Source organism: Alexandromys fortis, unplaced genomic scaffold (genome assembly GCF_014885135.2).
Source record: "Alexandromys fortis isolate MF-2015 unplaced genomic scaffold, M_Fortis_MF-2015_v1.1 scaffold_22, whole genome shotgun sequence".
Classification (NCBI taxonomy): Eukaryota; Metazoa; Chordata; class Mammalia; order Rodentia; family Cricetidae; genus Alexandromys; species Alexandromys fortis.
Genome location: NW_026067900.1, coordinates 9,983,174 through 10,127,352, shown reverse-complemented (window position 1 = coordinate 10,127,352; position 144,179 = coordinate 9,983,174). Strand labels below are relative to the sequence as shown.

At 37.9% G+C, this 144,179-nt stretch overlaps 1 protein-coding gene across 1 annotated transcript; it reads left to right on the top strand.

The window, feature by feature from the left end:
* The first annotated feature begins 27,702 nt into the window (after positions 1–27,702).
* Fam83b (family with sequence similarity 83 member B) lies at positions 27,703–99,771 on the top strand. Its single transcript, XM_050127582.1, has 5 exons — positions 27,703–27,744; positions 46,578–47,074; positions 82,492–82,656; positions 83,465–83,589; positions 93,828–99,771. Exons 2-5 carry the CDS (start codon positions 46,631–46,633, stop codon positions 96,130–96,132), a joined length of 3,039 nt encoding a protein of 1,012 aa, XP_049983539.1. The 5' UTR covers positions 27,703–27,744; positions 46,578–46,630; the 3' UTR covers positions 96,133–99,771.
* The last annotated feature ends 44,408 nt before the right edge of the window (positions 99,772–144,179 follow it).

The window sequence follows — 144,179 nt, the reverse complement described above, 5'->3', positions numbered from 1 at the left end:
AGTTGTAGCTTTGTAGCCTCTTTTCCTCCCCTTGTCCCCACAAAGCACTACAGTACTTCTTGTGTGACAGTCTATGTATCTTACAGAATTGATACCCTATTTTTGTCCTTCAGTGGCTGACTTATTTAGTTTCATATATTTTCAAAGTTCACCCATAGTTTAATATGTATTAGAATTTCATTGTTTCTGGATGTCCAATATTATATTCTACAGGCATTCCATGTGTTGTTGATTTTGTCAACATTTGGCCATTGCAAATGAAGATACTATGCAAGTTTGTGTAAAACGAGTAAGACTGTACCTTTAAGTCTTTCATGTGCTGCAGCTGCTGGATCTCACAGTCTTCCTTTGTTTCCGTTGAGGAGCTCTCATACAGTTTCCCATTGTACCTTGCATCCTGTTCAATGGTTCTATTTTATAGCTAAAGAAATGAGCTTTGGGGTTCCTGTTTTAGCCATGATACCCACAGTTTGCCAACGTGCTTTCCCACCAGGGTGGACTCATCCCTCTGGGACTTTAAGCTGAAATAACCTTTTTCTTCTTTAAGATGCATTGGTTATTGTGTTTTATTACACTAATAGTAAAGCAACACTTAGAAGAGAGCAGTTTGAACAATTAGATACTTCTGTGAAAGATAGATATTAAAAGCATGATCTCCAGTCATCAATGGCAACGTCTCCTAATGAGATCACATCTGATAAGTGTGCTGGGAAAGATGTTGAGCCGTGCAAAGAAACACGCTGAGTATCCACAGGGGTGTAACACGTGTTCTGATGTTCACTGCCCATTTGTAGGGGAGAGAAACTGATGACAATGAAAACAGAGGCAACCAGAGGTAACACTGAAAATATTGTAGTTATGCCCAAAGTGAAGATGGCAGTATGGGATCGAGGGGGAGGTGAGTCACCTAGGAGACAATGACTAGTGTTAAAGTGAGTAGGTTCCAGGTCAGGGGGGAAGTACTACGTGTTAGGAATTTATTCTGGACAAACGGGAAAGAATGAAAGTAGTGACTAGAAAATATAGGTTTAGATTTAATATTACGGAGATGATTTGATATTGGTAATGACAAATTCACGAGTGCTGAGTGATGTTAGAGACTAAAATGGTTGTCTGAAAACAGACTTGGCATTTCCAGACTCAGGAAGCTGATGTATCATGTGTCTTAAATCTGTATTAACCATAACAGGTCTAAAAAAAAATGAGGAAGGGTGAATGATAAAAGTCACACAGAGTCTCAATTGACCGCACTGTTTGGGAGGTTTCGGGGGTGTGGTCTTGTTGAAGGAAGTATGTTACCCCTGTGGGCTTTGAAGTTTCAAAGCCTTGTGCCATTTTCTGTGCATTCATTCTATTTCCTGGTTGTGGTTCAAGATACGAGTCCTGGTTTCACGTAAAATTAGATAGTCCTTACAATGAGTTTTCTGAACATATCTAGTGGATACAGAAGTTCGTAAAATTGCTTTAGCTGCCATCAGCTGCCTCTCTTTTAATCCTCCAGAAATGTACACAAAATAAACTTTGTTTTCCTTGTACGTTCCTTTGGTCATCGTGTTTTATCACAACATGAAACTATCTAATACAGAGTGGGATAGCAAAAATATTACTAAATAAGCAGTTAAAAGCCTACTGGCCAAAGTGTTGGAAAGTTAATATATGTAGATACTGCACTGGTTGAGAATTAAGACAAAAACTAGTATTAGAAAGAAGAAATTAGAAGGAATGATCTATAGGTGTTAACAGCAAGGAAATAAAGAAAACAGGTCTCCAAATTCCTCATATCTTCCTTAAAAATGAATTATTTTTTATAACTGAATTGCCAGAACCTTGAAAAATCCTGTGTTTGGAATAATATTGATTCACTATACCTATTTTCTATCTTATTTCAAAGTCCTACTTAAGAAAGAAATATGAGTGAATAAATGTGTCATGTTTTTAGATATGAAGGAAGTCAGTTCAGTAAAGGAGACAGAAAAGGGACAAGTAGTGTGACCCTGAAAATGCTCATCAGAAATTCATGAAAAATAGTTACAGAAATGACCTGAGTGATGAATTGATGAAAACAAAAGCCTTGTGCATCATATGTTTTGGGTTCACATCAAATTAGGTCCACCTTACACTGATTCTTCTGAACACATCTAGTGGATCAGAATTCATAAGCCTGTCCAAAGTGCACTGGGAGTTTCAGTGATACAGTGTTTTCTAATCCTTCCTGTTGAGTTACATTATGACAAATCATGCCATAGGTAAGATTCCTTGTGGTTAATATTTTTCTAGGGATTTTGTTTAGACAGTCATGTGAGTTCTGTTCCGCTCGGGACAAAGAAGTTCTTTCATGTTACGTCAAGTTGTCTGAGTCATAGAGGCATGTGTTTAAAGTTTAAAGTCACAGCTTTAGCTGGAAGAATATTAGCATGCCAGAACCTAACACAGAACCTAGAGTATATTCTCTGTTTTCTTTCTGAATTTAGTCATAAGTTTCACTCTAAAAACTTCAAACAGATTATATTGTGATACCATGGGCTGTTTTATTGTGTCTTGAACGTCGTCTGAGGAGAAAGCCTTGATAAAATAGAACTCATCAGTCATAATACTTCCTATAACAACAGACAACATCAAGAAGATAACATGTTACCTTCTGTGTGCTGAGCCTCAGCTTTTAAATCAGAATTGTGTTATAATAAAATCAGATAAACAGAAGCTTGATACCTGCTCTTTGTTTTGATTTGTAGTGAAAATTTGCTGAATAAGTTTTGGCTAAATGTGTAACAATATATGATAACATTCTCCTTTATCATAGTTAACAGGATAATATCAACATTATCTCATGAGATTATAATGAACATTAAATGGTTCATGAAATAATATACATTAGATAACATTATTAGTTATAATAATTATTATAAATATTAGCCATAAGAACTAAGTTGTTTGACTTTGAAGCATCTTCTTCCAAAGAAACAGAATGCAGGGGAATTTAATTTGTCTCAGAGAGTCAGAGAGGGACTGAGAACTGTGACTTGGAGCCTCAGAAGGCCATGAAACCTGAGCTAGGAGGGCACTCAGAACTGTCTTCCTCCCTCAATTGTGTATTTCAGCACACGTCTCAGTGTCTCATCTGTTTAACAACTCCAGTCTGGTTATTTCTAAGGTGAAATGATATTGTCACAGCCCCTGAATTTACATGTTGCAATTCCTGTCACACGACACAACTAACTGGTTACACAGGAGATAAATTTTAATTCTGAGGTTTTTAAATTTTAATTTTAAAGCTTTAAAGTTAATTCTGTTTGGTAATATTCTCCTGATCTAGGTAGCTTGGAGTGGGGGAATGATTTGAAACTGATGGCCATTCTTCCTCAAAATACTTGTGACTGTTTTGAGATAAAGAAATACTTCCTGTACCAAAGGAAATTCCTACTGTATCTTACTCCCAATTTCTCAGCTGTTATTCTTTCCATGGCTCTAAAGCCACCATCTCAATAATATATCTATCTGATTTAGGAATAACAGTGAACACTCAGAAGCCTTGTACCTGGAGGAACTTGACTTTGTGTTTGTATCAGGCAGGTCTTTCCAGAGCCCACTATTCTGTGGCTGTAGTTAAGGGAATTGAGCCCTGCTCTAGCTAAATGCGCCTTGTACTTACATCTGAGGTTTGAGCACACAGGGAGAAATAAGAATATTCCTTATAACTGGTATTCCTATAAGAAGCATGTGGATAGATTGGGATAACTCCACACTAGGGAAAGCACTGATAGGATGTTCTTCTTACCCGGGGCAATATTACATCCCCACAGTGCCCAGTGTTTACAAGGTGAGTAGTTAGTAAAGGTTTCCACTGAACACTGTACTAACGACAAGTACCACCCATGATGAGTTTGTTCCACCCTAGAAGATAACAGATCAGCATGATGTCTAGATGACACATCTGCTCATAAATGTTCTGTGACTGAATCCAGAAGCGGTTCCCAAAGATATATTTATTCTCTCCGATACTGAGAATCCACTATGGGTGTAGGTAGAGGAAAGGGAGCTATGACTACTCTGTTGTTTGTAGAAGGGAAAAAAAAAAAAAGAAACACATGTCTTTTTTTTAATTTTAATTTTTTTAAAAAAATCTTTCTTTTCCTATTTTACACGTTAAATCCATATTCCACTCTTTCCCCTCCTCCTGCTTCCTTTATCTTCTTCCCTTCTGCCCCTTATCTCACCCCCATCTATTCCTCAGACAGGGTAAGGCTTCCCCTGGGGAGTCAACAACGTCTAGCACATTGCTTTGAGGCAGGACCAAGGCCCTCCCCACTATATCTAGGCTGAGCAAGGTATCCCTCCGCAGAGAAAGGGTTCTAAAATGCTAGTACAAGCAGTAGGAATAAATCCTGGTATCACTGTCAGTGGTCCCACAGTCTGCCCCAGTCATACAACTGTCACCCACATTCAGAGGGCCTAGTTTGGTCCTATGTTTGTTCCCTCACTGTTACCAACGCCACATCAGACAGAGGACTGATCTCCAAAACATATAAAGAGCTCAAGAAATTAGACACCAAAATATCAAATAATCCAATTTAAAAATGGGTTATAGACCTAAACAGAGCATTCTCAACAGAAGAATTTCAAATGGCTGAAAGACACTTAAGGAAATGTTCAGTTTTCTTAGCCATCAGGGAAATGCAAATCAAAATGACTCTGAGATTCCATCTTACATCTGTCAGAATGACTAAGATCACAAACACCAATAATAGCTTATGCTGGATAGGATGCAGAATAAGGGAATACTCTTCCATTGCTGGTGGAAATGCAAATTGTACAACCACTCTGGAAATCAGTATGGTCATTTCTCAGAAAATTGTGAATCAACCTACTGCAAGATTCAGCAATACCACTCTTGGGCATATACCCAAAAAAATGCTCAATCATGCTACAACGACTATTAATCAACTATGTTCATAGAAACATTATTCATAATAGCCACAAGCTGGAAAAACCTAGATGGCCCTCAACTGAAGAATGGATAAAAAAAAATGTGGTATATTTACACAGTGGAGTACTACTCACTGGTAAAAATCAATGACATCTTGAAATCTGCATGCAAATGGATGGAACAAGACAAAAATTATCCAGAGTGAAGTAACCCAGAAACACATATTTTAATCATGGCATAAATGATTTTCTATAAAATGAAATAGCAGGAATTTCCAGGCTGACCATGGAGTGCATTCTAAACCACATAACTGCTTCTATTTTCTCTAAAAAGAGGGTATTTATGGCTCATTTTGTCTGAAATGGGTAAATGGTAGAATTTCTTCTATAGGGCTATCTAATTGCTTACTTCATCGATTTCTGATAATGTTGTTTTAATGAACCGAATGTTGAATTAACAGTTGAATCATAACAGACACTTTTCTAGGCTTGAGGGGTCTCCGACAAGTCAAATATTCATTCCTTTGCTTATTAATTTATTTCTGAAGATCTTCACAATATAAAAATCTTCATTATAAATCTTGGATCAAAAGCAGTGAATCCTAACTGATATTCCTGTCAATAATTTTTCTTTGTGCCCTGCTGATCACTTTATGCCTCTATTGACTAGCTGCTGCTGAGCCCTCAACTAAAAACAGTTAGGCAAATTCATCTCTAACCTGTTCTGTAGCATCCCAGTGGGTAGCCCTTTAAAATGCCTGGACAGAGAATCACCTCTGCCAGTCTAGGAGTAAATATTAAGAAATTTCTAAATAAACCCTAGTGCTTAATCTATATGTACACATCAATTTTAATGTATTTCTTATTTCAGTTAATACATCATAGTACTAATTATGGAATAAAATATTCTGTTTTTAAATATATAGAGAATGTGTACTGATCAAGTTAGAGTAATTCACATTTCTATCTCATTTATGTTGATAGTCTTTAAGCTATTGGGTGATAGCTCTTCTCTTTCTCTCTTTGTATACATACAATTGTAATAATACAATAATATAATAAAATAATATATTTACTATAATAATACTGATATAATATGCAATAGAATATATATATTATTGTTTATTAGTCACTGCACTGTGCTGAGCACTAAAACTTACTATATAAAGAGTGTTTTGGTAGCCACAATTTAATTTCTTCCTCAAGACCCGGTAATACCACTTTTGAGTGTATATTCAAATGATGCTCAATCATACTACATGGACATGTGCTCAACTACGTTCATAGCAGCATTGTTTGTCATAGCCAGAACCTGTAAACAGCCTAAATGCCCTTCAACTGAAGAATGGATAAGGAAAATGTGGTACATTTACACACTGGAGTACTACACAGCCGAAAAAAATAATTGCATCTTGAATTTTGAAGAAAATGGATGGAACTAGAAAACATCATTTTGTGTGAGGTAACTCAGACACAGAAAGACAAGTAACACATGTACTCATTCGTAAGTGGGGACTGAAAAAGCATGGGATAAAACCAGACTCTCTGAACATGGCGTACAATGAGGGCTGATGAGAAGCCAAAGACAATGGTGTTGAAATAAGAGCGGCGGGGCTGTGTCCCCAACACCCCGGCCGCTTGGCTAGCTCATGCCCGAAATAACAACACACAAACTGTATTCATTTAAGAACTGCTTGGCCCATGAACTCTAACCCTTACAGGCTAATTCTCGCACCTGGACTAGCCCATTTCTATTTATGTTTGTAAGCACCCCAAGGTGCGCTTACCGGGAAGATTCTAGCCTATGTCCATCTTCATCGCGTGTGCCTCAGAGAGCAGAGCTATCACATCTACCCAGGAGAGCTGAGCATGGCATCTCTTCGGGAGCAGAGCAGAGTCTGACCTCACTTCCTCTTCCATCCAGAATTCTATTCTGTTTACTCCTCCCATCTATGTTCCAAGCCATGAGGCCAAGCAGCTGGTTTATTATAACTTAACCAATGAAATCAACAGATTGATATATGACACTCCCACATCACAATGGCACTGGGTTTTGATCCTATTGTATGAACTGGCTTTGTGGGAACCTAGCCTGTCTGGATTCTCACCTTCCTAGACCTGGATGTGATGGAGGAAGGTCATTGGTTAAAAAATAAAGAAACTGCCTTGGCCCATTTTATTGGTTAGAACATAGGTGGGTGGAATAAACAGAACAGAATGCTGGGAGGAAGAGAAAGTGAGCTCAGAGACACCATGCTCCCCTCTCCAGGGCAGATGCAAGCGATGAAGCAAGCCACCAGGTCAGACATGCTGAATCTTTGTCAGTAAGTTCAGTGCTACACAGTTTATTAGAGATGGGTTGATCGGGATATCAGAATTAGCCAGTAAGGGCTAGAGCTAATGGGCCAAGCAGTGCTTAAATGAATACAATTTGTGTGTTGTTATTTTGGGGCATAAGCTAGCAGGCAGCCGGGGTGCTGGGGACGCAGCCCTGCTGCTCCTATTACAACATGGATGGAGGGGGGAGGACCCTGGACTTCCCACAGGGCAGGAAACCCTGATTGCTCTTTGGACTGGAGAGGAAGGGGGAAAGGAATGGGGGGAGGGGAGGAGGGGGAGGGGGAGGGAAATGGGAGGCGGGGAGGAGGCAGAAATTTTTTTCAATAAAAAAATAAAAAATAAAAAAGTATATAAAGCAAAGAAAACCAGCCTATAAATCACAATCCCTGAGAACTTAGACAACAATAAGGACCCTAAGAAAGACATACATAGATCTAATCTACATGGGAAGTAGAAAAAGACAAGATCTCCTGAGTAAATTGGGAGCATGAAGGCCTTGGGGGAGGGTTGAATTGGGGATAGAGGCAGGGAACAGAGCAGAGAAAAATGTAGAGCTCAATAAAAATTAATAAAAAGATAATAATTTCTATATATTTCTCTTTCCTCCCTCTTTGTGAGCCTTAGTAAGCCCTACTGTACTTTCGATCAACCTTCTGATCTTTTGTAGGTGAGAAACAATAGTCAGCATTTGTTTATCTGGGCTTCCTCCTCCTGTTATACTGATTTTGCTTGATGGCTAGCTACCATTGCTTCCTACAACTGAATAGTTTCTTCATTCTGCATAATCCACCATTCACTTTATCCAGTCATCCACCAATGAACAATTAGGTTGACTCCATACTCAGTTTCTGAAAATGATGCTATAATAATCATGGGATTTTAGGTATCATTTTGTTTTGCTATTTACCAAGTTGTGTAATTGTCATATCACATTCAGTAGATCTGTTTTTAAAATTACTTCATTTTTGAAGAAAAATAATTTTATAAAATGAAGCTATATTATTTCATGTTCTTAATAAAGAAGTTGGAATGAATGTGAAAGTAGTCTGCATATTGAGCAAGTTTATTGTAGGCAGCTTCTTCTCAGCTATCCTGTAAATATTGAACTGATGGTGCCAAATGATAATAGAAGGAAATCATACAAGCCATTTTCTTGATTAAGCTAGGATATAACTTAATTAGCTATTTAAAAATTAGGATGATTTCTACTTTTCAAGAATTTTTAAAGGACAGGGTAATAAGGGTTATGAGGATAATAAGGAGAAAACTGTGATGGAGGGAAGGACCCAGAGTAGGAAGGAACCAGAGGGAGTTCTTGTTGGATCCCCTATGTTTTTAGCCATCATTTTGAACCAGTTAGAATTTGTTGGCCTTGAAACAGTGTTGTTTGTGAAGGGCACAAATCCCATCCTCAGCGATTGTCAAAAATAGTCCTTTTCAATCTTGTAGGACAGCTGCAGTGAAGGAGTGGAGCTGGTCCTGAAGGATGCTGTTGATCTGCGTAACAGACGAAGGTTAAATTGTTGCAAAGAAGGCTTCAGTCTGCTCTTTTAGTTCTCACTCCCAAAGAAAATGTCCAGAGAGGCAGGAAGAGGGATGGGTTATTTGACTCATGGCTAACCAACCCCATTCTTACAGGTCACCTGAATCACCTTTAGGCGTTTGGAGAGTACTGATCTCTTGGTACAGGCTTGGAGGTTGATGGAAGACACCGAAGGCAGCAATAGTCAGAATGCCTTAGAGAGGGGCCATCCAAGGGGCCGTGATAAAGGTTAACAGTTGGCAAAGGTTCACAGCATACATCAGGAGGTAACATCCGTACAACCTTTGTGGGGATCACCAAAAGTCATAGTTATATGAAGAAAACTTTTACAACAATATTAACATGAGTCAATATATCATAAGATTAAATATAAATTAAGACAAGGCTGAAGATAGTTGTACAACTCACTGGGCCAGGTAACAGAATTCTGCAGAAGGCTGAGGTACACGTAATCAGCTGGGGTCTTGTTTGTTTGTTTTTGTGTTTTGTTTTATTTTTTTACATCAGAATCCTGCATAAGGAAACCTGGAAACTTTGTTTTAAAAAAAAAAGTCAGCTAAAGTAAGAATCCAAGAAATGAATCTGAACAGAACACATTTAGGTGATATTTCTTGCTTCTACATATGATGAATTTTGTGTATTTGTTTTAAATATTAACAACACCAACTATTATTTAATGGGCAAAAAACAGTATCTCAAGTAAACCACGATTCTTGGTTATAAACAATTTGCTAAGTCAAACATTTTTAAATTGGGACTACTTTAGTAGATTTTTTTTTAAACATTTTGATACTATCTGGTAATCTTTACTTGCTTGGTTACTCTTATTTTATCCCATGGCTTTTGCTTACTTGCTTTTGCTTTAGAGTAGATTTTATACCTTTTTATATGTATATTGCAATTCTCCGATGTTCTTATTCTCTGCCATCTCAGAGTCCTGTGTTGTGCTTTATCAGCACAATAAGTTATTATTTTCTTCCTGTTTTCAGTTAGCTGGCTTCAGCGTCTATGTAGGCCTCTATCGTGTAGTGTTTTCCTGGAAACTGTGAGCAATACTTTGACATAATTATCTATTTATATGTTATCCCCAAAGTTATACCTTAAAGAAGGCATGGGATCTGACTTCTCAGATACCATAAGAACACAACATATACACTTGTGACCATATTATATAGATTATCTGATATTCTCCTGCTAGTAATGGTATCTTGGGCTCTGCTACCCAGCGTTCTACTTTACAGGATGCCAATTTATACATCAATTGCAGTAGTTAATGTGATAAACACAAGCAACTTGGGGTGGAAAGAGTTATCTCATACACAGTTCCCTATCAAAAATCCATCATCAAAAGAAGTGAGAGAAGAATTCAAACATGACAGGAGGCTGCAGGCAGAAGAAGATGCAGAGGCCACGGAAGAGTGCTGCTTAACCTGCTGTCTTGCTGAACCTGCTGTCTTATATAATCTAGGACCACCAGCCCAGGGATGGGACTACCCACAATGGTCTGAGTGCCTACACATCAATCACTTATTAAGAAAACATCCTACAGCCTGATCTTATATAGGCATTTTCTCAACATGGGTTCCCCCCTTTCAAATGACTTTTTGTCCCAGCTTATGTCAAGTTGACATAAAATAGCCAGCTCATCATGAAACCTATTAGATCCAACACTCAAACCAATCTCTCTCTCTCTCTGCCTCTTTCTCTCTTTCTCTCTCTCTCTCCTCTCTCTCCATCTCTCACCTTCACAGATTGTTTTTCTTCATGCATTGACTTCACTTACTCATCTTTTTACATAACTTTTCCTTTCACAATAAGAAAAGATGGAGGCACACGTTCCAGGTTACATCAACTAATATCAGCTTAAGGATAGCTTCCAGTTGTAATATGGCAAATTAATGTACACTCATATACTAAGGAATAGAATCATAAAATAATACTATCTACAGTTTTGGTATATACAAGCTTTGACATATTTTATTTTATTTTCTATGTGTGAGTTTTTTGCCTATATGTATGTATGTTTACCATGTATGTGTCTGTTCCTCAAAGAGGCCAGAAGGAGTCAATGGATCCCCTTGCACTGAAGTTATAGACGTTTATGAACCACCATGAGCATGTTGGGAATTGATGAACTTAGGTCCTCTGGGAGAGTAGCCACCACTTTTAAACTCTTAACCATCTCTCCAGTCCAACATATATCTTCTTAAAAGTTCAATAGAGATAGTAACTAAGAAGAACAATCAATCCTGTAAGGACTTCGTATGTGAGTAAAATTGGTACACAGGAACTTTAGCTCTGTTGATAACACTATGGTCCTTAAACTAGTTACTAGTTATATACATTCCTGTTACATTATTCTTTACACATTTAACAAGACCAAGATACACTTCAAGTTAAAAAAAAAACAGGAACTTTTATAAATGATGGAATTTATATGTCATACATAATCTCTGCTTGGTATTGCTGAATGGTTTAAACATCCTGGCTTCCCATTCTTGTTTCTAGAAAAACATGGAAGATGAGGTCATGGGTCAATGTTGAACACCAAAAGTGTCAGTAATGTAAGAAAATTCTATTATTTACAGCTGCATTTCATGCAGAAGAGATTGGGAAATTTTGGCATTCCTAAGAAAAGCCTGTTAGACAAAATCAATCAAGGACTTTTACATTCTGGTGAAAGTTATTTTCTATCCACCTCTTTCTCAATCTGGTCATAGAGGGAGTCTCACCACCTCATGTACTATGTTGCAGATTTAAGGATGACAGCACTAGAAGAATAGTGGTAGATGACAGAAATGATGCTATCTTTATGAAATGAATTTTAATATTTCTCCTATTCAGTGCTATTCAAGGCCAATTCAATGTGAGCATGAAGGAAATGTTGCTCCTGGTGTGCGTTTGCATACATGTGGAGGTATAATTTTACATCCTTGTGATGTGAAAGTTTGGTTCTTTAGATGACTCAAAAGGCTTCAAGGGTCAATGTTGCTCAGTTTGATGCCCTCTTGAGACTCATGATTCAGTCAGCTGGGGATTTTTTTCCATAAAACACTGCTTATAAAGATTCCCTAATTCCTATTTTTATCATGAAAGCTCCTCCACCTGTGATGATGAACTATTTCCAAAGTTTAATCATTCTATTTTTTTTTCTGCTGATTGAACTTGGCCACAGACTGAGGATGGGTAACAATGAGATGAGAAAGGAGCTTTTATTATCATGACCTACCGCACGGCTTCCTCTTGCTAATTAAGTGACGAAATGTTATTCATAAAGTAGTAAAGAGATTCCTGTTTCGGGGATTGCTTTAGGGATCTATTGATGTCATAAAGGACCATGACGAAAGCAACTTGGGAAGGGAAGGATTTCTTTGGCTTATACTTCTATATCACTGTTCATCACCAAAGGAAATCAGGATAGGAACTCAAACAGGGCAGGAACCTGGAGAGAAGGAACCTGGGCAGAAGACTGTAGAGGCGTGTCGCCTACTAACTTTCTTTCCATGGCTTTCTCAACCTGCCCACAATAGGCTGAGCTGTTGTCCATCAGTTACTAATTAAGAAAATGCTCTACAGGTTTTTTTTATAGCCCAATCTTATGGAGGCATTTTCTCAATTGAGATTCCCTCTTCTCAGATGGCAATAGTTTGTGCCAAGTTGATACAAAAATAGCCAGCACTGGAAATAAATTGTTAGATGGCTGTTTTAATACTGGAGATAGGGCTAGAGAGAAGGACTTTTCATAGATGTGAAGTATTTGGATTCTTCCATTTCACAGTGCCTGCTGAATCTGCCCACTACAACTCATTTGATTCCTAGTTAATTCTTTAAGTAGACCTTAGATATTTTAAAGTAGTGACCCAGGCGTTCTTATATACTTAGAATTTGAGTTTCAAGCAGGAAACTGAATTACTGTAATGCAATATGTTCCCACCATACAGCAATTATTTGGTTCTTTTTTCACTACAATTTGAATATTGGTAATCAATCAGCCAAAGTCTCAAAATTCAACAGCAGGTTCATCAAATACTTGTTTGTGTTGTGGCAGGACTGCATTTTCCCTCTCTGAGGTGGGAAAGTTCTCTCTAGACTTGGTCCTCAACTGGTGTAGCTAGTCCCTCATTCACCAAGGTTCTCATACTTTCAACCCATCCAACACCTGATGCTAAACTGTGTTCTAAATTAATGTTTCATTTGAATTTTAGGCATTACCTCTCTTGAATGACGTTTTCTGAATATATGTGAACAAGCATCTATTTATCTTAGGTAGGGCTTCAACAGAAGACAAGAAATGAATTCACTCAAGTCCAATCATTGACCCAATGAGTTTACTTAAGCTACAGGTAGGAGCGCCTTTTAAGTTCCCTACAGGTAGGAGCATCTCTGGAGTTCCCTACTTAGCTTGTCGGCAACTCCACCAAAAGGTCTTCTCTTGTGCCAGGCATGCTGGCACACGCCTTTAATCTCAGCACTAAAGAGACAGAGCAGAGGATCTCTGTGAGGTCAAGGCCAGCCTGATCTACGTAAAGAGATCCATCTAGGCCACCTAAGCATCATAATGGGACCTTGTCTAAGAAAGGAGGGGTATCCTCCTCCTCTCCATTTGAGATTTCTGAGTGTTACCTTAAGCTCCCATTTCCCATTGTCTTAGGAAAAGAAGTCCCAAGAGCCTTCTTCCTCCTGTTGTCTGTGAATTTCAAGTGAAAATCTGATTGATTTATTTTAAAGCAGGTGCCTTCCCTCAGTTCAAAGGTGGTACTCTGTGAAAACTCAGTTTAGGGCTGAGTTGATACATTTTTGGAGTACATCTCAGGTAAATAATTTTGCTATATTATTATAATTAGGTCAGCTTTAAGAATATGAATGTAGAGACACTGAAATTAATGTTTCTGTGCTAAGTGGGTCTTAGCCAATGCAAGAGTAAACCAGAATTTGTATTAGAATCAACTTTCTTGGAACATGGGCCCACACTTAGTATTGATGCTAGATTTCAAGTCTTACTATATCTGGAACTTGTTGTGAGTCTTTCTCTGTCCTACCACCAACCTCCCAAATCATGACATGGATATTTATTATTAATTATGAAAGCTTTGCCTATAGCTTAAGCTTGTTTCTAACTAGTTCTTATAACTTAAATTAATCCATTTCCATTACTCTCTGTCCTGGCATGTGGCTCATGGCTGTTACTTCTCCTCCAGCACATCCTGCTTCTTCTGTCTCTGGCTGGTGACTCTACTTTCTTCCCAACATCCTCTGTTGGATATTCAGGTTTCTTTTAATTAAACCAATCACAGTGGTATATCTTTACACAGTGCATGCCTTCTTCCCACCATGTTTCATTCCACAAACTGCAATATTACAACTGGTATGGGTATGAGAATCTGAAACAACCCAAGAAGATGGAAGAGGTTACTCAAAGCAAGATTTATTGGCATTACAGAAGAAAGTGACTGGTCAGGGGCAACAGTACAAACTCGGGAGCTGACTACACGCCTGAGCATTCATTTCAGGAAGTATTTAAGCAGAAAAAAAAAAAAAAAACACCTGTGCCAAGTTACAGTAACATTTTCCCATCAACCAGGATTCAAAGCTTAGAGATTTTCCCAGGAACATTGTTCTGTGGTGCCCTTATCTTGTTCTCAATGGTGGTTTCCTCTAGTGTGGTGGGGTAGCTCGTCCACCATTCATGTCTCAACTTGCCAACCAGGATGTTAGTTACCCAGAGAAATCTGAGGAGGCCTTGGGAAATTAAACTTCATTCAACCCCTATTTAAGATGAAACTTTCATTCAAAATGTCTTCAATTTGGTTTCCTCTTACACAAGCACATTATATGGCAGGCTTTTAAATTAGAAATATGGTTTTGTATAGTAGCAGATATCAATGTATTCTAATTTTTCAGGCCAACAGTGTCCTTCAAGTGTTTTGTAATTTATTTCCTTTGCTTCACATTGTTCTTTGGTATATTTTTTTCAACTAACAATCATACTAATTATGAATTTTATTTTCCTTTATTTCTATGCAAACTTGGAACTTCAGGGGAGTAGTGGCTATTTCTGTTTCAAATATACAAAGAAAAAAGTCTACTTATGGGGTTAATGAAGGCAAAAACAACAAAAACAAAAACATTCAAAATCATGTGGTGATATTTGATATTGTTGATTTGAAAAAGATTTAGAATTACAAGAAGGAAAACCCCCAAGAATACTTGTGAAGAATTATTGCAACCAGGGCAATTGAGATGAAAATACCCCATCTAAAAGTGAAATGCACCATTCCCTGTACTGTGCTCCTATAGTGTATACAAAAGAAAAAGGTTAGCTAAGCAGGAACACTTATAGCTCTCTGCTTCCTGACTATGGATACAACAAGACCCAATGTCTTAAGTTCCTGCTACCAGCACTTCTCCAGCCATGATGGAATACCTTCAGTTAAGGAGTGTTTGTTTAAATATGCAAAGATGTATTGTATTTGTTTAACTATGTAAAGATATGTACTTATTTAATTATGTCAACATGTGATGCTATTTTACCTTACTTGTCCAAGGCACCTGATTGGTCTAATAGAAAGCTGGATGACCAATAGTGAGAGAGGCAGTATAGATAGGACTTCCAGGCATGGAGAGTAAGTAGGAGGAGGACTTTAAGCTTGGAGAATAAAGAAAAAGAGATGACAGGGAGACTTCAGGGGCCAGTCAGCCGTATGTGGAGGAAGCAGGAATGCAGGATGTGTGTGAATGAAGGAAAGGTAAAAAGCCCCAGGCAAAATGTAGATTAATAGAAACAGGTTAAATTAAGTTAAAAGAGCCAGTGTGATAAGTCTAAGCTAAGCATTCACAATTAATAATGAGTCTTGGTGTCTTTATTTGGGAGCTGGTTGGTGGCCCAAAGAGAATTCCAGCTAGAACCCTCAATCTCTGACCCAAATTAAAACCTTTCTTCCATAAATTGTTTTATATTGTTGTTATACCTTTTTATTATATTTTATTTATTTAAAAAGATAACAAACTATCTTTCCATTTACATACCAATCCCAGTTCCCATTCCCTTCTCTTTTCCCATTACCCTCCACTTACCCCCCACCCCCACCCACCTCCTTCCACTCCTCAGAGAGGCTAAGGTACATTGCTTTGGGGGCAGATCCAAGACCCTTCCTAGTATTTCTAGGCAGAGCAAGGTATCCATCCAAAGAGAATAGGTTCCAAAAAAGCCATTACAAGCAGTAGGGCTAAATCAAAAGGACACAGTCAATAAGACAAAAAGGCAGCCTTCTGATTTGGAAAAAAAATTCACCAATCCCATATAAGACAGAAGATTGATCTCCAAAATATATAAAGATCTCAAGAAATTAGACATCAATATTCCAAATTACCCAGTCAAAAAATGGGGTACAGAATTAATCAGAGAATTCACAACAGAAGAAACTCAAATGGCTGAAAGATGCTTAAGGAAATGTTCAACATCCTTAGCTATCAGGGAAATGCAAATCAAAACAACTCTGAGATGCCATCTTACATCAATCAGAGTGGCTAAGATCAAAAACACCAATAATAGCTTCTGCTGGAGAGGATGTGGAGTAAGGGGAACAGTCCTCCATTGCTGGTGGGAATGTAAACTTGTACAGCTACTCTGGAAATCAGTATGACAGTTTCTTAGAAGATTGGGAATCAACCTACTTCAGGACCCAGCAATACCACTCTTGGGCATATACCCAAAAAATGCTCAATCATAATACAACATAGCAGCATTATTTGTAATAGCCAGAACCTGGAAACAACCTAGATGCCCCTCAACTGAAGAATGGATAAAGAAAATGTGGCACATTTACACATTTTCTGAGTGGTAAAAAACAATAACATATTGAAATTTGCATGCAAATGGATGAAACTAGAAAATACCATCCTGAGTGAGGCAACCCAGACCCAGAAAGATGAACATGGTATGTATATACTCATAAGTGGATACTAGTTATAAAACAAAGTATAATAAGCCTATAGTTCATGATCCTAGAGAAGCTAAGTAATAAGGTGAACCCTAAAAAAAAAAAAAAAACTACATAGATCCACCTGGAAAGGGGAAAGAGACAAGATCTCCTGATAAAATTGTTAGCATGGATGTGGATAGAGTAGGGAGGGTGGAAGGAGAGGAAGGAGAGGAAGGAGAAGAACATGAGGGAATGGGATAGTAGAGATGGAGGAAGGACAGAGATGAGACTGTAAGTTGATTTATCAGAGTGCTTTATCAGAGCAAGAGGAAAACCAACTAAGACACTTCCTTGTTTAAATGTGACTATTTTCACTCAAATGATTAGATTAATGATTAGGATATCTCTTTAGTATTGAAGCTTGATATTAAGAATATACATATTAGGACATTTGACGCTTATGGTCTCTTAAATTTCATCCATGTTTGTTTTAGTACTATATCCTCTCTGAATTCTCAAAATTATGAAATAGAATCTACAGGAGGTTGGAAATTTATTAATACGTGGTATGATGGCACTTCTTTAATCCCAGCAGATCTCTGTGAGTCTGAGGCCATCTGGTTTACATAACAAGTTCCAGACCAGATCTACTTAATGAGATCCTGACTCAAAAGAAGTAAGGGGAGGAGTGGGGAGATCTTTAGTCACTGTTCTTGTTGCTATGATGAACTACTTAACACAAGTAATTTAATGAAGAAAGAAAGAAGGAAAGGAAGGAAGGAAGGACTTACTTTGTTTCACAGCATATCAAAAGGTACAGCCTGCATTTAGAATGTGCCTTTTCACTTCAATTAACTAACTTAATTTAGAGAATCTCTCATGGCCATATCCAGAAATATATTGCCATGATGATTCTCTCTAGCTAAGTTGAGAATAAAGATTACCTACCACAGGAGACAAAAAAAAGAGTGTGCAAACATACTTGATAGAGAACACACTCTTGATTATAATGCCTTATGAACTCATTCACTCCATTTATTCCCTTTCCATTCTTTAAATGTCAACCGGGGCCAACAAAATGCTAATTGTGAACTAATGTTCAGCGGTAAACGGAAAGAAATGCCTGGTCTGTGGGGATTGATGGGAGTTTTTTCGGAAGTGTAAGAGCTGGTATTTTTTTCACAAATAACTCTAAGTTATCATTATAGTATTTTTCAGGAAGAACAATTTCAAGAAAACTTATAAGTCTAGAAGTGACTAAATTTTAGAAGCCACATGATGTTCCTGTGAGAAGAAATGTTACAACTTGGAAGAGGAATTAGCTCACAGTAGACTTTCTTTTTCATAAATACACGAAGATGTGGGTTAAATGCAAATATCCCTCATATACTGATGGATTTTATTTATTTTTTTCTTTTATTATTATTATTATTAAAAATTTCCACCTTCTTTCCTCCTCCCATTTCCCTCTTCCTCCTCCCATTCCCCCCTCCCCCTCCCTCTCCAGTCCAAAGAGCAGTCAGGGTTCCCTTCCCTGTGGGAAGTATAAGGTCCTCCCCCCTCCATCCAGGTCTAGGAAGGTGAGCATCCAAACAGACTAGGCTCCCTCAAAGCCAGTACATGCAGCAGGATTAAAACCCAGTGCCATTGTCCTTGGCTTCTCAGTCAGCCCTCACTGTCTGCCACATTCAGAGAGTCCGGTTTGATCACATACTCCATCAGTCCAGTGCTCCAATGTGGGTCTCTGTCTCTATCTCCATCCATCGCCAGATGAAGGTTCTATGGTGATATGCAAGATATTCATCAGTATGGCTATAGGATATGAACATTTCAGGTTCCCTCTCCTCAGCTGCCCAAGGAACTAGCTGGGGACATCTCCTTGGACACCTGGGAACAACTCTAGAGTCAAGTCTCTTGCCGACCCTAAAATGGCTCCCTTAATTAAGATATATACTTCCCTGCTCCTATATCCACCCTTCCTCCATCCCAACCCTCCCATTCTCCCAAGCTCTCCCCATCCTCCCCTTCTCACTTTTCTCTCCCCATCTCCCCTTACCCCCACTCCACCCCCACCCCCAAGTTTCCAATTTTTGCCTGGCAATCTTGTCTACTTCCAATATCCAGGAGGATAACTATATGTTTTTCTTTGGGTTCACCTTCTTATTTAGCTTCTCTAGGATCACGAATTGTAAGTTCAATGTCCTTTATTTATGGCTAGAATCCACTTAAGAGTGAGTACATACCATATTCATCTTTTTGGGTCTGGGTTACCTCACTCAGGATAGTGTTTTCTATTTCCATCCATTTGCATGCAAAGGTCAAGATGTCATTGTTTTTTACCACTGAGTGGTACTCTAATGTGTACATATTCCATACTTTCTTCATCCATTCTTCCATTGAGGGGCATCTAGGATTTTCCTTCACTGTTGTCTTTATCTTGGCAATCACTTAGAAATTGCTAAACACATTGAGTCCACTTAAATAAACCCAATCAAGAAAATCCCTCACATAGATGCACAATGTATATGGTTGTGGATTTCTGAACCAGTCAAGGAAATAGCCAGATTGACCATGAATTATATGTATATAGCAATTTTGCAAATAATAGAACAATGGTCTCAATACAAAATTGTCCTCCACAGAGGAATGCCAGCCATAAAGCCTTTGAGAGACTATCAACACAGCAAAAGAATCATTCCTTGCCACTAATGTGCAAGGTTTTCTGTGAAGTGAAGTTGAGTGAGAAGGACCACATATTTAGGAAAAGAGAAATAATCCAGAAAGAGATTTGCTCAAGGGAAAGAGGTGAAATGAGGAAAAGAAGGTCTTCTATGTGTGATTGCCTTAAGGAAGAGGACCTGAAAGAGTAGATGAGCCAAGAGGACATTGAAGGGCCTGCATCTCAGAAGTGAAGGAAAAAGGTCTAGAACTGGGCCAGTGAGGATGGAAGAGCTGAGGTAAAATATCAGACGGGCAAAGTCATGCAATGGAAGACCACACTAATCACAGAGATATGTTTACACCCTTCATCTCTTTCTTCCTTCATGAGTGAATGACTGCATGCCATCACCGGGCGAGTTCTGCAGGGCACACAGCTTACATTAGGATCTAAGACACTTTACTTGCCATAAAAGAAAATTCTCAGTCAACTCCAAGTTTCTACTTTGTTTACTCTTCTCTACTTTCCTGTACATGCCTATAACCTGGTTTTGTAGTTCCAAACTTTCAAATTTAATGCCTCATTTTGGTTTTAAGTAAATACTTTGTAACCTGCATTTACAAAACAATGAAATTTGTTGATGACATACTTAACATATACCTATAAATTTGAAAAGTGCTATATTTTACATGCATTATCAATAACGGCAATTTATAAAGCATTACTTTTGTAATATAAACATTTACTTAAAGCCATCCAAGAAGACATGATAAGACTACATATCAGTGGTTCTCAACTTCCTTCCTACTGCTGGGACCCTTTAGTACAGTTCCTCATGTGTGGTGACCCCAACTATAATTTATTTATTGCTATTTCATAACTTGCAATTTTGCTACTGTTATGAATCATAATGTAAATATCTGTGTTTTCTGATGTTCTTAGACAATCCATCCAAAAGGGTCATTCAACCCCCCCAAGGGGGTTATGACCCACAGGTTGAGAGCCACTAGCTGCTTCATCTGTCAGTGCAGAGGAACTAGATGAGCTGCATTGACTCTGAAGCATGTTGTTAGGTCTGCACTACAAAATATTGAAAAATGCTTAGCACATGTCTTAAATATATACCATGTGATGGAAGTTGATCCCTAGAACTCAATGTGCATGCAACTTTACTAAAATGTTTATTATTTGTAGGTAAACCAGAAGCCTATCATGTAGATAATTATAGATTTGGTTCACCTTCATCACGTCTGGCAGTACTACATAAGACATTAAATAGGTTTCAGCTGTAAAAGACATATTATGGGATTTGTAGTATTCTATGCTCCAAACAACAGAACATTCTTCCATCATTGAAATATTTTGTAAATACTGTGAAAGTATACTGAATGGCACCAATCTGACTGAAGCAGAAAACCTGGGCAGGTTAAGACACAGCAGAGAACTTCAGTAATGGTCACCAGTCACATATTGTTGGTAGAGAGGTCAGAAAAGCAGTATCACTCATTTCAAACCGATCACGACAGTCAAGCCTGAAACTTAACAATACTAACCAATCATAAGGAAGGCAATCATTGAGAGGAGACAGAAAAGAAACCAGAGCTGCATCTTGGGCTGGGGACCCACTGAGCAGAGGTGGCAAAAACTCAATTGCTTGGATGCTGGTCCCCTGCAGACATCCCTAAAGGACACCTTCCCAAAAAAGCACTTTCCACTGGCAGTTTACTACTGTTCTTTATTTTTCTTTGTATGTGTGCATTTTCTCTGTATTCTCTTTCAATTATCAGAGGTTTCAAAGACTTTAGCAGACTGAATTACAGGCAAGAGTTGATTGACTCTACAGGACAGCAGATATGAAGTCACTGATGTGCTGATGCCTTTCTGCATAATCAATACAACAGAAGGGAAATAAAGGATGTCTGTTGTTAGGTTAGTTTTGTTGGCTATCATGACTTTTACATAGTGCTGTGTTAAAATATAAAATACCCTTATGATGACTATTCAAACTTATAACAATGCTAAAAAGCTACTGACTTCCTGGAAGTTACATTAAATATTTTAAAGCATATTTAAAGGGGAAATTTTCCAGGTCATTTTAACAGAACAATAATGGACATTCCTAAAATCAAATAATTAAAAAATAAATACTTTATATTAAATATCTTCCTATACTCATTCTAATAATTGTCACTCCATATAATTGCTCTATTATGTATTATACCAAGAAATAGTGACAAGCTCCTGAAAGTGATTTATTCATATTATTAAAAATGTAAGCAGCATAATATTTTTTGTGTGTTTGGTCTATCCCAAAGAAACAATGCATTCAGAATAGTTAATGATTTTAGCTATTAAAAACAAATTATCATTGTTTATTCTGGTTTTAATTAAGTCATTTTATCTTTTACCTCTTCACCAAAATAACTTGTTAATATTATTTAAGCTTATACAGATGTTCGAAGATTAAAAAAAAATCAAATCCCCAGTGCTATATTATACATTTGAAGACTGGCTGTAGCCCAAACTAAAAAGAATTCCTCATTTCTTCCTAAAGGGATTTAGTGATGGGGTGGGATGGGGATTTGAAAAGTAGGGTTAAGAGGATACATAAAGTAAGGATTTCTTCTTTTTCCAATCCCCATTTGATTCCACACCTCTTTTCAGAAATATTTTATACCAACTTTTGGTTTTTAAATAATAAGATTGCTCAGTGTTTACACAATATGAAAAGACACAAATCAAATCAAGGAATCACACAAGGAATGGATTCCTAGAGGTATCATCTCTTATATTATAGACTGCTTTGTTAATCTTTCATTCTTACCCCAGGCAGAGCCTGGTATGATGCCTTGCTTATGGAAAATTCTCAATAAATTTTTTGAATTAATGACACATAATACTTTATGTAACATTTGAAATATAAGAGATACACGACATGATTGTGACATTCATTTAAATAATCTTCCCAGAAGTTGCCCATGAAGTGTAGTAACACTATTAAACCAATATGATGATTCATCCAGCATTGGATTTTGCCAACACTGGCAGGAACTTTGCTCGTTAATCTCCCCTGATTCTTATTGTTAAATGTGACTTCTTTCTATACTAATGGCTTTATCTGCCTGCCTACTAGGCATTGTCAGCACTTGTGTGCAAATAATTACTGAGCCCTGGTAACAAAACGGAATAGCAATTCAGTACATATGGGAGAAATTTTTAAGGGATTCATTTTGGTTGAAAACAAAATAATTAAAGCAGACCTTATTATTCAAAACATAATCTCCTTCTTTCTCAATAAACTTTGCTTCCCTCTTCTATGATTTCTCTCTCTTTTAGTCTATCTGTATTTTGTTTATATGTCTACTACTACCTAGATTCTTGTACTTTATGTATCTATAATTTTCTCAAGGAATAATCACTTTAAAGACGGAAAAATCTTGAACACTGTTGTTCATCCCCCTTGTGTACTTAGCTCAATATAAGAAATCCGTGAAGACTTGTTGAATATTAGTTTCACTGATTTGTTATTGGTCTTCAGACTGAGCTTTATAGATAAGGTAAAATTACATGAAGACTGACTTGCTTTTATTAGAGGCCTTATCTTGGAAGCCCTTTAAATGGAACTCAGAGTTCTCAATCATCCTTTGATTTTCTGAGTATAACTTTTTTTTTTTTTTTTTTTGGTTTTTCGAGACAGGGTTTCTCTGTGGCTTTGGAGCCTGTCCTGGAACTAGCTCTGTAGACCAGGCTGGTCTCAAACTCACAGAGATCCGCCTGCCTTTGCCTCCCGAGTGCTGTGATTAAAGGCGTGTGCCACCATCGCCCAGCTCTGAGTATAACTTTTAAAACTCTAATTTTGGTTGTCTTCAATTGTTGTCTGGAGTTTTCTGTCCCACCCAGTCCTTGTTCTGCCTGGTTCCCACAGTCATTAAGTCCCAAAGAAATCACACAGAGATCCACATTAACTATAAACTGATTGGCCAATAGCCAGGCAGGAAGTATAGGTGGGAAGACAGGAAGTAGAGGCAGGTCAATAAGAACAGGAGAATTCTGAGAAGAAGGAAGCCTATCCCTTTGCAATCCTGTCCCAGCTACAGAAGAAGCAAGATATGACTACCCCACTGAATAAGGTACCGAGCCACATGGCTAACACAGATAAGAATAATGGGTTAATATAAGTTGTAAGAATTCATAAGAAGCCTGAGAGTAGGCCAATTAGTTTATAGTTAATGTAGGCCTCTATGTTATTTCTTTGGGACTTAATGATCGCAGGAACTGGGCAGAACAAGGACCAGGTAGACCAGAAAACGTCAGACAACATTCAGTGAAAACTGATTAGAAAGAGAAGGGAGAATTCTTAGATAGAGTTTACATGCAAAGACATCCCAGGTGGGTCCTGTCTGGTACCTTGGCTATTTTTCTGAGTACTTGAGGATTACAGAGGGTCCTGACACCAAGAAGACAGGTTTACACGTGACCGTGCGCTCATCTCGTGCTTCTCTTCCCATTCCTGGGGTTTTTGTCTCCACTGTGCACTTTCGGCAGCCTGAAAAGTCACCGCTTCTTTCCCCTCTCCTTTGCTCGTACACTGACTCTGACTCAGAGATAGTGGTTTTCAGCCTCATTGGCTGGACATTCATCTTTTCCTTTTCCCTTTTATTGCTCTCGTGTTTGGCATACTTTCCCTACTATAGATGGATATAAATAATGGTCTCATTTTTTAGAATTTTTTGGGAAGGGTATTAAGTATTAGGACGTTCAGATCACCATCAGTAGACACTAGTACATATTTTTCAATTTTCAGTTCAGATCCCTCACAACGTGACTCCCAAGTGCAACAGTAGTGGCTGCTTACTATTTACTACAGCATGCCCAAGGCCACAATGCATTCCCTACACCATTCTTAATTTATTATTCCCATCACAATCTTAGAAAAAAATAATATTGAGTGTGGGGAAATCATATTTATAAACTTACCTTCTGCATGGCCCAATTTAGTAATGGATTGATATGTTTCAAAAGTTGTTCTTGCTTTCCTGTTTTAAACTTAATCCCGCTTTTTTCAGGATGTGGCATGTGCCACCTGCATTCTTCCAAGAAATCCATTCTTCAGGAACCAGTCAGTTTAAGAAAGTTATGTCAAGGTCTTTCAGTATTCATTGCTTACTGTGGTTATTTTAATGAGAATGGTCCCAAGCGGCTCATATATTTGGATGCTTGGTCCTAGTTTGGGAAGGATGAAGAAGTATGGCCTTGTTGGAAGAGGGGTGTCATTCCCACGCCAGGTCCTCTCCCTCTTCCCCTGCCTACTGCCTGAGGAGCAGATATAAGCTCTCAGCTACTGCTCCACTGCCACACCCGTCTGCCTGTTTCCATGCTCTCTGACATGGGTGGTCGTGAACTTTAACCCTCTGGAACTGTAAGCCCCCAAATTAAATGCTGTCTTTTACAAGTGACCTTGGTCCTGTTTCCATGGCAATGGAAAAGTAAATAAAAAAAAAAACCTACATGTACATTCTGCAGTAGGTGAGGACAATTTTATACATTACCTGTCCAACCAAGGATGAAAAACAACACTTGAAATGAAGCCATTAATAGAGTCTCTCTACTTCTATTTCCCTGTTTTTTATTTTCTTTTAATAATTATCACTCCGGCAGAATTCCTTCTGTCTTCGTGATTCTCTTGATCTATGCAAGCATGCTTATTTAATAAAACTGGACTCCCCTTCGACTGATGGCCCCATTTTAATTTGTTTACTCTGCATATATTTTTTAAATAGGCTGTCTCAGTTTTGATTTCTACTGCTGTGATAAACAATTTGATGAAATTCATGTTGAGCAGGAAAGGGTTTATTTGGTTTATAGATTACAGTCCATCATCAGAGGAAGCCAAGGCAGGAGCTCTAGGCAGGAAGCCAAAGCAGGAACTCAACTCAGGGCAGGGACTCAGGGCAGGGCCTGGAAGCAGGAATAATGAAAGCAGAGACCACAGAGGAATTCTGCTTATTGGCTTCCTCCTCATGTGATAGTCAACTTGTTTTCTTCATACAACCAAAGTCCACCTGCCCAAGGATAACATCACCCACAGTGGGCTGGACTCTCTACATCAGTTGTTAATAAAGAAAATACCCAAAGATGTGCCTACGGACAATCTGATGGAGGCATTTTCTCAGTTATGGTTCCTTTTCCCAGATGAAAATGGCTTATGTTAAGTTGGAAACAAACAAACACACACAAAAACATGACGTTTGAGATGTAAGTTATGTGCATCTACACTAAGGTAGTCTCAACATGTTTCTTCTATGTGCATGTGAACTCCTTCCCAAACAAATGTAAAAGAAAATTTAATATTAAGAAGTATCATAGAGTTGGGCAATGTGGCACAGACTTCTAAAGCCAGTCATTCTTATCCTGGGGGAGGGGGCTGGGTAAAAATCAGCATTTTAAGGTCAACCTTTGCTACATAAAGAGTTCCATAAGGCTGACTTGAGATATATGAAATCCTGCATCAAAACAAACAAACAAAAACAATAAAGAGAGGAGGGATGAAGAAGATGTGGAGGGAAAAGAGGAGGAAGAAGAGGAGAAGAAGGAGGAAGACGTGGTGAAGGTTGAGGAGGAGGAGGAGGATGAGGAGTAGTAGTAGTAGTAGTAGTAGAAGTAGTAGAAGAAGAAGAAGAAGAAGAAGAAGAAGAAGAAGAAGAAGAAGAAGAAGAAGAAGAAGAGGAAGAAGATGATGATGATGATGATTGAGACTGGGTGGTAGCTAAGACCTTGGGTTCAGTCCCAACATGAGAATGATGAAAAAAATCTCCAGTTATATTTGAAGGCAGTGGATGCACACTTGTCAGTGTGAACATGACCTGAGTCAAAAGATGGTGCTTATCAGTAAAGACCAGCCTGCAAAAAATATAATTGTGAGAACAAAAGGAAATAGTAGGAACAGAAGAAAAACTTTAATGTGTAAAGCAAGATAATCCTCTGCATTGTTTTGAAGAAAGGAAACTGTAGCAGTCAGATGCCACAAACCCTGATCTGTGCTAGAACGCACTCTTTTGACCTACGTTGTAATGTCTCACCATTCTAGACTATGTAAGTTTCATTCTCCTGCTTAAACCAGTTCATCAGTCCTGGCAAAACTCAATTTCTAACAGTTTAGTATTTTTCCTAAAAGTCATTTAAAGGTTAATTTCATTTTGTAATAATTTAAGTGTCATTCCAGAAGATGAAAATGTGCCTATCTTGACCCTTAGACATCATGTTTCTGTGCGAGGCTGCATTAGAATTTTTTTATTTTTTTACTTTTATGCGTATGAGTATCTTGCCTGCATGTATGTATGTATGTATGTATGTATGTATGTGCACCATATCTGTGTACAATACCCACAGGAGCCAGAAGAGGGCACTGGATTCCTTCATCCTGGAGTTATAGATGGTTGTGAGCTGTCTTGTGGGTGCTAGGAATCGAACCTAGGTCTTTTCAAAGAGCAGTCAGTGCTATTATGAACTGAGCCACCTCTCCAGACCTAATAGGCTGAAATTGTAACACTCCTTCATTGGTTTTATCTTGCTGGCTTTGTGTTTATACGGGTTCCTCTTAACACTCACGGCATTAACTGAGAGGTAAGGGAATAAAACTTTTCTTTACTGTTGTCTCTGTTAAAACAAAATTGCAGTCTCTGCTTCCCCCATTGCATCCTGAGTGAGCTACTTGTAGAGCCTACATGATTGTTTAAAACCCTGTCCTTTCCTCTCAAGTAATCAGGACAGTCAAAAATCCATACCCAAACTGATGTTTTTTGAAATACTGTTCAAACACATCTCCACCTCTGTGTCTTTTCCAAACCAGCTAAGGGTCTGAACTGGCTGTGGGCTGTGGGCTGCGGGCTGTGGGCTGTGGGTTGTGGGCTTGAGGCTGAAGGCTCCTGCCTGAAGGGAACCAACTCTGTTCCTCGCCTGGGGCTCCAGGATGGATTCCAGTATCCAAGAGCCTGGCGGAAAGCACTCTTGTCCTGCTCAAAGGTCCACCTTCTTTCCAGGTGAGCTTGGCTTTTTCCGGGTCCCTGCTCTCAGTGCACAGGTGTCCAGACTTGTTCTAGCGTCCCAACCCGGCGGGGGAGGAGGAAAAGAAAGGCTGCTGTGTGCAGGGCTGGGATTTTGAGTTCAGACAGGGCGCTCGGCCACGCGGGCTGTGCAGTGTTGAGAATCGGGACCTGTTGCAACTCGCCGCCCCCTGGTGACACGCTCGGCACCGCCCGGGAGGTGCGGCCAGCTCCCGCCCTCGCAGGTGCGCCTCCCTCCTCCCGGCTTCCTGGGCGCCACCTTCGCAGCGGCGGCGGCGGCGGCGGTGGTGGAGGGTGAGTCTGGAGTGCGGGGTGCCGAAGCGGCCTGCGGAGCGCGGGGTTGCTATCCCGGGTTCTCCCTTCTTTATGGACTTGGTGAGAGGGAGTCGGAAAGTTTGAAAAGTGAAGTCTCTGACTTAGGAGGTGCGGTCTAGAGGACAGGCACCGCCCACCGGGATCGGTTGGTGTATTTCCTGCTGAAGAGAAGGACCCGTGGAGGGGACTGGAGAAAACTAGGGTCTGGGGGTCCAGGGGAGAGCGAGGGAGGAGGGTGGAACTGGCAGGGCCAGGGGTCCCAAAAAGCCCAGAGCTAGGCTGTAGAGAGCTCAAAGGCCAAGCAGAAGTTGAAGAGGAAGCGTTTTGTAAGATCCACTTTCTACTGGGTGATAGACCAGTACTTTTATGATTCCAGTTGGCATGCCTTGGGTCTTTGACCTCACTGAGCTCTCCAAGATGATTCTGATACACGGGAATCTGCTCCTGTAGGTTATAACCTTAAGGGGAAAGTGTTCCTGCAGGAGATGTCTCCTGGAAGCGGTCTTGGAGACTTCAGGCCTGTCTTGTCTGATGTCTTTCCTGTGATTGAGGGCTGTGGAGAGGGTTTGCTAATTGTTGGAATTGTGAGTATGTTAATAGTGCTTCTCGGGACAGAGACAGGAGGTTATGACAATGTCGGTGGCGTGTTGGCTATGCTTAGTGTGATAAGGTTATAGACTTCAAGGTCTCACTAGAGGTGGAGACTAAATAAATACACATCAAGAGACCAGGACACTGACAAGAAGACGCTCTAGTTGCCAGCAGTTGAAGCGAGACTATAATTTCCCACAGCCCATTTTCAGACTCACCCCACGAAAATCATTCCTGGTTACTGGCAGGCACCTCCCTTCTTTCCCTTTCTCATCCCAACAAGCCCAAGAGCCCAAGGACATCTGAGTGATGCTGAATCAGTGCTGACAGGCAGCAGGGGAAGGAGACAGGTGATGAGAGGTGCTTAGCCGAGAGAGCACTTTGCAGTTTCCAAAGTAAAGAATAGGGGTGATTGCAAGGTGGGGCGCAGATCTGTCTGCCTTCTCCTGGCTTCCACTGTGAGTCCCAAGCACGGTAGCTGTCCCCACACCTTCAGATTGTTAATTCCACCCCTTTGCTTTTGGGACTAGGGCATTAGGGGTGTATACTCCTATTAAGAGTGCTTGGTGCACCCTGCAGAGCCTGCCCAAGGGGATGGGTGGATCTCCTTTCTAAGCCTGGCAGGTGGAGACTGCAGCTGCCCAGAATTTACTGTGGGAAGGAGTTCAGTCGAACAGTTGGCGAAAGGGATTGCACAGATGCAGAGACACACCACACCCCTGGTGCTGACTCAGTGATGCCTTTTGCGATTGTGCTCGAGGTTATTTCATAATTTACAAAATTCTTGGGGTGGAATAATTAATTTATATGTTTTTTCTCTTTGTCTGTTCCTGCAGTCACATTTCTTACAGGGTATGGTGCGGCTTGTTCACTGAAAGTATTTATTTTATTGTGTATGTGTGTGCTACAATGTGTAGAGGGGAGGGGACAGCTCTTGGGAGGTGGTTTCTGAATAAACCCAGGTAGTCCAGGCTTGCACCGCAAGACTCTTTGCTGGCTAAGATGTCTCACAGCCCATGAGTGTTTTCTCAAGAGGACACTCTCACCGTGCAGCCCTCCCCTGCTTACACCCTAATCAACTATACGAAGTCATAACAAGTTTCTAACATGTAACATTATTCTACATTGACCTAGAGAATACTGTGGCGGGAGAACTTCTGGCCCCGGTAAAGCAGAGCTCTCTAAAGCGTGCATCTGGTCATAGGACACCTTTCAAGAAGTGCCCACTTAATTGAATTTGACTAATTATTTGCAAAGTGACAAGTTACCCTTGTCTAGCTAGTTGGGTAAGTATGCTTGCCTGCCCCTGTGCAGCTTGTCAGATGTGAGTGTCTGCAAAGAAGCTCTGTTAAATACACTATCACTGACGGATGTGAAAGGTACTTCTGGCCCCATGAGATCACTTTGTACATTGTGTTTTAGAGCTTTATTGGTGAATTTCTCATCTGCAGGTCAGAATCAATCCCTCCTTCTCATCAAACACTTCTAAATGGAAAATGAGGCTTGGAGATGCTATGAATAAAATTTTGTACAAATATCACTTAAGTCTAATTAAGATCAAACTCAGCATTTTTTTTTTCTGGAGAAAATGTATTGGAGCCTTCAGAGGCAGTGTGATTCTCTATGATATTGGTGGTCTCTGTCTTGAAGTAACCCAGGCCTCATAAGTAGGGTACTTCAGTACCTCCCAGAGAGAAGGGTACTGCCAGCCATTTGCCAGGCTGTTTGCTGTGGTCACCTGAGACAGGAGCTGTGGCAATGGAGGCTCCAGTGGCAGGAATTACCTGTGGAGGCAGAGTGGAGGGACAAGCTGGGCAGGGTTTGCGTTAAGAAACCAGGAAGTCTAACATATATGGGGGGAGACAAAACGGGGTTGCGAAGGATCTTCAGTGGCTGTGATTCTGTGGAAGGTGAATGGGGGTGCAAAGATCGCGCTTGTGTGTGTGTGCACGCTTGTGTGCTCTATTCCACCTTGAGAATTGCATGTTCACGCGGAGAACAGTGGTAAATGTCAGGTATCTCCCCTCTTGATTTTCGCCTTATTTTTCATACAAGATTTCTCACTTAACCTGAAGCTCATAAATTGTGCTCGATTGTCTGACCAGAAGGTTCTGAGGATCCCATCGCCCAGCATGGTGGTTTCAGGCTCTCTACTACACCTGGCTAGTATTTTGGTGCTGGGAATCCCAACTTAGGTCCTCACACTTGCTTGGTGGCAGGCACTTGACCCTAACCAATGGATAATCTTCCTATCACCAGGTGAAAAGACACTAACAGCAGGGATACTTGCTGGGCATGGCTATGCTGGGGAATTCTTTAGTTACATGATCATGGATGACTTGAGGAAATTTTTCCTCTGGGGACATCTAATTACTGTGTGATTTTTATTGTGTTTTATTTTCTCGTTGCCCCTAGAAGAGGGGTAAGATACCCCCTGGGGCACTTGGTATTTATCATTTGAGCTGTATATCCTATAGCTTTTAGACTGCTCATCCCTGGCAGTCTAAATTAATGATTTAATTTAGAATCAGTAGAAATTAATGATTAGCTTTCCATGAATACTGACATAGTATCAAGTGTAGTCTCCTGTCCTGGCAGCATCGATTCTAAAGGGTTTATACAAACATCTTTACAGCGATGATGACATTAAATGGATGATATTTGTGCTCTTCACACTGTCCACTGGTTAAAAATATTCACCACTGTATTCCAAGCAGACCAATCCCACCGAGAACTAGAAGCAAGACACCATTCTTGGATATCAGGGCCCTCCCAGTTGACAGAGCTGAGAGTGATGTTACATACACACAGATGAGTGCTGCAGGTGCTTGTGGGTATTGGATGGCTTCCCCACTCACTCTCGAAGTGAGCACTCGCAGATTTGGATCAAGTATTTAAGTCAGTTTTTCTACGGTTGTGCACTATTCGCGCCACGTGATCACTCCTTTGTCCCACTGTGCTCTGAAGTGCTCTGTGGTCATTTCACAACACTGAAATGTTGTGAGCAGTCTCCTGACAGTGTCATCAGGAAGCTCATGATTTCCCTTTTTCAAGTCATATTTTCATTTCAGAAGGTTTCAGTGCTAGCAGATCTCAGCTTGCTTCTGTGGTAGCATGACCATTGTTCACTGGGGAAGGAAAGGGAAGTTTGTGAGCACCAAAGAGTGGCATCTCTCACCCCAGGGCTTGTGATAGGATCATCCAACATGGGATTTTGATCTGGGCTGCCATCGACACACATAATCATGACTTTAATTTTTTTGCAGCTCAGTGCTCTGCGTAGTCACTCCACATAGACTCATCTGACTCATTTAGCAGCTGTTTCTTGATGTTTTGAAAGAACTGTGTTTCCTTGAATAAATGGAATTTCTGATTCGTTTTCTGGGGAAATGTGTAGCATAGCTGTGTGGCTGTGTCCCCTGTGGTTTGTTCTCAGTCGCCACCCTCCCTTCCCATTTTCTCTCTCTACTGCTCATAAAAATAGCTTCTTGTCTTTCTTGCTCCTTTTTTCTTTCTGTTCTGCTCCTTTCTCATGCTTTTCCTATTTGTCTCATTTCGTTGTTCTGTCCTGTCTGTTGTTTTCCCCCTTGCTCCATCTGATTTCTGTCTGTCCTCTCTGTCAGAAGATGATATAGGTTTCCAAAAGTCCACAACATTGTACAGAAGTCAAGTGCAAAGCAAATTTTAGAAACTGAACTTTTGTCCATAGAATCTATAATATATTATATAAAAAAGCTATTCTTTGAATGTTAATTAAATATTAAACAAAATAATTACAGCATTTTGCATATTTAAAATGGTGATACCTTTCTTTCCCAATAGAAAGTATCCACAGTGACTTTCTGATTAGAATTAAGGCTCTGCTTCATTTGGCATGGCCAGCCAATTCTCTCTGTGCTTAAATTATATTTAACTTATGAGGTGAATATTACTAAAATATGGACTTTGGTTTTTCCATTCCCCCAAAAGTTAGAAGTTCGCCTTGCATTATCATACTCAAATAATTGTGGAAGTAAGACAATGAAAGCAAATGATTGGGAAAGACACAGCATGGCATGCCGACAGCCTAGTGTGCAGTGAGTTAAAATATTTGGCAATCAAATTATATGAAATAAAAAATATTTTATGTGTCAGTGTTTATGTGAAAGAGTCCAGACTGTTCAAAGGTAATTTACTGAGGTGCTACTAGCTGTTGACGGAAGGGAGATCCATTCTTTTTGAATATGTGGTCACTGGTAGATTTTACATGCTCCATTGTATGACCCTGTACCCAGGCATTTGTAGATGGTGCTAATTAGACTTAATGGGTTGTAAAAAAAGAAAGAAAGAAAGGAAAGAAATAAAAGAAAAGGAGAGGTCAAGAGGGGAGCATTTTGGAGAAGAAGGTTGGAAATGGAGGTGAGGATCAGATCATGTCTCATTGTAATCATTTATAAAATTCTCAAGAATGATGAGAAATATATATATGTATATATATATATATATATATATATATATATATATACTGACAAACCGTAAAGGATATAAGGGTAGCTCATTTGTATCTATTGTGTAGCCTTTAATATTTATCACAACAGTAGAACAATAATGAAATAATTCAAAGTTTTAATATATATGTGCAATTTCTGTGTTAAGCCAAGAGAAGAAAGAGACATCAATCTCTCCATTGGAAGTGCCATAAGAAGGGCTCTGGTGGCAAGTTCTGGTCTTGCAGCAGTGGACCCATTCTTACTCTCTGGGAAATCAGTCACCTTGACTTAAATCCAAAGCCGTGACTCAGTTCTGCTGTTAATAATGAATCCTCCAACTGCCTGACATTGCAGCCTCTGTGGAGTAGAGTCACTCCACTTGGCATGTTAAATCTTGTGTGTCAAAGAGCTGCAATTTGAAATGCAAGAGAAAAAAAAAAAACCCATGAAGGAAACCTTTCCAAGGTCATGTGATGCAAAATGAAAATTCCAAAAATCTGTGACCAGAGCCTCTGAGCATGCTAATTGGGTGTGCTGCATGCACATGACCTGGTTGTGAAATCAGAGCTTTGAGTGGCAAAAGAGTAAACAGAAAAGCAAGACTTGACACATTTGCATAAAAATGTATTCACCTAGGCAAGGTGTACAGACCAAAAGCAAGGATCCAGAGCTAGAGAACTGTGTAAGCTCTCCCCTCCCCATCGCTGGCAGTCTGACCTGGGCATGGGAGCAGACACAAGTAAAGCAGCAGCATCCAGATCCTTTCTCCAATGTGGATGGTTTAGATCTGTGACATGAGTCTACGAGCACCAGCTTGGTTACTCTTTGGTCTCCTGGGGCCGCTCTGCTCTCAGGGACTCACAGGCCTACACATCCAAGTTCAGCACCAGTTTGCATACTTGGGCTGTAGTTTATTGTCTAACACCTATGTGTGTGCGAGTAGACTGCAAACACAGGAAAGAAACCAGTAAGGTTATTGAGAAAATGGGTCTGAAAATAATAGGAGGCTAGTTCTCAGATTTTCGTTGAGAGTTTCTGGAGGTTAAAAAGTCAAATAAAAGCCACTTTATTTCAATTATGGCATATATGCCTCAGCAAGCTTGATTAAAAGTCAGTTTTGCGATGAGTGACTAGGTAGGAGCAGTAGACCCTGGCTGATGTCCCCGTTACATGTTTGATCAGTGTCCCATGTCTTACTGTGGGAAACTCGATATTAACATTGACACTTTTCTTGGCTCTTTAGTTGTCTAAATTGTCTTCACTGACATAATTTCCATGATTTATATCCATTTCAAGCTTCTTTTTAAGAGCCTGAGGTTGGGCTAAGGGGATGGATCAGCAGCTAAGATTACTGGCTGCTCTTCCAGAGGACCAGGGTTCAATTTCTAGCATCCACAGGTGGCTCACAATTGTCTGTATCCAGTTCCAAGAGATCCAGCAACCTCTTTGGGACGCTACAGACAACAAACACATGCTGCACAGCTCTACATGTGTGTAAAACACTCACACATGTAACATAATGGAATTTTAAGAATGAGCCTGCAGCTGCTCTGTGTGTCTCCGCACACTGTGACACGGAGTTTGCAGGCTTTTGCTTTTTCATAGATGAGGCACACTGCCTTTGCTAAAATTGTTTGAAACACCGTTTGAAGAGTTCATATTGCAGCATGTATTTGTATTCTTCCCTCCATCATTTGTCTGTAAATGCCAACACGTCCCCCAAACAGCTTTTTATTCTAAGCAGATTCAAAAAGTGGGACATAAGTGCTTATGACACGTGTCAAATATTTCAGCACCAACGGCTACTTCTTGCCTGCAGTGTTTTGTCTAAATATGTTGTTTCATTAAGGTTCTGACATTCAAGAATTTGTAGAGGGTGTTTAAAAGTGAAGAAGATAGCCAATGCAAAACAAGATGGGAGACACAAGGCACACTCCTTTTTTTCTCCTGTATAATTGCATAGTGAATAGAATTGAAAATTTTATACAAGAGAACCGGCCTTCTCTAAGACAGCACCGCCAGCTCACCAATAAGTGAGCACAGCCCCTTCAGAGGCCCTTTTAGAGAGCCCCTGTTCTGATGAGACTATGCAGGTGACAACTGCTTCACATATTTCAAAAAGTGAGATGATCAGAGTAAGCATGGGGTCAAGATAGGTCCTCTTTAAAAAAGGGGTCTAGGAGACCCCTCTAAGGAGATTAGTAATGGTCACTAAGAAAGCATTGTAAACACAAAACATTCCAGGCACATGGAAAAACTGCTACAAAAATAGTGATTAGCTGGGGTGGTAAATGGAAGGATTCTATTGGATATCCAGGAAAGTGCCCACAAGTCAAGGAACATAATGGGTGGGAGCTCAGCAGAACAGACAGCTTCAAAAGTTTCGCCAGCAGTCCATGGATCTAAGACAGGGTGAGGTTGTTCTGGGGTGAGCAATGAGATGAGAGAAAACAGGTAAGCAGAACTTCTTCACCTAAACATTGGCAACTGGGAAACAGGTACCTCTGATGAGCTGTGAGGGAATCCTTAACCTTTTCCAGAACCCAGCTTTAGGATATGTGTCAATGGCTTTCAGAGACCTTTGGCACTCTTGATTATCCCTATCGTAAAATCATTTCCCCACACCTGCAGTGTCTCAGGGGAAAAATGTCCTTCATCCTGTTCTCATTTTTGCCTGTTTTCATTTTAGAGAGGGAGACATGTTTCTTAAACTCCAATCTGGACTCATAACTGGAGGATTGATTTATCTGATAACTCAAAACATCACTTGCTATTTCCTCAAGTTGCAAACTAGTCTTTTGTTTCTTTTGGGATTGTGTATTGGGAATATGTTCCCTACCCATGACCCTCTAGTATCATCCTCCCCTCCCCCTCCCGTACCCCAACAAAGTCCCTCATACATAGTAGTCTGGTGGCTACACCATTAAAGACAAAGATATTCCCTTCTCCAGCAACCATCAACTGTCATATGCTCCTCAGGAGATGATGGGGCTTAGTGGTCAGCTTCTCTGCCAGTCGTGGAAGACTAGTAGGCACTGCAGATATCCATAGCTGCCATGTGTTCGTGGCTAACACAGCAATGTCACATCTGGATGATGGCTTTTCTTGTCACTCTACCCCATCCTCCGGCTCTTAATTTTTTTCTGTCTTTTGCAGTGCCACCATACTGTGCCTTAGTATGGGGTGGGGGTGGGGGAAAGATGAGTGTTGATAGAGATAGAGTGCTGAATACTGAACATTCATCAGTCTCTTATTCTTAGTGTGTTAACCAGGTTGGAGTTTCTGCATTGACCGTACTTTACAGAGAGGACTGCTTCAGGCTGAGAGTTTGACTAGTTTGTGAATGTAAACAGAAGTATTTAGAAGGCCACTTGGCAGCAAAGCAGTTGGTTATCTCTAAAATGATTGTGGCACTATGGCACCAATGGGCATACTTTGCACAGTGAGTAGGTATTGTAGTACTTGTATTCTACAGCTAGGCAAGAGCCCTGATAAGTTTTCTGTCCCCCAGCATTCTGCATGACATCTTTGACACCAGGAAAACTAGACAGTAGAGGGTTTCAAGTTCTGTTCTGTAAACAGAAGTTTCTGTCCTACATAGACCCACAGTCATTCAGTCCCAGAGAAACACACAGAGGCTTATATTAATTATAAACTGTTTGGCCTAGTAGCTCAGGCTTATTATTAACTAGCTCTTACAACTTAAATTAACCCATAATTCTTATCTATGTTTAGCCATGTGTCTTGGTACCTTTTCTCAGTGAGGCAGTCTCATCTTGCTTCCTCTGTGTCTGGCTGGTGACTTGTCTGTGTCCTATGACCAAAGGGTGTGGTGAGAAATTAGAATCTTAACTCCAATACAGTTTACTCCAATTAATGATATATTAAACTACATAACTGTAATTAATTTTAATACTCACTCTTCCTTATGAAATAATTTTATAAGAAGCAAAACCCATACAAGACAGAAAATGACTCATCCTGACACCTCTTGAGAATCCCTACTTGTATTGAAAACAGAGTTTAGAACTTTCATTATGATTAACATAATGTACAAAGGCTGTTTGCAGAATGACTTTAATTAAGACGTGAAAATACAAGACTTCAGGAGCAAACCCCCCAAATATGCAATATCTCTATTTTTCTGACAAGGTGCAGTTGAAACTAATACTTGCCTTTTGAGACTGCCCTATTGATTGCTTTTGAGTGCCCAGTGTGTCTGCATTGTTCTTTTGGAAGCTGTGTGTTTTGTATTACTTCAACACCTCCACTTAATAGAAACAGCTGTGTGCTTGAATCTTAAGAAGTTCTGCGTCAATGGTTCAATGTTTAAATTCGGCTGCAGTATTTTCTAATGTGTCACACTTGAGACGCTAAGATAGTGTGTTATTATTCTAGTATATATCATTAGCCTAGCATTTAGCAGTTATGTAGTGAGCATTAAGAATTTTGCTAAACAGACACAACTGTTGCCCTCACAAAACACGCTGAAGAGGACAGTTGGGATGTTGCTGATGTGTGATCTGGGTAGGGAGGGCGGTGGCAACTCTGTGCTGGAGTTCCTTGCTAAGTTCCAGTGAAGTGCAGCCCATTCTGTTCTGCTCTGTCTTCCCCCTCTGTCTCCCTCTCTCTCTCTCCCTTCCTCTCTTCTTCTCTTCTCCCTCCTCCTCTACCTCATTCGTTCCCTCCCTCCTTCCTTTCCTTCCTTCTTTTTATTTTTTTGGATTTGGTATATCCCAATAGCTTTAGCTTCTGGACACTCTTCACTGTTTGCATCGCTGTATAAGAATTATTGAACAGCTTTATATGTAGAGTTCTGAATCACAGATCACCATCACTTAAATGCCTGCATTAGTTCAAAATAACTTCTGAGGTACTTCTTTTAAAAGTTATTTTTCTTCAGCGTGAAAATAATGTATATTCATTAATAAACATTCTGAATTATAAAAAAAAACATGGAAAGGGATTTTGAAAAATAAATTCTCCTGTAGAAGTACCACTTAGGGAAAACCCCTTCTGTGAGCTGGGTGTGCTGCTACATGGCTGTGGTCTTACAAAATAGGAGGTATAAATTGGAGGACCCCGAGTTCAAGGCCAGCCTCTTCTTAATAGCGGGTTCTGGATCACAAAGTCAGCCTGGACTACTTGGTGTTAGCTGTGAGCTAGCAACTATATATAATACAGCATATTTCTGGAAGTCAGCCTTCCAGATAGCAGCAGGCGCCTTGCCAGCAAGAAGTCTTTCCCTCTGTGGCAGACTCCTAGGACAAAGGTACTTCAGGGGAGGAGTGCTATCTCCCACAGGCCAGGTGACTATCTCCCTATCTCCAGCAGCTGGTCCTTCCTGTAGATTCTGGGCTGCTGGGATCTCTGCCGCTACAAGGGAGAGGTAAGCAGTCTACTTGAGTTTTTAAATCAAAAGTCTAATTCTTGGAGAATGAGAGGCACGTAAGAACTTAGAGGCCTCAGATACCAAAGGGCTAAGGCTCATCTTTGGACTGTCCAGTGAACACACCTAAGGTTCTCTTCCTCCATACTCCCTGCCACATAAAATATTCCTTAAACACTTTCCCAAAGGGCAAGGCAACCCCCGCCCCCTTCTCCAAAATAGTGTATATTCCCTCATTTTTCAGGGTAGTCCTGTTACCTTGGAGGGGTCAAATTTGAGGGGCACAGGAGAAGGGCCTCCAAAGATGAAGGCCGAGGCTGGGATTACAAGTCCCAGAAATTCTCCTTCTCCCTCCACACCCTGCCACACTCTCTCTGGCAATAACTAATCCTTGTCCAAAAGAGCCCTCTGGTTTATTGTCCTCTATCACATATGAGACCTTTTACATTAGAGCTTTCCTCAAAATAAGAAACAAAGTGAAACTCCACCTTCATTTTGAGAATTATTTATAGGGTTTTTAGAAAATTTTTCTTTAATTACAATTTTGCGTGTGTGTGTGTGTGTGTGTGTGTGTGTGTGTGTGTGTTCTATTCAGCCCACTAATCTTCAGCAAGCTTTTCTGAGTGTCATTAAAGGACTTCATGCAGCTGTTGGCCTTCCTGTCTTGTCTTTGCATTCTGATGCTATGATGTTTGGTTAACATCCATAAACTAAGAAGCAGGCTAGAAGTGAAACTTGGAGCACTTCCTCTTTGGGAGGTATTGACTTGCTAGGGGTAGAACTGGAATGAGACCTGCCCCAAAGGCCTTGGAGCTCCCTTTCCTCATTGTCTCTTATCTTGCCCTGTGTATCTTTTTCATTTGGCGGTTCCTAAATTGCAATCTTTGCGATAATTTAGTGTGAAAATTTTCAGGTTGATTTTAAAATACTTATGAAAATGTAAAAGGCCCAGAACATACTAAACAGTCTTGAAGGAGAGAAAAGTGTAGAGCTTATATTATTTTACTTTAAGCGATAGCATCCAAAACCTCTGAAACTGACAAACAGATCAACAAAGACATCCATAAAAAGTAAACAAACTCAGAAATTGATGGTCTTTTATGCAGTATGGGATTTTCAATTGGCAGATCAACCTTGCGTGCTTTGAAGAGTGTAGTGGGAAACATGTCTTTCCAGTAGTCCTAGAACAAATGGATACACATATGAAAACAAATGCAGTCTTTTGTGTATACAAAGTTAATTCAAGATGATAGTAAACCTAAAATGTAGACGCTAGGCCATCATCTGCTTAGAGAAAATGTTCTGCCCAGATGTAAAACCCCATTCTGTGTCTTATGTCAGAATTCCTTGCCTTTTGATCCATTTCTCTTGTCCTTGATGCCCTTCAGCTCATGAGGACACCAGAGTGGCTCATTTTATAGGCAGAACTTATTGCGTAAGCAATTAATTTGTTCTTCTCTAATATGTACTGAAGTGAATAGAACAGGTTTTATAAAAACTCCAAAATTTATTAAATTCAGGGAGTGACAATCCACAAAATGATTGCTTGCATTCTTCTGATTGTAAATCTTGTGTGCATTTTTAAAATGTTAAAGGAAGCAATGCCTGCTAGGTAAAATGTTTTAGGTCTAGAAGCAGATGGCCTGAAATCTTATCTGAGGTCATGGGATTTAGAGGCCTCTGGTCTAGATTACAGGAGTGTTTGGGCCTGAATATTTAGGACACAGGGGAAGGCAACAGCTGAAGGAGCTCTAGCCCAGCCATGGAGGGTCACTGCACAGCACACCCAGACGGAGGAAGAATCCAGCTTGCACCGTGAAGCTGGGATTGTGGGAGACCTTTAACTGGTCACTAACAGACCTGAGTTCTCACCCGCCATGAGTCACCGAGGTACTTTGAATCAGTGTCACAGGCCAGTTCCCACAGAAAAAGAAAGGCCTTAGTAAGGGGGGAAAAAAAACCCTGGAAGGTAAGCACTAAATTTATATATAGATTAATTTTCTATTTACAAACGTTCACTGTATAAAATGATGAGTTTTATTATTTCATTTTACTTTCTGTGTGGGTGTGTCTGTGTGTGCATTTTTATGTGTTTGTATGTGTGCAGTGTAGATCTTTCTTCAGGGAAGATCCTCTACCACCACCACCACCACCGTCATTATCATCGTCATCACTGTTATTATTGTTGACACGGTCTCTTTCGTGAAACTCTCCACAGGAGCTCAGATGGCTTCCATGAGCCCCAGAGGCCTGCTTGTCTTTGTCCCCAGCACTAAGGCCACAGGCACAGGCTATGCTACTCAACAGTTTTTAGCATCATTTTTAATACTGAGCTGTGATTGAGTTATCTCTCCACCCCTGACATTTTGCTTTCTTATTACATGAAATTATTTCTCAGGTTACTGCCTAACATGTTTAAACAGTGTTTGATGGCAGGTAAAATGGTGAGGAGTTCAATCTCATTTAATCTTTATGAAGACTCTTTGAGGCCAAAACCATTAAATTTACCCATTTTCCTGGGGGCAACCTTGAGATTTCTAGCCCTTGCAACACTAATGGGAGGTTTTAGCAGAAGTCAGAGCTAAGCCACGTTACACATTGTGGCATCTCTATTTTCTTATTTGGTCCTTAAAATAATTCTGATTCTTTATTTCATATAATTGGTCACTTTCTGCACTAAACATTTTCATTTTTTAACTAGTCTACATAAAATAATGAACTATACAGCTTGTTTAGGCCTGTATTTGTGTAACTTTTGAATGTTGATTCACACCTCTGAATTTATTGTAGTTGACCTTGGTACTGTTTTATTGGTGCAAATGGGGACTTATATATGTTATGCAAATGTTCTATTACTGAATTAAACTCCACCCCAACCCACTACTGTTAATGTTTATTATTTTGCCATGTTAACACCATTTAAAAAAATTTTTTTCAGTCTTATTCTGACATCTAGTTCTAAAGTTATATCACTATGTTTTTATTTATCCAAAGTTATATCACTCTGCTTATATTTATTCATTCAAATATTTCTACATTTACTAAGGACAGAGGAAGAATAGAGCACTTCAGCATAGCACAACTTATGATGGCATCAGGACGGCCATGTCCCATTCATTGTAGTTGATGGAGTGCTCAAAGTCTGGTAGACAGAGATTCAGAAATGGTTTGGAAATGGGTAAAGGTCGGTTTACCTTACTTCCATTCTAAACTTTGTGTAGACAAATCCTGTGTGCTCTTTATGAAACTGTTTGCTTTTTGTTTGTTTGTCTGCTTGCTTTTTGTATTTTTTAGGTTTTCGAGACAGGGTTTCTCTGTGTAACCCTGGCTGTCCTAGAACTCCCTCTATAGCCCAGGCTGGCCTTGAACTCACAGTGGTTGGCCTGACTCTGCCTCCTGAGTGCTGGGATTAATGTTGTGCGCCACCACTGCCTGCCTGCTTCATTGTTATTCTTATGAATTAGTTGTGGGAATTCTTCAGTATAGATATGGACTTCCAAATATTGTTCATGTTTTAAAGTTATCAATATTTACTAAAGACTTTCGCCCCTAATATCTGAAATTGCTACATTGGGTCAGGCATGGCAAATGTGCTGAATAACAGCCAATACTAATAAACCAGAAATTATATTGATGTAAAAGCGATATTGCTACCCCATCTTCCAGTTAAAATAGTTAAGGAAATTAAAAGATAATTAGGTATTGAACCACTGGGATTTGCTTTGGGATGAATGAATTGATACTGAGATGCTCTTGCTTAATATTTCTGGGTCCAGAAGATAACAAATTCTACTCTTTGGGATGTTTGCTCCTAGCACTTGTGGCAGAGTAGGGTCTGCCTCTAGTGGTCCTGAGTGCTGATTAACCTGTGTTTTTGAGCTAATTCATCATAAGTGCAACAATAAAGCCACTTTCAAATATAATGACATTGGATGCCAGAAGTACAAATTAACTTATACTTGACAGCTTATTAAAATAAGTTCATAATTTAATTGCGGCATCTTGATGTTTTGTCATTCTAAAGTTCTAGTAATCAAATTAGAAATGAAACACAACCCTTACAAATAAAATTTTAAAGGCGGAAGGGCCTAAAATTTTCTTTTTATATTCTCCTTCATATAAAACTTATTGAATAGAAGACCATTGCTGGTTTTTGCCTGACGGAAAGATTGTCCAGTATGAGTTGTCATTCAAACAAAATTTGTGCATGGAATTACACAATACCAGGAATCATTTTTTATCTATTAATATAAACTTTCCCTAAGTGTAACATGAAAATATTATTTAATATTGAATTTAGAATATGTTCAATCTTATAAAATTTTTAAAAAATACTCAAAACAATCATTGATATTAAGTTGTCAGGGGCATAAATACTGATACGATTTATATGTATTAATAGCTTTATATATTTATTCTAAATAAACTTTAATATAAATGATTCTAAATAAAGCTAAATTTTCTTGCGATTGGTTTATGGTTAGAATTTGTCCAATAATACAAATGTGTGATTTCATCCAACATTTTAGTCTATACAAAAATATTAATAGTTTAGAATGAAGTTACAGAAATTGATTTAAAGTTTGTCATTAGTTTTAAATCTACCTCTGTACAAGAGACAGGTTAGTGTGTTATAGATTTAAAGACACATGTGTTCACGGCCTTCCCATTTTCGTGACACATCTAAGTTGGACCCACCTTTATGAGAGCTGTGTAATAAAGAGCAGGTGAAACCCACTGGATCTTTCCTTCTGTTCGTTCTCATGTTGTCCTCCTCGTTAACTGTGCAGTGCTTGCCTAGGTTCTCCCTTCTGAGTTCACCCGTTTTGTACTCTTCATAAACTTGCATTTCATAAACTGTTTTACTTTTTGGTTGATAGATCTTCAAATGTATTACAGCATCTCAAAGCTATAAGATGGGCATGCACCAATAGCTGCCATTTTTTCCCGTTTTGTTCACGTGTCTGTACAGGAATTCTTACTCCCATGTGTTCATTTAGATATTTGTGCTTTTCCTTACTCCAGTTTTCTTTATCAGTACTCCCTTCCTACTTGAAAACCACCTCCAGACTGTAGACATTTCTTCACTTAAGTCTTCATCAAAATGCTCCATGCACCACGGAAATAGATGGGGGAAAAAAGCCTTTGAAACTTTAAAAATTTGATTTCAACATTCAGAAATCATAAAATACAAGCAAAAAGATCAGGAAGATAAAAAAAAAAAACAAAGCAATGTGAAATAAAACATCTACAAAAAACACTACTGAGTTCATTTTATATTGGCCTTCAACTGGGCATGGAGATTACCCTTATGTGTGGTTTATAAACTCAGTGAAATTCCATTGGAGACAACTAAATTTTCCCTTCCCAAACAGCTGTCAGTTGGAGATAGCATCTTCTTTGGATATGGATGATCATGGCCATTTTCCTCTCTAGAGCTGGGATCCTGTCTGTCTTGAACATGTGTAGCCCTTGTGTTTGCTCCCACAGTCTCTGAGTTCTTGGCTCATAAATCTTTCTGCCTCCTCTTCTGAAAAGCTACCTGAGCCCAGAGAGAAGGGATTAGATGGGGTCATCCATTTTTGTACTGGGGGTTCCAGGATCTCTCATTCTTTGCAGGTAATCCAGCTGTGGGTCTCTGCATTACTACCCATCTACTGCAGGAGGATGTCTCTATGATAGGGGCTGAGTGGGATTTCCCAGAGTGACTTGTGAAATCTATTCTCTGGCTTATTTTATAGCCTTTGTATTAGCAGAATTTATATTTTGAATTTCTATTTGCTTGCCATAAATGACACTTCAAAGTTGATATCAAGAGTACTTATGCTTTTTGGATGCATAGACTTTAAGGGTATGTTTTTCTAGAATGAATCACTTCATTAGCAGTGAATCTTAATACTCAGTCTAGCTTTTATGCCACATTGAGACTTATTTTTACCAACTCATTATTTCTATGTTAAAAGAATACATGCTTCCTAGCTGTTTTAATCATTATTAATAAAGTACTTTTCAGTTTTGTGTTAGAGCCACACCTAATTAATTTTGTACTCTAATGAACCTTTCGAAACGTTCAGCAAAACTCTTCCAAATGAAATCCCGAGTCTGTAACCAAACACAGATGCTCTTTTGCTTCAGTTTGCATTTGTAGAAGTGATATTACTTTCTTATTCTCAGTTAAAATTGGTTTGTAGATATTCCCCTTCAAGATTATTCCTTGTAAACAGCTTTGGTGATAAACTAGTATCATATACTCCAGTACCCATCTGGAGTATAACTGTTCCCAAAGAAGGATATCAAACATAGTATTATCTCTAGTCTTGTCTGTAAGATCCAAACTCAGGTGACGTGACTTTTGCACTTTCCCACAATGGTCTCCTACTTGTTAACTATTAGGGTAATCCCTAGCATTTCATGTTAACCGTCAGATTACATATTAACCGTTAGATTAACCCCTAGCATTTCATATTAACTGATAGATTAACCCTTAGCATTTCACTTTCCAGACTAATTCATAGTGTGGTTTTGTTTCTTTATGCCTATCCTTCAATGTAAATGATAAATTACAGTTTCCTTTGTGGTCATTATCCTTTTGACCTCTGTAGCTTGTCAGTATACCTATAGTCCAGCAATTAATTTTGAACAATTGCAATACTTTCATATGCATAAAAAACAAGAAATGAATCATGTTTTTAAAGAACTTTATGTAATTTACCTCTGAAATGGGTAGCCGGCATCTATAATCTATCTATCCATCTATCTACCTACCTACCTATCCATTATCTATCTATCTATCTATCTATCTATCTATCTATCTATCTATCTATCCATCCATCTATCTATCATCTATCATCTATTTGTCTGTCTGTCAATCCATCCATCCGTCCATTCATCCATCCATCTATCCACCGTTTATTCATTTATCCATCTATCCATCTATTCACCTATTCACCAATTGATTAATTGATCTGCTCGATCTATCATCTATCTATCTATCTATCTATCTATCTATCTATCTATCTATCTATCTATCTATCTATCTATCATCTCCTCACAGTGAAAGTCTGCAGAGGATGGATCTTTTGAGCCTTGCTCATCAGCCTGTATACTCACAGCTCCTCTGTGTACTTGGCAGAGTGAAGAGTGAATCTTGAGTGAGTATCATGAGGAAGGGTAATGGCTTCCAGACTCGCCCCTCACAGGCTGAGTTTGAATTGGAGTGGGAGGGTGACTGAAAAGGTCAGTAAAGCATAGAATGTTAAAGTAGTTCAGAACCACAGCTAAAGCCGCTCTGGTCAGATTAGCTTTGTAGTTCTTGTAACCCAGGATGCAGCTGCTCTGTGAGCCCCACAATGGGTATCAGGACTTCAAACAGCCGAGAAGCCCCTAATCTGACTGAGATGAAGCCCAATGTCTCTTTCTGTGAAGCAGGACACCAGGAGTCTGATGTGGAGCCTCTTACCACTGGTTTGGCGGAACCACGGCAGTCTCCTGATCTCCACACCTGGCTCAGTTGCTCTTATCTTCTCAGCTCAGTCTGTCATTCCTAAAGAAACCTGTTTTCCCGCATACCAAGATTTCCTCCCTGACTCTCGAATACCCTCTCCATTTCTGCTTTGTTCTTCTGACTGTGCTTTTGGCCTTGACCGAAATGAAAGTATCTTCTGTTGCAGGAATTTTCTTGTAGCCTTAGCCTTAGCTGCAGCATGCCTCCTGCTCAGGGCTGCCCATAGCTTGTTTATTTTGTACCGATCTCTGTTTGCTTTTATTCTTAAACCAGCGACTACAACATGATTAATTAATGAGCACAAATATGAACCCATTTGGCCCTCTGTAATGCATGGCCTATAGTTTTCTATGTATAACAGTTTTATATGTATATCTTCCTATGTACTTCAACTAAATAGTAAATTCCTGGAAGACAGATATTTTGTGCTTTTCTTGAATATTCAGCATATCAACGTATTTGTATCATTGACTAGCCGGGCATTCATGCTATTCCAATACTATTTTAATGTCAAGAAGTATCCCACCTCATCAAGCACACCCTGCTCTCACGTGTAAGTTGAGTGGATGTTCTGTATCATCAGAGAAGACAGGTCCATGATGTCATATGAGACACTTAATTTGGAATGTCTTGAGTTTGCAAGGGAGACCCATGTAACTGATTGTGATCTGTGATAGCTAGTGAATTGTGGCTCTATTAATGTCATTTTGGATATGAAGTGTGTCAGTTCAGTACTTAATGTAAATGTAAGAACTCAAACAGTCCTTAATGCAATGCTGTCAAAGTGATGCATGACATATATCATAAATATCTGCACATAGAATTCTAACTGACCTTGGCTTTCTTATCACACACGTAGGAACCTCTGCACAGATGAACATTTGAAAGTATCATCGTCAAACATCTGCAACCATGGAGACCTCGTCAATGCTTTCCTCACTGAATGATGAGTGGAGATCCGATAGCTACATCGAGCCCCACTACAAGGAGTGGTACCGTGTGGCCGTTGATGCTCTGATTGAACATGGGATAGACGCCTACCAAGAATTCCTCGTCAAGGAGCGAGCTTCAGATTTTCTAGCTGAGGAAGAAGTGAATTATATTTTGAAAAATGTCCAGAAGTTTTCACAAAACACAGAAAGTGGTTCTGATAGCTCCTGTGATGGTGCCTCCTCGTCAGGGACTTACTGGCCCACAGAGTCTGATGTGGAGGCTCCAAATCTTGATTTAGGCTGGCCATGTGTGATGCCCGGATTCTTAGGGAGTACGCATATAGACCTCCTCTTCCATCCACCGAGAGCACATCTACTTACAATAAAGGAAACTATTCGGAAGATGATAAAAGAAGCAAGAAAGGTAGTAGTATATCTTTTTTGAAATGAAAAATATGAAATGTGGATAAGTGCAGTGTTCTATGCACTTGTTCTATGATGGGCACATATGTTAACATAAAAATCTATGGGTGTGGCTCATTTTTGCTAATTTCAGAAAATATACCTATAGATATATAAAGGAAACACACACTCATATCTTTCAAGATTTCTTTGTGTGTGTGTGTGTGTGTGTGTGTGTGTGTATGAACACTTGTACCCATGTATGTGGGTACCCATAAAGGCCAAAGAAGGTGTCATATCCCCTTGCTAGAGTTACAGGCTGTTGTGAGCTTCTCAGTATGAGTACTAGGAACTGAACTTGCGTCCTCTGAAACAGCAGCAAATGTTTTTAACTTTTCAGTCATCTCCCTACCCCCGTACATTCCCCAGTCTTATGTGTATCAGAGACGGTAGCAAGAGGTCCTTTAGTAGAAAGATATTTCTATTAAAGAAATAAAAGAAAGTAATTTCTCTCACAATGCACCTAAGAGGCCTTTTGCCATTGGAGATGAAGGTACATGGGCTGGAATAAGATGATTTTTGACATATTCATATGTTTTAAGCACTTAGAAACTTTTCTTACTTTTTGAAAAATATGTATATTAGTGAATCTTTGTTTGCTATAGTACTAAAAAATTGTTTTGCTCTCAGAATGGTTCATTCTATTAATATATAAACTAGAGTTCTACTTAACTATTTTCTGAATTATACATTACTGTATAATATAAAATCAACATTATGACAATTTTTTCAAGCAAAGTTCTGAAGCACTTATCAGTCTAGGGTCTTGTACTCTTTATCAGTTACTTATATTGCCTTATTAATCATATAAAATTTATTTTAGAATTCAGATAAAGCTACAGAAATATCTTTTTAATCAATGAAAATTATTAAGAGTTTCTTGTGTTTGTTTAAATTTGATGATCACCATGAAAGATATTTTTGAGACTATGGCAGCAATTCTTGTTGTAGGAGGCTGCTTGTTTGTTTCCTTGCTGCCTGGCAGCTCAGACCCAAAATAACCACACAGAAACTGTATTAATTAAACCACTGCTTGGCCTATTAGCTCTAGAGTCTTATTGGCTAACTCTTACATACTAATTTAACCCATCTCCATTAATCTGTATATCGCCACGAGGCTGTGCCTTATCAGGTAAAGTTCCAGCATCTGTCTCTAGTGGGGCTAACATGGCTTTTCCTGACTCCGCCTTCTTTCTCCTAGCATTCAGTTTAGTTTTTCCCTGCCTACCCTATTCTGCCCTGTGCAGGCTTAAGGCAGTTTCTTTATTAACCAATGGTATTCACAGCATACAGAGGGGAACCCCATATCAAATTCCCATGTTTAGAAGATGTAGGCCAGGCTCGGCATGGTGGCACATGTCTGTATTTTTGATACAAAAGAGAGAGTCAGCAGGACCTTAAGACCATCTTTGAGGCCATCCTTATCTGTCTGGTGAATTCTGGATCAGACAGAGTTAGTGAAACACTGACTCAAGGTTTTTTTTTTTTTTTAGGGAAAAATGGACAAAAACTAATTTTTTTATAAATTTATAAATTATCTATTAGGTCCATGCTGTATAATAGAAAAATTTAGGAAAGAAAGGGAATTGAGGAAACAAACAAACATCCTCATTTATTTTCTATGTTGACATGACATAAAACGGCTTGAAAAATACAGTTCATGAAGTATAAAAAGTAAGGACCTCAGAGTTCTCAGTGACATTACAGTTTACAAAACATGTACCTAATACCTAAAAGTTGTACAAGGGAGACACAGTGTTCTTAAGCTAGTGTTGGATGTAAGCTTTGTGAAAGGAAGGCCAAACCCTTTGCATTCAAATAACCTCACTTTTTAGGGGTGTTGATTTCATTAGCCATATTATGTTGACAAAAATGCTTATCTGTTTTCATTACTAAACATTAACTATTAAATGAGGACATAGTGGACATAGTAGTGGACCAAGCTTTTAGTGACTGAATTAAATTGTCAGATAAATCTTTTGAACTAATCTATTTAAAAAAAATTATCCTTTCTTTTGTGCTGGGAACAAATGATACAGTTTTTTAAATACAGATATTTTATAAATCAAGTGAGAGTTCCAAAAGCATAATAAGATGTGGCACTTATCAGATTTTGCTAATTTTTATCAGGAAATGTCATATACTATGAGTCTCAGTATTAAAGGTAATCTGGGGACTGTGTCAGAGTAGTTGCATACACACTGATCAGTCTCCCACAGGTTGTGAAACCATAAACATAATGCAGCTCTCCATAGAAAGTGAGCACTACTCATGGCCTTTTCATATATTTTTCTTCCTAATGTAGCACTGTTTAATAAGCCTCTAAAATAATATCTTTATCTGAAACTCCCACTTGAATACGGACTTTGAGAGGAACTGAAAGTCTGTATTATAAAACAAGGTTGTATTCTGCTTCCTGTCCATACAATTAAGATGATATAAAATTTAAAAAAAAACATTTTATATACATGCTCATTTAAAAAGAATTATTTGATCTTACAAATTGCATGGATTGTAGTTGAGTATAAATCATGGAAGATATGATTTGTTGCTTCAGGAGATCAAATATTCTCACCTCTGTTTAGATGCAGTAATTATTAAGGTCGAGGGGCTCCATGCATAAAGGGGATTGCATCAGGGGTGCTGTATCTCAAGGACTTTAGACAGTCCTTCAGAAGGCTCTCTATTTATTTACAGATATTGAAAAGATCCAATACTTTGGAAACTTTGTAATATCTCTCTCTCTCTCTCTCTCTCTCTCTCTCTCTCTCTCTCTCAGCCAATAACTGGCTAAGGTCTTGTTAAAAAATTTCAATATAAAAGCAAATCGTTAGCCAGATATAGCAACAGACACAGGTAACACCCAAATTCCAGATACTAAGGCAGGAGTATTGTGAACTAGAGATCAGCATGGCCTCTATAGTGTGATGCTGTCTCAAAAGGCCAAGTTAATTAACTGTATAGTGAGAAAAAGCTACCATAAAAGCTGGCATATGGATTTTTAAATATGAATTATGATCTTCATGCCTGTAATCCCTACAACAGGAAATCATGCCCCGTTCTTATCCTTTAGAAACCTGCTAATCAGTGATAAACTTTGTTTTGGATTTTTTCAGAGGATAAATTTTCTTTATTAGTAGCCAGTATATTGTCATAATATGGCGTTGGAATGGCCTTTTATCATAATGTTTTTGAATAAGATAGATTTAAGTGGTAGAAACAAATTTCTTGCTTCAGAATTGTTTGGGGGGGATTTTGTTTGTTTGTTTTTACTCTTTGAGGGCCTGCCACGCAGCTCTCAAATAAATACATGAAAACTTATCATTACTTATGAATGCCTGCCCTTAGCTTGGCTTGTTTGTACTCTCTTTTCTAACTTAAATTATTCTGTTTCTCTTCTTCTACATTTTACCTCTGGGCTTTTTGCCTTTCTTTATTCTATATGTCTTTCTTTCCTTCTTACTCCTTGGCTGGCTGGGTGGCTGGGCCCTAGTATATCCTCTTCCTCTCCTTCTCTTCCTCTGGCTCCTCCCTCTTCTTTCAAGCCTAGATTTCTTCTATTTATTCTCTCTAACTGGCAACCCCACTTGTCCTTCTCTCTTGCATCTCTATTGGCCATTCAACTCTTTATTAGACCAATCATGTATTTTTGACAGGCAAAATGGCACAGCTTCAGAGTTAAACAAATACAACATAAAAAAAAAACTGCAACACATCTTTGAATCATTAAACAAATATTCCACAGTGTAAACAAATATAACACATCTTAAACTGCTATTCCATAACAAATAAGCTACTTATTATACAAAAAATCTTACATTCAGGGAAAGCATGTAAATTCAGTGTCTGGCAGCTAAGGTCTTTATTGGAGACCAAGCTCACCTTCCCATTCTTGGACAAAGGGGTGATACTTCCACTGTATCTTGTCTGTCTTTAATCAGAACAAATGGTATGCCTGTATGTGACTGTGTGTGAGAGACTGTGTATGTGTGTGTAATGTATATTTACATACACTTTTATGTTTATTTTTTCACTTCTTTTATTCTTAGGGTTGAACACAGTGCCTCACATGCACTGAGCATGCACCATCTGCCATTGAGCTATTGATCCTCACTTCTGAGTGCTTTTGAATATTATTATTAAACTTTTCTTTCTAGCTTGTTATACAGTCTATGAATCACTTTGTTTTTCTAACTAGGATATTTTATAGCATTTAATAATCTAGATTTTTAAAATGTATGCATATCATTTCTTATCAGTTATTGCTTAGAAGTTGTTTTATGATCCCTCTACTTTATTATTTTGTATTTGTTTATTTTGTTCTCTTCTGAATTTTTACTTTGAAAAAGATAATTGCACCTACTCTCATACATATTCTGTAAAGTAATGTATTTCAACTTCCTTAAATCCTTTGTATGCTTTTCTGTGTGGCTGGCATAGTTACATGTGTATTGTCTTCATATATTCTGATAGTGTCTAGCACGACTTTTCCCAGGCAATTATTAAGATCTAAAGAAGTGTTCCCAAGATTATATATGCATGTATGGTAATTACTGCGAACTCTTGTGAAACGTTCCTACTGATGACTTTAAGCAGTTATCTTTCATGGAGTGTATTTCCTCTTACTCTGTGGTATGCATCCAAGGAGCTGTTACTTCTGATGTTCTTGGATCTGGGTGTGTTTAGAAAGCTGTTTGCATCTCTGCTTCCTCCTGAGTCCTCATGCTAGGACCGCTTATTTCTTGAGATAGAAATCTGACTCCTAGGAATCTGGAATCAGGAAGACTCATGAGCAGAAATGTAATTTGAATGAGGGTGGAGTCATTCCTGCAGCACCACATCACTGAGGCTCAGGTCTCGGCTCCACCCTGAGTCACAGTTCCTGGGAGTGTTTGTTTGGCCTTGTTAGTTGTTAGTAATACATAAAAATATCACTCATCCTTGGGCCCCATAGATGCAAAGGCGAAGGAGAGCAGACGATGACTGCTTTTCTTGAGAATCAGCTCTTGGAATGAAATGAGTGCTAAATGAGGTATTTGATCACCAGGACTCTGCTCTAACTGTGACATCAGTCAACTATTCCACCTTTGCAAGATCAGCATTGTCACTTATTTCATAAAAGATATAAAACAAAATCTTTTTGTCGCCCTTTCTAAGCCTCTGACAGTTCTTACAGACTCAAGACTTTTCTAATGTATAAACCTCCTGGCTGAGTTAGTATACGATGTGAGCGAGCGGCATTGTGTCACAGAGTTCTCCCCTTTGCGTCACTTTGCAAGCATGTCCTGTCTAGCTAAGCAGCTCTTAAGTATTTATCAACACCTTCGTTACACTAGGATCATCCCCCAGTGATCTCAGTCTCTGCTGAGAGCTTCCTTTCTGCCTGATCTCTGTTCCGACTCTCATTGTGAATTCTTTCATTGAATTTGACTCAAAATTAGTTCCTTCCTGGAAGTCATATTCTGCGTCGTCAGATTTAATGCCATCATTATTCAGTGGCTTTGAATTGAGTCTCTTCCTTGAATGAGGTGCATTCTGTAGCGGTGCGTATTCATGTTTGAGGATATAAGTGAAAGAAAAAGAGAAATGGAAAGAAGAGAGATGTGGTTTATGGAGACAGGGATTCTCTGTGTAGCACTGGCTGCCTTGGAAGTTGCTCTTTAGAAGGCTGGTCTTGAACTCAAAGATCCATTTTCATCTGCTTCTAGAATACTGGAATCAAAGGTATGTCCTACCACTATTGGTTGAGACAAAATTTTTAGGAACAGATTTTAGCAACTTTACAAAGTTAGATGTTTTCATGATAACAACGACGACGACGATGACGATGATGATAATAATGATGATGATAAATAATGACAAAAAGTAAGGAGCAGGTGGCATTCCACCAGGGAATGAAAGAATACTGACAAAGAGGAGATAACATGCCCTGATTATAGGTAGTCCTTTTTAAAACACTATAGATTTGATAAGCTAAAGACCTTTGTCTTCACTGAGGCTTCATATCAAAGGTTAGTTTTCAGTCTGGGTGTGGTAGAACATATGTGTAATGGGCCTGTCTACATTGTGAATTCCAGACCAGCAGACACTGCACAACTAGACGCTAACAACCAAAAGCAACAATAATAGCAACAAAACAAAATGAACAACAATAGAAATAACTTGCTTGGCCTTCTTGATACTACAAGGGCATGGCTTCACTTCTCAATGAGACAGAGTGATGCAAGTGTGCAAAGGAGCCTTGCTGGGATGATAATGTGAAAGATGACATTTTACATTGCAGGACTCTGCTATTCAGTTTTATCATTCAGCATATACTTTTATATCAATTATTGGGATCTTCTAAGTAGTCACTCCTAGTGACCTAGAAACACTTGAGCTTTTACCATCAGGCCTGGAAATGACATTTTCTGAAAATTTAGAGTAGAAAAAATTATGATGCAGCTATGTGTGATAGTGCACATCTTTAATCCTAGCACCCAGGAGACTGGGGCAAAAATCCTGACAGGAATTCAAAGACAACTTGGTGTACATAGTGAAGATCAGGCCATCCAGCACGATGTAGCAATACCTTTCTTTCAAACATAAGTTAAAAATAAAATTGAAAAAGTAGATAAGAAAGAAAAATATAATACATAATTTATGTGATAAAATGCCATGAAAATAGACATTGGCAAGTTTATTAGTTCTATAATGGTATGTATTGAAGATTCGTTTTTCTTTTCATTATTTTCAGAATACTTATATCCCTTATGGAAAACACTGTAAATGAAGTAAGAAAATAAAATTCAGCCAATTTACAGTTGAAAAAATTTCTTACTTGTTAGCTAAATAAGCAAATGTAAAAAAACATCAGTGTCCCTAAGTGTAGGCAGAGACTGCTTGTTCTTTTCCCAGGCATCCAGACCAAAAATAATCACTCAGAAACTATATTAATTAAAATGCTGTTCAGCCTATTATCTAGGACTTCTTATTAAGTAACTCTTACATCTTAAATTAACCTATTTCTATTACTTTATATTTACCACAAGGCTTGTGGTTTATCGGTAATTTCCACCAGGTGGGCATCTTTCTCCTTTGGCAGATACATGGCATCTCCCTGACTCCATATTCTTTCCTCCACTATCTCTGCTTGGAATTCTGGCCTTGCTTTATTCTTCACTGTCATAGGCCCAAGCAGCTTATTTATTCATTAACCAGTCAAAGCAACATATATACAGAAGGACTTTCCACACCATTTCTCCTTTTCTGTCTAAATAAAAAGAAAACTTTTAACTTTAACATAGTAAAATTACATATACAAAACAGGTTTCAAGCAAGAATTATAGTTATTTATATCTATTTTATCTTTTATCATAACTAAGGAAAACTATAATTATAACTATTCTTTAACTCCATCAAGGACTCCAGAAGGATATAATATTACTTACATAAACAGAAAGTGCATTGTAAGCAACTTCCAAAACTCTAGAATTGACAGAGACATCTAGCTGTCTGAACAGTCACCAAAAGTTCTTCTGTAATGTTGGGGCATTCATCTTCAGTCTACAGACCCATAGTATATGGCAGATTTTTCCAAGAAGCATGAAATTTGAAAGGCTGTTTTGCCTATCTTGTCTGTTTGTCAGTTACTTTCTTCTGTGTCCTGCATAATGTCTGGAAGTTTCTTCAGTGAAACAGGAACCCTGAAGGACCATCCTGTCTTTTGGGATGCTCAGCAGTCACTTTTCTATGGGTCCTGCAAGTCCAGTTCATACAGCACAGCATACCATTAAACAGTCCAGCAGGAGCAGTTTTTTGGCCAAATGGCTAATAAACTCCATAAGTTATGACCATCATCTTCTTGAAATAGATTGGTGCTGCAAGAGCAGATTTTTCTCATTTTTATGAAAAGTCCTAAGTTCTTAAAATATTTTAAATGCTATATTCTATTAGTCTTTGAAAGGTTTGAAAAATAACTATGCATCTGAAATATATCTATTTCTACACATCTAGTAAATCTACCTAGCATGACCACAAGCTTGATTATCATAGATAACTATCTATTAATTTGTATTTTTAATTATATGTTACATTTTTAAATGAACTACTCAAACATAATACCTTAAAAAGAGCAAAAATACATATACCAAAATTGACCTTAAATTTGTATCAATTGACCAATATCCCATACCAATGGAAAGTATTAATCTTTATAGCATATTTCCTGTCAATATAAACAAACATTTTAAATAATATTAGGGAATTTTGGTATAGTTCTCTCCAAACTGCTTCCTGCTTTTTGTTGGGCAAAGTATTTTTAGGTGTTCATGGAGACATTTTGGGGGGTTCTTGATTCATCAAATCACATTAGTCTGGAAAAAATCCATAGGTTCTCATTCTCTGTGGAAACAAAAGCAGAACCTCTTTTCTAAAGCAACATATCCCTTGACCCAAATTTTGAAGTCAAGATACCTTTAAACTATATATGTTGGTTAGCTTAGCAGCCCATACAATGAAATGTCTCCCTTTACTGAGCTCATTCACAGTCAAAAATTTCAAAGAAAGAATAATATACATAATCCAGACTCTATGTGTATTTTTTAATCTTTACGTGGCTTGCTTTTCTTTAATCCTTTAATCTAAGACTGTCTGTACTATGTCTCTTTAAAGACTTTAGCATTTTTAAACCATTTACTTTGTTATAAGTATTTTTCTCTATCCCAAGAGACATTTATCCAACACCATGACACATTTAGAGGTCTTTTTTATTTGAATTTGTCTTTATTATATGCCTATCTGTAATTATTTTTTGACCAGGAGCACTTTTTTTCTTTTTTAAATGCTAAGCAGGAATGACTAGAACCAACTCCACAGCCCTGCCTGTTGACTTTGCCCAGTCTAACATGGCAGAGGCATGTTCACTGCCTCTGAGAGCCTTGCACACCACCCCAGCTCCAGGGTAGCATCTGGTCTATGTCACCATTAAGAAATTTGTAACTACTGAGAACTCAAGAACAATGGCAATGGGTTTTTGATCCTACTGCATGTACTGGCTTTGTGGGAGCCTAGGCAGTTTGGATGCTCACCTTACTAGACCTGGATGGAGGTGGGTGGTCCTTGGACTTCCCACANGGGGGGTGGATTGGAGGAGGGGGAGGGAAATGGGAGGCGGCAGTGGGGAAGAGACAGAAATCTTTAATAAATAAATAAATAAATAAATCAGAAAATCTGAATAAACACTCAAATAAAAAAAAAGAAATTTGTAACATGCTGCTCACAGATGCCGTTTAAGTGCTCCATCTCCTGAAAGAGCCAGAGCTGTTCATGCAACTAGCACAAACCAGAAACTCCTCCCCTAAAGAAGCTGCACAGCTTTTGCTGCCAATAATGAATCAGAAAGACTTCTCTTAAAGGGGCCATGGAGCCCCTGCTCACTACCAGCAAACAGAGCCCATTAGAAAAAAAAATGTGGCTACGAAGAAGCTGTGCTAAACTCTGTTTTCTTTCTAGAATTCCTTTCCAAGCTCTCTCAGACTTTATGTGGATGTATTTAGTCCCACACTGGCACCATGTGTCGGCAATTACAATAAAGTAGTCCCATAGTAGCTCATGGAGTATAATAAAGGATTTTTTATTTAGGGGTAGACCCACAGATCAGCAGTCCTCTGCACAAGTGGGGAACAGGAACTGGATCCAGCAGCCAAGGGAGAGAGCCTGAGCATGTTTCTATATTGGTTTATATAGTACCCAAGGCCATGTCCAAAGTGGGCCAGCATCTCAAAGGCCATTGGCTGAAGGAGTTCCTACAGCACCCAAGTATGTGCTTGTGTGTCTGTCTGTATTTTAATGCCATTCCCAGATTGTTAAAAAGAATGTTCATTTGTCAAATACTGGATACATATACATATTGTGAATAGTACAAAAGAACCGCCTCTGCTTTTTTTTTTTTTTCGCTTCTGATTTTGCCATAATCAAATGGTAGAACTTCTGCATAGTGATGCAATAATTTAACAGTATGGAACACCCTGGGTACAAGTGATAAGGGGTTCCCTGTTGTGTGGAAATTTTAAAATTGCTGGTAATATGGCTGCTTAGAAAGGCCTCTGGCTTTTTATTACAGTGTAGCGCTGGCAATTGAGAGCAGCATTAGTGATAAGGGGGCTACTTCATCACTCTTCCTCCACCCATCCCTTACTCATTAGTATCCCTCTCAATAGCAGTGCTGAGATGAGAGTCGCCCAGCAGGATTCCTTTAGGAATGAGGAAAGTCTCCTAACTGTGCATAAATGTTTGCTACTAAATCATTCCTTGCCTTCTGAATCCTAAGAAGCAGAACATGCAGTTCCCTTATCTTCTTTCACAAAGCAAGACTTCCCTTTCGGTCTGACCGATTTCCTACTAGTAATCGTTTCTATGTTTGCCTCTTGGATCGGAATGCAATGAATATCTTAAACAAGCAAATAAATGTGAAAGGCAAAAGCATTGCCATTTGGCTAAATATCAATCCAATATTCACCACTGAAAAATCCATAATGGGAAACATCAGCCTCACAGGAGTCATATTTCAGCTGGCAGGCACTCGGGAGCAATTGATAGTAGAAGCAAACAGGATGCTTCTGTTTTTGCAGACAGGCAGAGAGAGGTAGAGGAAGTCCAAAAGTCCAAAGACACCCAGCTGGTGAGTAACCATAAGCACTCACAGTCACCAGGCTCTGCACTGTAATGCATCATCGTGCTCCGCCTCCAGAGCTTGGGAGCAGTGCTTGTTTATGCCTTTAGAAACCTGAAAAGGCAGCCTTGATCTCTGAATCCTGCAAGTAGACTCAGACCTCTGAATCTTCTTACTTCAAAAGTTTCTATTCTTCTTCTTCTTATAATCATAACCATTATTATTAGGTTTGTCTGATTCTCTGTGTGTGAGTATTTTGTTTGTGTCTACATATGTGTGCCATCTGTCTGCCTATGAGCAACAATGTGGGTGCTAGGAACGGAACCCAGATCCTTTGCCAGCATTGATCCCTCTCCCCAGTCCTATCCTCTGGCCTTCTAATGGCTATGTCATGGACCATTTCTGGATAGTGCCTGCGACACCATCTCATCATGGGCTCTAACAACAGACTAACTTACAGGGCTGTTCCACTAGTTGTTCATGTGGGAGCTCTCGCCTGTGTGTGTTTGCATGTGTTTTCTACCCATTTTATTGCCTCTTAGCTGTTGGTGATTTGACCTCACAGGCCTGGAGGATTAGAGTGCCTTTGGGAATTTAGTGTGGAAAACATGAGGTATTTAAGGAGGGCTTGACAGTTATTGTCAAGATAGATCACCCTATTTCTGATAAGTTCTGGGGCTTTATGGTGCTGCCATCCATTTTCACTTACTCCATGTGAATTATTCCGTGTAACCCTCTGGGCTCTCATTAAAAACCCAAATGTGTGCCAGGCTCTCTTTTTCCTCGGGAAAACCGTGACTGCAACCTTCAGCTTCCTAGAGAGCATTACACGTGCTCTTAGGGTTTCACCTTCTCTGTTAGGTCTGTTAGATTTTCTTCTTGCTCATCACCCTGGGTTGGATCTGGTGTACATCTTAACTGCCTAGACACTGAATTCACATGGAATCCCTTTTCTGTGTGGTCAGACCTCTTTTAGGATTTTTATTTTGGTAATTATGAGCCAACACTATTTTTTTTTATCCTCTGGACATTACTTTACTATTAGGCCTCAGTGACGTGCCCTGTGAACGAGCAAATGAGAGCTGTGAGAGGTGAGACAGGGACAGAAGATGCCTTTATCTAGGTCTTGGTCCCACAAGCTTATTTGACCTTATTTTTTTTAAGTTGTTTTTCCCACTCAGATCAGTTTTTTTATAAGATGGTTGGTTTAATGCAAACCACTGTAATCTGAACTACATGTGAATTTAATAAAAAATGTTCCTATCTTACATGCTATTAAAGGGGCTTAAAATACAAAAAGTGAACTATCACTAGAAAATTCACCAGACAGTTGTCTAAATTTATGTTAGCACTAAAGTATAGATATTGCTCACCTGGGGAATCTTAAAGCTTACACTTATTTTACTTTCATGTTGAGTATTTTCAGCATTTGTGTAGACAGGAGCCATTCTGCATTTTGTTTTCCCTTCTGTCTTATGCTTTTTTCTTTTCTTTTCTTTTTTTCCTTGTTTTCTTTTAAGACAGGGTCTTGCTATACAGTCCTGAATATCCTAGAACACACAGTGTAGACCAGGCTGGCCTCGAACTCACAGAGATCTGCCTGCCTATGCCTTCAGTGCTAGGATTAAAGGTGTGCACCACCACCTGATTTGCATATACTTTCCTCACTTCTTTTTTCTTATGTGGGGCACATCAGGAAACATATTATTCTCAGTGTTGTCTTAATGAAATTTTGTGAATCAAAACTACATCTGCTGGGCTTCTGTGGTGAAAATGGCAAAGCTAAAAGGGGAGTATTTAGACTTCTCTTTCTCAGTTTTAGAATCTTAGAAAGCCCACCAAGCCTTTGAAACACAAGTTTAACTGTGAGAAACTCAACAGAGTTTGTGCACTTCTAAATCTAAAGATTTATTTATTTGTTTATTAAGTTTTGGTATGTGTATGTGTGCGTGTGGCTGGGTATGTGTATATGCGTCACATGTGTGCAGAAGACTGTGGAGGTCAGAAGAGGTGTTGGGTCTGATTGAACTGGAGTTGCAGGTAGTTGCCAGCTGCTGGGAACCAAACAGGCCAAACCGGGAGCAATCAGTTCCCTTGACCACCAGGCCATCCCTCCAGCCCCATGCTTCAATATCTAAAGGCTAAAACATGTTTTCAGATAATGCTATAAGATTGAACAACCATGTGAAATTTAGTAGCAAAGTGTTCTGACATTTGTACAAATTTCACATTTGCTCTATTTATGGTAAATATAATTGTATATAACCCCAATTTTTTAAAATATGAAGATCAAAATTTATATCCATCAATGAAACAAAATGCAAGAATCTTATAACATCTTATCAATTGTAGTTATTTAAAAAAATATTTTACTTTTGGAAAATATGTTTCCGAAAGTGTCATGTTTCTGGACTATATATGAATTAATTTTTTCCATTCCATGTCAGAGTGAAATTAAAAATTGTCCATTAGAAGCCAATCACAGTTTCTTCCTCCCAGTCACATTTTTAAGGATTTATTTCAGCTGATAACAACCTGGTATTAAAAACTCTGCAACTTATTGCAGAATTAAATATTACTTTGTCTGCTGCCTTTTCATAGTTTTGTAAGAGTAGACCAATATTGTGAGAGGTCGCTTGTTTCCTGGCCACCTCGCAGTTTAGACCCAGAAATAACCACACAGAAATCATATTATTTAAATCACTGTTTGGTCCATTAGCTCTAGCTTCTTATTGGCTAACTCTTACATATTAATTTAACCAATTTCTAGAAATCTGTGTATTGCCTCGTGGCAGTGGCTTACCGGGTAAAGTTCTATCCCGCTCTGGAATCTCTCTCACTCTGCCTCTTTTCTCCCAGCTTTTAGTTTAGTTTTCCCTGCCTATCTCTATTCTTTTGCCCTATCACAGGCCAAGAAAGTTTCTTTATTAATCAGTGGTATTCACAGCATACAGAGGGGACTCCCACATCAGACCAATCTTGATTCTGTCAGAAGGGTTTTAGGATTTATTTACATAGTTTCAGAGACATAATCCCTGGAGCGCAAAGTCACAGGTTTTCTTGGACTTCATTTCATAATAATGAAAATGTCTACTGAGTTTTAATTTTTTTGAGCGATATCAAGAAATTTAAGGTCTTAACAATGTAACAAGGCAGGAAGTGGGACCCAAGGAAGGCATTCACCATTGACCATTTTCAGTAGTCTGTAAAAGGTTGAGCCTGCTCTTCCCGCTCTTGCATTTTGCGTGGGTTAGACTTGGCGACTCCTTTCCAGTGAGTGGAACTGGACATGATGTTGTGATCTTGGGATAGAAGGCATTCTGATCTACTTCTCTATTGCACTACGCTCTGGAGGAATCCAATGGCTGCCTCATGAGGTCACCTAGCAGCTGACATAGTGTTTATTGGAATGAGGAGATGAGGTCACGTACAAACTGCCATGTAAATGAACCGTCTTGAAAACAGTTTTCCTTCCTACCTACCGTAGATGGCTCCAGTGTGGAGCTGGAAGAGCCTTTTAGCACTTACCAGTTTGCCCTCAGATTCCTCATCCTCTTCAAGTGTAAGATAAAGATGTTACTATTTTAAGTTTTGAGGATAATTTGTTGTGCAGTGGCAAAGAGCAAATACAGCGTATTTCCCAAGAAGTCTGATCTTTCCTGGTGAGAAAATATAACTCCTGAGAATTATTATTTTTTAATCATGGAGTTTTCTTATAATAATAGTCTTTTCATAATGTAATAATTTAATACAATTCATAATATGCTATATTAATATAATTACTTTACAACTATAAACTACCTAATAAATCATGTAAACACATAAAATTTTAAAACATTACCAAAATTCTAATTATCAACTTGATATGTTAATGCTTTATGTTTTAAGATATTTACTGATAAAAAGGTTTACCATCACAATACACCTAATTTTCATATTTTTCATTCTGATATATGTATAACATATATAGATATATTAAAGTATTAATAGTCTTTTAATACAAGTTCTATGCAGAGCCAATTTCTAAATTAAACCCAAAGTCCTAGAAAGTACATTCCTCCACTAGTATTCTAGAAAGGGCAGTAGGTTCTCTCTCACTTTGTCATTGATATTTATTGCTAAAGGGTTAATTTTTGGATAAAAAGATTCTTTCAGGACTTCAATTATACAGTATGCATGGTACTTCAGTCACCTATTAACTTGAGTCCTGTAAATTCTGTACCTGGCATGGCCTCTTCAGACTTACATGGGTTTCCCAACTGTTCAATATCTGACATAGAGGTAGATGTGTCATGAATTTGTAAGAGCAGCCCCCACCTCTTTGGACAGTGATCATCTGTTGAATTTATGCAGACTGACAATCTCAAAGGTAAATTGGGGGAAGAAAATCAAATTCATCTAATCTTAACATATGTTCATGGTGTCTGCCAAGAAGCATACGTACACTCCATGCATGATGTAAAACTACAATCTAGTCTGTTCAGGTGTCAGATTTGAGAGGATTCACTTGAAGTGATTTTAATTAAGAACCTAAGAAATAGAACTCTACAGGGCTTTGTCCTCAGCCATCTGGTGTTTCGCTTAATATTTTTGTGGGTTATTTTTCTGGAGTACAATATGAAGCTTGTTCCTTAGGTGTTTTTATTTAATAAATGGCTCAAGAAAGAGTAGCAAGTCCCTAGAAATCAGGATTAAAATTAAAAAAATGATTTGTTTGGCCAAAAAGTAATGGAAACGAGCAGGTGCAAACATGTTATTATTTTAGAAAGAACTTTTAGAAAGAACTTTTAGCTCATCCACAGGCATGAAACCTTCATTCTGGGTAAGTTTACCTGATTTTATGTCTTAACTCCACCCCTTAGCTTTATTATATATTGGGGGTGGTGCTGTAAGCCTCAAAAATACTTAAGTTGATTTTAAAATGTTGTGGGATAGGCGTGTTTCCCAAAAATGAGAAAAAAAATTATCATTCCAGGGGTTAGGGTTTAATTCAGCTAAGACCGGTGGCTTTAAAAATGCCTGATTGTGTAGACTGTGGCAGAGAAGAAAAGTGAGGGATCACGAATAACATCTGTGCTGGACAGTTTCATGTCAATTTAACACAAGCTAAGTTCATCCAAGAGGAAAGAACCTCAATTAACAAAATACCTCTATAAAACCAGGCAGTAGGCAAGCCTCTAGGGCATTTCCTTAGTGACAGATTTGGAAAGGCCCAGCCCATGGTGGGTGGTGCCATCCCTCGGCTTGCGGTCCTGGGTTCTATAAAAAGGCAGGCTGAGCAAGCCATGAGGAGCAAGCCAGTAAGCAGCACCCATCCAAGATCTCCTGCGTCCAGCTCCTGCGTCCAGGTTCCTGTCTTGATTTCTTAACCCGTCTTCCTTCAGTGATGAACAGTGATGTGCAAGTGTAAGCCAAATAAACCCTTTCCTTCCCAAGTTGCTTTGATCATGGTGTTGCATCACAGCACTAGAAACCCTGGCTAGGAGAACATCAAAAGCCTAATGAGAAGGGACATTATAAAGAGATATTGGAGAAATTATTACTTTTCAGCCTGGAGAGGATGGGGTTGATTAAGGTGGAACCGTTGTGAGCTGAGGACCACAGAGGGATACTCTGGTGATATCTCAAGATTTTCCTCATTCTAACAAAAGTTACATTATTCTCCCTGTGCGTCCTTGAAATGTGGACATTTATGTTTATATATGAAGTTTTATGTCCTTGCGTAGCTGTGCCAGTTTGGCCCTTTCTGTGTTCTACTTTAATTGGTATACATAGTGTGTGCTCAAACACACTAATTCCTTTGTAAAGACTGACCAGTTACTCATTCTGAAAATAATCACCTGATGTTTAAATTTTTACCTTCTGTTTGGTGTGTGTGTGTGCTATGTATCATGGCTGTTTCTCTAGGAACGGTTGTTCTCAACCTGTGGGTTGTGACTCCTTTGGCAAACCTCTATCTCCAAAATTATTTACATTATAATTCATTGACAGGAACAAAATTACAGTTATTAAGTAGCACCAAAAATAACTTTATGGTTGGGGACACCACATGCGGAACTGTATTAAGGGTTACAGCATTAGGAAGGTTGAGATCCACTGCCCTAGACTACACTGACTGTCAGTGTTGATTGTCTTAAAATTGACACTTTATTGTGGTACATGTAAATGACTTCCATGTAGTAGTTTAGAGAAGTTGTGGACAAATAGTAGACATGTACAAGCATTTTATATTAAAATTGGCAAAATGAAAATGGCAAAGTATGTTGATACTTGAAGTCTCCTTTTTATTACTGTCAGGGAAACCCACTAGGTTTGAGATTACACGTGTCAGCCAAAGTCCTCGGAACGTGTCTAAAAATTAATTTGCTTATTAAACATAACTGAGAATCATAGAGTTTCTAGTTTGAGAAATCATCGTGAAATCATAGGAATTCAAAACGGTGCGAAACACATTTGACACAATTCTGACCCTATTCACCCGGAAGCCGCCGTACAAGTCCTTACCAGAATCCTTTGAGTTGGTTCTGTTACCACTGCCTCATCCTTTCAAGGTTCTTTTATAGGAGACCCTTTAGGCAAATCGCTACTTTTCAGCATAGCTGGGATACTTTCCTGGCTAATCTTCTATTACGCTGGTACTGCAAGAGCCAATGGCCTAGCTTAATACGGGAACTCCAGACCTAATGTGTGGTACACCCACACACGTACTATCTGGACAGTGGTGAACTCACAGGTGGAATACAAACTTGGATATCATGATTAGTCACAAGTAGTTATGATCTCCTTGCTGATAATGAACATCATTATGTCTGTAATTGTGTGTTCTAAGTACTTTAAATGTTACAAGCAGGCAAGCCCAGGAGAATTCTCATATCACTACCTCCATGTAGACAGAACATACAAGTGGCCACGCCTTATTTTTCAGGGGAGTCAGCGTTGGGGCTGGCTGGTCTTTGTAGTCATGTATCATGGGTTGGGAACTGGGACAATGGCCAGAAAGAATGAAGCACCGTCCACGATCTCTGTTCATGTCCAACATCTATTATTCATTCGCACTGGAGTGTGCAGAGACCCTCAACTTAATGCATCCTTAACTGAGCTACTTATCTCTACTTCTTAACTAGGGATTGAATTTGTTTTCTTAGTAGGATAACGTTATCACTATCTAACCACACATTCAAATTACTAACCTTGAAGTCATTTGTTTAAAGTATTTTGCTCCCCTTTATCTTCCCATAACCTCACTGTGAAGTTTTCTCCGGACTAATTAATTCTATTACCCACATTCTGTCTAATTGGTTCTGTATTCCCTGTCATTGTCCCTGGGGTTCTTAGGGTCCAATCCTGGATCCTAGTACCCTTAGAAGGTAGGCTCAGCTCACTGTCCACAAGTATGCCAACTAAAGAGACTCGTTACAGTGAAAATCAGATAAAGGGGATTTTATTTTTCATTGTGGCCACAATTAGGAGAGGAATAAAAGAAGATTCTTTGTCTGTGAAAACTGAGCTCCTTGCTTCTTTGGCTTCTTCTACAGTGCAGAACACTCTCAGGTATTTTGATAAGACCTGGTGCCAGGGAGTGCTCAAGGTATCATCTTAATGCCTCGTGTCATCCAAGCACAAAGTACATGGACCCTGTCACTGCTTATCAAAGTGTGTTCCCCACTCCAGCACCGCCAGAAGCTCCCGGGACTCCTGAGAAATGCACCTTGAACTACCCCCCGCCTTCAGAATCTAAAACCTGGGGGTAGAGCACCAAGGTTGGCGCTCAGAATCCCACATCACAATCACATTTTTTTTTCTTTTCTTTTCATTTATTTATTTATTTATTTATTTATTTACTTATTTCTTTATTTATTTGGTTTTTGGAGACAAAATTTCTCTGTAGCTTTTGGAGCCTGTCCTGGAACTCATTCTGTAAACCAGGCTGGCTTTGAACTCACAAAGATCCATCTACCTCTGCCTCCTGAGTGCTGGGATTAAGGGCTTACAGCATGCACCACCACAGCCTATCTCCAGATCAATAATTTTTGAGAATCTAATTGATGTTGCATCAAAGTATTTTGCATCAAAGTTTTGTCCCCAACCAGCAGAGCTACCACTACCCAAGAATGATGGTCTGAAACTCCTGACCCCTGTGCTTCTACTTGGGCGTTGTGATTTTCCCTGCTGGCCAGTGTTTTGACAAGTGTTTTTGATCAGATGAAATTTGGGAGTAGCTGTGGGTCCCATCGTAGCTGCACATCAGGATCACCCTGGGACCTTTTAAAATTGCTAATGCCTGTCCTCATGGCCGTGAACAAGATCTCAAGGGACTTCTTATAAAGTTCTCAAGAGAATTTGGCCTGGAGCTCAGACTGGGAACCAGGAGTCTCATGGTAGAGAACTTCAGTAAGAGAGGGAAGGGGTAACTGAAAGCCAGGCTCCAGGAGGCTCCAGCTGTATTCCTACTACTCTTGAGACAAGAGTTCAGTGGGGTGAATGACAGACATACCCCTTGGCAGGCAGCAGGATTGGACAAGGATAGGAGACACACCGTCACATTTCCACGTCAGACGTCAGGCCAGGCATTGCTTGTTACTAGCCATCCTCTCACTGTGTCCACTCATGTTGAAGGAGCCAATGAATTCAAATTAGATATGTAGAAAGTAATGACATTTATAATTTCAAAAGTGCAGTTCCAACTGCAAAGGGAATAAAAGATCATTGATCCTACAGCCAAATAAGAGAGGTCACGGCCCAGGAAAGCTGATTCAGGTTGTCCCAAATAAAATGTTCCAACATGGTAGGAGTTTCGTGAGCTTTGTATAGTAATGGAACAAAGAAAGTCATAAATCAAAGTATTTAAAAATACATTAATGAGAAGTCCAGATAGGCAGGTCATAGCAAAGCAGAAAAGCTCCCCTATAGGCCTCAGATACTATTTGATGATATTCTTAGCTTTTGAATGGCAGAAGCTAGGGATCTGTTTGTACATTCCAAAGAAGGATTTCTCCCAATAGTAATGAGAATGCTCGGTCAAACACCAGAGGTAGATAACAGATGGGTATTTTGTGAGTTAAATAAGGCACAACGTAATATTTGTTGCTTGTTAGCTGTGACCCTGTAACATTCCAGCTCTCCATAAGCTGAAGTTCTAACTAGTCAACCACTCTTCTAAGACTGTAACACATGTGACTTTCCTTTCATTGTCTTTATATACAAAGCACACATTTGAGCAAGCGAGATAACTCAGTGACACAATACTTGCTCATCTTTCAGAGTATCAAATTTGGGTTCCCAGCCCCCACATCAAGTGTCTGGGGGGGGGCTACCACATTGCTCCATCTCTTTGGCCTCAGCATGAAGATCAGTTGTAATGTGAGCTTTGCCTGATGGGCCTATGCTCTTTCTGAAGATTACAGGGGAAAAGAAGGCATAAAAATGTATTGGTGAAGGATAGTCATTAGTTTATCTTTTATTTTATATTTATCAAGTATAAATTGTTTTTATACCCAAAATGGAGTACATTTTTACATATGTCAGTGCCCACTATTCCATCGCTTTTGTTAACAGTTGATGACCAATGTATTATAAAGCCCTGCTTCAGATTCATGTATGTCAGTGACAAAACATATGGGAATGCATATTCTCTCTCTCTCTCTCTCTCTCTCTCTCTCTGTCTCTCTCTCACACACACACACACACACACACATATGTGCATATATTGCCATTGCTCATCTTAGGAATTTTTAACAGATTCTATAGCTCACAGTCGAATTTTTGGGATACTTTAAATATTCCCTTAAACAGGAAAGTGAATGATGCCAGAACTGATGACTGTGCTAGGCCTTTCCTTTTCCCAGCCCTGTGCTACTGAGAAGAAAGTATGTGGGTACTGAACTGCAAGCACCATGGCCACAGGTGCAGCTAGCTCGTAAGCACTTGCCAAGGGTAGCATGCATAATACTGAATGCAACTGTAGTTGTGTATTTGGACATTAAAAGGCAACTATAGGTCAAAATTTACATTTTTTCAATAGAACGTGACCGTTCTTTGACTCTGGAAATCTTTGCTAAGTTAAGGGCAATCTCAGATATTCTTCACTTGTGGAGGAAGAACAGGGCATCCTGTCTATCATAGCCCAACTAGGGTTTTTGAACAGTCTGAAAAGACCCTGAGGCTAAAGATAATAAATAGTTCAAAATATACTTCTATTGGTCGTCCTTTCAGGCTATCACCCTTAAATACTGTTACCTTCTCTGAATTTGTTCTCCATACATACCTACACTAAAACATCAATGCAGGAGGGAAACCTAATAAACACACCTATGTCCATGTAAAAGGGCAGTTAGTAATCTGTCTCCAACTTAAGAGTGGTTTTCATGCTTACAAACCTGTCTCTCTACCCATGGTTCTCCTCTTTCTCAGCAAGTTTTGCCTATTATAATATGGTAAATAGACTTCAGTTTTATCCCCCATGATGTTAAAGAATTTCCTAAAATAGGGAAAGATTTTAATGAATCACATGTTGACAGAGAATGGCATTTTAAGATGCTGTGGTGACTCAGCGTTGTATGATACAGAAATGTCATGCAAAGTCATAGGGGGCTCTTCTTAAAAACAGCCTTGCTTTCTTTATTTACTCCTGGGATTTTGTTTGTTTGTTTGTTTTTAATTTACAAAGCAAAGGCTTTGTAAAATGTTTCATCTTCACAGATATTTAGTGGCTTAGGAGGCAGTGACCAACCACGGACATAAACTGACATGCAGCCATTTATCAACAAGTCTACCTTAAACAGAAGTGGATTGGGGGAGGGGACAGGGGAGGGTAGAAGAGGGAATGGGAGGAGAGGAAGGATGGGAAACTACAGTCAGGATGTAAAATATACTAATTAATTAAATTTAAACACAAGTCTATCTTAGAATAAAACCACTAAGAATCACCATCTCCCAAGAGTCCTGAGGTGCCCTGTAGACTGAATCCAGGGGAGCTGCCTTTCGTTTAGAAATACTGTTGTCCAAAGGTTGTTAGTCTAATGTGGATCACTGCTACCTCCAATAAAAACGTTTAACACACTCCATTTCGCAGCTTTCCCCTGTCTCCAGCCCTGATCCGATCCTTCTCACACTGTCTGACAAGCTCAGTACATACTTTATCATTTAGCACCAGTGTGGCACTGCCTGTGCCTAGACTGCCCACCACTCTTGTTCTGTGGTTCAGTCAGTGTGATTCTGACTGCTATGGTTGTAGCATGCATGGCTCTGGTGAAAAAAAAAAAAGTTGGCAGACTAGGATTGCAGGGCAAGTAGTGAGAAATGTATGGACTTGCAAATCAGTGAAGAGATACAAAGAAAAGCGTAGCCGGAGGATTCCCAGGTGCAGAAGCAGTGGAGTGAAGGTGGGAACCAGCCAGGCAGATATGAGGAGCGCCTGAAAGCACCTGATAATGACAAGTTGTTCTTCTCTCTTCAAAGAGGAGAGCCGGAAGAATGGATGCTGCTTAACCAGGGACTGTTTACCTGCTGCAGGGAAAAGTAAAACTATTGAGCTGATTGGAATCACTCTTGACCCTTGTGATACCTCTCAATAGCTTTCCACATTGGCCAGGTGCCAGAGACACTCTAGTGGAAGCCAGTTTCCCTTTACCATGAACTCCTCAGTATGTTTCTGATCATGCTGCACAGACATAAATAGGCATAAAACATTTTAAAGCAAAATGTATTATGTATATGCACGTATATTTAAGGTATACAATGTGCGTATTGTTTTAAAGAAGGGCAAATATTTTACTGCATTTATTCATTTAGCGTGTGTATGTATGTGCGCACACACGTATGTACTTGCATGTGCATGCACTAAGGTATATGTGTGGAAGTCAAAGAACTTGCAGGAGTCGGTTTTCTCCTTCTACCAGGCATGTCCTGGAGATTGAATCAGATGGTCAGACTTGGCAGCAAATACCTTTACCAGCTGAGCCATCTTGCCAGCTTCCCGTGTAATATCTTAATATATGTACTATACAATTATTAAACAAAGTTAATTAATATATTACCTCCATTCTTATAACTTTTTGCACTGAGAATTTTAAGCTTTTCTTAATAATTTAGAATATAACTATAATATATTGTAATACAATATATTATATAATAACTAAAATAATTAAAATTATTGACAAATTAATAAAACAATTAAATATTTGTTAATTAATAAAATGTATAAATAATAATACAAGATATTATTATTAAGTGTAATCACTGTGCTGTACAGTAGATCTCAAGAATGTGTTGAGATCTCTCAAGAATGTGAGGAGAATTCTAGAGAAGCTATACAGCAAGTTAAAGATCAAATATGCAAGAATTTAATCAATCAGGATAGATTTCAGATATTACAGTGAAACTAGAACAAAATCAAGATTTCAATATCTCAACCATTCATCATGAACTATTCACGCTGTATTACAAAGCTTGCCTACTTACTATATGCATCTATTTACATCTATTTTTTGAGATAATATCTTATTGTGAAGCCCTTTCCCTGTCCTTGAGATAATGTCTTATTGTGTAGGCTTTCCCTGTCCTTGAACCCACCATTTAGATCAGGCTGGCCTGGAACTCACAGAGATCCAACTACTTCTATCACCTGAATGCTGAAAGTAGAGGTGTGTGCCACCACACCTGGCCACTTCTAATTTTATTTGCATATGTAAACATGTCATTCTTATGTGGAGAAACAAATGCCTCTTATTCATTCTGTTTATATAATTAAGATTCTCAAAGGGTGGCATATATATGTATATATATACATGTATATATATTTCCATTCCTCTCTCATTTCTCATTCATCCCAATATACCTATATATATTCTATGTTTCTCTCTCCTCTCTCTCTCTCTCTCTCTCTCTCTCTCTCTCTCTCTCTCTCTCTCTCTCTTTAAAAATATTATAAGCCCAAGACACACAAAGCTAAAAGTACTTATTTAAAGTCCTATTTAGGAAGTTTGGGAGATGGCTTGTTAAAATGCTTGCCACACACACAAACAAGAGGTCATTGAGTTTGGATCTCCAGTACATATGAGGGGAAGAAAAAGAAAACACAGACATTTACATTAGGAATCAAAACACTAGCAAAACTATAGTTATAAAGAAGATTTTGAAGCCCAAACATCTCTTTCCCTGGGACTTGTCTTCCTACTGTGGAGAAACTTGCCCAGTGGAAGGCACTAGCCAGAGAGGGTGTCAGGTATTTATTTGTTTTTCTTTGTTCTCTTCCTGATTAAGCACTGAAGTTCTCTTTTGCTGGCTTCCTTAATAATACATACAGTTCTGTAGATAGTTTTTATTTTTTCCATAAATGCTTCAATTATGAAAGCTGCTTGGAAAATTTGGATTACTTCCGGAACTCTGAACGGCAGAATCTTCCAAACCAACTAGGTTTCGATGCTCTGTTTTACATGTTTGCAACAGATTTTTGACTCCTCTTTGTCTGCATGCTGTGGTCTTCACACTTCTTTGAGAAAAAGTCTTTTTTCACGCAGGATCATCCAACAGTTTTTAATAAGAAGAAAATACCCCATAATGACAAATACATAATACACAATATTACATAAAATAGTTTGAACCATATAAAAACGAATGCATACCAACATGAAAGAGGAAATTGGGCTTTTGAGAGATTAGGCTTTTGTTTCTTTTTCTATATAATTTGCTCTTAATAGAATCTACACATTCAGGAGAGGTAGGCACGGGGAAAGACACCCTGTATAGTGAATATTAGAAGTATTTTTTAATAATGTTTTTCATGTCTTAAGAATGTTACTATGCACTTGTTTGGCTTCCTAGAGTTGAAATACCCATATTTTATATATGTGGTTTGCAGTCAGTGTTAAAAATAAACAAAAGGCAATCTGGAATGGCACTGGGTCTGGAGCAGCAGTGAGGTTCTCTCTGAACTTTACAGTCACTTTATGAATGGAGGTGGAATCTCTTTTACATGCTCGTTAATTGTAATTTAGTTTAAAACTAAATTATTGAAAATTATGCAGCCCATCAGGTATTGAATTCAGTTTCCAGGCTCACCGCTGCATTTCATCAGCTCAATAACCCAAGTTAAAGAGGAGATTTCTTACTGCAGTGCTTCATGTTTTAATAATTTAAATAATTTTCCTCTTCCCTGACTTCTTAATGCTTTCAAGAATATCTGTATATTTATACTATACCCTTTGATTTATTCACCAACGAAGTCTCAAATAAACCAGATTTCAGGGGCATTACAATTGCCTCAGAAACATTGTGCTCAACCCAATCAAGATTGCAATTTGAATGTTGCTAGAGTAGATGCAGCTTTTAAAGTGTTAGTTGTGCATATGTATGAAAATTGAAATTATTCACTCTTTGGAAACTCACTTAGAGGTTAAGTAAGTTTCAAAGTTGTATTTTATATTGCTAAACTGGTGAAATTTGATGATTGCTGCAGGATAATTTTTATATAGATTTTCTTCCCCATTATGTCCTCATCATTTGCTGTCTTCTTTAATAATCAACCTCCACTACAGTAACGGCTTAACTGTAGGCTTTTGGTGATTTATATGGACCATTTATTTTCAGATAACATGAATGTAGAATACCAATAAAGGGCAATACATATAAGCATATAATTTCTCTAATTTTTTAATGAAACAATTCGATCTAATTGAATGAGAACATTTGGGATGTGTGCTCTTATTTCAGCTTTTGTTGGTGCAGTCTCTATATGTAGAATAACAGACTAAAAAGCCTTTTTAACCACAAACATATTTTATGAACCAGTTTAAGGAAAGTATTTATAGTTTATAATTTTCTTTTTTTAATTTATTTATTTCTTTATTAATTAATTAAAGATTTCTGTCTCTTCCCCACCGCCGCCTCCCCTTTCCTTCCCCCTCCCCCAATCAAGTCCCCCTCCCTCGTCAGCAGGGAACCCTGATTATAATTTTCTTTTTTTTATTGATTTTTATTGAGCTCTACATTTTTCTCTGCTCCCCTTCCTGCCTCTCTCCTCCCTCTCCAGCCCTCCCCCAAGGCAAGTCCCCATGTTCCCAATCTACTCAGGAGATCTTGTCTTTTTCTACTTTCTACTTCCCATGTATTGTGAAAAAAAATTGAGAATTGGACAGTGAGATTTTAATTCTAATCTCGATGACATGAGAGTAGAAGCTATAACAGACTACAAGATGTGCACCGTTCAGCTGCAAGCATCCTTGTGCTCTGTGCCTGTGTACTGCTCCTCTGTAAAGAGTGTCTGTCCTTAGATATTCAAGGACTTAAGAAACTTGAACTGCTGGTGGCGTAGTCGCAGTCTACGTAGCATGGAGAAATGGTTCCAGGTTAACTTGACCATCTCCTGAAAACTATTCCCCTTACTTCCTAACTTTGAAGACAACCTTCCCTGACCACCAGAGCCAAATTCTCAAGTTCCAGCTGCATGTAATTTAAGAAAGCTGATGCTGTGAAGAACAGATAATAGAGATAACAGACGAATCGAACAAAATACAGAGAAAATTAAGTGCATGTAAATTGTAGTAGTTTGATTATAATTTTATTATAAAAATGACATGTTTCTTTATAGTTTTATGAATTAATGCCTCACATAATTATTCTCCTAGAAAATACATTATATATACCCTGCATCTCAACAAAATTATCAACATTTGATATTTGTCAGGTATACTTCTCTCAAAAGCTGAGTATATCTGAGGAAATACAATCCAGTTTACAAAATGGAATTATTATTTAATCCAACATTAAGATTTTATACAGAAAGTTTTCACAAACTCTAAAATGATTTTTTAAACTTTCTGCCTTTGAATATTTTTCATAACTTATTCCCATTTAAATTTAAATTGATTTTGTTTCTCATTTTAGTGCCATGTTTATATACATGATTAATTAAATTTAAATGTTTGTTGTATTCTTCCCTTATTGATCACAATTTGAATAGGTTTTTGGTTCAATTTAATGATTTAAAATGATATTCATTACAATATATTCATTTTCTCCTTAATAAGTTTCCTTTTAAAATATTATTGGTACAATTAAGTATCAAGCAATTAAGTAAAAACAAAGTTTATTAATTTTAATGAATGGATTCTAGTCTCTAAAAAATGAACTGTTTTAGCACAATGCCTTATATAGCTACTTGATGCCTTCTCTTCAAGTGTTATTGAAAAATATGGTTGATGACCATGTTCATTTTTATTCTAAATTTTGATCCCAGATCATGCTATTTATCTACAAAATTAAATAAAATATAGTATTAAAATACTCGTAATAGATTATAGATTTGTCATTTCAGTTTTTCTGAAGGTTTGACAAATTTAATAATAAAATTAAAAGCAAAGCTTACAATGTGATATGCAAATATGATACTGGGTTCTTGAGCGCTGTTATAGGGTGTCGCTACAGAACATCTATTTCCTCTGCCATCTGTACAACTTGAGATATTAAAATACAGTAACGGGCATGGGCTTTGAAGAGCCATGAGTGTATCATGATTTCCTGGTAACGTCGGTGATTTCTTTGGAGTGTGCAAACAAACTCAACTTTCCCCTTATGTTTTATGCACGCCTATTATTTGACTAAATATCGTCCTCATTCTTCAGTGCAACACCACTTAAAAGACAGCTTTAGATCTGTAGTTACTTAGCAACAATCCTTACATTTTAGTTCTTAAAGTTACTCATTTTAACCAGTATAGATAGTCACAAACTTGTGCATCTTAATGGAGGACTATGTGATGTATATATTGCAATATCAAAATCAATTTACTTAACATGTATTGCTTCACTAGTATGAAGGTATTAAAAGTCCCTTGCTCTTGATAATATAAAGATNAATATATATTATAATTATATATAGATTATATATATAATAAGATCTGTAGTCACCCTACCATGCAATAGCATATTAGCAGTCCCCACTCCAGTCTAAACACAGCATAGTACCCACTGCTAGCTTTCTCTATTCCTTCCTCCCTCTGTATCCCTTGACTAAGGTACCTACATAACCACCCATTTCTGTGATGCTAACTCTTTTAGATTCTGCATGTGTTAATTGCTTTGTTGTTGTTTTGCTGCTGCTGCTGCTCCTGCTGTAACCCATAGCCCAAAGCAAAGTATCTAAGGAAGACTTTATCTTGTTTCCAAAGGGAAGTCTCAATGACAGTGGAGGAATGAAAGATGGCACCTTTAGCAGAAAGCTAAGATGTCACCTTTTGGTCCACTCATAGGAAGCATACAGGTCAAGACTCTGGATTTTGAAGGTCCATCCCTAGTGACACATAACCTCCCCAAGACAGTGCCACCACCTGGGGACCAAGTGTCTGAGTTTATGGTAGGCATTTCTTAGAATTCCATCATTTTATGGCTGAATAGTATTCCACCATATGTACGTACCACATTTTCTTTCTCCGTTTATCAGTTAGGGAAACATTTAATTTGTTCCCACTTCTTGGCTGTTGTAAATCGTGCTGCAATAAACACGGGAATATAGATGCCTGAGAAGCTGATTTAATTTCCTATGACTGTATGCTTTGTAGGGGGGTAGAGGGGTTCTTAGATAATGTGGTAGTTCTACATTTTAACAAAAGTTTTATTGATTTAATGTTTGGCAATTTTATACATGTTCTGGTCACACTCAATCTTTGACCTCTCTCATTTTTTTCCTACTCATCACCCAAATCCCCAGATCTCAACCACATCTTTCTGCAATTTTTTAAAAAAGATTTATTTACTTATTTATTTGTGTGTGTGTGTGTCTATGTGTGTATCTATGCATGTTCCGCAGTGCATGTATGGAGGCAGAGGACAGCTTTCACGAATTAGTTCTATGAGTCTGGGGACTGGATTCAGGCCCTTAGGCTTGATGGCAAGCACTTTTACCCACTGACATCTCAGAAGCTCTACTTTCCTGTCTTTGGTTCTGGTTGTAATTTTGCTTTGTGATGCACTGGGTGCCAACAATAGATGAGGTGGAATCTTCTGAAAAATGTGCATGAGTTTTGAAGCTGGATGACCATGCCTTTGGGAAGCAGTCTACAGTTTTGTTGAAAATTCCATGCATTTCCCATGCAATTCTTCTGTTCCCATAATTCAAAGACCCTTTCACATAGGGTCTAATTTCTCCTACATTCACCTCATATACTTTAAAATTTTCCGATTGAATGAATGACCCATTTCCTCTTTCTTCTCATCAAGCCCTTGTACTTTTGTTCTCCACATGATGTGTTCTTTTGGTGAGGCTTTTCATGAAAATTTCCATTTCCCATATCATTTCAGCCTGACTTTTCTTCCACAGTCTTCTTACTGAAACCAACTTTCACCTCCTGAATTGACTTCATTACGTCATTCACTTGTTTGTTTTTGTTCTCTTGGATTACTTCATGATGTCTTTGTGTTGATCAAACGTACTTCTTATTGTTCTTTTGTGCTCTTTGAGGGTTCTTTCAAGTCACTGTCTTTTGAGTCCGCTCCTACGAGATTGGTGCATTTTGGAGGGTAGGTGTTGCTTTGCTTTTTGTGTTGTGTTTGTTTCTACACTGGGACTTTTGTGTCTGGCATTAGTGTTAGCTGAGGTTTTTTTTTCTTTTCTTTTCTTCTTCTTCCTCACTTTTATCTTCTTTTTAATTCAAATTACCCCTTTTATTTTTTGTATAGGGGTTTGCAATGTTCAGAAGAGATCTAAGTTTTGCTGGCCTGAAATGTTAAGAACTGATATTTAGGCTTTTCAGGTCCAACATTAGTCTCCCCCTCAGAGTCAGCAAGTTCTGCAAAGTCAGCAACTGTGAGTCATGTCCATGGGTCAGCACAACTCGGGGCAATCCTTGCATATGTCACCTTGGCTCTGCACACCTAGATACCCTACCCTAAGTCAACTCTAACCTGCTCCCCATTTCCACTGCCCCATCTAATATTGTGGTTCTATGTACCTGGGTACCTTATCCTTGCTTAGATAAAGTTTGCTCTCTGCTTCCTCAGCTGTTGCCACTTGTGGGTTCCAGTCAGGTAGGCAATCCAGTATGAATGAGATTCATTCACCCGCCCTTTGCTTCTGTCTTCTACCAAGTGTTCTATGTCCCCACTCACCTAGGAGTCCTTGGTAGTTCTGCAATTTAGTCCTTTTGGTCCACATTGTTTTTCATAACATCTTTTTTGATTGTTTTGCCGCCAAAAGTATGCATGTACTTTTCCTCCTTGTTTTTCCTTCATATTTTTACTACCACTTGTTAGGATTAATATTTTTGTAATAATAATTCTTATTGCGGTGAGGAAATATCTCAGTATAGTTTTAATATAAATTTTGTTGATCATTAGTAATGTTGAGTGGTTTTTGTACTTATTAACTATTGGTATTTATACCTATTAACTATTTTTTATTTATTAAATATTTGTGTTACTTTCTGGTATATGATGTTTTATTCTGTTGCCTACTTCTAGGTCATGCTATTTGTCTTTCTGCTCTTGAAATTTGACGTTTTCTACGTGTTCTGGATGTCATTCACTTCTCAGGCATGTAGTTAGCAAATATATTCTCCCATATTTTATATTATTTCTCCATTTTGATTTCCTTTGTTCACAAATGTTTTGTGAAGTTTTTTTTATTTTTGCTAGTGTTTTAGTAATCCAGTGCCCTTTGTTTATATTTGAAGTGCTTCATTTTCACACATTAAATAGGAGAACCAAGTTATATTTAGTATCTAAAAAACTTACTATTCAAAGCTGATTTGTAGTTTGGGGTGTTGTCCAAAATCTCTTGTTCATTCTATGCTTCTGACTTCTTTCTGTCATGCTTTCTTCAGCAAAGTATTATATTTTGAGGACTTCTATCCAATTTGACTTGGATTTTGTGACTGGTTAGAGAACTCTATTTCTAGAGCGTTCCTTTTGTGCTCCTAGAGCTGGCTTGCACCCAGCTGGAGGCATTTTAATTGGTTGATTTTTGGTAGGTCAGAATCTGCTGAGGTGCTTCCTCCTCTCCATTTCTGTCTCTCTAGCCTTTGCCTTTCCACAGTGTTCCCTGTGAGGTTTTGTAAGGCGGGCTGTATGATCACACAAGCTAGATTATCTTGGTAGAAAACAGAAGTGGAGGGTACTGCGGTCCCTCCCCCCATTCCCTGCTCTGTCTAAGACCTCTGACACAGTTGGTTTCGGAGCCCATGCTTAGTATACTTGCTAGTTCAAGCTTCAGGAAAAGTCAATTTGGAAAAAGTATGAAGAAATTAGAACATGTGAAATGATTGAATTTTTTAAATCAAAGAAAGGACTATGGGCCCTTTGCAATTTCATTTATGCCTTCTTCTCTCTTCCCTCATAATTCGTTTTCAAGTCCCCCACTGAAGTTATTTTCAAAAGTAAGCTTGCTTACTTGTATAGATTCTGTGTTTGCTTAAGTTAAAAGAAAAGGTAAAATCAAAAATTTCATGTTTGCCCTAGGCACTTTGGATCCCATATTATGCAAGTAATGTGGATAATCCTTACTCCAAGTCTCCTCTGAGTTGCCATACATATGTATCAATTAGTGCTTTCTTTCCCTTCACTTCTTCTGTTAATTTGTATTATATATTCTATACTAGATTTTTCTCACTTTTGCCAATTAGTGATGGTTTAGACTTTTGTAAATAATGTACAGTGTATCTTGTTAAGTTATGAAGAAAAATGAAATACCTTTTTTTACATACTCGAGATCATTTGGAATATAGACATGAAGTTTGGTTATTTTTCTGTAAATCAATTTTGAATAGTAAGCTCCTGAAATCTCTAGGATAATTTAATTTTTACTTTCAGTATGTGAGAGTGATTCTATCTGTTAGAGTTAAGGGGAGAAGCCCTATTTACATTACTTTAGACATTATTATCAAGAGTAGAAAAGAGTTGCTGCCGCTTAGAATTTTAGAACTTAATGCATGTAAAATCTTCTCTAGCCTAGTTGATTTATTGTAGCGAGAGTCATTTCAGTGACTTTTCCATTTAATTTATGACAAATCGAAGTAGTTGATCTACAGTTACAAGCTATTAGTTCTTACTTAAGCTGTTCATGAATAAGGGCCAGAGACATTTGCTCCCCATATCAGCTTCTTTTTGTTTTTTTTTTTTTTTTGAAACCTATTAGCTCATAATTTTTGACAGGTTTTTGCAGACTTAGAAATATATATCTCTTAAGTCCTCATTTTCTTTGATTTCCATTACACAATTATTAATAATTTTTAGTTGTGTTTAATTTTATTCTAAATACTTATTATAAAATTGCATTAACCTTTTTATCTTTACAAAGTATTTTATTTCTTATGCCAGAAAAAAATAAATCTTCCTGTCTCACTTTAGATGATTACCGGGAAGTCAGAATCCCTTAAAATGAAACCCGTTGAGAGTGCTGATAGCAACTAAGTGAGTGCAGATCATTCACCCAGACTTATTAAGCAAATAGGTCCTATGAAGATATCTTGCTAGCTAGTTGCATAGAGGAAACCAAATAAGACTCAAAAGAAAATCCTGGCAATCATGAACCATTTTTCTGAAAAAAATTCAGGCATTTGTCTTCAGCATCACAGTGGACGCTTTTCTTTCCAACATACTACAAACTTTCCATTTAAAAACAAAATTCACTGATTTGCACTATGCATGTATGGTGGTTTGAATGAAAAAGGCCTCATACTATGATATGTTTGAATGCTGGCTGCCTTGTTAGGGAAACTACTGGAGAAGGATTGGGAGGTGTGGCTCTTAGAAAAGAGTAGGCGTGTCCTTGTTGGAGGAGGTGAGTCACTGAGAGTGATAGAATCTTCAAAAGCCTGGGACAGGCCCAGTCTGGCTTTTTCTATGCCTGCTGCCTGTGAATCAGGATGTAAAACTCTCAGTTACTGCTCCAGTGCTATGCCTGCCTGCTTCCTGCCATGACCATGAACTAACTTTCCGAAACATTAAGCATGCCCTAGTTAAGTGCTCTCTTTCATAAGAGTTGCCTTGTTCATCATGTCTGTTCATGGCGATAGAGCAGTAGCTGAGATAACAGACTTTGTCTTGGTACAGTTATAAAGATTAACATCATGATCTCATTCATAAAGAGGGTTTTACAATCTGTAAATAGATAAATCTGTAGAATAGGTGCTTTCATTTTGTATATTCCCAGTAGGTTACAATGAGCAGTATTCTCTTTTCAGAATTTGTATTGTATTTCCTATATCAAACCTAGATATGATATTTCTTTTACTTCTTCTTTGCTTAAATGTAGTCATTGTGGTCATTTTCTAGAGCACAATGAGCATGCAGTATGTTCAGGTCAAGCTGAATATACGTTACTTCTGGTCAATGTTCTGGACCACGACTAATCCCCCTCATGCTATGTAGCCTTCTGCCGCTTTGTAGAGCTCATGTAATTTCCAGACACTAAGTTAGGGGACAGAAAACAGATGTCTGGGAAGGAGCCAGACTTGGCCGGCCACAGATAAGCTTGCTGAAGATGTATAATCTAGTATCTAGGTCTTGACTTAGTCTCTTATCTGTCACACAAGAAAGAATGGTATTTGTTCTACTCTCGGTATGATCGCATCATTCACTGACTGAATGATTTCAATCACTTTTCCAAACAAAACCCTATGAATTGGGCTTTTGTCCCTTTTCAAAGTCTAAAATGACTTGTTACATGAGAGTTCCTGGTAAATTAAAATGACTTCATATATATTGGTTAAAAAGAATATTTTGGATAGTAATGTTTCTTTATTTAAACTGTTTTCTAGTCAAAAAGTACTGCCTGACCATGTCAGAAATATATTTTAGAATTTGTTTTATAAACTATGAATTATTTTTTTAAATCTTTCCTTCATTAATATTTATTAACCACAGTACTATAAGTTAACACTCATGGATGTGAATTGAAGACATCATGTACTTGAGATCATGAAGGATATTCTCAAGACAGCAAATGAGATGGTTTTCTCCTGCTTTTCTCTTCCTCTGCCCCCCACCCCACAACAGTCCATACACAGGAAAGCAATGGGAGGAGCCAGAGAAAGTCTGCTTCCCCCAAGCCTGATTGCACTGCCTTTTACAGGTGATCTCGAGAATATATAAGACCATCTTATATAACTTAAGAATGATCCAGTGTTGTGCATAAATGTTGTATAGGAGTAAATAAAAATGGTTTTGCTCTCCCATGATTCTCCCACAAGCTGTCCTGTCCGTAGGGAGAGAGCTGCACTTCGTTTCAAGCAGACCCTGTCACTGGTATTTCTGTGCTGAGCCTGTCACTCCACTCCTCAGTGTCAGGAAGCCCTGATCCCTTTTATCTGCTGCTCCATGTCCCTCAAAAATGCCTTTCTGCAGGCTAATCCAAGTTTTACAAGGTTGGGAACTTCCATCTTACTGCCAATCACATTAGAAGTTGTCAGTAGTTGTGCTTGGCACCGAAAGTGCTAAGCCAATTAAACCATTCTCTTTTTCTTCAAATAAGATGCACTCCAGCTTAGAGGCCTGTTTTTTACTTTTTTAATTTATTTATTTCTTTATTAATTAATTAAAAATTTCTGTCTCTTCCCCACTGCCGCCTCCCCTTTCCTTCCCCCTCCCCCAATCAAGTCCCCCTCCCTCGTCAGCCCAAAGAGCAATCAGGGTTCCCTGCCCTGTGGGAAGTCCAAGGACCACCCACCTCCATCCAGGTCTAGTAAGGTGAGCATCCAAACTGCCTAGGCTCCCACAAATCCTTTATGTGCAGTAGGATCAAAAACCCATTGCCATTGTTCTTGAGGTCTCAGTAGTCCTCATTGTCCGCTATGTTCAGCGAGACCGGTTTTAACCCAGGCTTTTTCAGACCCAGGCCAGCTGGCCTTGGTGAGTTCCCGATAGTACATCCCCATTGTCTCAGTGTGTGGGTGCCCCCCTTGCGGTCCTGAGTTCCTTGCTAGTGCTCTCTCTCCTGGTGCTCCTGATTTGGACCTTGAGATTTCAGTCTGGTTCTCCAATGTGGGTCTCTGTCTCTGTCTCCTTGGGAATATACCCAAGAGAGGCCTTATCATACAACAAAAGTATATGCTCTACTATGTTCATAGCAGCATTGTTTGTAATAGCCAGAACCTGGAAACAACCTAGATGCCCTTCAAATGAAGAATGGATGAAGAAAGTATGGAATATATACATATTAGAGTACTACTCAGCAGTAGAGGCCTGTTTTTAAAGGTGTTTCTTTCTTAGGCATATTGACCTTTGACTATTTATGTTGTAGAAGTTAATTTTTGCTGTTTCTATCTATAAGTTAATTTCAGGGACACAGATACATATAACACCCTGTTCTTCATTCCTGTCTTTCATCATTTCCTAGATACTCTTCTCTTCTACTCTTCCAACACCTTCATTCTTCAGACAGTTTCCACAATCCCACTTTTGCCTGGATGCCATCAAAGAAAAAATTTAAAACTCCCTTGCTATCTTTGGTTTATAAACAACTGTGGAGAGCATGTTTGGATATGCCTTTAATTGTGGAAATGGCTGAGGTGTTGATGTCTATTATCCTAGACTGACATGAGGATTGCCAAGTTACAGATTTGCATATATTCTGTTTTTATTTGTATGCATTATCATACTTTAGAAATGACACACATATATATGCATTTATAAGTGATGTGCTTAATTGCTTCCTATCTTCTTTGATTTCTACTAAAACTAAAGCAATTTCATAATCTTTATTAGTTTTCTAAAGCTGTCTCATATTTTTGTCTTTAACAGGTCATTGCCATAGTGATGGATATGTTTACTGATGTGGATATTTTCAAAGAAATAGTAGAGGCATCAACCCGAGGCATATCTGTATATATTTTACTTGATGAGTCCAATTTTAATCATTTTCTAACTATGACTGAAAAACAAGGTTGTCAAATTCAACGTCTCAGGGTAAGAATTTTATGTTTTTTCATATATTTTTGCTTACTGTTTTCATTCTATTCAAATTTGAGTCATGTTAAGATAAATTAGCCAAAAAAAAAAAATTAAAAGAAAAAGACAAAACAATGGAGACAGAGTGATGTTTGGAAGAAGATTGGAAGGCCTGTTTGTTCTGAAATGTGCTTCTTGAGAGGATATCTGGGTATTCTTGTTGCCACCAGCAATAGTTAGTGACTCTGTCTCACATATACAACTCTGAAACTTTTGGCAAGTGATCCTGTAATTTGATACGTGTTGCTTTGTCAAATCACTTGAATTAGTGCTTTCATTGACATTTGACTTATGTCAAGATTTTTATGCTATTATAGTTGGAAAGTATTTCTCATAGTGAAATCTAGTATCGTTTATGAAATAATTCTGTGTAAAAAGAAAATATGTTCATTTAAGCTGTGCTAAAAGTATTTTGGAATGGTTCTCTTTCATGAGTATGTAATTGTAGGGCAATGTTTGCAATTTTCTTAATGAATTTTTATGTGTTTTAAAAGTTTGTTTCAATTAATTGTTTTGGTACCAGGCAGTAGTAGCCCACACCTTTAAAACTAGAGGCAAAGGCAAGTGGATCTCTGTGAGTTCAAGACCAAACTGGTCAACAGAGTAAATTCCAGGACAGTCAGAACTGTTACACAGAGAAACTCTGTCTCAAATCAATCAGTCAATCAATGCAATGTTTTTGATGTGTTTACACTGTTATTTATTTGCTTTTCAAAATGTCTCACTTCTAGATGTAATTTTACTTTATGTTTGCATATAATTGTAGAACATTCGAGTACGGACAGTAAGAGGTCAAGATTATCTTTCAAAAACTGGAGCAAAATTCCATGGGAAAATGGAACAGAAATTTTTGTTAGTTGACTGCCAGAAAGTGATGTACGGTTCTTACAGGTAAGAATATAGTGTTTATTTTAAGCATTTTCATACTTTCAAATAAGATATTACATTGAAATTTTAGCAGAATCAACTTAGCTGTATCTTAGAACCAAGGTAAAAAGAGGCTGGAGATATGCTGAACACTTGTTACTCTTATAGAGGACCTAAGTTTGGTTCCAAGCACCTACCGTAGAAGGCTCACAACCACCATTAACTCCAGCCCTGATGGTGATCTAGACCCCCTTCTTGCCTCTTCTAGAACTGCACTCAAATTTAAAAACCCACACATGGATACATACACATAGTTATAATTTATTTTTAAATCCATTTCAAAATTTGAAAATTTTAGAATCTATAGTGTGGAGATTTGGAGACATGAACCTTGCTAACATCTTCATGTGACTTAGGCTGTAACTTGGCTTCAGGTTCTTCATCAAAACAGTAAGGGTCTTAGCTAACATTTAAGGTGCCTTGCAAACTCTAAAATAACCAAAGTGGACTAACTCCTACATGGGTAATGTATAATACGAATTGAGAAACAATCACTTAAGCCAGTTTGGGTAGTGTATGCCTGTAATCTCAGCATGCAGGAGGATTGCCACAAGTTTAGTGGCAGCCTGGTCTACATAGTGAATTCAAGTTTTAGCTAGGGTTATAGCAAGATCCTGTCTCAAATAACAAGACAAGAACTGAGGTGATTACTTAGCCCATAAGAGTGTTTATTTCCAATCCTGATGCTTTGAGTTTGATCCCTAATACTCCCATGATATAATCAATAATCTGATATCCATATATACACTGTGGCACATGCATACATATGCATGCATGCGTGTGCACACATGCACCCGCATACACACACACGTACCTGCACACACACACACAAACATGCACATACACATGAACAAAATAAATAATGAATACAATAAATATCAGACACCTATATAAACAAAAAAACACGTAAAATAGTTGCTTAAAAGAAAATTAGATTTTAACACTTTGAAAAGTCCACCAGGAGCTGTTCCTGTATGATTGTTCAATATCTGAGAAAATCAGAATCACAACCTATGTTGGTCAAGTGAAGTATGAAAAGTGGGAAACCATTTGTTGGTTCCTAGCCACTTAGCCCTGAAATAATTACACAGAAACTATATTATTAAAAACACTGCTTGGCCAATTACTTAAGCATATTGCTAGCTAGCTCTTACATCTAGAATTAACCATTATTTTATATTTTACCACGAGGTCCGTCGCTTGCTGGCAAGGTTCCAGCATCTGTCTCCAGCAGGGCTCCATGGCTTCTCTTCCTGCCTTCCTACTCCCAGCATTCCATTTAGTTTTCTCCACCTACTTAAGTTCTGCCCTATCAACAGGCCAAGCCAGTTTCTTTATTCATTAATGGTAATCACAGCATACAGAGGGAAATCCCACATCAGTCAGGCTGATCTGAAGTGAAGGCATTGGCTAGTAATTGTTCAATAATATCCGATAATGCATTATTCCTGAATTTGATACCAGTGTTTTTATATAAACAGGCAGATAATAACTCCAGGAAATGCTTCTAAAGCGCAGGTCACTAAGTTATTGTAGGCCTATCATGGAAGACATTGGCATGACTCCAAAGAGCTATGGAAGGGAACAGACCAGAGCAGCAGAACCTTTGCACTTTGATAAACCTAAACATCAATAAAAAATTAACCTTGAAGTCCTGAGCAAATGGCTCAACTTGCACTTTCCTTCATTTATATGAAAATAGTGTAATCATGGAACACACTACATGGCCTGTTTGTGCAATTTTACCTTCCAAACAATAATGCTAACTATTATTTTAGGACTGTCTTTTAATCGTTATTTTCTGCTTGTGTTTGCTGTAAGCTTGGGGAACTCCCCCTCATTTAAAGCTGTTTGGTGTTCCAAATGAAATCGTGTAAGGACCAGAAATTATAGCTAGTACTTGAAATTAATGATTCATTTTAAAGTATCATTATATATGTATATATTTGTTCGGACATACTTAATTTTAAAGAGTTTTTAATTGAGTTTTTAATTAAGATAGAGTTTACTTATACATGGTATTTCTTATTTAAGACATCCAGTTGCTCTATTTTCACCCTTTGACATGACAATAACAATATTTTTAATACTAAATTTCTTTGTTGTGCCAATAGGAATTGATAGTGAAATGTTTTAATGACTGGAGCTGAGCTACTTAGGTTGATATGGGTAATTAATTAAATAATTGATTAAATGTACTTAATTTTTTAAAAAAGAAAAAATAACCAAACTAAGCTAAACCAAATCTAGAAAGTTCTTTTAACCCCAGGTCATGGTGAGGAGTGGAGGAGAATATAGAGTCTCTAAGAGCAGAGAATATTATGGGTTCATAGAAACCCTTTTCTAGTAACTCCATTATCTATATTATTTCAAGAACCTTTTAAATACACTTCTTTTAAAAATTATCAGATGTCATTCATTGTCATTTTGTTTTCCATTTTCCCTGTATCATCTGTTGTACTGAGAACTGTTATATAGTACACTCGAGTATATTTTGTGCATGGAATGTTTCCTGCCTGGACCCTCACCCTCCCTTAAATCATTCCTCACCTTCCTGTTTGTTTCCTTAAATGATTTTTAATTTCTTTTACTTCTTGAGATTATTCAAAATTACAACATTTTTCCCATCCCATTCCTCCCTCCGAACCCTTCCTTGCTCCCTTTCAAATTCATGACCCCTCTTAAATAAATTGCTTGTTGTTACATGCACATATGTATAGGTACATGTATGTGTATGCAGATATATATTCCTAACTACATAAATATGACCCGCTCAGTCTATGTATTGTTACTGGGACATGTGTTTTCAGAGCTGAACTTGAGTGACCAATTGATGTGCTCATCCCTGGGGAAGGCTTAGTCACCTGTAATACTGTGTAGGGTTGAATCCTCGTGGGCTGCACCTCATCTCTTTTAGCCTGTCTATTGCTAATCTCGTTCACCTCCTGCTGAACCAAGCCCAGGTCTCCTAGGTGAACAGTAAGGATGTTTAACTATTAAGCAGTCTCTTCTGTCCTCTTTGGCTGAGTTTCATATTGTAAAAAATATTCCAAAAGTTCTTGTATAATAGTGAGGAACCACGTTGGTCAAAGCCTAGTTCCTTCTGGTTAAAGGAACTTGAGTCCCTCATACTACAGTGTATTGTTTTCTCATTGTCCTTTTGCACCCTGGTATTTGTTTCTTATTTTCTCCTTGTTTACTTCCATTTTCTCATTTCCTTTCCTTTTCTCCTTTTATTTCTTCAGTTCTTTTTATTTTATCAGTCCCCCATTTTTTGGACAAAGCAATACTTTATTGCCCTGGTTGCCTGTAAACTAGCGAACTAGCTATCCAGTTTAGGTTGTCCTTAAATTGCCAGTTTTCTAGATCTTGCCTGGTCAATGTTGAGATTACAGGTGTGTACCCCCACATTCAGCTGAAAAGTATTCTTTAATTGATAACCCCTCCCATGGACGCCATTGGGTTCTAAAGACTCCTCATTTGTAGAGATGCATAGAATCTGCAGTTGTCACAGCCACACGTGAACAACAGCTCACAGAATGATGGCTCATCAGGAAAACACAAGCATTTACTAGATAAAACACACATATTTTATAGTCAATGTGTATGAATAGCTTTTTTAACTTGGTATCCCCACCTAAAATTTTAAGAGATATTTTGGAGATATTTCTAAGGTATTTTAAATAAATTAAACTAAGAAAGGTTTTTTGTTTGTTATAGACAGGGCCCCCAACTTGAGGTCCTCCTTTGTTTTTTTTTTTTTTTTTTTTTTTTTGTCTGCTGACTGTTAGGTTTGCAGATGTAAGCATCTAAGCTCCACCAAACAGAATTATTGTAAACTCCTACTTTTTGAATATTATGACCTCTGCAAAATTTACAAGACTTTCACTAAAGTTGGTGTCTCCCAAGGTGCCATTTTTAGTCAGGCATGAAGATAGTCACCTCTGAAATTCATGCTAAAACCAATGTACTTCTACTACATGAATCTCATGGCCTTTGCTTTTTAACCACCTGCCAAGAGCCCAGCTTCTTAAGTCACTTTTCGTATGTGAATTAATAACTACACCCATGACTGATGTATGATGTCCTGTTAGGAGGAGAGAAAGTGTTTTTAACCCAAGTTAAATATAATAAATATAAATAATATATAATAGCAATATAAATACATAAATATCAAAAATAAATATAACAAAATAAACATAAATAATATATTTATATTTTTAAAAAATATATAATATATTTTAAAGGGTAAATAATATTAAAGATATGCAGTTCAAAGTATAATTGCTATTTTCTTTCTTTAGCTGCCCTTCATCGTGGCCTTCAGATGCAGTTACTCATTTCTCCTTGCTAGGTCTTCTGATACTGATTCCAATCTCTTAAATTGTCTCATTAGATTGATTTTTCCAATCCAATTTTTCCAATCGAATTTCTGTTACTATCTCTCCCTGCTTCATTGTGACTGAGGTATATTTTTCACCCACCCACCAGTGTCCACTTTCCTTTCCTGTTCCCATTCCTCCAGCAGAGTATTATCAAGTTCTCCCACACAAGAAGTCCAAGTTTACATCATCGAAACGAAGTCAAAACTGAGCATGGGTGAATTGCTTCATTTTCCATCACAAAGTTAATAGCCATTTCATTTTTCTTCCATGTGGGTGCACATGTGTTTGCAAGCTAGGTGTGGTTTCATTGGTAAGGCAAAGAACCTCTTTTCCTCTAGTACTTTCCTGTTTCCTGGTTTTGGTGTGTGTGTGTGTGTGTGTGTGTGTGTGTGTGTTGAAATAACATAATTCATTGGCATGGGAGTCATCCTTGCAGTCAATCTGTCACTCCTCAGGGCTTTCCAGCAGGCTTGGGTTTTTTGTTTGTTCATTTATTTGTCTGTTTTGGTTTTTTTGGTTGTTTGCTTGTTTTCCCCATCCACCACCTTCTCATCTACTTATTGCTCTTGTTTTAGTTGAGTGTGCGGTTTTCAATACTTGAGTGACTTTTCCCAGTGCACAGTTACTGATGACAGCGTGTTATGTGCAATCCAGACTAGCAGGGCCTATGCCAGGAACACAGGCTCAGATCCCAGCATAGTCTGTGTTTCCAGGGCTTTGATCCATGTTTGCCAAATTCCATTCTCCCTTATTTTTCTTTCTCTGTGTCTTTCTGAGTTACTTATTTATAGATCAACTTGCGATAGAAATTTTCTAACTTTTCTTGTGCTGTTCATTTACTTCCACTATAATCAAAATGCATACTTTGGTAATTCAAATCTTCCTTTCTTTGTTAAGACTTGCTTACCAAGTAAAATATTGGTTTAAAGATGGTCTGTCCTGGAAACATTTTTTTTTAATTTTTTTTTTATTGAAAAAAAAAATTCCGCCTCCTCCCAGCCTCCCATTTCTCTCCCCCTCCTCCCACTCCTCTCCCCCTCCTCCCGTTCCTCATCCCCTACTCCCCTTACTCTCCCCCTCCCCCCACTTCTCTTCCCCTCCCTCTCCAGTCCAAAGAGTAGTCCGGATTCCCTGCCCTGTGGAAAGTCCAAGGTCCTCCCCCCTCCATCCACGTCTAGGAAGGTGAGCATCCAAACTGGCTAGGTTCCCACAAAGCCAGAACATGAAGTGGGATCAAAACCCAGTGCCATTGTCCTTGGCTTCTCCTCAGGCCTCATTGTCCTCCATGTTCAGAGAGTCTGGTTTTATCCCATTCTTTTTCAGTCCCAGTCCAGCTGGCCTTGGTGTGCTCCCAATAGATCAGTTCCACTGTCTCAGTGGGTGGGTGCACCCCTCACTGTCCTGACTTCCTTGCTCATGTTCTCCCTCCTTTTGCTCCTCATTGGGACCTTGGGAGCTCATTCCAGTGCTCCAATGTGGGTCTCTGTCTCTATCTCCATCCATCGCCAGATGAAGGTTCTATGGTGATATGCAAGATATTCATCAGTATGGCTATAGGATAGGGCTATTTCAGGTTCCCTATCCTCAGCTGCCCAAGAAACTAACTGGGGAAATTGCCCTGGGCACCTGGGAGCCCTTCTAGGTTCAAGTCTCTTGCCAACCCTAAGATGGCTCCCTTAATTAAGATATGTGCTTCCCTGCTCCCATATCCACCCTTCCTTTATCCCAACCATTCCATTTTATAGACACTAAGAAGCATGTACATTCCGCTTTGCTGGATATTCTAAATGTTTTAGTTATGTTTTGTTGTTCTGTGTAGTTTTGCAACTCTCTATTTATAAATCCATTATTGAAAACAGCTACTATTTCTTATATTTTGATCACTCCCTTTCAGTTGTGTCATAATTTGCTTAATATACTTCAAAGATTTGATGCATAAGTACAATTATTATGAATGATGATATTTACTCATTAATTATGAATGTTATTTTTATTTTAATTAACATGATCTTCCTTCTGAATTCAATTGTCCCTTTTATCGTTGTATGGTGTCTGTCTTTTATAACATTTCAAAATCTGTCTTCTCTGATACCATGATGCCTTTCGTCATTAGCCGTCATTTTCAGGATACTGCTTCTCCTGGTCTATTGTTTTTACCTCCTGTCTCTCTTTAGATCTGAAGGAGTGTTGAAGACAGCCAATGCTTGGGTCTAGACATTTTATCCGCTCATTTGATTTATGACTTTTGGTTGGAGAGTTAGAAGTGATTTTTAACAATAAAGTTACCTCTGCCATTGCTGATTTCAGAGCAAGCTGGAACTCCTCTCCTCTCCCTGCTGCTTTCTTTTGTTGTGTTGGCAATTTTGTAGGGATATGTCTTGATTCTCTTCTCCTGTCTTTTCTTGAATTCTATAGATACCTTATTTTTGCTTTGTTTCATTTTGAGATAGGATTTCAATTTGTAATCTAGGCTGTCCTGGAGTTCGTGGAGCTCCTTCTGCCTCAGCCTTTCAAGTACTAAGATTTGCAAGCATAACCTACCTACCACCTAAATGGAGTATGGTATCTTAAGATTCTAGACTTAAATGATTCATTATTGGCATTCATCATATAAAACATCCTCTAATATAGTTCCCACTTCACCATTAGTTGGGTTCATTTTTTTAAAGTGTTGGGTTATTTTTTCAATCTGTGGCCATTCTTCTAACTGCTATCTTTTGAACAGTGTATAAAGAAGAAAGATAAACCAGTGTGTGCAATAACAGCTTTAACTGAAACATATATATTTTCTGCCAGTATAAGCATTTCTGACTTTTAGGTTTTTACTTTGAAAATAATAATGTATTTATTTGATTACTTATTATTATATATTACATGTATCTTCAATATACCATACCTGCAGAGATAGATCTCAACAGGCTATATGGGATCCCTGAGATAAATTTTATGATTGGGGACAAAAAATATGATTCCAAGTCTTAGGCAAAGAGTAAGATATCCAGGATGAAACAGAAAACATGTTTGGTGTGGTAGCACTTGCTCTTAACCCTAGTGTTCTAGAGATGAAGCAGGAAGATCCCAAGGCTAGCCTGGGATTAAAACATATGAGAGCATTTAGGTCAGGTAAGGATTTGAATTTTATTTTAAATAGATTAGAAAGTCCTATACCAGAACATGGCATAAGCCAGTCTTTATTTTGTAAGGATGATTTTTTATACTATGTCTATTAACAAGTAAAAAATAAAGAAGCTAAGATTCAAATTACCTTATGACATTTTGACTTGGGTGATGTAGAATTGTGGTAATTTCTGGAATCAGTGTGAGCAGAATCTATTTGTTTCTATTAGTTCTGGGAACCAGAATATCCAGAGGTGATTCCTTGCTTTGTGTGGACTACTAAAAGGATGCTTGAACGAGTGATTTAAGCAAGGCTGTCTTAGAAAGAGCCTTGTGTGGGTGAATGGCACAAAGCTGTGCTTGAAACGCTCAGATAAGACTGAAACAGTGACAGATCTGGAGAGAATGATGGGGCATAGAATTCACAAACCGGATGTAGTAATCTGGTGAAGCTGGTGTATGCTACAAGCCAACACCGGACATTGATTCTGCACATTCTGAGAAGCTCGGCTCTGACGGAGTAGATTTGTAGCTTTTGCCTTGTAGATAACACAAGTCACCCAAAATGACAGAGAAGCACAGACGGTCCCTCCCAAATCCTATGACAGCCTTGTTGCTCATTCAGATTCACCTTTGCAACACTCAGCTGAATATCTTATCTTAGCCTACAATTTATTACAGCATTCCAGAGGAACATCTAATATTCTGTTTTCTAAACTCAACTCTTTGGATTATTTTAGTTCATAAACTTTGGGGTTATACTTTAGTCTAATGTTTTCCTCCTTATAGGAAAGATTCAATCCCTGATCTTTCAAGTGTGAACTACAAACAACCACTAGAGAAATAGTCCCCAAATACTTCTTTCTCTTACAGTTTATCTTATTTTGGGGGCAATTCCTAAACCACAAGCTTTCCAACTTGCCTACATGCCTCGCAAGTTCCTCATGTCACTTCTTTTTACCATATAACTATAATCTGATGTGTATATGTGTGTGCGCATGCATGTGCACATGTATGCGTGTGTGAGTGTGTGTGTGTGTGTGTGTGTGTGTGTGTGTGTGTGTGTGTGTGTGTAGGACTAAACAGGGGCAGTTTCTGCTTCCTCTGCTTTTCACTGTGTTTCTTCCGAAGACTCCCACTTTCTCTGGGGAACCCTGCATACCTGCTAATTTAACATTTATTCATTACTAACTATTTTCAGCATTGCTTCATTCATAGCTTCAGTTTGATTGAAAAAGAAATTTTTCTTTAAAAATTATTTTTATTTTTCTACTTTTGATCTCATGTCAAAAAATCTTTCTTTTCTCTTTTTTTCTTTCTTTCTTTTTTCACTTTATTTCTTTTTTCTGAGACAAGGTTTCTCTGTGTAGCCCTGAATGTCTAGGAACTTACTCTATAGGGCAGGCTAGCCTCAGACCCACAGAGATCTGCCTCCGTCCGCCTCCTGAGTGCTGAGATTAAAGGTGTGCACCATCACCTAGAAAATTTCTTTGACTGTTGATTTCCATTTCATTAATCTTAAGTCATCCTGATGGCACACGCATTCGCATAAAGAGTTCCTAGTAAATATTCCTCTCATACTATGAATTCATGGGAAGTAATACATAAATTTAGCATCTCAAAATGACAAATCACCAATGTATACATTGTCATTTGTAATATTTTATTAATTTTCACTCAGTACATTTGGGAAATACTTATATTCATATTTGTTTTCCCTATGTAAATATCACATTTCCCATGTAAATACTATGACATATATAAATATTATATTCATTCAGTATAGAGTGTTTATCTCACTTTGCTTTTCAATAATCTTGAGTGTGTTATATACATTCTTTGATATAAATAGTATTAGCAATTTAGTTTTAAATTTTTAAATTGTGACTCTTTCTATTTAACATAGGTGCTCAGAGCCCAAATGCAAAAGTTGATATGATATTTCAAGATTTCCCTCACTTCAAAACTATGTAGGAAAAGGGATTTAAAGTTGCATAAAATATGGTGAAATCATTATGAACTTTAATCTCACAGAAGTTGTAAACCTTCCTCAGAAGTCCCAGCTGGCATTTTAAATGGCGTATTCTATGGGGAACATTGTAATCCTGTGTAGACTGAGTACAGTGAGGTCTGTCCAGCAACCACTGAGGCAGCTGCCCACGGTTGCTCTATTTATAGCTCTCTGCATCCCAAATTACAATGAATAACTCACAGAGATAAGAGTCAAAAAGAACCGATGCTCAAATCCATGCATTAACACAGATCTCCTGTGTTTTGTAGCATGTCAGGGCATTGCCACAATGATGCTATCCATGTCTTCAGTGTAAACATAAGGAAGGTAGACCCCGCATCATGTGGCTACAGCTTTACCTCCAAGTCTCTCATGTTTCTCTCTAATCCTGGATTTTCCCACTCCCACTGGGTTGGAATATTATGCAAATTATAATTTTTTTTAACTCCATAACATTGTGATAGATGTATACAAATGTTTGAATGGACTTAAAACCAGATGTCAAGTAGCCTTGTTACTTAAGAAACCGAATATGTATTTATTAGTAGTAATGATAAAAAATATTCTAAATTATGCTAACCAAGAAAAACAAGAATTCTTCTATCATTTTAAAATAACATTTGCAGTGAAGCTGTATGGTGTCATTAATCCTTGACCAAAATTAAGTTTCTTGTTTTTCTTGTTTTCAGCTACATGTGGTCATTTGAAAAAGTTCATCTCAGCATGGTTCAGATAATCACAGGACACCTTGTAGAGTTATTTGATGAAGAATTTCGAACACTCTATGCCAGGTCCTGTGTCCCAAGCTGTTTTGCTCAGGAAGAATCAGCAAGGGTGAAGCCAGGCAAAGCTCTGTGGGAGAATGGCCTTTACCAGCGATCCATTTCTTCATTAGCTTCTGTTTCCAGCCAGAGAAACCTTTTTAGTAGACAAGACCAAATGCATAAAATAGACCCTAGTTACTACAAAGGCAGAGGGATGTATACCCTAAACGAACATGACAAACACAGCATTAGAAATCACGGATACAAGCCTCATTTTGTTCCAAACTTCAATGGCCCAAATGCAATTCGACACTTCCAACCCAATCAGATCAATGAAAACTGGAAAAGGCATAGTTACGCTGGGGAACTCTCAGACACAACGCCATACCAGCTGCTCAACAGAGCTCTGAATCGGACTAATAATGCGCCTGGACAGTGGAGAAGGCCTTCAGACAGTCTCAGCGTGGCATCCTCATTACGGGGAGGCCAGGCAAGCCAGAAAAACATACCTGCACAGAGTTTTGCTGATCGGCTTGCCCAGAGGAAAACAACCAATCTTGGGGAAAGGAATTCAAATGTGCGGAGGTCATTTAACGGGACAGATAATCATATCCGCTCTTTACAGCAACGGATGCCGACTCTGGAGAGCACCACAAAGTCTTTCCTGCGCACCTGGAGGATTGACTCCTACTTAAATGATAATTCAGAAGTTTCACCTGAACCAGATGGCTCCATCCTGGGTGACAGATTCGAAGGCTACGATAGTGCGGAAAACGTGAAAGCCAACGCAGCCTATACTCATTCGAGGCTGCGTTCCTCGTTGGCGTTTAAACCAACTTTACCTGAACAAAAAGAAGTCAGCAGCTGTACAACTGGCTCCTCAAATTCCACCATCATCGGTTCTCAAGGAAGTGATACACATAGTGACGTCCAAGAGAGGTCCACAAACGCACTTGCCGTGACAGAGAAACCCTTGCTGGAGTCAATCGCCAAGCTCCCTCCTCAGTCAGAGGCACCAAAAATGCACATCTTGCAGATTCCCGAAAAGCAACCAGAGATCTTAAACCGAACAATGAATGGCCGAGCAGAATTAAACAACTGTATATATGCAAACCTGTGTGTAAATAAGCAGACAGAGAACACAAAAAGCCAGGAAAACGAGAATCTGCTCAAAAGGCGAAGTTTCCCATCCTTTGACCACTCAAAAGTCAATTTAGAGCACGGCAATAGCAAGAATTATGTGTATAGTACCCTTACCAGGAATCGGATTCGACAGCCGGGAAAACCCAAGCAGGATGTGCTGGTGAGTTCTAAGAGCATGCACAATGTGACCCACAGCACGGACGACGAGGAAGAGGAGGCTATCAAGAGAGACCCTCCAAGTGGCTCGGCCACCAAATCTATTTCCATTGCTGCTTTGCTTGACGTGAATAAAGAGGACCCCAACAAAGAACTTACTTCTAAGAAGGAAGTGAAAGGCTCCCCAAGTTTTTTGAAAAAGGGGTCTCAGAAGTTAAGATCCTTACTTAGTCTCACTCCGGATAAGAGAGAAAATCTATCCAAGAACAAGGCGCCCGCGTTTTATAGAATGTGTAGTAGTTCTGACACTTTGGTTTCTGAGGGTGAAGAGAATCAGAAGCCCAAAAAATCCGAGCCCAGAGTTGATTCATCTCCTAGAAGAAAGCGTTCCTCCTCATCAAATTCTCAAGGCAGCATCCACAAGAGCAAGGAGGACATAGCAGCTAGCGCATCTCCAGGGGTAAATTCCCACGCAGAGGAAAGTAGAAGAATACCGCCTTCTCCCAGACCTGTTGAAAGAAGGCTTTCCGAGAGAGCGGGAGATGCCTCTGCCCCAAGATTTAACACTGAACAGATCCAATACCGTGATTCGAAGGAGATCAGCGCCGTCACCGCCCCTCAAAGACGGCCAACCTCTTCTCCGGTACTAAAGCCCAGCGAGCTCCTGAGATCTCATTCAACCAACCAGCGAGTTTACAGTCGATTTGAGCCATTTTGTAAGCTTGAAAGCTCTATTCCGTCAGCGAACAGCCTGACAAACACCCATGCCAACCGCCCAGAAGTCAAAGCCACAGCAATGGGCAGTAGTTATGGCAGGTCCAGCCCGATGCTGAATTACAAGACTGGTGCTTATCATACATACTCCCCCAATGAAAACAGGTTCCGAGGCTTTATGCAGAAGTTCGGGAACTTCATCCACAAAAGCAAATGAAATACTTTCATTTCAAATTGCAATTGAAATAGAAAATGAATGTGGCTGTAATATTTATCCAAAGAACACTGCACAGATTTTTGTGCCATGCTGAGAGTGTTCTGTATTAGAATTGGGGAACTATGTAGTGTTGTAAAGAAAAGTTAATGTTTTATTGTAAAATTAATTGTACCTGGTTAGCAGACAAGGGACTATTCCAGTAAATATATTAAAAGGTTGTTTGTAAATGGTGATAGTATTAAAAAAAAGATATGGGATTCATTATTTTCTATCTACTAAAAATCTTAAGTATTTAATTAGAAGAAATTTCAGGGAAGAGATTACATTTAGATTTTTGATCATTTTTTTCCCAAAGTCGTCACTTAAAAATACTTAGTATTACTTGCCACTGGTGCTTTGTGATATAATTTACAAGTTTGTTTTCATTTTTTTTCAGAAATATAAGAAAACAGAACAAAGTCTTTTTTGTTGATCAATTCTGTAGAATAACTTGATATATTTTATGGTTTCAATATCTTTACTATGCAGCATTGCACAAAAAGAGTGTTATTTGAGTTATGTAGGCCAGCGTGTCTTATTGAGCCCGAGGTGTGCTTGCACTTAGATACATCAGCCTTAAGCATCAGCCTTGTAAACTACAGACACACACACACACAGGCTTTATTTTCTAACTCTCAATAACTTTGCAGTGTTCTGCTCGTCACTTTTTCATCAGCTGTCCATTTTTTATAGCCATGCCTTAATTAAGATTTAAAGGAAGTGAACACAATATAGGAATCCTCCCTTTCCATCTATACAAACCTTCTAAAGCTGTAAGATTCTGCCAAATCTTGTGTTAGATTGATAAGCCAAATGCAGAAATGTTTTGTTTGAAAACTGTTCACCGTTTTAAAGTTTGGGTTGAATGTGGTGTAATGGCACACTCTTTCATGAGGACTAGATGTGGCAGTGAGAACCAGGCCTAGTCTCTCACTATGGTACAGCCAGGCTGGATGGAAACATCTCCATGCCTTAGCTTGATGGTTATGTAGGTCATAAGGTACCATTTACCATTCTTAAAGGGACAAAAAAATCTTCCTGTTTATTGAAGAAACTTGAACATGGTCTTGTTTTATGCATGGCATGTAGAATCCAAGAAGCAAAAGACAGTAAGGTTTCTCTGTGTAACAATACTGGCTGTCTTAGAACTTGCTTTGTAGACCAGGCTGGCCTTGAACTCATAGAGATCTGCTTGCCTCTGCCTCCCAGGTATTGAGATTAAAGATTTGTGCCACCACCGCCCAGCTTCAAATTATCTTTTTTTAATATTTTCAGTACTAAAGCAGAACACTGTGTTGTTTTTTAAATGCAAATTCGCTTGATACTATCAAATATCAACACTTATTATGGTGCTGAAATAATTCACCTTAGAAGAATCCTGGTAGGAGAGACTGTGGAATGGAACACCTAGTATTTCCTGAGCACATAACCATAACCAGGTCCTGCCTTACAAACATGTTCCGTCATGTGTTTATGATAACATCGCCACTATTATTTACAAATTATTGAGATTTCAGTTGAGATATGAGACTGAGATAATGTTCCTAGTCACATGGCTAAAAAATAGTGGGCTCTACCTTATAACATTTCTGCATGACATTAGCATTCTGTCCAACTGGTCCAATACCTGCCCTGTTAGAACTGAAGAAAACATTTACTTCCTAACTAGGAATCCCATAGGAAAAGTTTAGTTGTATTTCACTGGACAACAAGGGCACACTGGGATTAAATGGTTCTAGTAAGTCAAGGTAGAAGAGGAAGGAAGGAAGCGATTCTGAGGGATTTCAGCAAGGCCAGTTTTAATTGCTTTGTGCCTTTGTGATCTCCTTGTTGGCCTCTGACAATGAGAACAAAGGAGAGGGAACCAGTGTGAGCTGTAACATTTGGGCTTCGAGGAAGCAAAGACTGACTCTGCAGAGGGAGGGAGGTGGCGAAAGGAGCTCAGTAGTAAATGCTTACAATAACCATAGCAAGAACATCCACTGAAATAAAACTGCACTTCACAGAAGTTACTGTGCTTTTCAAGACGGGCTTGGCACCAAATGCTGGAGGCTGGATTTCAGCACAGTCTGTGAGTTAGTCCAGCATTCTGTGCCCAGTTGTTTCTTAGCTGCTTTGGGTTTGAGCACCTGCTTTGGAAGTGTTAATAATCGCCTCGCTCTTTTGCTCATTCTCTCATTATAAACTGCAGAAATATGCTGGTACCTCTAGAGGAATAATATTTTATAAATAAGACTGCAGAATAGATGTTCAGTTTTACATCATTACAGTAGCTTTATAACCTCCTATTGTAATTGAGGAAATTGCCAAGTTTGCAATTCTGGTCTGATTCTGTCAGAAATGGAAGCGTGCTGACCTTGAAAACGTCCACACTAATGATAATATAAAAATAGGATGCTGAGAACCACTGGTTTTTTTTTTCATCATGAAAAAGGAGCCAATTCATAGAAACTTTAACTCATAAACAGGCTTTTAGAATGCATATTTCCTTTTAATCAGACCAGAGGTTCATATGCAAAAGTTTAGTGGCATAGGAATGCAGCAAATTGCATAATTTCTGACAGTATGGTTAACTTGTAGGAACATCCTGTTAAATTGTCCCTGGCCTCTTCTTTGTGAATGGAGAGTGTCGGGAGCTTTATCCCATCTGCCTGATAGATAATTTAAGCTTTTGCATGGCAGATTTATTTTCCTTACCCCTTTTCTTTGATTATCTCCCTTATGTCTGAGTGTGTATATAGCCTTCCAAAATGTCTTCACTGAGAAAGTCCCCACAATTAAGACTGAGAAAACACTTAACACTTAAATATATATATATATTTAATTTATATATATATTTAATATATATATTTAATATATATATATATAGCCATTGTTACGGCTTTCACTAGATATTGCCCAGGTTTGGTGGATATAATTTCAAATAATATCTCTTATCTCTTTACTTCCCATTTTAATATTGGTGGAAAGCTGTTACTTAGATGTGTTTTGATATTAAATTTGGCGATAAACTTCTCCCTCTACATAGGCTTTCGTTTCTAAGCAGAAACACAAGGACTGAGTGTGATTCCCACGTGGTTCTTGGCAGGTGGTATAACAGCACTGGAGATACTTAGCCTAGTGTGTTTATATCCTTCCACTCTGACGGCATAGCCTGACCCTACCGTGGTCGCTGAAGTGTGGGCACATGTAGTCAATCTTTGTGAACAAATGCAGACAAGGGCTGAACTGTGGGTGCATTCAGGTCCACTTTACTCACGAACCATCTTTGTGGCACTATTATGCCACAGATATTTTTGTTTTTATTAATATCTGTTGACTCTTACTGTGCCTTTAGCTAAGGGGTTTAAAGTAGAATCATTGCTTAATATTAGCTAAACTCATGATTAATGTGGGATTGTTTTAAAAGTTACAATTTCAGTTCGGTTCTGGTATATTTTTAAAAAGTTATGAAATTATAAACAAATCCATTTATTAACTTTTATACACAGAGAATTTTACAAAGAAATATTACTCTAAATAACATTTTGATTAATAAATGAACATTAAATAATTTTGTACAAATGCTATATTGTTGAGTTTTTATCATTATACCTAAGGTTTCTTCATCCAAATGCACTCTTCCCTTTAGAAATCATAATCAGGAATTTAGATGATAATTTATTAAAAGTATTTCTCAGGGCCCAAAGAGATGGATCAATGAATAAAACACTTACTGCACAAAACTGTGAGTGATGGAGTTTAGATCCCCACCACCCACATAAAAGCCAGAAGGGTGTAGTGGTATGCCTGCAGTCCCAATACAAAGGATTAGGAAGGGTCCATGGACAAGCCGAATAGCTAGACTTGCTCAATTGACGAGCTCTGGACTCAAGGAAAGGCTCAACCTCAGTAAATGAAGCCCAGAATGATGGTGGTATCAACTTCTGGCCTCTACATGCACATACATACCTCGTTCCATATGCATACACAAACACCTATAAACATGAACTCACATACACATTCAAAACAACAACATTTCCCCTGACTTTAAAACCTCGAAAATGTATTTGATAAACATATATTTTATATACCATTTTATCCATAACTGATACACAGTAACAGTGCCTTGGTTTTACATGTTCATTTGGTCAACAGTGGGCAATGTGCATGTGTGCTGATGATAGTCCTATTGTCTGGTATTTACAATGTACTTTTTCTATATGTAAATGTTTCAGTACACCTAATTGACTGTGTATAGTTAACCACAGCCCTCAGTAGAGTAAGATGCTGTACAGTTTATGGCCTAAATTCTATAGCTTATGCCAGGAATCTAAGTTCACTAAGATAACTCACAGTAGTGAAATACCCTAAATGCATCGCTAGCATGTATCTCCATGGCTACAAGATGCGTGATCCATCTTCTTTGTTTCTGTTTCTACTGGAAGGGCTACTTTAAGTAATTTTTAATGTAAATTCAGAGAATTTTTAAAAGAAATTTTTATAGTTTATTTTTGCACACATTGCTAACAGATATATTTATATTATATAATTAAACAGTATAATTTTCAAATTATTGAAAACTCAAAATACCATAGATATTTTGAAAAAATTGACAGGTCAATTACAAAATATTTAAAGTCTATATATTATAAGTTAAATGTTGTCTCCTGTTAAAGGTAATATTTGTTGTTACAAAAGTATAATGAAAAAAAAAACAAATTACTAATAAGGGCTAAGATTTGAACAATCCCATATACTTAAAAGTACAAACACACTTGCTTTAACTTGGAATCTAACCTCAAGCATATTTCGAATAGAGTCTAACCAAGACCATCTGGACTCATCTAGAAATCAAAGATTTTGTGTTTTGGTTGGTGTTTACTCTTCTTTTTTGGTAGAATGAGAAGTACCTTTCCATATCAAAAACATTAAAAACATAAGGGTGAAAAATCTGTGTTGGCACCAGCTCATCCTCTCCATGTTCAGAGAGTTTTGTGGGTGTTGTCTTCAGCAATGGGGTCTTGCTGTCAGTTCATGGAGAGCAACCTATTGTTTTGTCAACAGCCTGGGTTGTTTGTGGATCTCCATGGGAACCCTTTGGCAGATAACTCAATTGGATGTAACCTACTCCTGGTACTGGAAACTTCATTTGGTGACAAGATGGCCGGTTGGGACTCCATCTTCCTCATTATCTGGAGACATCACTGGGATTGCCTTTATCTATTTTAGGAAGTTTTCATTGCACTAGGTTTCCACAGCACTCCTCAAATGCCCCTCTACTCTAGCTGTCTTTCTCTAAATTTCCCTCCTTAACCCCATCTCCTCTTTCTGCTCAACCTGATTCTTCCTTCCCCATCCCCAGTCCACCCATGAAATCTATCCTTTTTCCTCTTCACACGGAGAGCCATGTGTCGCCCCATTCTCTTCCTCTATACCTAACCTCTCTGGGTCTACAGATTACAGCTTAGCTGTTATTTATTTATTCTGTTATACTCATAGACCAGCATCTTATTCAGCGTTCATCAGAGAAGCTTCCTTTTTCAGCAGATGGGAACAAATAGAGACCCACATCCAGACATTAGACACAAACAGGCAGATGTTGAAATAACTCTAAATAAGATGTCTCCATTAAATCTCTACATTCAGAGCTCAGGGATATTGTGTAAGAAGAGGCAAAAGAGTGTGGGAGTCAGAGGGGATAGAGAATACCAGTAGAACAAGGTCCTCTAAATCAAATGAGCAAAGCTCATATGAACTCACAGAAACTGGGGCAGCAAGCACAAAGCTGACACAGGTCTGCACCAGGATATACTTTCAATTTAGTGTTTGTATGAGACTTTTGAGTGTGTAAACAAGTGGGTCTCTGATTCTTGTGCTTCTTCTTGTGGCTCTTTTCCTACCATTGATTTGCTTTGTCTGACTTCAATTTGATGGTTTTTATTTTTATTATATTTAATGTTTTATAAAAATAAACATTTATTTAAATTTTTAAAGAAGTTTTTTGCTTGAGATACAGGTCATATGAAGGCAGAAGACAGAAGATGATTTGGAATAGAATGGCACAGGCAACATGCCACTGCATAGACTTCTCTTTAACCACCTCAACTGGCTAGATTATGTCTGTGTTCCTTGAGGCATAGCGTTCCTTCAGGCACAGAGACATAGTCCATTTCCTCTTATTGGAATTCTAAGTACTAGTTTAAGATATTGGTCAATTTTATTAATTTTATAAGGAACTGATAATTTCTTTTTAAATTACCTCTATCTCATGTCATGAACTTATAAGAACATTATAAGTTTCACAGATCACTATCCTCAGAAATGTCATACTTCTGTCTAGTTAATGCAATACTTCTTAAAGTGTGGCAACCGGGCTCTGTTACAGTATACAGAACTATTAGTTACAAACACTTACACACTGGGCTTCATATTGACTCATCCAAATTGATGTAAAGTGCCCTCTAGAATTAGGCAAGCTCTAACCATACTCAGCCACTGTAAGTCAGGTTTTGCAAGCTTGCCCAATAAATCTCTTTTCGGACCTAGACATTATCTTGGTCTTGTGACTTCCTATGTCGGTGTAATGAACTGAGGATTTAATTTAATATGGACATTATTAAAGTTTCACTCATGTATTAAACAGTATCTTCCACATTCTAGAATTTAGTATTCAAGAATCTTACACGAAGTTATTAAAAATAATGTAAACACATAAGAATGATACAAAAAGGAAGAAAAATGACAATGCACATGTTTACATATTTATTTTTCATGTCTCTTGACTCTTAAATGAAGTAAAATGTATATGAATACCTGTTGCATCAAACTAAATCTGTAAAGTTTGTCTCTATCAAGAACTTAACAGAATATGCTTTTTCACTATTTGATATTTTAATTTGTTCACTTAATTTAGTTTTGAGGCGCCCACTAATTTAGAAGGAAATGAAATGGGTGTCTGAGAATGAGTGTGTGGTATTAATCTGGATATAAACATGTATTGCTTGTTTCAGAAGTTGACACCATTTCTGAAGGCATGGAAAACAAAATATTGTTCGTAAATAAAGCTATTAAAAATGCAGAATATCACTCAATTAAAAATTAGGAAAAAAGTCTATACAATAAAATCCAATGAATGAATTTGGATATCCAGAGAACCCACAGAAGCCAAAGTTTCTCTTTAGTCACAAAGCTAAAGAATACTCAGAATGGGAAAAGGACCATCAGAAAAATAAACACAATTGAAGATGAATGCACTCAAAATAGAGGATAGGAATAACATACATTCTAGACACATATTTATGGCAAGGTTAAAAAATTATTTAAATGATACAACTTCTTTATCCGAGCCTCCTTATTTTACCAAAGTAATGTTCTGTTCAAATATATAGACTTGGGAAAAATATGTTATGTTCTGTCCTTCTTAGGTCATAGCTTGTTCTTTGTCTCTTTAGACCAATTTCAAAAGCCTCATCTCAGTTTACTTTATGACAAGGGCCACGTAGCAACATTCTATCAATACCAGGGTGATTTTTAAAAATCTAGGAGCTTGTGAAATGGTTAGTATTTAATATAGATTATAGACAATTCAGACTGCTGGCATTAAACAGGTCAGAGACTACCATATGAATTATCTCTTTGTAAAGGATAATGTTTGAAAAAAATCTGAGGCAATGTACATTTTCATTGTTAGCAGGTTTTAAATAATAAAACAAAAGGAGAGAATCAAAGGGAAAAATTTGAGCCCTTACAAATTAACCACCTGTTAACTCAATGATGAAACTGTCTCACTGGAGAGTCTTTTTCAGTCTGACATTTCATGTTACTTGGAACAAATTGTAGGACTAACGTCTCTTTTCATTATGAGTCTCTAAATGCTAAGAACTTTCTCCCAATAAATATATAACATAAATATATCCTTGTATCATCAAAATAAAAAAATGTTAGTTTATGATCACTTTCTACAATGTGCTTAAAAGAGATGTACCTGAAATTACATGTGGGAATTGACTTGGCTTTAGCTATGAGAATTTTCTAAATAGTTTTTGACAGAGGTATAGAATAGCTTTGAGAATAGAATCAATTTTTCTTCCCACAGCAAATAAGTACATAGAATCAAATGTATTTCCCAAATGTTTTTAAAAGTTATTTATTTGCTTTTTTATATGGGTGTTTTCCCTGTATGTATGCCTGTACAATAGAGTCGGGTTTGCAAAATGTACCTGCAGGGGAATTAGGTGGAATGATCTAGAGCTAGAATGTAGAGCTAGAATGGCTTCGAAAGTATCCTGAACATAGTTTAGTTGCCTTGAGATAATAAAAAGTCAGAACTTCGGGCTTTGAAAGTATAGCAGGAGGCTATAAGAAGTGATCAAAATCAGATTTCAACATTTTAAAGTTCCAACAAAATATGAGTCTTCAATACTGACAAGTGAACCCACACGACCTGCTAAGTCCACTCACAGAAGTGGGCTCTGGGGTCTATCTGGGAGCAGACACCACTCTTGAAGAGCTTCTGCCTCCTATGAGGCCCTGGTTAGATTGCAGAGGTCCATTCTCCTGCTCCTATCAAGGCACTAAGAAGGGAAAGTCAGTGCTCCCTCCTTCCTTCCTGCCCTCCTCTGCTTCACTCTCTACTCCACTCCAAGCCTTACCAGCATCCAGTGTTCACGCCCTAGCCAGTTACTCAGCCATGACTTGACTCACTTGCTAAATTATTCCGCTCTTATAAACAGTAGGAAGTAGTCAGAGGCAAATGCTTGAGTGGAATCTTTTTTTTTCTTTTTTTTATTGAAAAAAAATTTCCGCTTCCTCCCAGCCTCCCATTTCCTTCCCCCTTCTCCCACTCCTCTCCCCCTCCCCTCACTTTTCTCCCCCTCCCTTTCCAGCCCTAAGAGCAGTCAGGGTTCCCTGCCCTGTGGAAAGTCCAAGGTCCTCCCCACTCCATCCAGGTCTAGGAAGGTGAGTGGAATCTTGATCCTTTCTGGAATCAAAACAAATATGAGAAAAAATATTCTTTTCCAGAGAAAAAAACCTTATTCACATAACTTGATAAAGTGTATCAAGCCCCAACAGTAGGTGTGACTTGCAGTGCGGGGGATATAATATTCACACTATACTGTGTATCTCACTATGATTAAGATCTCTTTCAGACACCAAAATAAGACTGAAGTAGAATTTTCTGAAGCATGAAAGTCGGATAAACATGATTCTGTGTAAATTACTCTGTAATTTAATTGAAGGAACAAAATTAACACAGAGAAACTCGTAGCATTTGGATAATGTATCTCCTTTAATCTTTCTAGTTGTCTTCTCATCCGTCACCTGGCAGATTTGCCAATTTCTCCATTAGTGAAGACTTGGTGAGGACCAGGAGCTCTAGAGCTTAGGCATACATCTAAATTACTTGGAGAGCACATTAAAGCATAGATTTTTCGTATCTCAGCTCCCAGGGGTGAGATGCCCATTCTCAGCCAGTGTGTCTGCAGTGGAGTCCAAGAGTGTGTGTTTCTAGTAAGTCCCTGTGGTACTCTCAGGTAGCCTCGACATTTCAATTTGAGAACTACTAAGTACTAAATCATTTAGTGATGCTAAGAAAATCAGCCTTAATAATTCCAGGAAAGGGTGCATTACTATAGTAAATGTTGAAATCATAGCATTTAACTGGAATAGATTTCACAAAGGTAAAATAAAATGTGCTTCTTTGAAATAATGTGCCTCCTTTTCAATATCCTACAATGTCTACACTTACGTAATACATACTTATGCTATGAACCTTCTTTGACTTATAAGAGGTGATGTTCTCTATCTGCCCTCTCTCTTATGCACTCACTTCTAACAATGTCGCATTAAGTAGCCCTTACTCCTGCCAAAATTCTTTTCAAGTTGGCTGTGGTTCTAAACATGATCATTACTGTCTTAATCATCAGCTCTGTTCAGACCTGATTTATCATCATAAATTAGGGTGGAGAATCATATTTACCTATTTATATCACCAAAATTACTTTGACACTCTTACGATATAAAATAGGTATGACTCCCAGTAGAATGTCCTAGATATGATAAATGGTTAATAAATATTAAAGATGGATAAAAAGAATAGTATGCTCGTGTACCAGAAATGTATCTGGACAGTTGAGTTCAGACTGGGCGTCCCTTTGGTACCTTTGTTCTGATGACCACGTGTTATTCACAGGTCCATCCATTCTACTCTTCTCTGAAGTCCCCTTTTCCTTATATATTTTCCTCAAATCAATATATAAGTGAGTGAACCAGATTTCCTTCTTATGTCATGTTTATCTTCTTTGTTTTCATGGAGGACAGATACAAATCAGATTTTACAAAAAAAAAAACAGACTGTTGTTTAAGTTTAACACTCATGCAAATACAAATTCCTTTTTTCTGTCAAGGAAAAATCTGCATTGATTTTTGCATTATATATTTCTACCATTAGATGTTTCATCAGATTCAAATAAATTCATTTTCATTCATCACATGTATTGATGAATGAAATTTTATTTGTTGTGATTAAGAACCTGCCTTAAAAAAGTTTAGAGATGCGTAGATACGAGTAGATAACTGATATCATAAAAGAAGCATATGCTATAAAATACAAAGAATGCTGAGATGAGAAGACATAATCAGATTAGAATCCTAATTTAATTACTTTCTGAGGATTACTTAGTTTTAGAGTGAGTTTTGCCCAGATAATAAGTTGAAAATACCCAAAAGCAAAAACCTATTTAGGAATATCTGATTTACTTTCAATTTCAAGGAAATAATTTGCCTTATAAACTTACTTTCTTCACTGAAAGTGAATATTAGTTAAATTAAGCAATGTCCTCCCAAGGTGAGTTATTTACCCACACCACCATGCCATAAAATTAGAGTTTTGTGACCCAGTATAACAATAATTACACCTAATGTAAGTCTTTGAAATGGGAAGAAGCAAAGGGAATGGAGATGATCCATTGATTTAGTCTCGTGATCCTAAAATCAACAACAATTTATTGAGTCTATTAATAAGCTATGAATTTGGTAATTCATAAGTCAACATAAAATTACAATACTAACTAGTAGCTTGCCCCTCTACCCTATCTATGTAGCTGTTCAGAAGAAGACACCTGTGCCTTTTGTGGTCATCTAGCTTAATATACTGGAAAAGTATATCCTGGGACAACAGCATTCTCACACCAGAGAGGAGAAAAATGACTGTAGAGTAGAGACTGTACTGTGTTGGAGGGAGGTCTCTTGTTGGTTCCTGGCTGCCTAGCTAGCTTAGACCCGAAATAATCACACAGAAGCTGTATTAATTAAATCACTGCTTGGCTCATTAGCTCTAGCTTCTTATTGGATAACTCTTACATATTAATTTAACCCATTTCTATTAATCTGTATATGACCATGTGGCTGTGGCTTACCAGGTAAAGTTCCCAGTGTCTGTCTCTGCCAGTTCCATGGCTTCTCTCTGACTCCACTTTCCTTCTACCTTGCTATAGCCCAAGCCAGTTTCTTTATTCATTAACCAATAAAAGAAACACATAGACATAAGGACCTCCCACACCACAGCTATTTTATGCTGTTGTATTTGAATTTGAAAGTCAGTAAAAAAAAAGGAATCAAAATCACATTAAACAGCCATTTAATAGTAAATCATAAAATGAATATCAGGTGTAAAATTGTTACTCTGAAAGCATGATTCTGACAATGTAATAATTTCAATCATTTAATGAACCAAATTTTACTGCCTGAATTTCTGACTGCAGAAACCAGAAATAATTTTTTTTTCTTACTGGTAATTAACTGCATGTATAATTTCGAATAATCATTTGTAATTATTTCTTGGACATAGTTCCTATACCTTTCATCCAATTCTAACATATGGTCTGTGCTTTTGAAGTTAGATTAGAAGTGGACATGTTTATAATATGGGAGTTGGCAACTGTTCCACTTGGATCAAGACCAGAATTCCCCTGTGCTACACAGATGTCAGCTAAACAAAACATTGTCCTAAAGTCAACAGCACATCCTTCTGCAGAAGTGTCAGGCATCACCTCTCCCAAATCTGTCTGCAGTAGTCAGGATAGCAAATATGACCTGAAAAGCACTGAAGTCATTTCTTTTCCCAGTTTCTATCTTCATGGATTCCATAACAAAACTGTAAAAACAATGCATAGTTGTTAAACTATGATCATAATGCATGATAATCTTAGTTGAATATTATAGCTGACCAACTATTTGGATGTAGCCTTGGGTAGCTTTAAGAAATATCTGAGCTATGGTGTCACCTATATTGGAAATCAACAATGTTTTCAGATATAAAATCCTTTCAGTTTGTAGTTATGAGTCTGTAGCAGCTAATCAAGTTTCATTAAAAAATAAATCATCAATAATATATGAATAATCTTGGCTGTGTACCAATAAATTCTATTTATCCTACAATTTGACATTCATATAACTTTTACATCTTTCTGGTCTTATAACCTCTTAAGCTATCAATATAATGAAGTCTTCAATCATTAAAAACTTTTCATGATGTGTTCCCCCTAATTATTATTTTTCTCTACTTTGCTTATTCAAATTTGCTCAAGTAATAGCTCTATTACCAAGTTTAGTAATGACAATCACTCCAGAAGTTAGGAAATCTGGTCTGTAAAGGAACTGAAGGGGAGGTGCAGAGTTGGCGAACTCATCACTCAACTGACATTTTTATCTGAAGGAATAAAACTTAATTCTCTGGGACTTGTGAAAAGGGGGAGAGCGCATGAACACACGCACACACACATACCTTCAAAATCTCTTTATTTTCTCCATTTCTTCCTTTCCTCTCTTCCTGATGTTTCCCTTTACATATCTCATGATATCTTCCTTCTGACTAACTTTATTTTTTCCTTACAGCTTATATACCTCAGCAAAATCTTTCAAGCAATATAAAATTAGCAATGCAAGTAAATACATACTATTTTTCAGCTGAATGATTACAATGAATACAAGTAAATATCAAAATGTTTCCCATTTCCCTAACTTGATTAAACATTTTGCATATTACAGGTGAAAAACAAATTATTTCCAAAATCTCCTATACATTCATGTATAAGCAACTTACTATGCACTAACCCAGTATAAGAAAGCGAGGTACTTTTCTCAGCCAGTTCCTTTACTGGAAGGCTATATTATGATTACAAATAAACATCAGTCATTTTATTATTTATCTCAAAAGGTAACCTTAAAGAAAAACTTAAAATAAGCACAAATATGAACTTTTATATATGAAAAAAACCTTTATACTTTAAATTCTCAGGATGTGTACACACCCATCCAGATTTTTTAAATAAAATCATATCAGGAAGTTGAGGGCAGAAGAGGTACAAAGAATTAACTATCACTTTGATCACCAACCCATCCTAGCAAGAAAGGTACATCAGCCAGCAATAGCCAGACTATCATTGTTTTTACTGCCTGATCTCAATAAATCCCTCATTTATCTATTAAAATGTGTCTTTCTAAACTTTAAATTGTCCCTCAAGATTTACTACTTCAAAGTCATTAACAAAAAATCTTAACCTAACTTTACTAACAGTCTACATGTCTAAATTTTTTCATTAATCTGCTCCAGCAGCAATGCTTGGAGGAAAAAAAATCAATCACTATTATTGTAAGTACCAAAAACACTGCCCAGAGAGGGGCTAGAAGGTCCCTTATAGTTTTTACACAACTCATGGAATATGAGGTAAGACTGTGAGGGTGATAAGCAGAGCTATGCTCAATAGCAGCATGGGGTCCTCAGGACACTCGGTACTTGGGCTCTGTTTCTCCAAAGCTAACTTGGGTGACTTTGCTGACCACTCAGCAGTGTCTTATGACTTCCAATGCTGCCTGCTGTTCCCTTGCATGGCTTCCAATTGAAATCCCCCTTCGTACACCAAGGACAAAACAGAGGCCCATAGTCAACATCTAAGAGCCAAGCAGCAAGCTTTTAAAATTCTACCATGTTTTTCTGTAGGACCTGGTACTTGAGTCATGCTATTTTTGTCTCTTAAACAAAGCTCCAGAATAGAGAAAATAATGTGGATTTCAAATATACAGGTTGCTGTGTGTATTCCAAGGTCCTTAGTTGTGTGAAATATGATTTTCTACTTAGCTAAAGAGGGAAGAAATTACTACCCCTGTTTTTGGATAATTATTTCAGATTTAAATAACTCAACCATTTTCTCTCAATTCCTAGATTTCTGATAGACATGACTCTCTATTTCTTTAACTTTCCTTCCTGCCTCTGCCCACTGACAATATGATTGGAATTGCGGGGGATCATTCCGGAAAACATTTCCAATGATTCAACTCAGAGAGTTCCAGTCCTCCCCAAGCAAAGCTCTCTGCCTGCCCCACTGATGGGCCTCCCAGACCTCTGACACCTCAGGCTGAGATAAAGAGGATCATAAATTTGAAACATTCTTGGCTTTTGGATTTCTCCTCTAAGCATGCTCTTTAAATATTATAAATCAACCACTAACTGCTAAGTGATTGCTAGGTAAAGTTATAAGCATGAATAAACTTCTTAGGTGAAGAAGAAGTGCAGAAAATAGGTTTGTGTTCAGTAGATGGAAAAGTAGATATGAACTTGTGAACAATATTACAGAAAATGGCTACACATTCCAAAAGGCAAAGTAAAGAGAGATAAAGTCGTTATGCATATTTTACTGTTTCCTAAACCATGTTTGAGATATATCACCTTCTGACAGTTGCATATGGTTAGAGATTAATTTCTCAGTGACTGTGTGGTGCAGCTTGAAGAAGATCAAAGTCAATGGAATTTTTACATATTGTCTAATTGTGTTATTTAGTTTTCTCTGTGTCTCTCTACACACAGGGAGAAAAGAAAAAACATAACAACAAAGAGAGAAATGATGAGATTCAATTTGAGGCTTCTTTCCCTAAAATATATTGAAATAGATATTCCAGGGAAATTTACAATATGAACTTCTTTTTTTTTAATCAAAAAAAAAAGAATTTACTCGTGTCTTATTCTTGACTTATTTTGTAAGAAGATACTTTTGGCTTCCACATCCTCGGCAGCTCTCTGGGACTGCATAGAGTAGGCCAAGAGGTGAGTGACCAGCACCTCAGCTGAACAATCCATTCTAGTCCCTAGACCCCTGAACAAAGCCCTGAGCACCAATCCCAACTGCCTCAGCTGTAATAGCCTGCTAACTGATGAGCCTCCTCTAGCTAGTTTCCCAAACACCCCCTCATCAGACCCTGTAATTTATAAGTTCCACTTTGTCCTCAAACCCACCCATACCTCATGACCTCAGCAACTCTCTGGGACACAGATTGGGACTGCACAAAGCAGACCAAGAAGTGAGTGACCTCAGCTTTACAATCCACTCTCTAGGCCCCAGAGCAAAACCTGGAGTCTCTCCCTTACCAACCTCAGCCATACTAACCAGTCAGTTGGCAGGCATCCTAAAGGCAGGCTGCAGCACTACCTCAACATTGAACCCTGTAATCTACAAGTAGCACCTGGCCTCTAAAACCACCCATCCACGTAGATCTCAGTGGCTCTCTGAGACACAGACACTGAATGCAAGGACTGAACCAAGAGACAAAGAAACTACCTGCACAAATTGGAGAAAGAGATGAGTAGGTACCAATGCAAGAATTCATTCAACAACCTAAAGAGCTATGACAACACCAGAACCTAGTGGTTCTACTACAGGAAGACCTGAACATTCTAGCCCAGAAGAAGCAGAAAAAAATGACCTTAAATATAACTTTATGATGATAGAGACACTTAAAGAGGAAATTTTAAAAATCCCTTAAAGAAATGGAGAAAAGGACAAACAAAACATTGGAAGAAATCAATAAATCTCATAAAATAGCTAAGAAAAAACAAACAGAGGAAGCAAACAGTTCAATCTATTCAAGATTTAAAAATTGAAAGAGATACAATAAAGAAAACACAAACCAAGGGAAATCTGGAAATGGAAAGGCTAGATAAATGAACAAGAACTACAGATGCAAGCACAACCAACAGAATATAATAGATGGAAGGGAGAATCTCAGGAGTTGAAGATACAATAGAGTATTTATTTATTGGTCAAGGAAAATGCTAAATCCAACGAAGTCTTAAGATAAAATATCTAGGACACCATGAAAAAATCAAACCTAAGAATAATAGAAATAGGGGAAGGAAAAGAAATCCAACTTAAAGACACGGAAAATATATTCAACAAAATCATAGAAGAAAACTTTCCCAACTTAAAGGATATGCCAATGAAGTTACAAGAAACTTACAGTCCACCAAAGAGACTTAACCAAAAAAAGTTCCCTCACTATATAATAATTAAAACACTAAACATACAGAATAAAAGAATATTAAGAGCTGCAAAGGAAAAAGGTCAAGTAACATATAAAGGCAAACCTATCAGAATTACCCAACTTCTCAATGGACTCTCTGAAAGCCAGAAGTTATTGGACAGATGTGCTGCTGACACTAAGAGACCACAAATGCAAGCACAGACTACTATACCCAGCAATGTTTTTAATAACCAGATATGGAGAAAACAAGATATTTCCAGACAAAACCAGAACTAGAAAATGCCTATCCACAAATACAGGCTTACAGAAAGAACTAGAAGGAAAACTCCAACCCAAGAAAGTTATCTACATCCACAAAGCATAGGCAACAGATGACCTCACACAAGCATATCTTAAAGAAAAGAAACACACAAACACTTCCACAGGGTTAAAAAACAGGAATTAACAATCATTGGTCATTAATATCTCTTAATATCAACAGACTCAATTCACATATAAAAAGACACACAATAACAGAATGGATACAAAAACGGGATCCATCCATCTGGTAGACACACCTCAACCTCAAACACAGACATTACCTCAGAGTAAAGAGTTGGGGAAAGATTTTTCAATCAATTGAACCTAAGAAACAAGCAGATGTATCTATCTTAATATCTAACAAAATAGACTTCAAACTAAAATCATTCAAAAGAGATAGAGAAGGACACTTTATACTCATCACAGGGAAAATCCATGAAAATTCAATTCTGCACATTTATTCCCCAAATACCTATATATGTAAAATAAACATTACTAAAGCTTAAATTTCACAGCAGCAACGCACAGTAATAGTAAGAGACTTCAACACCTCACTCTCACCAATGGACAGACCTGCCAGAAAGAAACTTAAGAGAGAAATAAGAGAGCAGATGTCATGATTCATATGAACTTAACATTTATAGAACATTTCAACCAGACACCTTCTTCTAAGCATATACCTTCTCAGAACCTCATGGGATCTTCTCTAAAATTGTCCACATGCTTAGTAACAAAGCAAACCTCAACATATATGGAAAATGGAATAACCCCTTGTATCTTATCAGATTACCATAGCCTAAAGTTAGAATTTAACAACACTAATGGTAGAAAGCCTAAAAACTCATGGAAATTGAACAAAACTCAATTGACTCACCTCTGGGTCAAGGAAAAAATAAAGAAAGAAATGAAAGACTTCCTAGAACTCAATGAAAATGAGCGCATAATGTACTGAAACCTATGGGACACTATGAAAGCAGTACTAAGAAAAAAGTTTATAGCATTAAGTACCTACATAAAGAAAGTGAAGAAATCTCACACTAGCAACTTAACAGCATACCTGAAAGCTCTAGAAAAAAAAAAGGAGACTCACCAAAAGGAGTAGACTCCAGAAAATATTCAATTGGGAGCTGAAATCAATATAATAGAAACAAAGAAGACAGTACAAAGAATCAATGAAACAGCGAACTGTTTTTTTTTTGTTGTTGTTTTGTTTTGTTTTTAAGAAAATCAAGAAGGTAGACAAACCCATCCAAAGTCTCTGAAAAGGAAAGAGAGAATATCCAAATTAACAAAATTAGAAGTGAAAAGGGAGGGGCATAACATCAAACACTGAGGAAGTCCAGAGAATTAGATCATACTTCAGGAAATGGTACTTCACAAAATTAGAAAATCTAAAAGAAATGGACAATTTTCTGGATAGGTGTCATATACCAAAATTAAATCAAGACCAGATGAACAACTTAAATAGACCTAAACTCCTAAGGAAATACAAGCAGTCATCATAAGTCTCCCAACCAAAAAAGCCCAGGGCCAGATGGTCTCAGTGCAGAATTCTACCAAAACTTCAAAGAAGAGCTAATAACTATACTCCTCAAATTGTTTTACACAATAGAAACAGAAGGAACATTGTAAAATTCTTTTTATAAGGCCACAATTGCCCTGATACCCAAGTCACACAAAGATTCAACTAACAAAGAGAATTTCAGACAAATTGCACTCATGAACATTTGATGCAGGAAGTCCTTCTGCATATGTGTTGCTTTTATTGGTTAATGAATAAAGCTGTTTCTGCCAGTGGCTTAGCATAATAGAGCTAGGAAGGAAAACTAAACTGAATGCTTGGAGAAAGAAGGTGGAGTCAATGAGAAGCCATGTAGCCACTGCAGGACAGATTCTGGAACTTTGCCCAGTAAGCCACAGACACATGGCAATACACAGATTAATAGTAATTTAAGATATAAGAGCTAGCTAGAAAGACACTTAAGCTATTGGCCAAACAGTATTACAAATAATATAGTTTCTGAGTGATTAGTTTGGGTCTGGGCGATCAAAAATGAATAAGCAGCCTCCGCCAACAGAATGGCACCAATGTGGCCAACTAAATCTACTTATAACCTGGGTGAGTTTGTGAAGGAATTATAGATACACACACACACACACACACACACACACACACACACACAGACAAATCAGAGATTAATGCAGCTTCTTGCTCTGTTTGCTGGCAGCAAGCAGAGACACAGCTCCTTTAAGAGAGGTGCACTGCGGTGGTGGCACACACCTTTAGTCCCAGCACTTGGGAGGCAGAGACAGGCAGATCTCTGTGAGTTCTAGACCAACCTGGTCTACAAGAGCTAGTTCTAGGACAGGCTCCAAAACCACAGAGAAACCCTATCTCGAAAAAACAAAAAAACAAAAAAACAAAAAAACAAAAAAAAAAAAGAGAGAGAGAGAGGTGCACTGAAAACTACATGGTTTCTTTAAAAATCAGTAGTTTCCTGATTCACCAGCACAAATGGCTCTGACTCTTTTGGGAGGTCTGGCTATGGGGAATTTGAATGGGTTCTGTGAGCAGAGTGCTACAACTTGCTTAATGGCAGCATAGACCTACTGTGTGCCTGAAAATGGGGGAATGTGTATGGCTCTCATAGGCAACGAATATGCCTCTATCATGTTGAATGGGCAGAGCCAACAGGCAAGACCACGTAGTTGGCCCTAGTTAAGTCCACTTAGCATTAAAAACTAAAGCACTCCTGGTCAGAAAATAATTACAGATACACAATAAAGACAGATTCAGATTTTTTAAAAAGGATCACAGTGTTAGGTAAAAGTACATATGCGAGAAAGAGAGAGAGAGAGAGAGAGAGAGAGAGAGAGAGAGAGAGAGAGAGAGAGAGGAAAAACAGTACAGATAGTTATAATATAAAAGAGTACAGTCATAGATTAAAAGACTAAAGATAACAAAATAAATATTAAACTTGTAGAAAAAGTAATAGAGTAAGAAAAATAAGCCATGTGAAGATAAAATATACACAGGGAGTCTGGATTTTATTTCAACAGAGGACTAGAACCTGTGGATTCCTTTCAGACATCGGTGCAAAAATACTAAAGTACTGGCAAAAAAAATCCAAGAAAACATCAAAAGAATCATCTACCATGATCAAGATGACTTCATTCCAGAGATGCAGGAATAGTTCAACATAAAAAGAATCTGTAAATGTAATCTGCCATATAAATAAACTGAAAGAAAAAAACATATGACCATAATGTAAGATATGTAAAAAAAAACTTTGACAAAACCCATCACCACTTCATGTTAAAGGTCTTGGAAAGATCAGGGATAGAAGGAATTTATCTAAACATAACACAAACAATATACAGCAAGCTGACAGCCAACATCAAATTAAATGGAGAGAAACTCAAAGCAATTCCACAAAAAATCAGGAAAAAAAAAACAAGGTTGTCCACTGTCTCCATATCTATTCAAAATAATAATCAAAGATCTAACAAAAGTAATAAGATATCAAAAGGAGATCGAGGGGATTCAAACTGGAAAATAAGAAGTCAAACTTTCATTATTTGCCTCTGATATGATAGTTTACATAAATGACCTCAAAAATTCTACTGAGGAACTCCTACAGCTGATAAACATCTTCAGTAATGTGGCAGGAGACAAGATCATCTCAAAAAAATAAATAGCCCTCCTATATACAAATGATAAAAGGGCTGAGAAAGAAATCAGAGAAACATCACCCTTTACAACAGCTACAAGCAACAAAAAAATATCTTGGGCTAACACTAACCAAAGAAGTGAAAGACATGTTCAACAAGAACTTCAAGTCTTTGAAGAAAGAAAGTAAAGGAGATATAAGAAAACGGAAAGATCTCCCACGCTCTTTGATAGATAGGATCAGCATAATAAAATTGGCACTCTTACCAAAAGCAATCTACAGATTCATCAAAATCCCAGAAAAATTCTTCACAGACCTTGAAAGAACAAATACTCAACTTCAGAGAAATACTCAACCCCAGAGAAACTATGTAACAAGGTGAACCCTAACAGAGACATACATGGATCTCCCTGGAAAGAGGAAATAGACAGGAACTCCTGAGAAAATTGAGAGCAGAGGGCAGAAAGGGAGTGCGAGGGGAGACGAGAATGGGGAAAAGAACATATAGGAATGAGATGACAGAGGTGGGGAAAGCAAAGAGAAGGAGATCCAGTATTTCATGATTGAGGGAGTCATTATGGTGCTAGCAAGAAACCTGGCACTACGGAAATTCCCAGGAATCCACAAGAGTGACCCCAGCTAAGACCCTAAACAATAGTGGAGAGAGTACCTTAATTGGCCTTCCCCTGTAATCAGATTGACTACTACCTTAACAGAAACTTCATCATACAACTTAATACAGCAACGGAAGGAAGCAGATGCAGAAATCCACAGCTAAGCACCTGGCTGAGCTTCTAGAGTTCAGTCAAAGAGAGGGAGGAGCGCTAATATGAGCAAAGGGGTCGAGGCCATCATGTGGATACCCACAGAAACACCTGACTTGAGCTAAGGGGAGCTCACTGATCTGTACTGACAGCCGGGGGACCTGCATAGGCCCCAAATCGGCCCTTTAAATGTGAGTGACAGTTTTATGTCAGGCGCAGTCTGTGGGGCTATGGCAGTGGAACCAGGATTTATCCCTAGTGATTGAACTAATTTCATGGAGTCCATTCTCTTTTGAGGGATACCTTGCTCAGCTTAGATATAGGAGAGTGGGTCATGGTCTTGCCTCAAAGTGATGTGCCAGACTTTGTTGACTCCCTATGGAAAGCCTTCACCTCTCTGAGGAGTGGATGGGAGTGGGTTGTGTGTAAGCAAGGGTGGGGAGAAAAAGGTGGGGAGGAAGAGGGAACTGTTATTGGTATTTTAAAAGAGAAAAGATTGTTTTATAAAAGAAAGAAGAAATGTAGGAGACAGAGAGAGAGAGGGAGGGAGGGAGGGAGGGAGAGACAGACAGATGATGGAAATCTACCTGGAGTACAGGAAGGTCCTTACCAAAGGGAAGAATTCATTTAAAAGGAAGACAGAGTGGGGGCGAGAGATGGAGGGAGGGAGGGAGGGAGGGAGGGAGGGAGGGAGGGAGGGAGGGAGGGAGAGAGAACCTACTTTTGCCTTTTGCCAAGTGTCTATGTTGTTGCCATTGTTTTTGAAATTTGTTTTCTTTTTGTTATTGTTGTTGTTTTTTAAGAACACTACTTCTTTTGAAGATTTGTGCTTTTCATACATTCAAGTTGATTGGATTTCTAAAAGTTCTATTTAGAATAAATACAAGGAGAAATGAAACAGGGTCCCCAAACAAGGTCTTAGTTTTACAGTTTCATTAAATGTGTCAGTATCATTCTAACCCACTAGCCCTAGTTCACCAAATGCTGTATCAAAGTGTAACAGTCCAAACATTCAAGCTCTTCAGAGGTCTACTGAGGGGCCAGAGAGTGCAGCCAGAGGTCTTAGCCTTATTTGGTTTTCCCCATTTTCGTCATGTAATTCAACTTGTCATTTTGCATTGCTTCGACCATTGTAATTTAAAGGAGGAAATGTTTCTGACTCAGGGCTTTAGAGATTTGGGTTCGTAGCACGTTCTATCTCTGTGAGCCTATGGAAGACAGAAGACCAAGGCTAGTTACCTCTTGATGGATAGAAGGCAGAGAGAAAAAGAAACTAAGGACATAGTATCTAGAGCATCCCCTAGTGGCCTACTGTCATCTAGGCCCACCTGCTATAGTTAGACCACCAAATAGTCCACTCCCTAATGAACTCACCAATCGGTTACTACATTGAAAATTGCGCACCTGCATCCAGCCTCCTCTTAATATCACCATTTGCTCATAAGCAGCCTGCAACATAAAGTCTTTAGGAGGCACTTTATATATAAAACAAAGCCAATGTATACTTTTCAATCATACTATGCTTCAGAACAGTTCCGTGCTCCCTTTGGGGAAAGAGGTGGAGGATGCGTTAAGCCCTCCTTCTTGCTGTGAATGAGGAAAGTCTATCTAAAGCAAAGTATTAGAAGAAATGACTTAGCTTCATAGCCAGCCCCTTGGTGTCTCCGGATTTGGCTTTCAAAATGTCAGTGATCGCCCTGGAAGAAATCTAATTTAGTATGTTGTGCAACGTGGCAAGGGTTATTCACATCTAGATACTCAAGTTCAAAAATCATCCAAGTGTCTTTGGGACAAACACATTCAGAATTAGTCCTGAGCAGAAACTTTTACAAGGATTCAATCTACTGGGGATCAAATATGTTAACCTTGAAAATGGAGTATCGGATATAAAGAAAGGAAATTGACTCTGGCAGGGACTTGGCACAGCTTTGGATCTCCAGTGTTTAGCAAGGCATTCTGCTCCCCAGGTTTATAAAGCAAACTTGCAGTGGTGGAAAATACAGGTCTTGATTAGTTCAGGAGAGGAGGACCACTGTGTGCCATGATGCTGAGACTTCACACGCTATGGAAAGGGCTTCTGGCCATTCAGCCATGCTCGCTTAACTCTGTCACAGAGACATTTCTCATCATAACTTAACATTTCAGAGTTACTGTGAATGAGGAGAGGATAACATCTACAGATTCACACTAATGGAATGTCCCTAGCCGGGGAAATGGCTCCCCAGGAATTGTAAAGGTCCAGGTGACTCTGAATACTAGCACTGTGCTTTGCCTTCAGGATCTGGATTCCTCCATTGAATCCTGTTGACTAACCTCTGCATTAGCGAAACATAGAAAAAAACAATCGCAACACAAAAGAGCAAAATGTTCTCTCCTATCTTATGGAAACGAATGTGGTTTGCCTCCAAATAAAATATACTGGATTCTAACACTTGCTATTTTTTATTAAATTGGAATAAAACATACTGTGCACCATTGAGTAGAGACTAAACAAAATATTATGATTTTGTGAAAGACAGTACAGTGCTTAGCCTATGTGGTTCACCTCCACTACATCTCCTGGGGGTCTAGTCCAGGAGAAAACGGTCAGGATGGGCTGGTGGTAAACACTCCAGTTCCTCCACATCTTCTCTTTGGCAAAAACACAGTTGGAGCAGATGCAGCTTTACCACTAAAGAAATTTGGCACAAACACCTTTTAATTAGTTCTTTTGAAGAACATACAAATTTTCATCAATCACAGCCATTGGATTTTTACCTTTCTATTATTTTTGTAGGAAAATGATTAAGATTGGAAGGGCAGATGGTGCGTATACATTAAAATATCAGGAAATAGATGTTCAGATTGGTATATTTGGTTGTTGATGAATGACAATAATGTTATTTTTCTGTAGTTTTTATTATTTGTGACAGAGCTGGTTCAAGATTTTTTTAAACTTAATCAGATTTCATTATTCTCTTGTGTGTCATTTTTATTCATATTTTCATAATATTTTCCTTGTAAAGTAGATGCTCAAATCAAACTAATCTAAGGCACCTGTCTCCGGCCCTCTCTGAGTATGTGCTGTGTCCCCGCCTCACATCTAGGAACTGTGGAGATCATGTCTTCTTACATTGAAATCCCTTTGTTTGTCATCTTTCCACAATAAAGTTCTCATGCTCTGTGTTGCTACAGGCAGGTCTGTGCCACTTAGCCATGAATTCTCTGCCTGTTCAGAAGTGACTTGGAACCTAGCAATGCCAAAACCATGTATGGAAGTCGTTTTACTAGATATGGCCAGATATGGCATCTCTTGATGTCTCCTCTAAAATTGTGTATTGATAACAATAATTGCCGTATTGTAATTTTGCACTGATCATTAAATGAAACGCAAATAGAAAGGCTTAAAATAGTTTTTGGCTTAAATGTAAAGATCAATAAATGTTAGCTAATATTTTAGCTGAATTTCATTTTGTGGCTTTTGTCCAACAACCTATCGAAGCCAGAAGCTGGTTTCTCATTCTTTGAATATTGACAATGCTGACAAAAATTTTTATTATAAGATGATAAGTATTAAGTAACAGGGAAGGGGAAACAGTAAAATTAAGTTAGTGCTGTGCGGGATGAAAGGGGGAAATGCCCAGCAACAATCACCCTGAAGGCAGCTCCACCATCAAAGGAATCGCGAACTGAGTTGTGCACAGTAGGACTTCATGAGATAATGATCCTTTCTCCGTGGTTACTTTAACAAGTCTCCGCGGATGCGGATACAAGCCCACTCTCGGACGTCTGTGATTCACTGTGTCAATAGCTTTAGTCAGCTCTCTAGCTCACACCACTCTCTCCCCGCTTACTCCCTTGATGAGAAGGAAGGAGGGGGCGGTGTTCGTTCCGCCAGGCACATCTTAAGTGTAAAGAGCATAATAAGGACTGGAAGCCTCGCAAGCGTCTTGTAAGAAGAAAAGAAGGTAATTTTGTGTTCCCGGGACAAAAACTATTTTATAAATTCAAGGCAGCCTTGTACCTCACTTCCTTCCCAATTCTTTGTTAAAACTGAAATTGAAATATGAAAGAACAAAGAGTTCTCTGTCTTGTGCTCCACTTAGAGGGAGTTATAGTTAATAATTTACACCTTGTTGAAAATTGTATGTCTGAATGCGTAGTTAATGATAAAAAGAAAAACAAATTGTTTTGACATTATTGCATGAAATACACATAATGGCACTACTAAAGAAAAGGCAAATATCTTATGTCTGAGGATGATGTCTGTATTATTTTTTTGAATACCTTTTTGCTATATCATATATCCAGCAATTAAAAATGTATTTTATTATAACAGCTATCAAAGTTATACTCTTAACAGACATGTCTTCTAACAAAAATATACTTGCTACCTATTTTCTCTAGTAAATTAAAAACTATAGAAAGACATATATTTTATTTATTTTATTTTCTATTATTTCTATAATTTTATTTGGGTACTTGGCATTTCTTTTTTTTAATTTTTCCATTCAATTATTTTTACTTCCTTCCCTCCTCCCAATTCCTTCCGCTCCTCCACACCCCCTTCTCCCTCTCCCACCCTGCTTGAGAGAGGGCAGGGAACTCATATATTTTATATTTTAATAGCACAAATGTACAGACAGCAGCACATTATTCTATCAGAGGCGCATTTGATTGTTACAACTAAATATCTAAAATTCAGGCCAGGCAAATTATACTGCATAAGGTAACTTTGTAAATTAAATAAATCTGTGATTCTCAAACTGAGGCATGACTTAATAGAGAAAGATAGAGAGGGGGCATAGACAGACAGACAGAGCAAGTGTTTCTCCCACAAAGAGTTCAAGAGAAGCTTTCTTAACCACCTACTGCCCAATGGGGACTTTTTAGCAAACATGATCTTTTCTTTCATTTGTATTTTATTTGACAGTGAAGTGGTACCTGCCTCTCCTACATAGAGTGAAAGCCACATTATTTTGTGAAGTTTTCAGTAGCTGTGATAGAAATATAAATCAGATCAAATTTTCCAAGAGTCAGATTAGTCATCTCTCTATATATGTCAAAATCCTTTCACATAAAATAAAACAATTGTTCCATTGCATGTGGATTTTAAAAGATTCGCTATTTGTGAACTCTTCTCTTTAAAGCCATACACAAATAAGTATAGAGAGAAATCAAAATGGTCTAGGTAGAAATGATTGTACTTTGAATGAGGAGGATGTGAGAAGAATGTTGAATGCTTTTTATCAGGTTAAAATGAAGACTCTTCCCATAACCCTCAAAGTCTAGATCCGTCAATATTTTATGCTGGAAGGCTTTAACAAGGCATTTTTGTTTTGTTTTTGTTTGTCAATAACCTCAGTACACTGCTCTCAGTGGCCTCATATTGACTTGGACTTCCAAGCAGAATCCCTACATTGTAGTTCAGGGGCAGAGTGTTGGAAGGAAATTTCACATTGCAGCAATAATTTGACATGCTCAGGATGCCGAACTGCTGCGTACTGTACTCTCACTTATCAAAATTTAGCAGTTCCTACAACTCCTTTAAGCCTCAGTTTTTACTTAGAATTCATTCCTCTTCTAGACTATCCTGACAGCACTTGCGTGTGATGCTATGTCCTCTGCACCTTGTAGAAACCAATGCCAAGAACAACAGATAAGTCACATCAAGTCAATGCCTAGCTTGTACACTGACACAGTAACTTTCAATGTTGTGGTTTGATTTCTGGTTTGCAATTGTTAAATCAGGTCCCTTTGACAATGGGACACGCAGAGCTCGGGTTCTTGTCTTTCTATTCTTAGTCATCGTCACCTAAACAGTCCGTTAGAAGATAAAGTTGGCCATATCTTTACTTCATTTCTTACTGAGATCTCTGCAAACTTCGCGATGTCCACTTCAGTTAAACGTGTGGCTCATTCATTGCACAGGGATTGTTACAATAATCTTGCCAAGTGCCTGGCTTTTATGTTCTTACTCTTTCTGTGGGAACTATGAAAAAAGACACAAAATAATCTCAAACCCATTGCAAAAAAATGACTTCACCTTACAGTTCCTCTTAACTGCTATAGCAGAGGAGGACTGGCAGATCAGACAAGGGAAGAAAAAAAAAAAACCTTTAAATCCCTAAAGCCTATTTTCCGCATGAAGAGACTTTTATCCAGAGGGCTCTTTAAAGAGCATTTAGACACCTTCGATAAAGCACCGAGACACAGCAGAGGGATTAGAGGAGATGGAAAGGGGCAGGACCAGACTCTTAATAAAAGTGATATAGCTTAAGACAAGTCGGTGGTTAAAAGACCCAGTACAACTCAGAACAGCAATCCTCTCTGCAGAAAATTACGGATGACTCCATTCTTACAGCTAGAGCACAAGGCATGAGGGAACGAGTCAGAAAATTAGGGATATAGACTTTCCCAAGGCATGCATTATTTCTTTAATTCCTGTGATTCCAAGCATGATAAAACTCTCACTGGTGCTGCTTCCACTTCCAAGATTTGTCTACTGCACTTCAGTTCTAAGTGCAGGTATCCTGGTGATCTTACGGGAATTGAAGGGAAAGAAAGAATATCTTTGTAGCCGTCTCTTTGCCAACACCGACCTGTGAGGAAAGTGAACTCTTTCCAAAGTATAGATGCTTCCTGACTTCACATTGTCTTTATTTGCCATCCCCTAAGGTTTCCCATCCTTCCTTTCTTCCTTCCTTCCTCCCTCCCTCTATCCCTCATTCCTTCCTTCTTTTCTTTCTTCTTTCTCATTTTCTCTTTATTTCTATTTTTTAATGCTAAAATTGAACTTAGGCTATTTATTGTACCTGCTGGGCAAACATTCTGCCACTAATCTGTATCCCCAACTCAGACTTCTGCTGTTTTTCAATCATGGCTCCTACAATTTAAATCTGATAAATGGAGTGACTTTATGATGCTCATGAAATATAATATAATCAGCAAACATATTCTGCTTTAAAAATGAGATTAGAGCAGTCGAAGTGTAGACTTAACTATTACCCTTGTTTAAAATGCTACACGGGTCTTGAAAGGGGTACTAAGAGCCTAGCTCTTTGCTGATAAGCACAGAACAAATTTTGTTAACTTTCCATCCTATGACAAGAGAAGATAATCACATGATATGGGCCTTGGGGTCCACTGAGATTTTAAGGGAATTTCCCATAACAAATACCTTTCTTCATAGCTCATATAATTTTAGGTCTCTGCCGTGCTTACTTTACATTTTTCTAAATATTATTATCATCATTTAAGCAGAGTCCCCTAAGATAATACAAAAATTGTCAGTAATGCAGAGGCTTATTGTGAAGTTTAGGATGTCATAAATAAGATCAGGGGCCAGAAAGGAAGTGGCTTCAGGTTTCATGCAAGTAGAACACAATGAGGTCAGGAGGGAAGAGAGTCTCATCACATCGAGGCCTGAGGACCTTCATCTTGCCACCTCTCCAGCAATCAAGATGGTAAAATATCAGAATCTTGTCTGGATTTAAGTTTTGGTCCCTTACCTATTTGCTGTAAATAAACCCTCTATTTCCCTAGTTTTGGAAATAACTTTGGCACAGTTATATTTCTGTTCAGTAATATTTACATACATGTAAAAGAATATCACAAACTATATGATGATATAAAAGAGAATATCACTTATCAACAACCACAGGTGTTTTCTCCATAAACATTATTAAAAATGAATAATGCTATTGTAATGGTCAGGCCGAAATGAAGATATTCTGAAGAGACGCTTTATATCTCTCAATCAGACTCTCAAGACTTTTCAAACAATATACCCCAAAGAAATGAGAACTACCCCAGAGCCTCATGCTTGGAGAAAGAAATAGCACTGGTTAGATGGGGACCTTGTCTCCTGGAAAGAGATTGCAAACAGTTCAAACAACTTTTAAGACCCCCTTGTAAGATGAGACTAAAATCTAGTAGGGTTGGGTAGTGATAGGTGGAACCACAGAATGACCAGAATTACTTTGATGTTCAAACCTTGGCCCACTATTTAAATTTTGTTATCACTTTAGGATTCCTAAGAAGGACTTAAGGGATTTGATGGGCCTCTCTGTCTTTCTTCACAACATGGACACTGAATAATAATGTTTTAATTTAATCCACTTTTAATTTGATTCTTTTAATTGACTTATTTAGGAGAGTAGCCAGGTCCAACTAGAGACATGGATTGTGCCCCTCACAGTCAATAACACTATCATAAATACAAAAATGTAAATGAAGGGTTCTTGTTCTTAGGGTGATAACAACCTTTTAAACAAATAGAAAAGCAATACAAAAATGATCTACAAACTACAATAAAGAATTACAATTAAAAGCATTGCATGTATGCTGTATTTAGCCACAGGAAGTGAAACAGCATTTGCTTTCTTACATTTATTTGAAATGAAAAGCATGTCAAGGGATGCTTCTTGCCCCGGTTTAGACTTGTTTCCTATGGCATTCATTTGTATGTCTGCATCCTCTAAGCCCCACTCCTACCGCACACATACCTCTGCTCCATACAATGAGCTGGCAGGACAGACACAGCAAGCATCTGCCTTACAGTGACTACAGCTGGACCTCTCTGCTGTGATCATGAGCTGGGTTCACAGCACCTGCTCCAGACTTGGGGAGTCCTGTTCTCCCTGTGCAGGGCATGTCCAGTCTATCCACTCTCTTCTAAAGGTAGGACTTCTCATGGTTGTAGTAAATTTTTATTTCTGGCCTTTTCAGCTTTCTCCTTTATCAGAAGACAAATTCTTGGACGGACATTGTACAACGAAGCACACATTGACAGTGCATCATCTCACAACACTCAAACGTAGGCAATGTCCCACGAACGCAAAAATCCTCTATTTCCCTTATGATCGATCCCTTTGCTTAAAACTGGGATGATATTCTGGTGAATACTCCTTCAGGACCTTATGTCTTTACCATATAAGAAGGAAACTGCCAGGAGCATTTAAAGAACATTTCTTTCAAATAATAATAAAATTAAACCTTCTTATTTATGCTAATAACAACTGAGAAATAGCTAAGAAAAATGAGAAAATAGATAAGGTGATGCTGACCAGAAAATCTTGAAGGATATTTTTTAATTTAAACCAGCAAATGCCTGGCTGCTTTGTTACGAAAAATTTAGACATTGCAGGAAACCTGTACCATTGGAACCTTGCAGCATTTCTCTGAATTCAGTATCATGAAGAAGAAGGGAAATAAGGGATCTACAAGAAAAGCAAAACAAGCAGCATCTTGAGAAAGAAACACATCATTTATGATCGTTCTAATTGCATTCGTTACTGTTATAAAACACAGCATGCAGAAAGAAGGGGTGTATTTGTCTTATAGGTTCAGGTCACGGTCCATCATTGAGGGATATCCAGACAGTAAGAATCTAGAGGCAGGAGGAAAGAGCCCTAAAGAATACTGCTTGCTGGTTCACTCATTGGCTTGTTCAGGCTCCTACTTAGCTAGCTTTCTTATGTAACATAGGACCACGGGGCCAGGAGATGGTACTACCCACAGTTGTCTGAGCCCTTCTACATCAATTAAGAAAAAATGGTCTCTCACAGACATGTTGACCACGCTGATAAAGACTGTTATTCAATTAATAATTAAAATAAAACAATATAAAAAGCTTTTTCTAAGCTCTGTCACATTTGAAGTTAATTCTATCCAGAACAATGACTTCATACAGTACTATTAATTGTCTAACTATGAAATTCAGAGATATTTTGGGATATCAATTTTATTTGAGTTTTATTTAGATTTAAGATCTTTTTTCAATAGTAAACAATTGTTTCAGTAAGAGTAAAGTAGTAATGAAAGTCTAATACAGTCATAGCTTGGATATAGCAATGGACAGACTTTTTTTTTTTTTAATAGGAAACTTTACTCACAGACCTTCCATTTAGAAGAGTAGTCCGGCTTATAAGTGCAAGACACACTCTGTGATTTGGGAGTGGCTTGAATAAAATCTAAAATGTCAGAGCAACTCATTCTGCTGCAGCCCGAGAGTACATAGCCGGGGGGGGGGCAAAAAATTAAAAAAAAAAAGACACTGTTCCCAAAGGAAATGACATTTTTTGTCAGCATGGTGCCACAATCATGCTGGAGAAGTAGCCCAGTCTGTTTATTTAGAAGGACGACTTTTGGAATTAGTTTCTACTGGTGGGTCCATGGAACATGGAGCATGTCAAGCAGTTTGTACATACTGAATATGTCAACAAACTAGAGTATATTGCCACACAATTTAACAACAAAAGTAGCTAAAGGACTAAAGAACATTTGTAATCTATAACAGAATACCAATTTTAGAATGGACAAGGGTTTCGAAGAAGGGATATATTAACATTTATTGCACCTAAGTGACCACTTATTAATTTTTCAAAACTTAATAAAGAAAATACATTGAAGATTAAATCTATATCTTGTTTAATAAAGTAGTGGTTGGCATCTCTAACTGTTCAGTTAAGCTTACCAAGTATTCTAAGAATACTTAACCTTGCCATTTTTACTATGTAATTTTACTCCTTATACATTGAAGGCAAACTTTGGAAAGGAAACAAGGAAGCTGACTCTGCCCCCATGCTTCTCTTTCATGCTTTGCAAGTATTACTATTGCTTCCAATAAGGTTTGTCTGAGCTAACTACTGCAACATTAGATTAGAAGAAGGGACTAAAAGGATCCCTAGGCAAATGACCCATCTGTGCACTTCTGCAGCTTCTCCATGACCCCCAAATCAGTTCTGTAGTTGTCTCCAGTGTGCCAGAATTTCAGCTTTGCTCTCTCTGCATGTAATAAAATAGTTTGTTACTTCTCGTCTGTGATAGGATTGTTGGGCATGTTGAAAAGTTGTTCAGCCTGTCACTACTGTTCAAATTCAAGATACTACTGTGTACTAATTAATTCTACTCCGGAACTAATTCTTTTCTATAAGGTACTTTCCAATGAGTTGAGAAAATATCTCTAAGCAATGATATATAAAAGCAGTGCATTTTTGAAAACTAACAGAATTAAAAGCAAAGTTTGAAATCATTAATATCAATGAATGCAGAATGTTTTCATGGCATCAGAAGGGAGTCAAGAATATTTTAAATTTTGGCCTCTCAAGAACATATGGTGAAAACCTAGTTCCCAGTAATACTTAATGTGACTTTAATAAGATTGGGAAATTCAAGAAAACTTTTCTTGAAACAAAACAACAGCAAAATAAGTGAAGGAGGGTGGGATGTGTAACTCAGCAGTAGAGCACTCTGTAGCATGTGTAAGTATTTGAGTTAAATCCCAATACCACAAAATAAGTTCAGCTTATTTGTAAAACTATCTAACATGAAAACACTATGCATATAAATAATGTAAAATGCATAAATTGTATGATATTTAAATTATATTTCAGATATTTATCTTCTCTTTATTTGTCATTTCTTTATTTTTAACTCCTTTAGGATCTCTTCTTCTTCTTCTTCTTCTTCTTCTTCTTCTTCTTCTTCTTCTTCTTCTTCTTCTTCCTTTTTCTTTTTTGTAATATATGGCACACTACTGTCATCTATAGTTACCCTGCTGTACTATAACACAATGTGGGATTCCCCTCTGCATGCTGTGGATATACTTTATTATTATTGGTTAATAAAGAAGCTGCTCTGGCCTATAGCAGTACAGAATATAGTCAGGCTGGAAGAAATTTAGAGAGAGAGTAGGCAGAGTCAGGGAGATGCCATGTAGTTGCTGAAGGAGAAAGATGCTAGAGAACCATATCAGTAAAAGTCTCATGGCAATACATATATTAATAGAAATGTGTTAATTTATGGTGTAAGAGTTAGTTAATAAGAAGCCTAAGCTATTGGTCAAGCAGTGTTGTAATTAAGATAGTTTCTGGGTGATTATTTCAGGTCTGGGCAGCTAGGAAATGAATGAGCAGTCTCCAACTACAATAACACACCAGCATTTTTATTCCAACCTAATTGTAATGTATATATATAACATTACATTAACCTTTTATCATACCTCTTTCCCATCCTAGCTCTGGTAATGAGGTTATTACAAATTCCTATGGTATCAACTGATTTAGATTTTACAAACGAGATGAAGCAAGTCTTGTCTTTCTAAATGTGGCATACACCCTTTAACATAATGATGACTAATTCCAGCCATACAGTCATGAATAAAATAATTCTATTCATTGTTATCCATGAATAACAGTCAAATATTTACACATATTACTTTTCCCCATTCATCAGTTGATGGACTCTTAAGTTGCTTCTATTATTGGGCTAATATGAATAGTACTTCAGTGAACACAAGAGCACAGATATTTATTTAACACATGGGCTTTATTTACTTAGACAAATAACCATACTGGCAATGATGAATCACATGGCAGCAGTACTTTCAACGCATGTGTTTTGAGCTCTAGGCCTTTTGCTACATACCAGCATTTCTCCCAAACTCCTGGCTTCAAGTCATTTTTTTGCCTTAGTCTTTGCCAGCTAGGAAAATAGCAGGCACACACTATCATAACTAACCTTAATTGTATGAAGATTTTTTTCATATTCTTTTCCATAATGGATTTATTACTTTTCAAACCCAAGAATAATATTTGAGAATTTCTCTTTCTTTACATCCTCTGCAGTACTTACCTTTTATATTTTTTGCAATGATAGTTCTCATGGAGGATTTGATGTATCATGATGACTCTTTTTTTATGATGACTCTTTTTATGAGTAAAATATTTTTTAATTCTCTAGTTATTTACAGAGTGATATAATTTTAATGTTATAAACAATTAATAGGAGACTTTTCAAATTGTACTTCTCTTCTAGTTATATTTGACCTGATTATGTCTTTCAATATGCAATTTTATGTAATTAAAACTACATAACTGACTTAAAGAAAATAATTAATAACTTAATATCTAACTAGGTAGATATATTATTTTGGATTCATTTTAACCCAAAATATAGTTTTATTCCATTAAGATGAGCCTATGTGTAAAGTTTATTTTTAACTCAGTATTGAAATATTTATAAAACTGATAGACATAGAATATAGTGAGGTAAATTTGAAGAAAAAAACCAACACTGAAAATTAATAGTACTTTCTTTTATAGTGAAAGAATCATTTAAATTATGATGTATATTGCATTCCATATATCTGTGGTGGCAGAATGGGATCTCTTTTTTTTGATTTTTTCTTTTCTTTCTTTCTATTTTTTTTTTAGAAAAATAGACAAGATCTCCTGAGTAAATTGGGAGTGTGGGGATCATGGGAAAGGGTAGGAGCAGAAATGGAAGGGAGGAAGAAAGAGGAATGGAGAAAAATATATATCTCAATTAAAAAGAGCAAGCAAACAAAAACCATGATAACTTTTATTTTTATTTATCTGATGATTAGTGATGCTGAACAGTTTGTCTTAGACCATTTGGTCATTTGAATGTCTTCTTTGAAAAATATCTGCCTTGGTGTTTGACAGATTTTTAAATTAAATACTTAAGAATATTGATTATTGAGTTCCTACAATGCATATGCATTATTATGCAGCTTGCATATCTTAAATGCATCATATAGATATTATGGGTATCAACTTTTTTTCAGATATATAATTCATAACTATTTTTTTATTTATAAGTTTTCTCTAAATTCTATTGATTTTTTTCCTTTGATATTCAGAGCTGTATTAGGTTTACATAATTCTATATGTTTTACTTGATTTGTTTTTTTGTACTGTGGGCCCTTATCCAGCTATTATTGCCTATTTCAGGAAAACACAGCATTTATGCTATGTTTGTTTGCAATAATTTCTGGGATTCCAGTCTTATATTTGTATCTGTAATATAGTTGAGTGGACATTTTAAAGATGAGATTCCAACTGTACTCTACACTGGATCCTATTTCCTCAGAACATTCTAGGAAAAGACATTTTTAAGCTTGTGAGGTTCCCAGCTGAGTCAGACTCCTGATGACTTTCCTTCTCTCGTTGTGTACATAGCACCTTCCAGTGCTGAAAGCTAGCCACTAGTGACAAAGATTCCGGAAAGTACCAACTTGATTTTCCATGTTCTGTGACTCAGTTCCTTAGTTACTGTTCTATTGCCGTGAAGAGACACTATGACCAAGGAAATTGTTTTGAAAGAATACATTTAATTAGGGGCTTGTTTAAATATTAGAGGATCAGTCCATGATCATTATGGCAGGAAGCAGATAGGTGTGGTTCTGGAACAATAGTAGAAAGCTTTAAATCCTGATTGCAGACAGCAGGCAGAGAAGGAAACAGTGGGCCTGGGATGGGATTTTGAAAACTCAAAGTCCATTGCCAGTGACACACCTCCTCTAAGAAGGTCAAAACTCCTCAACAAGACTAAATCTAATTCTTCGTGAACAGTTCTACCAACTAAAAACAAACATTCAAACATATAGCCCTATATGTAGTAGTGTCTTCAGCATTTATATCTTTTCACCATGATCTAGAGAGTAATCCCAAGAATTGACAATGGCCAGTAATGTTTGAGGGTCTACAAGACTTTACTGACCAACAACTTCAAAAGAGGTAACTCATTCCTGTCACTGAGCTTTTATTTGTTAGCATGTGGTGTTAAGTAGGGACAATGTAGTCCCATTGTAGGGTATTCTACCTTTATAGAAAATCAAATCATTATAGATACATAGATTTAATTTAAGGCTGTTTATTTTTTCTAGCCTATATATGTATATTAAACTTTGTAGAGTTGAAGTTATATAATACATAGGTTCTTACTTTGTTCTTTTTTCTCACATCCATGGCATACAGCAATACGCGATTTCTTGTACGTCCACTTATATTTGAGGATTGTCTTTCTGTTTTCCAAAGACTTATTGATAGAGGAGGTATTTAATCTCTCAATTTCTTTTCATAATGCAGACATTTTAATGAGACCAATTCTTCTTACCCAACAGCATGGAATTTTTTCATTGTGTCCTCTTTAATTTATTTTATCACTATTTATTCATTTGGTTAAATTTATTCCTAGCATTATTTTTATTTTTATATTTCATAAAATAAACTGCTTTTCTCATTTAGGGTTACAATCAGAGTACATTGACATTACTGGGTTTTGTATGATTATTTGTTACCCTATTATGCTATTGGCTAGTTGTAAATTTCTTTTATTTATTGCAAATTAATTATTTTTAGTTAACTTATCCAGCATTTTTATCACTGAGTGATATTGAACAATATCAAATTATTTTGCTATGGTTACTTAGATGCTCATGTGGGGCTTTGCTTTTTATTGTGTTTATGTGGGGTAACATTTATTAATTTATGTATATCAAGCTCTCTTTGCATTGCTGGTATGATTCTTTGGAATGTGCTATTGGATTTGGTTTGTTATTATTTTATTATAGATTTTTACAATTAACTTCATTGGGGATATTAGTTTGCAATATTCTTTTTATGTCTTTGTCTCATTTGGGTATAAGTGTAATGCACTGTGGAAGGTATATATCTATTTCCCATTTAATTTTTATTTTACTTAAAGAGGATGACATTAGTTTTCTCTTTAATGGTTAACAGAACTTAGCAGTGAAATAAAATAATCAGGTCCTGGGATTTTTTTTTGAGATGGGAGATATTCATTAATGATTCAATCTCATTAGTCATTATTGGCTAGCTCGTCATTATAGATTTGTTCAGGTGTTCTCTTTCTTCTTAGCTCAGTCTTCTTTATAAGCTGTTTGTGTCTAGGAAGTTATCCACTTTTTCTATCAACTTTATTGGTATAATTCTTAAAAAAATTAAATGATTCTTCTCATTTCTGTGTAGCCCATTGTGATGTCTCCCTTTTGATATTAGTTTTTTGTAAATTACCTAGTTAGGTTTTGACTATTTTTAAATTATTTTTGTTTATAAGTATGAATGTCTATAAACCACATGTATACCTTGTGCCTGTGGTAGCCCAAAGAAGGCATTGGATCTCCTGGAGCTGGAGTTAACCAATGGTTGTGAGACATCTGTGTAAATTCTGGGAACTGAATCCCAGACCTCTGGGCTACATAAGAGCTGCGGGCTGCATTCCTGCTGCCCAGCTCCAGCCACCTGGCTAGCTTATGCCCCGAAATAACAACACACAAACTGTATTCATTTAAACACTGCCTGGCCCATTTCTATTAATGTGTGTAGCACTGAGGTGCACTTACTGGGAAGATTCTAGCCTATGTCCATCTTGGGTTGGAGGTTCATCGCATCTGCCTCAGAGAGCAGAGCTATGAGCTCACTTCCTCTTCTTCCCAGCATTCTGTTCTGTTTACTCCACCCACCTATGTTCTAACCTATCAGGGCCAAGCAGTTTCTTTATTAATTAACAAATGACCTTCCTCCATCATCTGGGAGTGCAGCTGGGGCTCCAACTGCTGAACTATCTGCCCAGACCAGGTTTGTCTATTTTCTAGTTTTAAACAAATGTTCCTTGTATTCGTTCCTGATCTTTCAGATTTAATCTCTATCATCTATTTCTTTTATATATGATCTGAGCCTTATTATTTACTTCTGTAAATTCATTTTGAAATTTGTTTGTTGTTAATTGTCTAGTTTCTTGACTTGTCTGTGTATTATTTAGGATATTTATGATTATTCCACTTTTTGATGAAGGTGTTGATTCTCTTTCTCTCTCTCTCTCTCTCTCTCTCTCTCTCTCTCTCTCTCTCTCTCTCTCCTGGCAGCCATAGTTTCCCTCCTCTCCCTCCTCTCCTCCCAGTCTCTCCCTCACAAACTCCCTCTGTTCCCACCCCCAAAACGGCAATCCATTCCTTGTCAATTTCTGTTCAAGAAAGGGCATGTTTTCCATGGATAACAACAAAGCATAGCATAGCAAGTCACAGTAAAACTAAGTATCACCCGTGTCTTAAGGCTAGACAAGGTGACTCAGTATGAGAAGAGTTTCAAAAGCCAGCAAGAGAGTCAGTCAGTCCCTGCTTCCATTATTAGGAGTCCCATAAGAAGACCAAGCTATATAACTGTAACATATATGCAAAATGCCTAGGTCAGTCCCATGCTGGTTCCCTAGTTGTCTGTTCATTTTTTATGAACCCTTATTTTTATGAACAAGGTAGTTGATTCGGTGGGTTTTCTTGTGGTGTCTTTGACCCCGCTCGTTCCCACAATCCTTTCTGCTCTCATCAGCAAAATTACTTGAGTTTAGCCTAATGTTTGACATCTGTTTCCATAATCTGCTTGATGAAGCCTCTCTGATGACAACTGGTGTGGGCACCAATCTATGAGTGTAGCAGAACATCATTTAGCATCATTACATTGACATTTTCCCCTCCAGTCTTGTTTGGTTCCAGCCAGGGTCTCTGGGTCATCCATCCTGTGGGTCCTGGTGCTCCAGGCAGTGTCAGGAGCAGCCTTCCTCTCCTGGCAAGGGTTTTAGGCTAGAAGAGTGTTTGGTTAGCCACTCCTTTGATTCATATAAATTTACCTCATAGACCACTTACTGCATTGTTGTTGTACTTGGTATGTTTCAAGAAGCTTAATTTTCTTCATTTTTTCTACTTTCATTGTTTATTATTATTATTTTCTTATTTTGTGTGGTGGGTGTTTTGTCCACATGTGTCTTTACATTACATACTGAAGTGGCTGGCCTTGAGGTCCAGGATAAGGCTCTGGCTCCCTTGGGACTGGTGTTACAGAGAATTGAACTATCATATGGTTGCTGAGAATTGAACCCAGATCCTCTGAAAGAGCAGCAGTCGGTGCTCTTAACCACTGATCATTTCTCCTTCCTCCCATCATTTAATTTGGTTTTAATTAAATTAATTGCCACATACTTTTATCATCTAAGTCACTTCTTATTGCTGTTGGTAGTTTTATTGCATTGTGGCTAGAAAGGATAGTCATCCAAAGTTATTTTAATTATTTGAAGTTTGTTGACAGTAGTCTTGGGGCCTAGCATACTTCTTCTGGAGAGTCTTTATAAGCTAAAAATATGCATTAGGATGGGGTGACCTGGGCATGTTTATTAGGACTTTTTGATTTAGGGAATATTTTAATTTCCCTGTATCTTTGTTGGTTTTCTTTCTGAATAAACTATTTCTAAAATTTCAATATTAAAATAACCTATTATTTTTGTGTTTTTCCATTTACCTCCCCACCTAGATCTATGGGTTGTTCAGTATATACATATTTGGAATTACTTCCTTTTACACAATTGGTTCCTTGTCATTTCATAATGATGTTCTTTGTCTCTTTTTACTTTTTATGACTTCACGTGCAGTATATATGAGATATTGATGGCTACTTTTGCTTTCTTTTTGATTCATTTTGTATAAAAACCTTATCCCATTCCTCTCCGTAAAGTCTTTTTCCTGGGAGGTGAAGTGAATTTCTTTTTAAGAAATTTATTTGTTTTTCAATTTCATTTTACATTCCAACCACAGTTCTCCCTCCCTCCCCTCTACTCATCCCTCCTTGTGTCCCCACCACCAGCCCTGCCGCTGTCAATCCTCAACTTCTCCTCCCAACAGGCAAGGGCTCCCATGGGAGTCAACAAAGTCTGACACATTAAAGTGGAACAGGACCAAGCCCCTCATCCCAGCACTGAGGCTGAGCATGGCATCCTACCATAGGGAATGGGCTCCCAAAAGCCAACTCATGCACCAGGGAGAGATTCTGATCCTACTGCCAGAAGCACTATATACTTGCATAAATTTTAATTTATTGAGTTATTTTATGCCTCTTCATTGAAAAATTAATCCCCTTATACAGAAGAAAAGGCTTTATTGCAAACACACTTTCCACATTTGATAGTTTCATTGGAGTTTATGGTTTAATTCAATAAGATTTAATAAATATTCTTTAGATTAATTTGCCAAATTATTAATTTTAAAAATAACATATTTATTAATTTGGGGGAGCATCTTGGGAGAAGAGAAAGAATGTGATCAAAATATACTGTTTGGAAAAATTGTACTGAACTTTGAATTTTACTGAATTTTTTATATTCTTTCTCTTCCATTTGTCCCTTGTGATGTAGTAATGTACTCTAGCAATGTAATTTGTTTCCTTTTTATTAAGTTAGATTTGTTATTACAAGCTTCACTTTATGGTAAGCATGAGGACTGCAAAAAAATCCATCTTTTTATTATGATAAGCTACCTTGAAATGATAGCAATCTAAATTAATCATAAAGGAAAGAAGGATGAAAAAGCCTTTCTACACACCAATAACAAACACACCCAGAAAGAGATCTTGGACACAAACTAAGACACAATAGTGTCAAAGAAAAGAAGATGTGTTTGTATAATCCTAGCTAAGAAGAAAACTTAATACCTGAAGAAAGTGACGGAGGACAATACTACTGAATGAGAATACCTTTTATGCCCATGAATTAGTGACTTAGTGTTATGTAAAGGACCATTCTACTGAAAGCTGTTTACAGATCCAGTGAAATTTTAATCAAAACACCCAGTATTCTTCTCAGAAAAAGAAAAGAAATCTAAAATTCTTATAGAGTCCCAAAAGACACCAAATGGCCAAAACCATACTGAACAAAAAGACAAATGTTGGCAGAATTACCAGTTCAGATTTCAAGGTATATTATTGAGCTCTTCTAATAGGAACAGTATGGTACTGGCACCAAAACCAACTTGTCAACTAAAGGAACAGAAGACTGTCCTCAAATACCAATACACATAACTACAGTCATCTGATGTGTGAGGGTGTCTATTAAACATACCAAACTAGACCTGGCTGCAAGGTTCTCCCTGCAGTCCCTTAGTCCCTAGCTATCACATTGCTCGCCTGGCTGGCATACCATGACTCCTACCATAAATTTTCTAGCCCAGGGGCTAGGCTGTCCTTCCCAAAACTGCTCTTCCCTATATAATCCAACTATTTTGGTTGTCTGACCTTTACATCTACTCTTTTGGACCCACTGGTTCCCCTCTCACGCCTCTTCTCCCCCCCCCCCCCTTCATGACAGTTTAATCTGTGTCCTGTCCACTCTGGATTCTCCCAGATGTCTCTGCTTCTGACTATGCTCTCCCACATATTTTTAATAAACTTTCTCGTCCACCATACCTAGGAAGAGTCATGTCCATTTTTTCCTTTTTGTTTCTTTTTTTTTTTTCATTCAGTGACAACAATGTCAAAAGCATACACTGGAGAAAACAACAGCATCACCAGCAAATGATGCTGGGAAAACTGGATGTCTACAGGCAGAACACAATTTGCCTCTTATCCTCCGCCTTGCACACAAATATCTCCACGTGGACCAAAGGCCTAATGGGAGGTTTGTAACACTGAAACTGCTGGGAGAAATCATAGCCAAGCAGTACTGAACAAAAAGACTGGAAGGATTACTCTCCCAGATTTCAGGATAACCTCTGAGAGATACAGGTTAACAAAGGGCTTTCTCAAGAGCATTTGCTTTGAGATAAAGACAAAGCATTGATGAGCGGGATCTCGTAAAACTGAAAACCTTCAGTGCTCCTAAGGAAACAATCAACTAAGTGAAGAACCCCAACGCAGAGTGGGAGAGAATCTTTGCAGGTTACACAGGATTAAGATCCACAGCACATGAGGAACTCAAAGACTTAATTGTCAAGAAAACAGTCCAATTGGTAACTGGACCTAAATAAAACCTGAACATTTCATACAGCAGTTAGCACCCTAATGTAATGGGGGAAATCTCCTCGGGCCCCACACCTAAATGAAGGGCTACAAGTAATTACCAGCTTAGAAGAAAGGCAGATTTATTCTACTCCAGGAATGAGCCCTCTGACTGATTATCCAATACCGGTGGTAAGCTCTAGAAACATGCAACATCGGCTGACTCAGCAGGTTGTACTTCTAAGTTGATTGGCCTATACGGATATGTAAAAACACTGGTTAAAGAAGAGGAGGCTAAGATTGGGTTGTGAGACATGGAAATGTTAGAATAGAGGACATGGAAGGGAGAAATGACATTCTTATATTTAAATTAAATAAAATATATTGTAGAAAAAATGCTTAAGTTTTTTTTTTCTTACCAGCTTACATTTGTCCTTTGTGATTACATAATCTACTCTAGCAATGTGTTAAGATTTCTTGTTTAGTAAATTAGATCTTCTTATGACCAGCTTTCACTTTATGGGATACAGGAGGATACAAAATGCATCTTTTTATTATGACAAGCTACTCTGAAATGATAGCAGTCTAATGTGATCATAAAGACACACACATTAGGAGAAGACAGAAGAAAAGTTCTAGGAAAATTCTGGACTTGTATTCTATTCCTTCTGATGCTTTGAATCCTTGTTATTTCCATTTCCATATTTCCTTACTTATTATCTGGCATCATGCTTATATTCTTATGATTTCCTTGTTTTCATACTAAAGAGACAAGTAGTTTACACACCACAGTTGTAGCATTAGAGCATTGTAATCTTGGATAGCTGTCATTATCAGTTTATGCCATCCAGTGGTTTTCCTATTATTGATTAACCTTCTTCTTCCTGTCTATTCCATTTGCCTTGGCATTTCTTTTAGGATGCGTATGTAAATAATGTGGGAAAAGTCTTGTAGACATGATTGCATTCAATCTGCATTGAAAACATTTATTATCTTATTTACCTTTTCTTTAGGTTTGGAAATTCTTTCTTTTATTTCTTTGAACAAGTCTTTTATACCTTGGCCATTTTCAAATTTCTGTTTAAGTACATTGATTCAGGTATATTACTTTTTTTTTTTTTTTGCTCTGATAAAATGACAAGACCAAAGCAACTTGCAGAAAGAAGGGTTTATTTGGATTTCTGGTTCCAGAGTGGTAAGATTCCATTACCACCCTAGCAGGAAAGTGTGACTGTAGGCAAGCATGGTGGCAGGATTTGAGAACTGAGAGCCGAAAGCTTGTATCTTGAACTGCAAAGAAGAAACAGAGAGGGGGAACTGGGAATAGTGTGAGCTTTTGACACCTCAAAGTCTACTCCTAGTGATACATTTCCTCCAGCAAAGTCACATTTCCTCAGTTTCCCAAACAGGGCCAGCTGGGACCAAGTACTCAAGTTCAGCGGCCATGGGGGTCAGGTTATTCAAACCACCACACCACTCTTCTGAGGCTATCCTAAGACTCTGTCAGCTTTCTTCCGTCTTCTTTCTTGTTCCTTCTTCCTTCTCTAACTACATATTTTAAGCTCCTAATTATTTCTTTTGTTTAGCCTACTCTGGTATTTCATGCTTGCTGTTGCATTTTCAATTTCTATTAATATATATTTCAGTTAAAGAATTCATTTGGGGGTCTTTAAATTACTTACATCTCTGTTAATTTTCTGGAAAATAAAGTAATTTCTCTGTGTTTTCTTGGAGTTCCTTGAATTTTGTTGTTGTTTTTAACACGTTTTAAATGTCCCTTATTAAATTTCTCCATACTAACTATTATCTGGTCAGTATTGGTAGTTGGTGAGCTCATGGTTTCCTAAAGGCCATATTTGTTGGCATATTATTTCATCTTTACACTGGAGGTCTGAAAATTAGACAGTTGTCTTATCCTGTGTGTGTGTGTGTGTGTGTGTGTGTGTGTATCTGTGTGTGTGTTTGTGGGTGCATGTGGGTGCATGAGCACATACTTTTCCAGAAATTGTAAACAATCTTCTTGTTTTCTCTGAGCATACAGACATTACATTTATTTCAGCATTGGTCATTGCACAATTCAGACTTTTCTGTGGATCTGTTACCATTGTATTATTACTAATTTAGCACTGAGGATAATCAAATCCCATATTTTCCTGGTTTTGACTCAGGATGAAGGAGGCAGTACCAATAATAAGTACCTCTATTCTCAAGCCTTTTGTTGAAGTTGAGGTAGTGTTAACCCTACCAGTCAAGAATAAGACTACTACCACAGTTTAAAGCCAAATTTGAAGCATGCTTTAATTAAATCCTGGCAAGGTTGGTGGACTCTCTGGCCAAGGTCATCTCTGGGTTTTGAGAAAATGGCCACAAACCATGCCTTGCAGAGGCTCATAAAAGAAACTCTACAAGGTCACCATAATTTCCATCAGTAGCAATCAGGGACAAGTATATTTCTTGACATATTTTCTACCTTCACACCCCCCGCTTACATCCAATCAGGAGCAAGCATACATCCTGACATGTTTCCACATACCTCCCACCCACATGTGATCAAGCGCATCCAATGCATGTGCAGATGGGTCAAACAAATTTGTTTAGAAGAGAAACATAAATAGCCTTCAACATTTAATTTTAATTCTCACAGTAGGCTAGCTGTCTTTTTACAATCAGTGAGGCAGAGTCAGGCACTGAGAATCTATCTACCCCTGAGAAACATAGCCATGGGTGGATCCCCCTCAAATTGTTATGCCTGCTGTGGTGGTTTGAAAGAAAATGGCCCCCAAAGTAAGTGACACTAATGGGTGGTGTGGCCTATGAAAATGTAAGCCACCCCGAATTAAATGTCTTTTCTTTATGAGAGTTTCTGTGGTCATGTGTCTCTTCACAGCATTAGAAACCCTAAGTAGGACAGGTGTTGGTGCTGGGAGAGGGATGTTGCTCTGAAAGACCCAGCCATGCATTTGTTTAAAGAAATAAGGACTTTGGGAGTTTGAGATAGGAAACCAGTGGAATGATTTAAGGTCTTCTTAATCGGCCATACCAGTAGGAACAAGGAAGACAGTGGTACTAATAGTTATTTGACCTGTAGGGGCCTGGCTCAAGAGATTTCAGAGGAGAAGAATATTAATATGTGGTAAGATCATTCTCGAGATATTTTGATGAAGACTGTGGCTGTCTTTTTCCCTTGTCCAAAGAGTCCATTTGAGGCTAATGAAAAGAATTTTAGATTAATTCTGTTGGCAGAGGAAATCTCTAAAGAGCCAAGTATAGACTCAGTCATGTGGTTATTAGTGGTAACTCTAATGAAGGTTTATTAATGAAAAGGAGCAAAATGAGCAGGGTAAATTACAAAATGTAAAATTTTAAGAAAAAAGGAAGACCAGGAAATGGAATGGGGCCAAATCCTACTTCACAGAATGAAACAAATGAAGCAGAAAAAATAGCAACACACCTTTCTATCATTAAACAGCGTTCCACAGCATAAACAAAAGTAACTCACCTTAAAATAATCTTCCCCAATACTTGATAGCAACAGAAATGCTAACTGCCAACTCCATCAAAACATGTCACACTCAATCCATGGCTCGTCAAGAGTGGCGTAGCACTGTGGTAAGAATTCTACCTATAGTTGTGGTGTATTTGTGCTTCACAGATGATATAAAGCTGCCTAAAATAAAAGTCTGATAGACTGGGGTTGTGTACCAGCTCTTAGCATCTAGTCTATTCCGGAGGTTCTGGAATGAGGAGCCATTATAAACTTAGCATTAAACACTTATATTATGAACTTATATTACATAAACTTACATTATAAACTTAGCATGTAGTCTGTTCCAGAGGTTCTGGGAATGAGGAACCATTATAAACTTAGCATTATACACTTATATTGTAAACTTATATAAACTTATATTATATAACTTATGTTATAAACTTAGCATCTAGGCTGTTCCAGAGGTTCTGGGAATGAGGACCATTATAAACTTCCCACATTCGGGTTTATTTCTATGGCACTAAACTAGAGGAGAAACTCCTGTGTGTAGTATCCAGTTCTACCACCAATGGACGGGAACTTTTTCCGTGCTTGTATGCATGAAGTTAGGATATTTGGTGTGAAAGCAGTTCTTTGACCGCCTTTGCTGTTGTTGAGCTGAAACATACCTCAATATCATTGCTTTGGTGACCTGCATTCCAGGGTTCACACTGCAAGGGGCTATTTCAAGATGTCCTAAAGATTCTTGACTGACTATATACTCTAGATAATTCTCTGTTATTAGGTCACAGACAATTTTTTCCTTAATACATAAAATGGCACATTTATTTAGTCTACACTATGAATTTTAATAAACATATATATTGTGCAATGTTCAAGTCAAAATAAGCATTTATTTGTGGTGAAACAGCCACATTTTTTTTCCTTTTGTCTACCTCCACACACACAAGTCAAATTATTTTCTTGAAATATATAGCACATAATCATTATTTACATCATACTACCATGGAATAGACTTCTAGAACTTCTCCTATGTAACCAGCAACAGTATATTTTTTAAAACCTAGAACAGAACTAGAAATAGAAAAGCCATCTTCTCAGTGGACGAGAAATGAGTCACCGGAAGGTGGCAGCCAGCGGAATCGGATTAAAGGAGGAAATCACAGCTCAAGAGCTATGTATGATGTATGAGAACACTTCTGATGAAAAGCTTAAGGTGATGTGGGGGACAGAGGAAGGGGTAATTACAAATTTAGATGTGATTCATGAGCTAAGGAGGAAGGGCTGAGGTTATCAACCAGTATAGGATTGACAGGTGGGCCTGCTCAGACACCTCTCCCCTGTTCATGTTTGGACAAGTCTTCAGGGTCAGGCATGAGCAGTAACAATGAACATGTGGGTCAGAGTCTGGAAGCACCCAGAAGAATATGGAAAATTATGTGATTAGCAGCCCTTCCTACAGCCTTGTCAATCTGTATTCAGTAAAACGAAGGGCGAAAGTCATGCCTTCAGGCACAAAACCTCAGGAAAACAGAACTGAACATCAGTAAATGCTGTGTATATCCGGGGAAAGAGGAGTTAGAAAGTACAAAGAAAGTCCGTTTTAGTGGTGCATCTCTGTGAGTTCAAGGCCAGCCTAGTCTACACAGTGAGATCCAGAACAGTCAGAGCTACGTAGTGAGATTCTGTTAAAAAAAAATGGAAGGAAGAAAGAAAGAGAGGAAGGAAGGAAGGAAGGAAGGAACAGAAAATAACTTTGGAAAGTTGAATATAGAAAAAATAAGTAGCATCAGAGCAAAACAAGTGAACAAAAAAATCAAAATGTGCACTAACTCCAGAAGCATTGAAACACGTGCGTGTAAGTAAAATCCACCAGATGGTGTAAACACATGCGTGTAAGTAAAATCCAGCAGAGGCTGTGAAATCAGAGAGGGCTCACACAATGAGTATGTGATCAAGTTTTTAAACATCCTTTAAATTTAACCACAAATGAATGAAAATGGCAGCATAGAAATGAGGATGATATCGATGTTCTAACACATTTCAAAATAGAAAAAGAGGAAATGATCATTTCTGTCAGAATTGAAGACAATTAAGGCATGTGTTAATCGGGTTAACTTAATGTTTACAACACAGTAGCAGAAGTTAGAGCAAACATTCACACCAAGATAGGCTGAGCTCAACATTCAAAAGATTCCACATGTGATGAGAAACATTGGAAGTTATCGCATGAAAGAGAGTGGTGGTTTTAGAAGCCAAGAATTACCTTGAAATCAGAATTTTAGCTGAAAATGCTGAATTAAATGGGGCAGCACCTTTGCAACTTTATTAAAATAACCACAACTTTAGAGTTTTTTAAACCTAAGTATGAAGTCTGTGTGAAATAGTCTTAATAATTTAGCACTTAAAAAAGCCTTTGTTTGAAATACTCAATTAAAAAGTAGTATAGAATAGTATGAAATTTATTTCAAGCATGGACAAGGAAAATCAGAATAAATGAATGAAGAAACTATCCATTGCTGGGTTAGACCAGAAAACTTAGGTTAGTTCAACTTGAAGCTTAACAAAAATACCAGAAGTGTTGGACTATATTTCAACCTAAAAGGAAAAAAATGGCAGACATAAAAATTTAGACTTGAATTTTATTTGTTTTAAACTACAGATTGGAAGGAAATACCTTTTGTGACTCCCACATTGGATAGACATTGAAAGTTTTATGATATAAGAAAATCAGAGGACCTATAATACTAATGGAAGTTGGCAAAACTTTCTGGCTATCAAGCTATATTAAAAGTTCAGTGTTCAATCTTTAAATCTAGTATATTGATATACTCATAGAATTGTCTAGATGTCAGCAACAAAAACGTGCAGGATCTTAATTATAGTTACATATATATGTACATGTATAGTTGATATTATTAATGATGGT

Excerpts from the sequence above, each read along its gene's own strand:
- Fam83b (XM_050127582.1), top strand. The coding sequence starts at position 46,631 with ATGGAGACCTCGTCAATGCTTTCCTCACTGAATGATGAGTGGAGATCC. Across the intron at positions 47,075-82,491 it reads TGATAAAAGAAGCAAGAAAG|GTCATTGCCATAGTGATGGA; the intron begins GTAGTAGTATAT and ends TGTCTTTAACAG. Across the intron at positions 83,590-93,827 it reads GTGATGTACGGTTCTTACAG|CTACATGTGGTCATTTGAAA; the intron begins GTAAGAATATAG and ends TCTTGTTTTCAG.